Raw genomic sequence first — 144179 nt, 5'->3', positions numbered from 1 at the left:
TCTTTTATTTATTTTTTCTTGGCTTAGTTTTAGTAAAGCATCTGTTGAATAAGTTAATGTACTTCTCTGTGATTTTTGATATGCATAATCACATGTATTAATTGAATTTAGCAAGTACCCTCACCAGTTTTTTCCTTACATAATTAGCTCTTTTTTAAAATTGATTTTTTATACAAGGCATTTTAATCATAATTTTTATATTTTCAGTGAAATGACCACATGCTATATTAGATTTTAAATTTTCTATGATATATGTTGCTTCTGATGATTATTGTTATTATTATGCTCAAAAGTTTCCTAATTTGATATTTCACATCTTTCTCTTATGTGGATACATGAATATTGTTCAATGAATATGCCACGAGTCAATTAATTATTACCTAGAAATGAGGTAAATATTTGAGTTAAAAGTTTCCAAGGCTTTGATGAATGTTTGAGCTGAACTGTTATTAGTGTTCTAGCAGCTAGCTCATTCTCTGTTTTCCACTGTACACTTATCTTGGGCAAAGCTTTAAGGTCAAACAGAGATGGTAGATTAGACCTTCATCAAATCTTTTCTGGCGAATCAAAAAGTGTGAGTTTGTATGTGGCTTTTATAGTTCAACAAATTCTTTGAGTCTTTAAAAGTGTGTGTGTGTGTGTGTGTGTGTGTGTGTATCTGCCACCTTAGCATGGTGCCCATAAGAAGGTGTTCAGTGAATATGTAACTCAGGTAAAGCTGAAGTTAAAGGCAGCTGTGAGGTGTGAACTGCAAAGACATTGTGTGGTCCTCATGAGCAGTGCATGCTTTGAACTGTTGAGTCATTTCTCAACATTTCAGCATTGCTGTATAGGCAGCTTGTTGAGCTTGTTGATGAGTTTTCCTTTTATTTTTTTGTTTGTATATTAGTATTCTCACCTGTTACAAGCACTTTCACCAGCTGTGGTGTGGAGCAATTACTCTTGATCAGAAACATCAGAGGAATGGTGTGGAGTTCTCAGAAAACACCTCAAGGAACAATGCTGGGGTGGAGCTGCTTGGATATGACTCTTTGAGGCCATTTGGATTAAATGCTGATCATCACAGAGCATAGTGATTGGCAGAGTTCTGACTCATCTTTACTCTTCCATAGGCTTCTAGGGTGTTAATTCCTATGCTGGATATGACTCTTTGAGGCCATTTGGATTAAATGCTGATCATCACAGAGCATAGTGATTGGCAGAGTTCTGACTCATCTTTACTCTTACATAGGCTTCTAGGGTGTTAATTCCTATGCTGAATAGAGTTGTGAAGTTGTTGGCTTAAAGAATACTACAGAGACAGGAATATGACATGACCATATATACTAAGGGTTATGGTATTATTAAGATCAGCCATTTTTCTTAGATACATATTTTTCAAGTTTTTCAAGTCATTTGTTGATTGTTATTGCACTGGTAAAGTTCCCTTGGTCAATTTTAATATTTACTTTGGTTTAATAGAAAGATAGTACGTTTTAAGTGTGCTCATGTATTTCCTTAGTAATGTTTGGTGTACTAGGACCACAGGCTTTACACTGGTGTACAAAGCAGAATTATTGTTGTTTTATTAGCACAGAATCTGAAGACAAAAATGATACAAAAGACTATTTTCTTTATGGACAATGTATAATTGGAAATAAAACTGACATACCTGCAATCGCTCCAGCATCAGCTGTAATTTCATATAGTTATGGTTATTAAATTTTAATAATTCTAATTTCAGATGACTGCATTAAATATGTTATATATGACAAAAATACATGCCTAATAAATATAAATTAATTTGGGTATTATTTTAGGTTTAGATATGCTATTTTTGTTGTCTTTCTGAGGGCCTAGACCCATTCTGGATTTTCCAACAAATAAAATTTCTTCCTTAACCTATATTTACATTAGATTTACAGTTTCACTTAAACAAAGATAAATGAAAGCTCTGCCACATTTTTCAAGATGCTAAGCTACAGGCATTAATTATTTTAAGAGCCTACCCAGGAGCAATTAAACTACCACTGGTATGTGAAAATAATTCAGCCATTCACTCTTTTCACATTGGCATGCCTATATGGAGAATGAATGGGTAGCTACCAGTCAAAGCCACTATAGAATTCAAAGACAAAGATAATTTAGGCAGACAGTTACTGTACACTTTTTGCCTAACCTTGATGAAGTGCAAATTGCCACCATATGAAAAGCCAGGGATTATGTATTTAGCAGTATATGTTAGATGTTTCAGTTCTATGGGAGAAAAATCTTAGCAATTACATAACATAGTTATTATATTTAAGTTGTTTTATAAAATTACTATTTGAAAGAAAGCAAAAAAAAAAAAAAAAAAAAAAAAAAAAACCACTACTACTCACCTTTATCTAAAAAGACTTACTAGACTAGATAGGAAAAAAAAAAAAAAACCAGAAATATCAGGCTTAGGAAAAAATAAGAATCTGACATTTTATTCTCTTTTTTTGGAGCAAGGGTTTCATGGGTTTCATTGGGATGATTTTGGCAACTCCTCAAGTCATTCTATTTCTGTTATCTCAGATTTGATAATGAAAGTTCCATCAGGGACAGCCATGCTCAGCTGTTGTGATAGCTACAATCAAGGTTGTGTTCACTCTTCACTGTGCTTGAGTCTATGGTCTGAGAATGATGAGTTCAGTTCATTGCCACTGATTTCAACAAATCAAAGGTTCTCTTTCTTATTCCTGAACTTAAAGGAACAGTCATTCTCTGACCAGGGTTGTAAAGGTTTCTGGATCCTTTCAGAGACAGATTACCTTCCAGATTACGTTTGCTATAAAAAAAACAAAACAAAACAAAACAAAACAAAAAAACCTCTTGTTAAGACTATTCTACTTCTGCCCACTATTTAATTTCTATTATGCACTGAAACATTACTCCTTCAAAAGTAAATATCTAATATTTTAATAAAATAAAAATTTGGAAAAGCTACCTTCCTCAGCAAGAGACCTGGATGCATTTTCTATGTGCTTACTATTGTTGATGGATTCACCTTAAGATTATATCTATATATAGACATAATCTCATTAATTATATGCATGTTCATAAAATATTAATAGTGAACATTCATATTTTAGTATCTTTTGTGTATTTTTCTACTCTTAGCACTCCCTGTAAGGCTAACTCTAAGTAATGCTTACCAGAGAGTCATAGCCTCTCCAAACCTAGATGTAAGTATCTGTTGCTCTCACAGACATTGTCCAAGTCCTTTTACCATCTCGGCTAATTACCTTTGGGGTGTTTAGAGAAAGATCTATTTATTTAATTATATCCTTATATGTATTTGGTTTATTTTATGTTACTATTTTATTAACCAAATCACAGATTAAATTCCAAATTCTTACTTGTGTTTTGATAGGCAGATATATGATATCCATATTGTACATTTCTTTGTAAAGTTTTGAAAAATTGTATATGATGAGACCTTGTAAATGTTTTTGCACATTTTAATTGACATGTATTTTGTCAAACTTTATCCTACAAAGTTTAGACATTTCGCTTATAGCTGTCCATGTAAAGTTGTGTTGAACATAATAAACATTTCTTCAATATCATCTTCCTTACTTTGAAATATCATACTGCTTTAAAAAGGAATAAGAGACGTTTGAACTTTTTCTGACATAAAATACGCACAGAAGGAAATGGTTTCACTACCCTATTAAATTTGTTAAGCTATCTTAGATTTTTTTAAAAATTGGCTCTCTTAACTGTTGATTTTTATCATGTAGCATGACCTGTAGTGTAGCTTAGAGAATAATTAAAATGACATCTTCAGTCAAGTAGTGTGACATATCTTCCTGCTATAAGATCATTGGTAGAATTGTAGTGGTTTCCTTGCATAAGTACAATATACCCTTGCAGAAAGATCTGCACTTGTTAAAGCACTTTTATAATCAGGAGTTTCAATCCAGTCACCTTCAAACTCAGATGTTAAGCTCATCACCTTCCACCCCTCCACCTGCATCCTTATTCCAGGACACTGAACATGCCCACGTGCCAGTTAATGGCCTCAAAGTGTCCTTCTAACAGCATTGTCTTACTTCATTTAGAGTTTTGTATTCATACAAAATGCCTCAGCGGTAGCTTAGTGAAATCTAAGGGCTTGAATATAAACCTATGTGCCAAATAAGCTTTAGGAGTCACCTTGTGATATTCTGCTAGCACCCTGGTCGTTGTGATCATGCCACTGCCTCCTTCAGAGTTAGGTCTTATTTCTCAAATGAGGAAATTGACTCTGCTGCCATTACTGCACTACAAAAATGCTTTCAGCTGTGCTACAAAGTCTATTGTAATGCTGAACAATAGAAAGGCAGAGAGCGTTGTTCAAATGTAAGAGTTAGAACACACAAGGCAAGGGGATGTTTACTAGAAAACACATCCTCTATATACTGTACTTACCTTATGTGACTAAGAGACAATCCTTATAACAAAAAAGATCACTTTGTACAACAATGTAATGTTACACATTTTGCAAAGAAAGCTTAACAGGAATACAATGAAAACCCTGCTTTACATGCCTTCTTCTCCTGATGAAGGCATGTTGTGAAAATGCTTACTGAAGCACTATAGGGGACTTGTGGACAACACACAGTCACAGATTCTTTTTGTTTGTTTTCACTAGCAATAGTTTTTGTTGTCTGTTTTCTGTGTTTTCTCTACTTACTTGAATTATTTAAAAGCAGATAAAAAAAAGCACTCCAACTCCTCCATAAAATTAATGCCTAAAAATGCAAAGTACAAAAAGGTACACGACTAACACAAAACAACAACAGGCTCGACACAGCTGCAAAACGGTGACTTATTAAACAACAAAGCAATCACTTAAGAGATGGAGTCTTAGGAACCATAAGTATAAGGGTTATTCTGCTTTGTTTTCTTTTGTTTTGTTCTTAGAGAAACAAACACTTTATTTTTTAATTCATTATTTTTACATATACACTTATGTTATTACATATTATATATAATACAATATATATAGTATATAATATTTATAATAAACTACATACAGCAAGAAGAACGACAAAACAATCATGAATTATATAAATGTGACGTTCATAGTTTTTGACTATTTGTATTTGAAAAACATATCTTGTTTTTCAATACAGCTGACAAAAATTTACTATGTTTATACTTCATATTTCTTTGCCTATTCCTTTGTTGAGAGACAATTAGGCTGGGAAATAAAAAATGTTAATGGTGGCGGAAATGGTCTCCGCAGAGTAGAGTCCACCAACTAGTGATACAGTAGCGAATAGGCAGCCCTGAAAACATACATATAACTAACTTATAAAAACCCAGCAGGTTATATATAGAATTTAGGTTATATTTAAATTTAATTTATATTCATGATAGTAATTCAAATATTATAATTATAGTTACATATATGGATATACATATATATGCATATCAATAGCTAACAAGAGAAGAGATTATGAATTTAAGAGAGAGCAAGAAGTGGTATATGAGGTGTTTGGAAAGAGGAAAGACAGAGGGACTATTATATAATTATAATGCCAAGAATATAAAAAGCAGAAATCTTAGAGTGTAATCTATAAACATAATATAAAATTACATAAGTACAAATGCACTAGGAAATTGAAAATAATTAAATATATTTGTAAGACAAATAGGTTGCTAATATTAGGGAGAAGAAATCATTGTTTGTGAATTATTCACTTTCACTAAGTACACTGATTAAACTTAGCAAGTAATGGCCATTTCTTTTACACACAAAACCAGGGAATCGATGAGAACTCTGGCTAGGAAACACCACTCTGATAGTGACATCCTGAATTGGCTGTGCTAATAACTCAGACAGGGTGAAGACCACAATAACATTGACATTATAATATATTTAACAATTTATAAGTATACATTTGGTTCATGTTGAGTAGAAGTACAGACCTAGGCCAAAATGTCAGCTTCTTGGAAAGAAGTCCATCTTATCATAACTATGGGATCAAAAGTGCATTGGTGAACAGACATCAAGAAGTAAAAATCAGGTCAAAACAATAGTTTTTTTTTTTTACTACAACTCCACATGTAGATAGTTTCCAATGTATTACCCTTGGCAGGAACCAGGAAATCTTGAAGAGAAGTATAATAAGCATATCTTTCAATAAGCATATTTGAATTGGCAAAGTGTGTCTTTAGTAGTTAATGCAGCATTTCCCAGTATCCTTGAAAGATTCAAAGCAAAGAGGGATCATTGCTCACTCTTGAACGGAACCAGTGAGTTTGCACAGTGAGTACATTATTACAGTCATGGTTTTTACCCCATAGTGGTTATTCTTTGTGCTTCAGCCACTCTGTAATGCTCTTTCATTCAGATCACTTCTATTTCTTTAAGTTTTCGGCATAGTCTGTGATACTGATGATAATTTGTGGAGTTTCTCCTAGATGTCTATAATCTCATTGATCATTAATCATGTGCTTAATCATAAAATACTACAGCTATTATTATGCCAACAATATCTTTTATTTTACTATGCACTTCTGCAGAAGTCTTTTAGTGCAAGTTTCATGTAATAATGATAGCATGAAAAATTTAAATATTCATCAATTTCTTCTGGGCTTAAATTTGTATTACACAAAATCAACATAGAGCAACACACATAGTCCACAACACTCAAGACCCTGTACTTCATTTTTAAGTTGCACAATTACCCGTGTCTATTAAGTAGAAGTGGTGCATAAAACACTCATAACTGAAAATAAAAGTATGTTTCCAAGGCTTCACTTGCTTGCTTTGTGGAGCATCCCACTCAGCTGCCCAGGATTTTAGACATGCTCCTCTGCAGTTATAATGGAAAAATATTGCTAGACCTAGGCCAAAAGGTCAGTTCCTTGGAAACCAGTCTAAAAATATCATAACCAGCAGAGCATAAGCTTAAAGTAAAGTATGAACAGAGTTCAAGAGCTAGAAATTTAGGTAAAAACAAATATTAAACCTGGAAGGTCTGCAGGAGAAAGCAACACAGATAAGGATGATGGATTGATATTCTAGTGAAAAACAAAAATTACTGTAGATTTCAGTAATTTCTGTTGCTGATTCTGAGAGTAGATAAATATGAGCCCCCAAACAAAGGCGTGGCTCTTTGCTTTAGCATTGCTTCAAACACATTGCTCTACCTTAAGATGCTCCTAGAGAGAAACACTCCAGAGAATGCTGGGATTGAAGCTCTGAATGCTTTAAACTCCCTTTTGATGAGTTGTGGGTTTACTGTTTAATGGGTTTTCTGGAATTCTAATGAAGAAGAATGGAATTGGCCCAAGAGAGTTAGTCTAAACACTCTACTTCTCCTGTCTCTATTAACCTACTTTCTCTCTTATCTAGGATAGGTGGGTTGGAAGGGAAGTAGAGGCATTAAAGAAACCCAAGTAAAGTAGGTATTAAAAGATCAAAGACCTTGTTTTTAATAGCTGAGTAATATTCCATAGTGTATATGTACCACAGTTTCTTTATCCATTCTTCTACTGATGGACACTTAGGCTGTTTCCATGTTCTGGCTATTATGAATAAGGCTGCTATGAACATGGTTGAGCAAATTTTCTTGTTGTGTGCTGGAGCATCTTATGGGTATATTCCCATTTTTCTGAGATAGCACCAGATAGATTTCCAAAGTGGCTGTACTGGTTTGCATTCCCAGCAGCAATGTAGGAGTGTTCCTCTCTCCCCACATCCTTGCCCTTTGAGCATATACAGGGGGAGGTAATCCCCCTCAGGAACAGTCATAGGGGAGGGGAATAAGGGGAAAATGGGAGGGAGGGAAGAATGGGAGGATACAAGGGATGGGATAACCATTTTGATGTGACAAGTATTAATTAAAAAAAAAAGATCAAAGACCATTGAGCCATAGAGAGAGGACGTGTAACTTTTATTGCTGTTCCAATTGTCATACTAGTATTAACTTGCCAAGTCTTCAAATATTTTGCTCTAGCTCATGTATTGGTCCCATAATAGTAATCATAGTGTTTGTCATCAACATAAAACAAGTTTGGAATAATTAGTCTTGAATTTTCCAGAGCATCAGTTAAAATGGATGCTGATTAAGTACTTTTGTTCTCTTACTGTTTTGAAGAGAACCTGCACATATGTGGGATAACTTAGAAGCATGTCTTTTACATCTCCTTGTGTACACATTGTTAGTAGTTCAAACACAACAAAAGATGGAGCAAGTTATCTCTGAAGCACTCTGAGAGAGAGCATTAGCTGTATAATTACACTGCTCTCTCTAACGTAAATATTTGTTGTTAGAAGTCCTTTTAATTTTCAGTATCTTCATCTAACATATCTAATCTAAGTGTCCTGTATGCTACTTCAATGTTTGGTCTTAGCTAGTGCCTCATGTTGGGCCATAGAATCTCATTTTGAGGTAGGTTCATGAAAGTCATCTATAGGATTGGTATCATAACATCTTCCTGGCACAGAAAATGTGAAGCAAATGCCTATATAGCAATCTGTCCTACTGTGGGGGCAGCATCAGGGTCTTGTTTTATACAGAGGGAAATTAAAGAAGTAATGAAATCTATGGGGTTTGGGTGAAGCAAACATTTGCAGACAGGTAAAGAATTTTTTTCAAAGATATTTCTGTGGTGTTTCAAACAAAACTTTGCTTATCAGAGAGCCACTATGTCACCTTACAGAAAGTACTTAGTATTCCAAAATATGTTTGAATTTCCTAGTTTATCAAGTCAACATTTTTTATGCATAGAAAAATTACATAAAAAATTAATCTGGTTCTCAAAATCATTCCAGACTATACCTAGGAATTTCACTGAGTTTGGTGGTATTATCATAATACTGCCTTGTGTGTCTAACTGAATTATTGCTCACAAATAATATAATGTAAAATGAATTTTTGCATTGAGGCACTATTTTAACATTTATTTATTGATGAATCTTTAAAGTTGTGGATTGTGAAAGTCACTCTGGAAAACAAAGCAAAGCAAGCCTAACCTGGATTGGAGAAATGGCTCATCCATTAAAAACCTCTTGAGATTTAAACATTATATCTGGCTTCATATTTCAGCACCGTACATAAAGTTAATTGGACCCTGTCAGTTACAAAGAGAAATTTCACTGAAGTAGAAAAGACAATACTTATCCCTGGGTAAAAGGAAAATTGTTTAGAGCTCCTTGAGGTGAAGCTATCTTAGTAATTTAGTAGTTGTAGTTTCTTCTTCAATAGCAATGACTTCACTAGCACCAAATATGTAGGTTTCCATTACCAGGACTGCTTTATTCTTAATTTTTAGGTCTAAACCTAAGTACACAGCTGCTGGTTACTACTAGTGTATGCACACCAGTACTGCATCTTTAGGGTGATCATGTCATGCTGACCATTGACTGGTTCATAGGTGTAAGAGTAGGGTATTATTGGATGTTGACACTCTCTTTTGGAAGTATGCATGATGATTTCTTAATATTAATATTAATTTATTAATATTACATCTAAATGGTTATCCCTTCCCTGGTTTCTTCCCATTCCTCCCTCGCTCCCATTTTCCCCTTACTCCCCTCCTCTATGACTGTGACTGAGAGGTACTTCCGCCCCCTGTATATGCTCATAGGGTACCAAGTCTCTTCTTGGTAGCCTGCTATCCTTCCTCTGAGTGCCACCAGGTCTCCCCATTCAGGGGACTTGGTCAAATATGAGGCACCAGAGTACATGTGAAAGTCAGACCCCACTCTCCACTCAATTGTGGAGAATATCCTGTCCATTGGCTAGATATGGGTAGGGGTCTGAAGTGTATGGCCTGTGTTGTCCTTGGCTGGTGCCATAGTTTGATCGGGACCCCGGGGCCCAAATCTACCTATCATAATGTTCTTCTTGTAGGTTTCTAGGATCCTCTGGATCCTTCAACTTTGCCATTCTCCCATGCTACTCTCATCTAAAGTAATATCAAAAGGCTGAGAAACACTTAAAGAAATGCTCAACTTCCTTAGTCATAAGTGAAATGCAAATCAAAACAACTCTGAGATTCCATCTTACACCCATCAGAATGGCTAAGATAAAAAATTCAAGCGACACCACATGCTGGCGAGGATGTGGAGAGAGAGGAACACTTCTTCATTGCTGGTGGGAATGCAAACCAGTACAGCCACTTTGGAAATCTATCTGGTGGTATCTCAGAAAACTGGGAATATTTCTAGCTCAATCCATTTATCCACAAATTTCGGGAATTCCTTGTTTTTAATAGCTGAATAGTATTCCATAGTGTATATGTACCACAGTTTCTTTATCCACTCTTCTACTGAGGGACACTTAGGCTGTTTCCATGTTCTGGCTATTATGAATAAGGCTGCTATGAACATGGTTGAGCAAAGTTTCTTGTTGTGTGCTGGAGCATCTTCTGGGTATATTCCAAGGAGTGGAATAGCTGGGTCTTGAGGAAGCCCTATTCCCATTTTTCTGAGATAGCACCAGATAGATCTCCAAAGTGGCTGAGTTAACCCAGAAGCAGAAAGAATCAAATGGTATATACTCACTTATATCTGCATACTAGCCCAAGGGGCATGTCCCACAAAAGCCTTCACTTACCAGGAAACTGGGACAGAGGGGAAGGCATCCTATTGGGACTCTAAATGAGAGACGCATGGGAGAACAGCAAAATAAAAGGATACAGAGGGTCCTAGAAATCTATAAGTAGAACAATATGATAGGCAGATTTGGGCCCAGGGGTCCCGCTCAAACTAAGGCACCAGCCAAGGACAATACAGGAGGTAAACTTTAAACCCCTTCCCAGATCTAGCCAATGGTCAGAATATTCTCCACAGTTGAGTGGAGAGTGTGATACGACTTTCTCACGTACTCTGGTGCCTCACATTTGACCATGTCCCCTGGAGGGGGAGAACTGGTGGCACTCAGAGGAAGGACAGCAAGTAGCCAAGAAGAGACTTGATACCCTATGAGAATATATAGGGGGACGTAATCCCCCTCAGGAACAGTCAGGGGAGGGGAAAAATGGGAAAATGGGGGGGGGGAGGAATGGGAGGATACAAGGGATGGGATAAACATTGAGATGTAACAAGAATAAATTAATAAAAAAAAATGAAAAAAAATGGGAATAGGGCTTCCTGAAGACCCTATTCCACTTCTTGGAGTATATCCATAAGATGCTCCGGCACACAACAAGAAAATTTGCTCAACCATGTTCATAGCAGCCTTATTCATAATAGCCAGAACATGGAAACAGCCTAAGGGTCCATCAGTAGAAGAATGGATAAAGAAACTGTGGTACATTTACACCATGGAATACTACTCAGCTATTAAAAACAAGGAATTCCAGAAATTTGTGGACAAATGGATTGAACTAGAAATGATCACAATGAGTGAGTTAACCCTGAAGCAGAAAGACTCAAATGGTATATACTCACTTATATCTGCATACTAGCCCAAGGGGCATGTCCCATGAAAGTCTTCACTAACCAGGAAACTGGGACAGAGGGGAGGACACCCTATTGGGACTCTAGATAGGGAACATTTTTAAATTTGAGTCTGAGTTACTTCACTTGAAAAGATTTTTTCCTAGCTATAATCTTTATCTTAAATTTTAATAATATGTAATAATTAAATAATAGTCAATTCTGTAAATGTACCTCTTTATCATAAATATAGATATTTTAAAATTGGTGCTTGTTGATATTTTATTATTGTAAATATATGTGGGGCATAGGCTTATGCTGTGCTATATCTTTAATATTTGAAACAAATCTAAAGCAACTAATGAATACCCCACATGAAGTATTTATTGTTTTTGTATGAAAAATATTCAAAAACTTATTTTCTAATTATGTTAATCTCAATAACTTTATTTTAATTTTATGATATTTTTTATAATTCCAGCTAGTTTAATACATAAACTTTCATAAATTGACATCTAGAGCTAAGGGTTGTAGAGTAAACATAAGAAAATGAAAGAGAGAAGCAATGGTAAGCCTATAAGAAGACTAATAAAGTTGCAATTTTGTCCTTATAATCGTTTTTTATAAAATTACTACACTTATATGCCTATGGGATGTTCAATATATAGGAGGCATATTTTCTTAAATGAAAGTTTAATCCTCCATAAGGACAAATAAAATATGTGTAATACAGTTACTGAAATCTATTAAGTGAATCAGGTGGACATTTTCCTTTATATAACTTTATTTTCACTAGTGGTATACCTATATAAGTCATCATTAATGTCTGTGAGAAAAATGATTAAGACACAAATTCAACACCAGCATGGCTTTGAGAAGGAAATACTACTAAAGTAAAAGGGTAACTCCAATACATACGTGATTAGCTGCATCTCCTTGTTCATTACAGTTAATGTGCATTTTTATAATTCTCATAATTATTAAAAAAGTTTGCATTTTAATAAAAATAATTAATTTTATTTCCTGACTCTAAATGATGAAGTTTTGTAGTATATCATATTTTATGTCATCATAAAAGAAATGAGTCCCATTAATTTCCTTATCTGCTCTTAGTTATAATGAGGATGTGTGGATGTAAATAAATTTTAAGTATCTGCAGTCATAAGCCAGTAAATGAGTAGGTTTCTCCAAAAATGAGCTAGGGTACTTTAATGGGTTGCTGGAAATTATTTTATAAAGTTTGGGAAACCATTACTAAACTCAATATAAAACAAATTTCAAATAAAACAAAATTCTGAGTGAAAATATGTATTTTTAAAAGTGCTGCAGGTACAGCGTAGTGATAGCAAACATCCTTAGATATATGATGCTTTTATTTCAACCCTCAGTACACAACTATCTTCATGTAGCCATATTGTGGTTTAAAATTACAAAGCAGCTCTAAGAAGAGTTTTTATATATTATTCTGTACAAGATAATAGCACAATGCAATAATAATAATAACCACAAAGAACTCAATTGTATCTTGACACAGGTTCCATGAGGGCAATGAATAGATTTTGTAGCAAATTTTACTATATTGAAAGATGTACAAATGCCCTAGCTCACCACTGCACATGTAACTGTTTAAATAAGCCAGTAAGTACATAATCAGCCAGTAGCTGATTATCATCAGAGCAAAGGTGATTAGAGAAACAGACAGAAATATTTTTTAAAGGAAGCATACCTAACAATACCTTAAGGAGAAATTGTAGCATTGAATTTCATGAGTGAAATGACACAGAAAAGTTTGTCATTGTTTCATCAAATCTCAAAAAACATTTGTACTCTAGTATGACATGAGAGAAATGAGAAAAGCGACAGTCTTAAAATCATATTCTCAAGAGTCCAGTATTCTCTTATGTAATATGTGTTAAATATTTATTCTTACCAGTGAAGTTGGAGCAGAACATTTCTGTAATTCGTTACATTTGTACATACTGTAATGGAATTAGTAGATTTCAAGTAAAACCTCGATATAAAAACTCTGGACAATAAATGACTACATAAGCACAGTTTAAATTACATACTTTATGAAACAAAAAAAGGCAATATGAATTCTGAGTGACCATGAGATGTATTTTCCACTTAGAATAGGAAAGAGAAATAACTCAGATCAGCTTTCTAGTTGGATGAATCATGATAATGCTGGAAAGGCTATCTTTCCATTATAACTTCATTTCATAAAAAACAGTGAACAAAAACAGTAAAGGAGTAAGAGCATTTGTTAGAGCTAGTGAAAAACACCTGGAAACCCAGAGCCCTTTGGGAAATATTCTAGCGTCAAATGATGCAGCCAGGGAGCCAATTATAAACTGGAACAAAAGAATTTCTACACAGGGGAGATGTTAGCCAAACTATTACCCAGAAACAGAGATCCAGAAAATGGATTGTCCATGAGGATATAGCTAAAAGTTACATCACTGCCTAGGATATTTTTGAGTGACACAATATGAAAAAGATACTCAAGAGAAAGCAGCAGGCTTGAATAACAATGAACAATACATTTAAAAGGAAATTTAAGATGCATCAATATGATGGAGCTGTGCAAAGGAAGCGATATTAGTGTGATTGTTGCTAAAGGATTTAAAATCTCTATAATTACTGAACTTTTAAAAAAATTTTTTATTAATTTATTCTTGTTACATCTCAATGGTTATCCCATCCCTTGTATCCTCCCATTCTCCCCTCCCTCCCATTTTCCCCTTACTCCCCTCCCCTATGACTGTGACTGAGGGGGACTTTCTCCCCCTGTATATGCTCACAGGGTATTAAGTCTCTTCTTTGTAACCGCTGTCCTTCCTCTGAGTGCCACCAGGTCTCCCCCTCCAGGGGACATGGTCAAATATGAGGCACCAGAGCACGTCTGAAAGTCATACCCCACTCTCCACTCAATTGTGGGGAATGTTCTGACCATTGGCTAGATCTGGGTAGGGGTTTAAAGTTTACCGCCTGTATTGTCCTTGGCTGGTGCCATAGTTTGAGCGGGATCCCTGGCCAAAAATCTGCCTATCATAATTACTGAACTTTTATGGAAGCCAGCACATATGTAATCACGTAAGCTCATTAATAAGGCCATCATTAAGCCAGCAAACTGAAATCCTTCACTTTATTTCACTTTAGATTTGTATATTCACCTTTTATCTAAGTTTAACACAACTTCATTTTATATTTTTTCAATATTGTACCTGCTTTCTTGGCTTGGAATTCAAAGCCTTGTGCAACTCCTAGTTCACCATATTACTAATGACAAACACGATCAAAAGGTTACATCCTAAACATAATTTTCTAAAGCACACATTACTAATACTGATAAATTTATTTAAAATAGTTATTACTTGTTTTCCACGATGTCATATCACCATTTTAAGCTTTATAACAATCAAACAATATGAAAATGTGCTTTTTGTGAACAAGATATCTGAGACTAGGGGTTCTTAATTATCTTACATACTAACAAGTACCAATTATTACTATCTGATAGTGAAAGAAAGGAAATGAGTCATCTATTCTGCGGTTGTGTGTGGAAAGCTTACAGCACAAGCAAATAGACTGATATCAAAATCTTTAATTAGGAAAGAAGGATCATAAGGGAACTGCCATTATCAAGTTATGACAGCATAATTGAGTCATATTTTAAAGAAAGTCATTGTGATGTGTCAATTGTCTATGTGGTAGTGGCCAAATATGTAAAAAAAAACAAAACTGGAATTATCACCAAATCATAATGAGACAATTAATAAAAAGAATATGAGAAAAGCAAAAATGAAAGGTTTTAGAAAATGTGCCTTTATATTATAAAAACTATCACATTATTTTAAATTAAAGAAACATCTCAGGATATATATTTTTATATTTACAGAAATAATAAAGTCTCATTAGACTCTGAATGCACTTAAAGAAGCTATCTATGGAAAGGTATTCTATTTTCTTTAGGTTCTTCTCTCATGTATGTATTTGGCCAACTGTACTTATCTATTTCTATTTACTTATTCAAAACTATTGTATTTTCCACTGTCTTATGGTCCCTTGTTTTATGTTTGCTCCTATGTTTATGGTTATGATCTTATTTATTCAGGGTACTTCAAAATTCTAAAAATGTGTAATTGATAGAAAAATAACTACATATATAATTGGCTGTGTTTAAATATATGCAATATTTGTGTCATTGTCAGCACAACAAAAATAACAGATATGTGTAACACCTCCTAAGGCATCCATGAATCTTTGTGTGTGTGTGTGTGTGTGTGTGTGTGTGTGTGTGTGTGTGTGTGTGCGTGCGCACATGTGTATATGATTCAAATATTTAGCATAAATTAATAAAAGAAAGGCCACATATTAGAAAGAAAGCACAGATGTGTATATGGAGAGTCTGGAGAGAAGTGCAATTGTAGTATAAAGTCAAAATTATGGAAATAATAGTTAAAAAGTAATTCACTTAAATACTTAAAGTACAAAAAAATACTTTATTGTTTCCTGAAGGTCCTCATTCATGATGTTTCTTGAATATGATCTGGTGTATCAGAAGCTTTATGTGCTCTGAGCAATCACTCATTTTCTCCCCTTCAGCCCTAGCAATAAATAACTTAGAATTTGAAGGACTGAGGTTGATTATGCTATATACCTCAGATAAGTGAAATAACACAAACGTGGCTTTCGTTCTATGGTCACTCATTCCACTGAGCTAAAAGAAGCCTAAACCCATCCCTTTTTAGAGCAAATGGTCAAATTTTCTGCTAATGCTGGATATTGTTGCATGGCATGTACAGACCAACTTCTTCTTAAGCTTGCCACTGAATGAGCATTCCAATCCTATACTTGGCCATTGTGTTGGATAGTTTTATGTCAAGTTGACATGACCTAAAGTCGTTTGAGAGGAAGGAACCTTAACTAAGAAAACGCAGTCAAATGCAAATAGCAAAAAAACACTAAGAATGTAACATTATATGATTCCTGATTGTGTCGTGGTTCTTCTTGCTATAGGAAATATATATATATATATATATGTGTGTGTGTGTGTGTGTGTGTGTATGTGTGTGTGTATAATAATATAAATGTATACATAAAAACTTTTAAATTAATTAATAAAAATATTTTAAGCAGAGAAAAAATGCCTCCATAATATCAGGCTATAGGAATCCCGTAGTGCATTTCTTATTTAGTGTAATTGATGAGAAGTATACAGTAAATTGTGGTAGGGGCATTCCTGGGCATGAGGTTCTGGGATCTAAAAGAAATAATGTAGAGAATCAAGCCAGTAAGCAGTATCTCCTTTATTGCCTCTGAATAAGCTCTTACTGACTGGTTCCTGCTAAGCTTGAGTTTCAAACCTTGACTTCTTTCTATGATGAATATTATGTCGAAGTATAAACCCATTCCTGCACAAACTGTGGTTCGTATTCCTGCTGCCAGGCTGTCACCTAGCTCTGCATCACAAGTATGCACATCTCTCAATGGGTAGGTCTGAGCATTGTCTGATTCTGGGCAGAACCAAATGAAACCCAGGAGTTCTTGGTTCTGCTTCCCTCAGCAAACTCTGGAGCTTGCAGAGCTAGGTCTGTGTGACAAAATGCCCCATCTCACTGGAGTTTGTGGAAAAGTTTTCCCATCATGTTAAAATTAGCCCTATTTTGTTTGTTTGTTTGTTTGCTTGTTTTTTATTTTTACATATACATTTATATTATTACACAATAATAACTCTAACTAAAACATTTATTATGAATAATAAAACAAGGGACATGCAATTCTAAAACCTCAGTCTGCATGAAATTTGAAGGAGAGTGTACTCACTAGTTTTGTATCAACTTGAAGCAAGCTAAAGTCATCTAAAAGGAAGGACCCTCACTGAGATAATATCTCCATAAGATCCAGCTATATAACATTATCTTAACTTGTTATTATTCAAGGAGAGCCCAGTCCATTGAGGGTGATGTTCACCATGGGCTGATGCTTTTGGGTTCTATAAGAAAATTGACTGAGCAGGCACTGAGGAGCAAGTCAGTAAGTAGGATGCCTCTATGGCCTCTCCATCAGCTCTGGCCTCCAGGTACTATTCTATTTGAGTTACTTTACTGAGTCATTCTTCTACAAGGCAGAGTTGGCATTCACAACTTGATATTCTCAGAGGTTAAAGCTTAAGCCTTCACCTTCAGGATTACATTCCTGATGTTCTGTGGTAATCTATTGAGGAAAACAAGTTATACATGGAGTCAAGGGAAGTGGGTGAAGGAACACTGCCTTATGAGAACAAAGGGAAAAACAGCAAATTACCCAGAATGCTTAGCTAGCATCACCTGTAATGGCAAATTTTACACTTTTTGATGCAACTTTTACTCAGTAGCTTTTATTCTAATGAGTTTGAGTTTAGAGTTTTAATTTTCTTATATAATTAAATATTAAAAGACCCTATTTCAAAATTACAAATGTTAGTAGAATTTTGTTCATGTATGTCTATTTTCTTACAATGGTATGTTAGTTCACATTTCATCTAAGAAACATCAAAATAATACCAGCAACCTTTAAAACAAAAATTATTCACACAAATGACATTCTGAAAATGAAATGAACTGCAAGCTGACACTAATCACATGAATCAACCCATGGTGTAATCCAGCCCTCTGGGAAGGAATGCACTCCGCTCTTTCTAAGTACAACATAAGCATGCACACGTAAAGCAGAGTTTTAAAGAGTAGAGAATAGAATGTGGCTCTTCAAGTACATATTAATTTTCAAAAATGTTACACTTGGAGAAGGAAGATGAATCAGTAGGTATAACATTATATACACACACTTCTGAAAACCCAAGGTCAAAACCTGGAATCTATATTGAAAAATGAAATGGGAGAACAGGCACATGTAAATCACACACTCCTGAGGTAGAGAATGCATACCGTTGAGCGTCATCAGAGCTCAAGGGTCAGATACTTTGGAGTTGCAGCCCAGCAGCAGAGTCAGTAGAGAACCTGCCTTAGTGAAAATAGAGCTAGACTTCTGAACTGACAGTTTTCCAAATTCAGATCATAGCATACCACTTTTCTCACAACTTTACAACAACAATAATAGTAATAACTTAAACATTTTAAAAAATGATATTCCTAATAATAAAATTTGTAAAATCAATGGAATTAGACAACATAAGTATCATAAACATATATTTAGAGAAAGAAAATTTATGAGTGAATATTATAAAATGAATATGGATATATTTATTAATGACTTGAACTTTATTTTATTAGAAATAATGTTAAAGCTTCCAAAGAAGGGAAACAAACAGCAGATTTATCTAGGTATGCTAGGTATGCTACTTAGGAAAGGCAGCAATGACTAGCATGGTGCAATAACCTGATGAGGTCAGTATAACTTGGAGGTAACCAACAGCTCTCTAATTGGACCTAACACCTGGCACACAAGAGGGGTAACCTTTGGCTAGTGAAGTTACAGAACTCGGGGAAGATCCTACAGCCACTCTTTATTAAACAAGCAAAATCCATAGCTACACTATAAACATGTGTCCTTATACTCCAAACAAGTGTAGTGTTCATCTCTTCCTTAATCCCCAGAATGTGACCACAACAAACAACCACAAATAATTGAACTTCAGAGCTGTAGAGCCCAGCACCAATGGATACATCTATAGAACTCCCATACCTAAGGCTCTAGGTTCATGGCCAATCTGGGGAAGAAAGACTGTATGTAAAGAGACTGAGGAGTGTGCTGTGAGATTGTGTCTCCTAGAAAGGTCAGAAGCTAAATCCATAAAGAGTTATGGGATATATGTGAGTCTCTATTAACTGGGAAAAGTTTGAACACGTGACACCTTCAATGATTCTCTGGACAAGATGGCTAAATGGACTCCATTCATTATCTAAAAAGAAAATGAAACCTGACTGGAATTTGCATAACATAAGGAAGATTTTTATTTAATTCTTCAAAGAAAAAAAATACATGCAATGAACATTAAGAATATTGAAACCTTTAAAATTTTTCAGCATTTGTACTTTGCGGTTGTTTATATTTGTATAACTGCCTTCAAATTCCATGGTCCATATTTTCATTAGGTTAATAGTCTTCTTGATTATTGTTTTATTAAGTGCTTTGGGTAGTGTGGATATTAATTCTTTGTTAGATATAAAATTGAGAACATTATCTCTGTTCTTCATTCAGTTCACAGCTTACTTCGATGCTCAGCAGCTTTGTAATTACACTGAGGCCTGTTTGTCAACTTTTCATCTTATTCTCTCACTAACCAAGTCCTATTCAAAAAAAAAAAAAAAAAAAACCATCCCTAGTGAAAGTGTCTCCCTAAAGTTTCTCAAGCATTTGTAAAGTTTCGTGTCCCAAGGTGAGGACCTTGACTCTCAAAAACAAAAATAAATATTTTAAAAGAAAATAATATGAAATTCAAGCTGTCAGAAGGAAATACTGAATAGCAAAGCAGTGATTTATAAATGACCCAAGAACATGTGGCACCGATATAACCATCCTCAAAATTTAAAGACAATGCATCAAATAAATCTTGAAATAAAATGTATCTTAATACTTGAGACATACCTGTAACCTGTTCTATAAAAATGAAACATCTTAATTCTGATGATTGGTTTTTTTTTTAATTGCTAAAGGATTTTTCATATCTTGGTTAAAAAAAAACACAGAAAGAGCTAAGACAGTGAAAAAAAATCTGAAATGCAAGAAACTTGACAATCTGGAGGCACAGAAGATAAGCGAGGTGGGTGAAGAAAATATCCGTGAGATTCTCATGCCATTAAAATGGGACTTCATGTGTGTGTGAAAGCTGATGGAAAACAGTTTGAGCCTGTTATCCACATTTGCATGCAAAACAGTAGAAAATTTAACACATGTGTACAAGGGAAAAGTCAGAAGAGTTTGAGTAGATAAAGAGGTTGAGAAAAGAACATTAAGATATAATCTTCATAGCTGGCCACTTATAAAGGAACATAAAAACAATCAAATTTCTGGAAATGACTTTTTTTTTTCACTTGAGGAAACTGATACTCAAAGTAAAATGAGAACTTTTTATAATGCGTATCTCCATGGTGGGTGACTCAGCGTTAGACAAGTGTAAAGGGGCACTTCTGGCACTGTAAGTCCCTATGTAGCATTGAGTACTTTGTCATATGAATGCTTTAAATAGACTCAACTTCTCAAATCTATTTTGTAAAAGATACACATGAAAGCATCCCAGAGTAATATGTTTAAAAATGCACTTGCCAGACCCTCATACGTATAATCTCAGCAATGGGAAGGCAGAGGCTGGCAGATCTCTTTGAGTTTGAGGCCAGCCTGGTCTGTAAAGTAAGTCCAGGACACTCAAGGCTACAGAGAAACTCTGTCTCAAGAAAACCAAAACCAAAACCAAAACAGCAAAAAATAACAAAACAAAACAAAAACCAAAAACATACACTCACCATATCTCAAGTTAAAGACTATTAAGCTACTTAGGAGGAATTTATCTATCCATTCTGTGAAGTAACAAGGACATGTAAAACGAATGAGCAAGTGTAATATATATGCGTAATATGCATTGTACATTCTATATGTAGCTGAAATTAGATATTAATTGGCTCTATGCAGAGGCTCAGTGGATTGTAAGCACTGAAAAATAGTGTTGCTCATTCTAGAAATATCCTCCAGATTCAACTTCATCTTTTCTCCCTTCTAGATAGATTGAGTAGATGTCTTTTGCTTCACACACAGTGTCTATAAATTGTCAGTGTGAAGCAAAATTCCTCAGGAGCACCATTAAGTAACCAATTTAATTTCAGTGCAAGGGTGAATGTAGCCAAATATAAAAATAATCAGCCAAATAAAGGAGAAATTAAATTCGTGCCTGTGAAATTTCAGGTATAAAATAGAATGCTGAGACTAAACCTCAGGAAAAAATGTGCTCTTCACATCAAATTAATTGATAGTCAATGATTTTTTTTTACAGAATTGAATGGTATTTTAGTAGAGATACAAATCTGAAATAAAAATTTCTTCCCAGTAGGAGCTACAACCATGAATCTCCAAGAGATTGCAACAATTGAAGTGCTTTCTCATGAAGAATACTTGGACAAAATTGCCTGCTAGGGATGAATGAAAGCAGTAATTATGTTCCTGAATTTGGAATCCTGATACAAATCAACTTTCATTATCTTATCATGAAATGTGAAGTCTACATTACATAAACACAACTTATCCCATTAGCCAGACTCATTTTAGCAGTGATGATGACACAGGAAATGCCGAACTGTTAAGGAAAGATTCACATGAACTTTATAGTACTAAAATGATTTTTAAAATACACAATTCTGGCTTCAAATATTGTTTGCAAAATAAATAGCACTGTGCTTATTTAACAAATTAACATATTAGGGTTTCAGTGGGTACAACTCTTTTAAAATAATTAATAAAATACAAAATTACTGATTAATTGAAGTACTCAATCTTCATTTTACTAAATAATGACAAAATTGAAGAGCAAAACATTTCCATTATTAAATAGTATTATCAGAATTTCATGATTAATAGATGTTTTTCTGATTTCCTTAGAATTTTTTAAACTCTAAATCTAAAATCCTTAGGGTGCTAGGTGATACCGAGTATAGGTATTTTCCTGGTACATATTTTATATCTCATTGAATATAATTCACAAAACTTAAATAAAAGTACTTATATGAACTGAGAATGCTTCGTGCCCAGGACAATACAAATTATATTATACTTCTTGAAAATAAAATTTTTTGAACTTGTAAGATATACTATATATTTTTTTTGGTTTTTGAATGGAAATAAATTGGTTTAAGTTTCTGTTATGCTTCGTTTTCTACCAAATGTTTATATGGAATAAAATAATTTTCTTGTTTAGTCATAAAACACTACTGATTCCAGATTATAAGTAGAAGTGGTGAAGCCAACAGTGTCAACATTGTCATCCATGTACAGAGCATTGGTCTATCAGTTATATTTGTGTAAAAATGATTATTAACAAATTTAGATAATAACTAGTCTATAATTTCAAATGAAATTGGGGCAAATATCAAAATTTGCCAATATTTGCTCGTAATGTGATAGTCTGACCCATAATGTGACCCTGAATACCAGCTTTTACAATATTTTAAAACAGAAAATATTAGAGTCCACTTAAAACATGTAATTTTCTTAATCAGGAAAGCCATAGTCTTAAGTATGTTTCAAACTGTTTCCTGTCACACTACAATTTTGACTGATGAGATTACAGAGCAATGTGTTATTTTATTAAAACTCCAAATTAAAAGTTAGTGGGACCTAATAAGCAACAATATCAGCTCAACAGGATAAGGCATTTCTTCTTAATTATTCATCTGAGAGCCAGTAGAAATGAAAAGAATTTTTAAAAGACTCTACAAAAAAAATTATGAGTAGAATTAGCTATAGATTGATAGGATGCTTTCTTTTTAAATTTTTCTTTTTATTTGACTCATCTCGGCATTTCAAAATTGAACAATAAATGAGACTTATCTTCTATGTCATTAGAATGTTTTATTAAATTTTATCCCTTTCATATGTTTCTCTTATTTATAACACATTTAGTTTTTTGAATTTGTTTTAATGCCTTTTAAAAATTACTTTTATATCTATTCAAATTACCATATGTTCCTTGATTTCCCAATTATAGCATTCTGAATGGTAAGAGTTTCTATGAGTTCACTTTGAATTTTCGCTGGTTCTTTAACAATAGTATGAGGTTGGCAGTATAAAACTCTCATAACCTATTCTCAGGAATAGTTCAAAACATAGGATGAGTGCTATGAATATTAAGTCTTCCTTATTATTATTTATGTGGGAAGATAAAATTCAAAGCAAAGTAGCTATACCTGGCTCACCAGTGGCTCTTTATATTGTGCCTTCAATGGGAATAATGATGTCAGCTTTAATATGTCTCACTACATCATGGTTAAGTCAGTGAAAGAGAAATCTTTCCTTTAGGAAAATTTGTTTTTTAATTTCCTCTGTGAAGGAAAGTAAGGCACTTTAATATATGCATTCATTTGTGGATACTGGTCACAATTGTGATCGGATAATCAAGAACTTGGAAAAACAAAATCAGAAGGTTTCCCGACAATGCAATAAAGATGCGCAAACCTTCCGTTGGGCTTCATGGAATTGTAGCGAATATGAAATCCTACATACACCATGACAGTGAACCATGTGTATGCACTACAAAGTAGCCTAGAAACATCAGGACAACACTGTGACCCCCTGACTGGATTCCATGCAGTTTATTTAGTTAACTCTGCATTCTTTGTTCACCTTATACACTTACTAAAAAGGATATAGGTTGTTTGTGTACTTAGCAACTTATAAGTTCCATCTCTACTTGTGTTTCCACCTATTTGTTAACAATTTCAAGTGTTAGAGTTTAGGCCATGAATGTTGCTCCCTAGGAAATGGAGTGTCTGGTTGGTCCACAATTCATGACGCTGGAAGGCCTACTGATAGAAAGCTAGTGTTCCTGTGTTGACACTCACAGTGTTTCTTCCAAGAAACACAAAGCCATCCGAGAAAAAGCAGCAAAGATTTCCATCAGAGGAGCAAATCCAAATTCCACGCTGCTCAGCAAAGAAAACAAAGAGACAGACAATATACATTATATTATTGCTTAAACAAAACAACTGCAAATAAATAATTCCATAAATAAATAAATCTTCTTGCAACCATGACCTTCAAGTTTGTTGTCTCACAACAACATTGATTAAAGATGAGGACACTCGTGAGGACTAGCTAAATGCAAGCAACTCCACTAAAGAAAATCAATGAAAAGTGAAAGTAATGCTGACAATGGGATAGCATCCCAAGATTGGGAATGAATCTAAATAGCAGCACTGCAGGAACATTTTGTATTACTTATAAATTTATATTATTTATAATACTTATGGCATATTCTCTTAGTCCAAAGAGGATAATGATCATATAAAGTGTGTGTATTGGTAGTCCAATTGTAGGAGTTGCAATGGATGGCCAGTGTCACACATTGAATCCATCTTCTGTCCATAAATGGCCTCTGCCTTGTTAGCTTCTGACATTGGCTCTCCTTGATGAGGGCCCTGTCGAGGTTGCTAGTTGTTAATCTGGAAGATACTGATTATGACTTTGGCAAGGTCTGCTAGCCCTAATTGAACTATGTTCTCTTTCTTCTTATGGCTGTGTGACCAGCTTGCAGTTTTCTTCAAGTCTTTTTCCCTTCACTGTCTTTGGGGAGATACTTCATATATCTGTTTGAACATGCTTTGGTGATATCCATTATTTTCTATTATAACTGTAAACATAAATGATAATGATAAAATAAAAAATAAAATAACATAAACAAAGCAGAACAAAGGAAAATGGATTCCTCACTGGTATTAGCTTACCATCAACCTCCCATAGCAGATGAAATGCCAGGGTGATGGTTTGATTGTCCGGCCTCCATAACATCACAAAATCTTTTTCTTTAGTCATTACTCAGGCTGTAATATTTTGTTATTCAAGCACAAACAGGCTTAGGCATTCTCTAACATTAACAAGTTCACCACTTTTATGTTTATCTACTTCCTGAAAGGCGGAGGAACCTAACTGGATGCCAAGGACCATATCAACATAGACGACAACATACATTAAAGAAACAGATTGTTTGATTTTCCTAGTTGTATTAAAATAGACTTTTTAAAATATAAAGATACAAAGCCAGAAGAACTTAAAGCCTGCAGTGTTGTATCAATACTGTTTTCATTTTTACTATCATAAAAACATTACATTTTCCTAATAAAATTAGTTTTCATTAAAATAATTAGTTGAAGACCTCAAATTCATGAAGTTACTCTTCCTATGATATATTCCAATGTCCAAGTAGTTGCCTCTTGATTCTTGGAATTGGCAACTGGGTTTGCATTTCAAGTTGCAGCTAGGGGACAGGCCATAGTATAGCATACTGTATGTTAAGATGACAGGCAACCTAAACACTCTGGCTATGTGTCCTTTTTTTCATTTGTTGCCAGAAAGCTATAGACAAGCAACTACCAGTTGAGTCTACATAGGACATGTGGGTAACATGGCTGGATTGAAAACTCTTCTATTGACTAGTTTTATAAAAGCCACAATAAATTACAAAATAAATCAAGGCATGCATTTATTTTTAGCTCAGGAGCTGGATGGTCAAAACTTCATTGTATGCCCCTCTAATGACCAGTAGTGAGTGACATGACCACTGTTCCCACTAGATGCTTACTGGAGAGATGATGAGGACACAGGGATAAATCATCCTAAGGCAGATGTGTAGGGTGAGTTAAAAACAAAACCATTTTATTTTGTATTTCTAGCTACAGTAATTTATGTTTGCATGACTTTTCTCAAAGAATTGCAATACATTGTTAGAATAATGGTCACCCACCAAAATAATGAAATAAACCGTTGAGATTCATTTAATGTATATATAAGACATCTTCACTAGCACCTTGGGATGTTGTATGCATGCAGGGGCACAATTGTACACAGTCTCAAAAGTTATAGCATTTCTGGTTGGGCAGCAAGGAGGTATTCTTCAGTGACTAAAAGAATAACATGTCTTATTATGTGGTATGCATCATTTGGAAAATGCTGCCTGCAGTAAATTTGAATCCAATCATATCCATAATGAGTTTATACTCTAAAGTTAGAAATCATAAGGAGAAATTTAGCATGCTAGGATGCTGACTTTTGGCTGAATTTTACAAGGAACTTTTAAAAGGCCATGTTCTTATTAAAAAAGGCTGGTGTCCCAGCAAGATGAGTTGGAGGGCATCGCTCAGAGACTTGGGGTATCTTGGGACTAGAGGAGAATGTTAATGCTTTTTATTAGTTTGCCTTCATTTTGTATGTTTGAAAGATCGTTTTGTTCACTTAATTTTTATTTCAATCCTATTGCAGAGAAGGAATTATATTTGTATCTTAAACAACAACAACAAAAGCAAATTGATGCAGAACTTCATGGTAAGGATCAGACTAGGGCAACAGAACCCTCAGAAGTTCAGTGAACACTCATGTTTAAATTAAATCTCCACCAGAGGGCTCACAAATAAGTAAATTAATTAAGATAGAAAAAATCTTCTAAGAGATTAAATATATAATTATCAAAGAACCAATAAAATGTTCTTTTAATTTTTGATTTTATTTACTGCTGAGAACCCATATTTCTCTTCATGTGAATGAATTCAAATAATAGTCATTACTGAGTTATCATAATCACACAAATGCTACAAATATGTAAAATATCAATTTGAATGTAAATTGGAAGCAAACATTCATGACTCATCTTCAACTCCAGATCTCATGTTCAAAGCCAGCCTCATTATCATCACCATCATCGATCTAACCTGTTCTCAGTCATATACCTTCTCTGAAAACCAAATGCAGTATCAGCAATGAATTCTCAGTTGAAAAAATAATAATTCGGAACCTGTTTTTCATGAATTTTTCCAAAAGTACAGAAATTATACACAAAAATGCTAGGGGAAACTATCTTTTTCTACCATGCAATGAAGTATATGGGATGGAAAAATGTTTTCAGTGTTTTAAACAAAAAGAAAAATATATTACAGATCCTTTATATCTTTCAGCACAAATATTAAGTCACATTAATCAAAATGCATTGAAATAACAATTAAATTTAATGTGAAGGAATGTTGGATTTATTATATAAATTATACTCGCATAGGTGTAATATTATTTTGCACTGTGTAAACATTGAAAAACTGTATTCTGTGCCCCCATATCTGATTGCAATACTTGTTTTTAGAATCTCCTGTCTCAATGCTGTGTAAAAATTGTTCACCAAGTTTTCCTTATACCTCAGTAAAGAAACTTAAGAGCCAGTAAACAGCTGGAGATAAAATATGGCTAGACTTCCTGCCAGCTAGGAGAGGAGGAGAGAGAGAAAGAAGAAATGAATATTTAGCCAAGAGGAGAAGTCCAGAAGACATCAATAGAGAGCAGAGTGCCATGATGTGCAATTATCTGTGAGACTGATGCTGGGAGGAACCAGATTAGCTTAGATGGTCAAAATAAATTAATATATGCAGGACTTGTGACATAAGGCTTGTAAAATAAATATAATTGTTCAATCTCAATTATATAGATGCTAGCTGGGTTAAAGGAGAAACTGCAACACAATTTTAAAACAACATCTAGCACACACACACACACACACACACACACACACACACACTCACACACATCTCCCTCTCTCTTTCTCTCGCTCTGTCTCTCCATATATATGTATAGATATGTATACATATATAACTATATATATTTGTCTCTCACATAAAATATTTATGTATCTAACTTTATATGTATAGTGTTTATTTATTTGTAATAGATATAATCTTTAAAAGATGAGGAAATGTATTCAGCAATATATATAAAAGAACAGTAATATATTTGAAGTAATGATGTCCAATGATTTCAAGTATGTGTTAAAATTATAGAGATAATTAAGGCTATATGAATACTACTTTTGAACAAAAAAAGAGACAAAACTATACACCCATACCCTTAAGCATGATGGTAAAAAAATATTAGCATGTGAAAATATGAAATAAATATGGATACATTTGATTAGCTTAGTAGAAGAAAAAAGTAAGACAGAGTAAGACTCTTCTCTTTTCTTATTATGTCTATGACTCTATTCTCATGTACATGCCAACCGATAGACACATACCTGCATTTGGCACACACACCCCTGACACACATTTTGAAAAAAAAAAATCAGTATTTAAAGCTAATTAAAACAATTTGATTATATTATTATATTTCCTGCAGATTCCTATGTAGAACTGAAGAATATAAGGATATAGGTCAAGGATTCTTTGCTGCACAATTGTGAAATAACAAGCAGAACCTCTTGTAAATGTGTCCAAGTTGAGCTTCAAAGAATTCATTATTCTTTTTGGGATCTCACAGAAAGGAAGGTACATCGGCACCCACATTACTGTATATACTCACAATGATCTGTATATGTCACACACACATATGGAAAGTAGGAGACACACACACACACACACAGAGAGAGAGAGAGAGAGAGAGAGAGAGAGAGAGAGAGAGAGAGAGACAGAGACAGAGACAGAGACAGAGAAATAGAGAGACAGAGAGACAGAGAAATAGAGAGAGAGAAAAGAAGAAGAAGAGGAGGAGGAGGAGGAAGAGGAGGAGGAAGATGATGATGAGGAGGAGAATATAACCATATAAGTATCTTTTCTAAGTACCAGTTGTAAGTTTTGCCCCCAATAAATTCCTGACAAAATTATATCTAAAAGTACCCTCATGCATAAATGAAGAAATCACTTCTAGGTTGCATCAGAGTAGAAATTAATAACGATACTAAATTTTTAAAGCACCAATTTTATAAAATCAACTCAAGTGACATTTCAATAAAGAATAAGAAACTGTAAATAAATCACAATTTCACAAATGTGCATATAAAAATTTAGAGGTATATTGAGGAAGTAAAAATTAACTACTAGCTATGCAGGCTGGCATATACCTGTATCCCCAGAATCTGGCAATTTATGAAAGAAAAGTTTCATTTTAAACTGAAACTATGTAACCATACCTACATATGGAAGCAAGGACTTCATCCACAAAATAAGATAAGACAATGTGATATTCATTTCTATAATCACATCAACATGACACCAGCTGTCTTATCCAATGAAGATGAAACTCCGATTGGAAACAGAAAGTGTGTTATGAGTGCATGTAAAACAGAGTCATTAGAGTTAGACTAAGCCTGATGAATGGAAAAAACCCACAGGAAATACCTAAAAGAAAAGAATAAATTATGAATATTTACAAAATATTTCAGAAGAACAAAACTAAATAAATCAATCTAACTTACTTTACCTGCTATACATAGGCATTAAAGGATGTGAATAACATATATGTTACTCTGTACATTTTAAACGACAAAGTGATATGAATCGTAATGATGACTATTATAACAAGAATATTCTCATAGAATGAAGAGATGCCTTAAGCAGTTAAGAGCATATGTTGGGTAGCCATGATCACCAGAGTTCCACGAATCTGGTATAACAAGGAAAGTGTCCCCACAAACTATCAATTCAGCAGATGTCCTATTCTAGCAGACACATTTATATCTGCACATAGTTGTGCACATAGACTTCCATATATAAATACATATTAATAAATAAGTCTAAAAAATCAATATGGGTTTTGTATGCACATTGGAAAGAAAATGCAAAGTGAATGTGAGGGGTATAAGATAAAAGTTACTTCTGTTTAGAGGATTAAAAGATGGAGGCCTTATTGTTATTGCAAACAAATTAAGAGCTAATAATTAGATGTGAATCAATAACACAAATTGATGGGTATCACTGAATATAGGAGGTATTCAGACAGAGTTTCTGATTCCAGTGATGATGACTGGTTACTGTGCCAGGCACTGATGGTATAATTAACTAGTTTCAGCATCTGAAGATGGAAGCATAGGGATAAGATCATAGATAGTCAATCGTTAGAATTTGTGGTGGGGAGAGTCACAAAATAAAAAAAATATAATAATAATATAGTTTATTTCTACTAAGTGAGTGGTGGATTCTATTTCATCTATTCATGAATATAGAGCTCAAATTTTTTGTATCTCAAAAAGTTTTGAATTAAACCCATTTCCTTTATAAATTTGAACACGCACTTCTTGTATCACTTTCTATATTTTAAAAATGTGTGTGTGTTGGCAGGCATGTGTGTGTGCATTTGTGTGTGTGTGTAGGTGTGTGTGCATGTGTGTACTCATGTTTAATGGTCTGAGAAAAATGCATTACAGTCACTTCTCTCTTTCTGGCATGTGGCTGTCAGGAATGGAAACTCAGGTATTAAGGCACAGCATGAAGTACTCTTTTCCACGCAAGTCATCTCACCATCCATTTTATTTGGGATGATAATTAGTAGATGTAACTATAAAATAAGGTTTTAGCTTGATCTATTCTAATAATAATTAGCTGTGGATTGGAATAAAAGAAACACAAATAGATGATTACAGGGTAAGAATAGAATGTAAAAGCTGTCTGATTGACAGTCATTTGCAGACATGATGTCCACACCTCAGATTTTAAGATGATTACAGAATAAAAATCCAAATTCATGGTTGTGAGCCAGGCCTTTAACGGCTGAGCCATCTCTCCAGCCATGTCCCCTGGAGGGGGAGACCTGGTGGCACTCAGAGGAAGGACAGCAGGTTACAGAGAAGAGACGTGATACTCTATGAGCATATATACAGGGGGAGGTAATCCCCCTCAGGAACAGTCATAGGGGAGGGAAATAAGAGGAAAATGGGAAGGAGGGAAGAATGGGAGGACACAGGGGATGGGATAACCATTGATATGTAACAAGAATAAATTAATAATAAAAAATAAAAAATAATCCAAATTCATCAATTTACTTAGGTCAAACTGATCTACCAAAAAGACAGAAAATACATATTTTTGTCAATTTCTCCTGATAACAAATGAAATTTACTAAATTAAAGACACTCAAAATTATGAATATTCTTTTACTTGTTTTAAATATGTATGTTTCACTGATGAACTTCCTCATTGCCTCCTACACTTAAGAAAATTTTATCAGAAAACAACCTCAAAATCAAATGATGTCAGTAATGTTATTTTACTTTAAATTACAGGTATAAAAGTACAGGGAAATTATGCAATCTTTGGATGGCAGTTTTTAACCTAGTGTATGAAGAATATAAAACTACCCACCTACATCTCCTTTTCTATTCACCAATGAAATAGCTACCTCTTTTTACAGGTAACGTAACCCACCAATTACTTTTGACAAATCCTTTATTCAGAACACCTGAACACCTGTGCTAAGACATTCAGTAACAAGTCATTACTCAAAGGTTATGATTTTAAAAAATCTAAATAAGTACACCTTTCTGTTAAGAATACTCTTTAATTGTAGGGCTTCTTTATCCCTTAAAGTTTTAAATACTTTTCTGGCAATCTACCCTTTTTTCCCGAATAATTGCTAGTTCACTGCCAACATTATAACCATTTTTTAAGTGAATGCACCAACATTAAAATGACACCAAGAACTGAGTACTGAGTCTTACTAAATTTGTTATTGCAATCAAAGCTGATGAAAAATTATTTTGTCTTTTATGCAATCTTCCTCACGTAAAACTAATGCATCTTATATCCACAAACTTAAAACTGTGATTTATTAATCTATCATTATCAATATAAATAACTTTTAAAAATGATAGCAATCAAATTAAGAGTAAGAGTATAAAATTATTATACTTGTAGTAATGTAAATATCAGTTTCCCCATATCAGTTAATGATTTCTTCAATGACTTATTGATTATAATAAAGATGGTGAAAGTTATGATAGTGATACTAAATTATTTTATAAATCAAGGGATCAGGAAAACACAGATTATGGCCATTCTAATACTTTAAGTAAACAGTTTGCTTCAGAGAATAAACAGTTTGTTTATTCTCCTATTGGCTTGCAAAAGAATAGGAGAGCCTTCAGGCTGATTCCTTCACAGGACCTAACAAGAACTTACAATTTTCATTCTAGCAGATAAGCAGTGCCTCAACATGCTTATCTGTGTATTTATGGAATGTAGCTCTAGCCTCATCAGAGAAATATCATTTTGCAGTAGATGGTTATGAAGCCTGGAAACTGATCAAATCGTAGTGAATAAAAGACTGTGGAGGACTAAGTCTTAAATTGGACATCTGTATCACACTCCTATCCATAAGGCTCAGGGATCATTGCAGAAGAGAGAACAGAAAGAGTATGAGAACTAGAAGTAGTAGAAGTTTGTTTCTAAACAGTGCTTTCTGGATGACAGGTTTCTTGTGTACAAGAGTTCACAGGGTCTGTGACTGTGTAAACAATCCCTACACTGTAAGAGGCCAAGCCAGCCAAGAGCCTATCTAGGGCACCGAAGGACCGTGAGTTCCCTCACCCACTTGAGGATCTTTGTCAATTGATGGCTTCAGTGGAAGGCCCTACCCTCATGCACGCACTGACTGCACTAAGTGGGGCTAGTGGATATAAGATCCAAAGAGTATATGTAGGTAGGAGGTAATGCAATGTTGTCGATGTTGAGAGAGCTTCAAAGAGGGAAGATTATACCAAAACTCAAAATATGTATGCAGGAAAGTCTCAAAGAACAAGCTTTTAAAATATTTAAAATTTTCAACAATATATTTAGAATGTGGGAAAAAGTCTTCCAAATATCTGTACATTGAAAATTACATATAGTGGAATATTAACACACATACTACACAAGCACTTTGTACAAATTGCATTCTGTTTCTGACTATGCAATCAGATAATGACCCCCAGCTCTTCTCCTGGCCACCGAACATGTACGCAAGTATGTTCCTATGGACTATGGCATAACTTTTTTTTTTTTTTTGCATTAACTTAAGTTTAAAATGTTGATTAAATAAAAACTTTAATGAATTTGAAAAGAATTATAGAAATCTAAGGATCTCTGTAAACAGCTTATTGAGAACAATTTTCACTAATACATTGAAAACACAATGTCATATACTTCATCTTTAAAAATAGAACTATTAAATAGAATGTGAAAATATTTAGATAAAAATGAAATTTGAATTATTGTGAATTAAAATTACTTATTTCAGTTGCCATGCTTCACATTGTATTATATTTGAGTGATCAATTATGGTTCTGTGCTTACAAAAAGAGAAACCCATATTGACTTGTGATTTATGTGAGAGATCATTTCCTAAAAGATTGTTCGGTATTCATTTCCCGACATTCAAGAAAAATTCTAGTAGCGATTCATAGTCTTCTATTTAAAGGTGTTGTTTGGTTCAAGGGACATTATTATGAGAATGGCAAGCACCCTGGGCATAGGGTTGGAGAGATGGCTCAGTAGGCTAAGTGCTTGTCATTTAATGTAGACCGAAGAATGGAGAAGCATGTCCTAACTCCCAGAACTCCATAGCTTAGCATGAGCATCCTTGAAGAAAACTGGATGAAGAAGACATTCATTACTAATAGCTCCTCGGCGATGGGTGAGACTTGAGTCTGATACTTGCTTACATATCTGTAGTTATATTTAGCATACAGTGCTCACATACTCTGAAAAATACAGTGCTGTACTGCAAGTCTTTGGGCAGAACTTTTGAATTTCAATTTTATACTCTACTGAGTCAGCCATTTTTAGATAATTATTTCCCATTTTCACCTTAGAACCTGAAACACGTATAAGTATTTCATTTGTTTTCTTTCACATAAGTCATTAACATGTTTCTTATTAGTAGAAAGTAATATCTGTGTGTGGATGTACGTGTGTGTGTGTAGAATTTATCTGTATGTCTTTTTTTTTTTTCCTTCCTCTTAATACTTAAAGACAAAGTTTTAAACTGAACGGTAAAAGGAAAGCATCATCAAGACTGTAATTCTCTTGCTTCAGCCTCACACAGTGCTGGGGCTATTAGCAGGGAACGGACAAAACTGATTTTGAAGTGGACACTAAGACCCACAGTCAGATCTCCAGGCTTGCACAGGAAGTGCTCTTTCACACTGTGTCATCTCCCTGGCTCTAAATATCATCTTCTTACCTTTACCCGTCTTAATATTTCCACAACAAATATCCTTAATTTCAATTTGTTTTGTCTTGCATCTGAATGCCCCTTTGTGACCGAATCCTACTGTTTTCCTAGATGTAATAACAAATACATCCTCAGGATATTGATCAGAATGATATTTGTCTAGATAAATACCTCAGTGCACATGAGTATTTATATAATGGCAGCAGGATTGTTTTTAATTAGTCTTCCTTAAGTTTGATTGGCAAATACAGAGCCTCACAGTATTAAACAAATACTGAGACGATGGAACAAATTCTCCAGTTAGATTCTTTCCTAAAGACTGGGATTTTCAAATTATTTTTCCTCTATTAACATAAAACTTGAAAACAAAGAAGATATGTCTGTAGATTTTAACCTGAAGCACCTGAATATATAGGTAATTTCCCCCCCCCCTTTTTTTTGTTTGTTTGTTTGTGGTTTTTTTTTTTTTTTTGGTTTCTATGATTTTTAATTAATTTTTTTTCTTACATATACATTTACATTATACACAAAAATACAATAAACTACCTACAGAAAGAAGAACAAGGAAATAATAAGAAATTATATAAATGTTACATTCATTATGTTTTGGCTATTTTATTTGCTAACCTTGAAAAATATCTGAAATTTAGTGCATCTAAAATTCTGAATGTAAAAAAATAAAAATAAATAAATAAATTTTAAAAATTTTGAATGTAAATCAATATCACATCTGACCTTTACTGACATAAAACATCTATTTATCTAGACCACATAATTTAGTTTTACATTTAAGCTTAGTTGTTTAGGGGTTAAGATGTTTACAGGTCTAAATTCACCTCTTTTTATTAAAAAAGAACTTTAAAAGTTTGTTTTAATGTTTATATTTCATGAAGAGTCTCTCTCCTCCTCTTCCTTCTTCTCCCCCTCCTCCTCTCTCTCTCTCTCTCTCTCTCTCTCTCTCTCTCTCTCTCTCTCTCTCTCTCTCTCTCTCTCTATCTCTGTCTGTCTGTCTGTCTGTCTCTGTGTGTGTGTATGTGTGTTTTCCCAGTCAATGATACTCGATGTAGAAAAAGAAAAAAAAAAGAAAAAGGAAAATAATTTCAGAAATTTGGTAACAATCAAAAGAAGATTTATTTTAATGCAAGGAAGTATGTTCTCAAGTAAAATAGAAATAAAATAGTACCTGACCCAGTTTTTATTTAAATAATGTTTGTAAGATTATTTACATTCAACATAACATGTTTAAATCTTTTATATGCAAATAATGACTCTTAAGATTCTAGAAATCAAGGCATGTAGGTGAACATAGAGACAATAGCTGAGGTTCTTGAAATTTCTAGTTGTGATACCTAGGTAGGCTGCATCTTAAATGCAGGGACTTCAGTCAGCAACTCACCTCACCTGAAAATCTTGGCTAATTTTTAACACATTTCATTCTTTCATTTTGATATCCAGTAGTGTAAATGTTTGAAGTTAATTTTGACTGTCATTATGTTTTGTGCTTTATGATTTATTTTTGTCACAATCTGAAATTAGTTGACATTTTATTTTGGTTTAGGATTACTCCCTTATTGAAATTAAAAAACAAAACAAAACAAAAAACAAACAACTACAAAAAAAATCACAGAATTTAAAACCTCTGTACTATGGGTCAGAGTAGAGAACCAATTAAAATATTAACTGAAAAATTATAACTAAAATAACTGTATTTTATAAACAAGTACAGGTAAAAATAATAGCGACCTTTGTTCACAAGGATTCCTTCAGACTTAAAAAGAAAAGGATATAGTTATCATAATGTGTCAGTTTTCTTGAGCTGTATATGATTAATAACCTGGACACACATTTATTACACTCAACTGTATGAGCCAGTACGTCTAAACTGGTCATTAGTCATTTTACAAGTGTTAAACCTTTAGAATCTTCCTGTGCTTGATTTTCTGCTATTTGTTTTCATCAAAGGTAAAGTGAACCAAGATGACATCATAATTCTGAACATCTATGCTCCCAATGCAAAGGTAGCCACATTTGTAAAAGAAATATTAATAAAGCTTACTCCACACACTTACCCTCAAACATTGATACTGGGAGACTTCAATACCCCACTTTCACCAAAGAATAAGTCAACAAAACAGAAACTAAATCTAGAAACAATAACATTAAGCAATGTCATGAATTAAATGGATCTAACAGATATCTATAGACCTTTTCACCCAAATACGAAAGATTATACCTTCTTCTCAGTACCTCTTGGAACCTAATCCATAGATGATCATAAAATAGGTTACAAAACAAGCCTCAACAGATACAAGAAGATTGAAATAATACCTTGCATCCTATCAGATCACCATCGATAAAGCTAGACTTCAACAATAATAGAAACAACAAAAAGGCTACACACATGGAAACTAAACAACTTTCTACCTAATGGCAATTGGGTCAGGGATGAAATAAAGAAATTAAGGACTTGGTGACAGCTTATGCAGAGACTATCACTTTGATGTCTGAATTGGTACTTTCTCCCTGTTGCTCTCTTCCCTGGAGCCTGGTGGAGTCTCCTTGAGTCACCTGAAGGAGTGACAGGTAGATGTGTTGCAGGCTGTTTAAGGCAGTCACACAAGGTGTGGAAAATGTGATTTAAAGTTATTTTTCCCCAGGGAAAAAGTAGATTTCATTATTTTCAGCCTCAGGTAAGAGGTAAGCCTCGGGCCTTGACCTTAGAAGGTTGTTCAGCTATAACCGTGTGGCTGAAATGCTGATGTAGACTAAAACCTCATTACATCAATATTGGTTATACAAAATCATGCTTGCTTGGACACAACTGTTCTTGCTCAGCTGTCTGATATCCCAGTATTTATTGGGCAAAAATATGGGATGTTCTAAAGCAAGTTAAGCTACTAAGATTTTCTGGTCTTTAGAGCTTTGAATTAATATGTTTTTTTATTTTGCAAATTGAAGACATTTCTTAACACCAAGTCTAATACTGATTATAATCTACTCCTGTCACATGTACATTTTTAAATATTTTTAAATAAAAAAATACTGTCTGTTTAAGTAAAAAGAAATTCAATGAAAATGAAGGAACAACATATCCAAAATTGCTAGACACATTGAAAGCAGTGCTAATAGGAAAATTCATAGCACTAAGTGCCTTCATAAAACAACTGGAAACATCTCATATAGGCAACTTAACACATCTGGAAGCCCTAGAAAAAAAAGAAGCAGAAACACCCAAAAGGAGTAGACACCTGGAAATAACAAAACTCAAGGCTAAAATCAATAAATTAAAAACAATGATAACAATTCAAAGAATCAACAGAACCAGGAGATGGTCTTTTGAGAAAATCAACAAGATAGATGAACCATTAGCAAACAAACCAAAAGGCAGAGAGACACTACCCAAATTAACAAAATAGAAATGAAATGGGAGACATAACAATAGACACAGAAGAAATACAAAGAATCACAAGACCCTATTTCAAAGGCTTGTATGCCAGAACATTTGAAAATCTAAGGGAAATAAACAACTTTCTTGATTTTTTCCACATGCCAAAGTTAAATCAAGATCAGATAAACAAATTAAATAGTCCTATTTCTCCTACAGAAATAGAAGTGGCTATTAGTATTCTCCCAACCAAAATAAGCCTACGGCCAGATGGTTGTAGTGCAGAATACTATCAGACCTTCAAAGGAGAGCTAATACTGATACTCTTTCTGTGAGGTCAAAGTCACCTTAATACCTAAACTTCACAAAGACCCTACAAAGAAAGAGAATTTCAGACCTTATGAATATTAATGCAAAAATACTCAATAAAATACTTGCAAACTGAATCCAAGAACACATCAAGGAGATCATTCATCATGGCCAAGTAGGCTTCATTCCAGGCATGCAGGGATGGTCCAATATTCAGAAAATCCATCAGTGTAATCCACCATATAAACAAACGGAAAGAAAAAAACCACACAGTCATCTCCTTAGATGCCGAAAAATGATTTGACAATATCTAATACTCATTCATGTTTAAGTGTTAGAAAGATCGAGGATACAAGGCACATATCTAAACATAATAAAGACTATATACAGCAAGACAATAGCCAATATCAAATTAAATGTAGAGAAAATCAAGAAAATTCCTCCCTAATCAGGGACCAGACAAGGCTGCCCACTTTCTCCATATCTATTCAATATAGAAACTCAGAAAAATACAACAACAAAATGAGATCAAAAGGATACAAATGGGAAAGGAGGAATTAAAATTATCCCTATTCACAGATGATATGATAGTGTATGTAAGTGAGCCCAAATTCCACAAGAGAAGTCCTACAGCTGATAAAAACCTTCAGCAAAGTGGCTGGATACAAAATTAACTCAATAAGTTAGTAGCCTTCCTGTAATCAAACAACAATAGCACAGCAGAAGAAATTAGGGAAACTACACCCTTCACGATAGCCACAAGCAATATAAGGTATCTGGGAATAACTCTAACCAAGCAAGTGAAAGACTTGTTTCAAAAAAAACTTCAAATCTCTGAAGAAGGAGATTGAAGAAGACATTATAAGATGGAAAGCTCTCCCTTGTTCATGCGTAGGGAGAATTAACATAGTAAAAAAGGCCATCTAATCAAAGGCAATTTACAGATTCAGTGCAATCCCTATCAAAATGCCCACACAATTTTTTAAAAGACAACGAAAGATCAGTTCTCAACTTCATATAGAAAAACAGAAAACCTAGAATAGTAGAAGCAATACTATACTATAAAAGATCCTCTAGAGGAATGTCCATCCCAGATCTCAATCTGTACTATAGAGCAACAGTTATTAATACAGCATGCTACTAGCATAGCAACAGGCTGGTTGACCAATGGAACTGAATAGATAACCCAGAAATAAATTCACACACACTTGGACACTTGAGTTTTGACAAATAAGCCAAATCTCTTCAGTGAAAAAAGGGTAGCATATTCAACAAATAGTACTGGTCTTACTGGATATTATAAGTAGAAAGATGCAAGTAGTTCCATATTTTCACCATGCACAAAACTCAAGTATAAGTGGATTAAAGACCTCAACATAAAACCAGAGACACAGGTAGAAGAAAAAATGGGGAAGAGGAGACATTGGCACAGGAGACAACTTCTGGAATAGAATTCCAACAGCCCAGGCTCTAAGGTCAACAACTAATAAATGGGACCGCAGGAGGCTGAGAAGCTTCTGTAAGGCAGAAGACATGGCCAACAGAACAAAGCGACAGCCTACAGACTAGGAAAAGAGATTCACCAAGCCTACATTTGAAAAAGGTTCAATATCCAAATTATATAAAGATCTCAAGAAATTAAACACCACCAAACCAAATAACCCAATTAAGAAATGGGGCTCAGGACAAAGAGAGAATTCTCAGCAGAAGAACACTGAATGGCTGTAAAACATTTAAAGAAATGTTCAATATCCTTAGTTATCAGAGGAATGCAAAACAAAACAACTCTGAGAGTCCCTATTACACCCATCAAAATGGCTAAGAGCAAAAACTCAAATAAAAGTACATTCTGGTGAGGATGTGTAGAAAAGGGAACACTACTTCATTGCTGGTGGGAGTGCAAATGTGTACAACCACTTTGGAAATCTATCTTGTACTTTCTTAGAAAACTGGAAATAGGGCTTCCACCACCACGTGATCCACCATACAACAAGGAAATATGCTCAACCATGTGCATAGCAGCCTTATTTTTAATAGCCAGAACCTGGAAAGAATCTAAATGTCCATCAGACAAAGAATGGATAAAGAAACTGTGGTACACTTTCGCTATAGCTGTTAAAAACAAGGAAATCCTGAAACTTATGGGCAAATGAATGGAATTAGAAATTATCATCGTGAGTGTGTTAACCCAGATCCAGAAAGATTCACATGGTATGTCTTCACTTATAATTGGACACTAGCCCAAAAGGGTTATCCCATGAAAGTCTTCACTTACCAGGAGATCAGGATAGATGAAGGGACTTCCTATTGGGACTCTAGATGAGGGAAATATGGAAGAATGAGGAAATCAAAGGGACAGAGGGTCCAAGATACCCACAAGAAGATTATCATGACAAGCAGATCTGGACCAGGCGGTGCTGCTCAAACCACTGCACCAACCAAGGGCAATACATGCAGTAAACATTGCATCCATATTAAGATCTAGGCAATGGTCAGGAAATTCTCCACAGTTGAGTGGAGAGTGATGACTGAATCACACATGAACTCTGGTTCTCCATATTTGACCACTTCCCTTTGGTGAGGAGGCCTGGTGGAACTCAGACGAAGGATAAACAGGCTATCAGGATGAGACTTGATAGGATGTGACCATATCATGGGGGAGGAGATAACCTTCTGTCACAGACCTAGGGGTGGGGAATAGGGTGAAAGAGTGAGTGAGTTAGGAACAGGAGGATAAAAGTGAGTGGATAAAAAACAATTATATCTTACCAATTAAAGTATTGTGTCTAGGTTTATGTTAAAGATAATGTGTATGTAAAAGGCATGTCACTGTGGACAGACACTGACACATGGATGTTTTGTAGATAACTATTCAATACTTTCTGCTTCGAGCTTTGTTTTAGACAGACACATTGTTTTCTATGTCAAATAATTTATAGGTTCTCAAAGAAGTTGCATATTCTTGACATTTAGGCTGTGGAATAAAATAAATGAAATTGAGATTTTGTTGGGGATCAATACAAGCCCAATCTGTCTCCACTATATGATAATCTTAAGTCAACTAACCGAACAAGAATCAATTGCTCTCTAAGAACAAAACAGACTCTCACCTCTTTCTATGCCCTTTCATATCTTTAATGCATAATGCTTAAAAAACAAAATATCTAGTGGAATGTATTTCACTATTTCAAATGTCATTTCAACTAAGTAAACATAGTATTATTTATATTGATATAAAATGGTTCATTTAAAATTTGTGATTTAATATAGTCTAATGTTTTATCAATTTATTTTTATTTATTTATCTATTCATTTATTTATTCACTTTACATCCTTTTCATAACCCCATCACTCCTCACCTCCTAGTACCACCCTCTGACCTATTACTCCATCCCCCAACTTTTATTTCTCAGAAAAGGTGATCCTGTAGCATTTCCATACACCCTAACTCACCAAGTAGTATCAGGACTGAGTGTGTCCTCTTCCCCTGTGTCAATACAAGGCAGTACCTCCAGGGGAAAGTGACCAAAATACTGGCAAGAAATTCACTGTCCATGAGAGGACCTGTTCCCTTTAGTAGAAGACCCACAGGGAGCCTGAGCTCCCTATAGGATACATCTTTGTAGAAGGCCTAGATCAAGTCTATGCAAGGTTCATGGTTGGTAATTGGATCTCAGCAGACCCCACTGAAACATGGTTAGTTGGCTCAGTTGATCTTCCTGTGAAACTGCAGTTACTTCTCTGTATTTTTCTCCTTCCCTCCAGTCTTTTCCACAATGCGCCCTAGAATCACCCAATGTTTGTCTGTGAGTTTGAGCATCTGTTTGGAGGCACTGCTGGCTGGAGACTCTCAAATGACAACTTTGCTAGGCTCCGGTTTACAATCATAGAAGAGTATCATTAATAGTGTGTCAGGGATTGATACTCTCTCATGGGGTGGGTGTTGGGTTGGGCAAGGCATTGGTTGGCTATTCCCTCAATCCCTGCTCTATCTGAACTTACTTTTCCCATATACATCTTGTAGATAGGGTAAATTTTGAGTCTAATTTATGTGGATGGGTTGGTGCGTCCCATTATACACTAGTAGACTAGTCTAGTTAGAGTGTCTCCTCTTCAATATTAATTAAATTAATATTATTTTAAATTAGTCATCATTTGAATTCATATCAGTACTGTATACTTAGATAAGTACAGTAAGCACATTTTCAGTTCAGATACAAGGAATTTAGAACACTCATTTCAAAATAACACTTTTGAGGATGTAGAATGAATAGTCTTACTCTACGGAATGGCTTAGGGAGAAAAATACTTGATTTCAAGCCTGAGGACCTACGTTTAATCTCCAGAACATGTACAGTTTAAGGAGAGAATAAAAGCATTCAAATTGTTCTCTGACCTGCACATGCCACACCATACACATATACTCATACATAACCAACTATAAAGAAGTAAAAATATCTTCATTGAGGATGATTTTTAAAAATTTTTTTATTAATTTATTCTTATTACATCTCAGTGGTTATCCCATCCCTTGTATCCTCCCATTCCTCCCTCCTTCTCATTTCCCCTTATTCCCCTCCCCTATGACTGTTCCTCAGGGGGATTTCCTCCCCCTGTATATGCTCATAGGGTATCAAGTCTCTTCTTGGTAACCTGCTGTCCTTCCTCTGAGTGCCACCAGGTCTCCCCCTCCAGGGGACATGGTCAAATGTGAGGCACCAGAGTACGTGAGAAAGTCATATCCCACTCTCCACTCAACTGTGGAGAATGTTCTGACCATTGGCTAGATCTGGGTAGGGGTTTAAAGTTTACCGCCTGTATTGTCCTTGGCTGGTGCCTTAGTTTGAGCGGGACCCCTGGGCCCAAATCTGTCTATCAATATTTTAGTATAATTTGAATATAAATACACACACATATATATTATCATTTTAGAGACACAATAGAGTATATATATACACACATTCTCTCGGCATATGCCAGAGGCCTCCACACATACTTGCTCATCTGTGTTTATTGTTGCTCTATTTATGGTAGCTAGAGAATGGAAAAAAACCTTAAGATCTTTCAACCATTGAATGCATGATAAAAATGTGGCACAATTATACTATGGAATACTACTCCGCTGTAAGGAGTTGTGAATATATAAACTTTGAAGTCAAATGTATGGACTTAAAAAAGATTCTATTGAGTGAAGTGATGCAGAGGTATAAATATAAGTGACTGTTCTTTCTTATCTGATGCCCATAGCTATGAATCGTATGTTGTGAGCCTATATCCAGGATTAACTGAAGAAACCAGAAAATGGCAATTGCTGATGCTCGATGCCTCAATAAGAAAGGAATAGCAGGACGCACATGATTTGATAGAGAAAATGGATATGTGTTTTTTCTTAATGAGGAGGAAAGACATAAATACAGAAATAGGAGGAAGCTGGTAAAATAACATTAAGGATTTCTGAAAATTTGAAGATTCATACACTTCATGGTCTACCAAAAATTAAAAAATATAATACATATAAGTCCATGTATAAATAAACATATATATTTAAATAAAATTTTCTCAAATAAGCTGATAAAATTCCCTCTAAAAAATCGAAAATAATATAATGAAAACTGAAACAATGGGCATGAGAATGTCTCCTTTGAATTGTTTGTCAGGGTTGTATAAGAGATTCCCAAAATTTTACAGAGTATCACTATTGGCCTTGGTTTTCCCTTCATTGAAAGTAATTTCTATTTGTTGAAGACATCATGCACTTCAGATGATGTGCTAACAGGCTTCTGGACTGCAACTGAGTAAAAAGCCTATCACTAATGGTACTCAAAAGCACCATTCTGGTTTACAAAGGAGGAAGAGAGCCAACAGTTACACCCAGCTATGATGTCTATGACCCACAAAAATGGTCAACAGGGTGTGGTAACCCTAAGTGTACAGTAGTGGCACCTGTACTTTAGCCTGATGAACAGGAGAATAAACATCTCTAGAACTGGAAACAGCCAACTGCTCAGTGGTTGTGAAGAGGTGCAACTTAGAGAAGAACCTACAATCTTTACAAAATCTGATGATCTCTATCTAGCTTTTAAATATTTGTCTTTATATGCACATATAAATCAGGTGTTGACTCCTCCTCAAGGAATGTTCTTGTTCCAACAGATAAAGACCATTACAAAAACTGCTAGCATTAAAAATTCATACTTGTGAAGGGTGGACTGAATGTATGCATCAATATAATAACTGTGCACTTAAGTAAGGCCCAGAGAGCATTGTAAAAGAGGTGTCCAAGAGATTATATGAACCAGATTACCATGAAGTTTCTTTGAGATAGTGGCTCCTTGAATGTAAGAAGTTTCATTTGTAAAGTCTCATCAATATGACTGTAAACACGAGCTGAACAAAGACAACAATGGTAACGCCAAAGTCACTGGGAAAAGCCCAGGATGTCAACTCTACTCAAAGTACTACAGTCAACTAAGGAATGCTTGGGAGAGCATATTATTTTGTTATTCATTATCACATGATCTGTTTTGGAAACATACACAGAAGTAACATAATGCAGTTGAGCAGGTTGCATTTGCATAGTTATAAATATATATATATATATGCATGTATATGTACATATATATATGAATACATACATGCATGTAACAAGAATTAATATTTAAAATAGGCTTTAAATCTAAAAGAGAGAAAGGAGGGGTATATGGAAGTATTCAGAGTGAGGAAAGAGGTGGACAAATGATATATTATAATCTCAAAAATAAAATCTTAGTTGTAATCGTTAAGACATATAATAGATATTTGTATCATCTGTTCAAAATCTATCTTTTTTATTACAGTACAACATCTTGGCTTACTTTCTTATTAATCAATAAGTATGTTTCCACTGGAGGGGGATTACCTCCCCCTGTATATGCTCATAGTGTATCCAGTCTCTTCTTGGCAACCTTCTGTCCTTCCTCTGAGTGCCACCAGGTCTCCCCCTCCAGGGGACATGGTCAAATGTGAGGTTTCACTTACCAGGAAACTGGGACAGAGGGGAAGGCATCCTATTGGGACTCTAAATGAGAGACGCATGGGAGAATAGCAAAATAAAAGGATACAGAGGGTCCTAGAAATCTACAAATAGAACAATATGATAGGCAGATTTAGGCCCACGGGTCCCGCTCAAACTAAGGCACCAGCCAAGGACAATACAGGAGGTAAACTTTAAACCCCTTCCCAGATCTAGTCAATGGTCAGAACAATCTCCACAGTTGAGTGGAGAGTGTGATATGACTTTCTCACGTACTATGGTGCCTCAAATTTAGCTAATTTTTAAAATGCTTATATGGCTTGCATATTGTTTTCTTGTCTCAATAGCATAAAATGATGTAACTGTGAAAAATTATGTATTAAAACTTATGTGAGAAGTGAACATTAAATTCCAAGAATTTTAATATTATTTGTATAAAAATATACTTTAAGACAAATATAGAATATAAACACATATTTTAGGAACAAAATAAGCATTTCATTGATTCATAGCTTTATGAGGCAAATAATTTATTCATTTACAAGCCATTGAGTGTATGTTTGTAGCATGCCATTAAAACCTATCATTTAACTCTGGGTTTTTTAGTTGGATTGCTTGATTTTGTAGTCTGAGAGAAATTTTCTGCCATTTTGATAGCCTCTTATAGAATGCTACAGGACCTAGAAAATCTAGTTGGTACTCAACTGTAAGCTTCACCTCTTCTGGTTATTGTTAATTTTGCTGAAAGTTACTTTCATACTTGCTACAAGAGAAGAAAAGTTATCATCAATCTCAGCTAGCTACAAATACTGTGAGCTACAATAAAGGCCTACCGGGTAGATGCAATACTTGCTGCTGTAATACAGTATAAATGTTATGGTAGTAGCCAACCACTTTTGATTCAATTATTAAAACATTTTGATATGCTTTGCAGTAATTTGACCATGATATTTACATTATATACTACGTAAATCATTCATTAATACATGGAAATTTATCTATTTACATATTGAAACATATATAACATATAATGACCAACATTAACATGTTACATAGTATTTATATCAAGTCTATTTATTCTAACTTCATTTAGGTATTAAACAAAAAATACTGTGACATAATTTATTGGCTTACAATTTCGGATCACTGCTATTTATGATAGGAAGGCCAGTAAAAAACTTAAAGTATTATATTTACGATAAGAGTAAAAGAGGATCAACTCAGGACAGCCAATGATACACAGAGAAACCCTGTCTCAAACTGCTCCACTCACCCTTATCCCAAAATAAAATAAAAGAGTATGAATTAATATCTTTCCTTTCTTTCTTTGTTTCTTTCTTTCTTATTAGCTACCCAGTTTCTTATGCTTCTTTTTTAACATATACATTTATATTATTACACATGAATAAATAAACAACATACAGCAAGAAGAGCTACAAGACAATCAGGAATTATGTAGAGATTACATTCATAATTATTGGCTATTTGTATTTGGCAAACTTGAAATAAACATCTTTCCTAGCTTGTTGGGTCTAAATTTCTGAATGAAGATAAATATCTATCATATCTCATCTCTCGTAACTTAAAACATCCATCTTGACCTAAAAATATCTTAACGCCTAACTGACTAATCTTGATTGTATGACTAAACTATCTGGTCTTCAACTCTATCAGAGACTTGAGAAGGATTAAAACTTAAATACCTCAGTGAATCAGAAGTGCAGGTTAGCTGCTTCCAAAATGACAATATGACTGAGACAGTTTACTTCCTGAACAGTCACCCACCACACTCTATAACATTGAGGCATCATCTTTGGCCTTCTGACCCAACATAACTGACAGACATATTTGCAAGGCAGGAAATATTGAGTACTTGCTTACCCTGTCTTGACAGAGTTCAGCCATTGACTCTGCCTGCATCCATGCTTACCTAATTTTAGGCACAATTCTGTCCATGGAAGATCAAGGACATTTGCCCAGTGGCTAGTTTGCCACATTTGAAGCCAACATCATAAGTAGGTTCTTTGATGCTCATCATCTTCTCTGAGGTAGACTGAGTGTTGCCAGGAGTTGTCTTGTTGCCAAAGAATATTTAGAATAATAAAAGCATCTCTAAATGCCATATTCTGTAAGTCTCTGAGGCTTTTGAAGACCTTATTTAACAATTTTACCTTATATATCTATAGAGTCATTTATCTATTAGACCTGGTACTTATATATTCTTGTAATAAAATTAGACTAGTACTTAACATGATCATGATTTTTTCAGTTAATAATTAGTTTGTATTACTTAATTATTCTAATTAGGCTGCAGCCCCACCTTCAAGGTTTTGGAAGTAAATCTTTTATTATAATTGGGTTCGATGAGTATAATACCTCATGTTAGAATATGTATAATGTGTGTGAGGAATAATTTTACATTTGTATTCTATACCAATGTATAGACTAGTATATCAGAATTATACTCTTTTGCATCAATATAGAAAATTCTATACCAATGTATCAAAAATAACTTTACTCATGAGTCACAAATTAAGGATTTTATTTGAGTAGTAGATTGAATAATCTACCTTTTGTACACCCTCCTTCTAAATTTCTATATTTCTCTTTCTTTTTTTTCAGCTCCTAAATACTTGCCTACAAGAGATATATAAAGAAAAAGAGAGATAGCCCTGAGTCCAACATAGTTTTCTCTCTATATAAGACCAATAATGTCCTATAACCAACTCCCAACGAAAATAAGCATCTGTAGACCAAGAGAGAAAACAGACCCCCACCCAGCCAGCCTTAGAGGAAATGGGATGTTGTTCTCTTAAGTGCTCTTCAGTCTGATTTAGGGTGAATAATACCTTTGAAGAGGATCAAAATAAAATTGGGGAAAGTATTAATCAAGCTAGGATTAGCAATTGTGGTCCTTTTCCTTAATGTTGAGAGATTCCAGGCTTAATAGGAGTCCTCTGTGGGACAGTCTGTAATGCTGTATCAACTGGGATCATACACGTTCTATAAATGTGTCCTGGAAGCTGTTCTGTTCAAATGGGTAACAGCACCTGGGGCTGGAACATGGAGGATGCAGGATGTCAGCATCCAGCATGCTGAGAGGAATGAATCCTGTCAGGTCTGATCCAGTGCCTATTCCCATGCCAATACCTTGCTGTTTTAAATTACTATTGCTCTATAGTACATCTTGAGGTCTGGGATGAAGATTCTTCCAAAAGATCTTTTAATGTACAGGATTGTTTTAACTATTCTTGATGTTTTGTTTTTCCATATGAAGTTGAGAATTGATCTTTCAAGGTCTGGAAAGAACTGTCTTTGAATTTTGATGGATATTGCACTGAATCTATAAATTGACTTTGGTAAGAAAAACATTTTTATTATGTTTGAATCTCTCAGTTCATAACATGGAGGTCTTCCCATTTCTGATATCTTCTTTTATTTCTTTCTTTAGATACTTGAAGTTTTTCCCTATAACTCTTTCACAGTTTGTTTAGAGTTACAGCAAGATACTTCATAACCTTTGTGGCTATGTAAGGCTTTAGTTTCCCTAATTTCTTTCTCAGTCTGTTTATCATTTGTATAGATGAAGGCTACTAATTCTTTTTAATTGACTTTGTATCCAGCCATTGTGCTGAAGGTGCTTATCAGCTGTAGATGTTCCTAGGTTCACTTATGTACACTGTCATGTTATCAGCAAATACTGATATTTTGACTTTTTCCTTTCCTATTTTTACCCACTTGATATCCTTTAGTTGTCATATTCTGCTAGCTAGAACTTCAGGTACTAGATTGAAGAGAAATGAAGAGGGTGGACAGCCTTCTCTTGTCCCTGATTTCAGTGGAATTGATTGAAGTTTCTCTCCATTTGATTGATGTTGGCTATAGGTTTGCTTTATATTGCATTTATTATGTTGAGCCTTGTGCCTTGTATTCCTACTTCCTGCAAGACTTTAAACATGAATGGGAATTGGATTTTGTCAAATGCTTTTTGGCATCTAAGGAGATGATCAAGTGGTGTTTTTCATATATGGTTTTTCTTACATGGTTTTTACTTATATGATGTTTTACACTGATGGATTTCCATATATTGAATCACTCCTGCACTCCTAGTTGAAGCCTACTTGGTCATGTTGTGTCAAGGTTAATAAGAGAAATTGGTCTGAAATTCTCTTTCTTTGTAGAGTATTCTTATGGTTTAGGTATCAAGGTGACTATGGTCTCATAGAATGAGTTTGGTAATGTTTGTTCTCTTTCTATTTTGTGGAAAATTTTAAAGAGAATTGGTATTAGCTAGTCTTTGAAGGTCTTGTAGAATTCTGTGCTGAATCCATCAGGCCCTCAGCCATTTTTGGTTGGGAGATTTTTGCTGAATTCTTCAAGTTTCTTAGAAGAAATAGGACTATTTAATTTGTCTGCCTGATCTTGGTTCAATTTTGGTAGTCAGTATCTATCAAGAAAATTATCCATTTCATTTAGATTTTCAAATTTTGTGGCATATAGGCTTTTGAAGTATGACCTAATGATTCCTTGGATTTCCTCACACTCTGTTGTTATGTCTCCCTTTTAATTTCTGATTTTGTTGATTTGGTTACTCTCTCTTTGCCTTTTAGTTAGTTTGGGTAAAGGTTTGTCTATCTTGTTGATTTCTCAAATAAGCAGCTCTAGTTTTTGTTGATTCTTGGAATCGTTTTTGTTGTTTCTATTTTATTGATTTCAGCCCTCAGTTTTATTGTTTCCAGCCATCTATTCCTCTTAGGTGAGTCTGCTTCTTTTTGTTCAAGAGCTTTCAGGTGTGTTGTTAAGTTAGTAATATGGGATCTCTTCAACTTCTTAATAAAGGTACTTAGTGCTATGAAAATTTCCTCTTAGCACTGCTTTCATTGTGTCCCATAAGTTTGAGTATGTTGTGCTTTCAGATTCATTGAATTCCAGAAAGTTTTTCATTTCTTTTTTTATTTCATTCCTTACCCAGATATCATTGTGAGGGAGCTGTTCAGTTTCCATGTGTTTGTAGGCATTCTGTTGTTTTTGTTGTTATTGAGATCCAGCTCTAATCTATGGTGGTCTGCAAGATGCAAGAAATTATTTCAATCTTTTCACATCTGTAGAGGTTTGATTTGTGACCAATTATATGTTTGATTTGTAGATGGTTCCACAAAGTGCTGAGAAAAAAAGTGAATTACTTTTTGTTTGATTGAAAAGTTATGTATATAACAGTTAGGTCCAATTAGTAAATGATGTCTATTACATTCGTTGTTTCTCCATTTAGTTTGTGCTGCAATGATCTATCTATTGGTGAGAGTGAGGTGTTGAAGTCTCCCACTATTAAAGTGTGGGGTTTATTGTGTGATTTATGCTTTAGTAATGCTTCTATAATGAATGTGGGTGCTCTTGTATTTGGGGCATAGATTTTCTGAATTGAGATATCATCTTGGTGTATTGTTCCTTTGATGAGTATGAAGTGTACTTCCCTATCTCTTTTGATTTGTTTGAGTTGAAAGATTATTTTATTAGACACTATAATGGCTTGAAATACCTACTTCCAGCCCTTTACTCTAAGGAAATATTTATCTTTATTGCTGAGGTGAGTTTCATGTATGCAGATGGGCCCTGTTTTCACATCCATTTTTTAGATTGTGTCTTTTCATAGGAGAGTTGAGGTCATTGATGATGAGTGATATTAATGACCTGTGGCTAATTGTTCCTACTATTTTGATGTTGGTGGTGTTAGATTGTGTTTTTGTGTGAACTTTTTTTTCTTTTGTTTTTGTGAGTGTGCAGTTATTCATTTCTTTTGTTTCCTTGAGTAAAATTCCCCTCCTTGGGTTGAAGTTTTTCCTTCCAGTATCTTCTGTACAGCTGGATTTTTGGTTAGGTACTGTTTGAACTTCGTTTTGTCATGGAAAATATTTTTTTCTTTATCTATGTTGATTGAAAGCTTTGCAGGGTATAGTAATCTGGGTTGGCATCTGTGGTCTTTTAGTGTCTGCATGACTTCTGTCCAGGCCCTTCTGCCTTTATAGTCTCTGTTGAGAAGTCGGCTGTAATTATGATAGGTTTGCCTTTATATGTGACTTGGCATTTTTTCTCTTAGATCTTTTAATATTCTTTTCTTTTTAAAATTAATGTATTGAAATTACATCTCAATTGTTATCCAATTGCTTGTATCCTCCCATTCCTCCCTTCTCCCACTTTCATCATATTCCTCTCACCTATGTCTGTGACTGAAGGCTACCTCCTCCCTCATTATATGGTCACAGCCTCTAAAGTCTCATCTTAGTAGCCAGCTTATTCTTTCTCGTAGTGCCACTAGGTCTCCCCACCAAGTGGAAGTGGTCAAATATGAGGCACCAGAGTTCATGTCAGAACTAGTCCCCATTCTCTACTCAACTGTGGAGAATATCCAGTTCATTGGCCAGATCAGAGTAGAGGTTTGGTGTTTAGTTCATGCATTGCCCTTGGATGGTGCAGTAATTTGTGCAGAACCCCTGCCCCCTCCATTTGTCATGATGTCTTCTTGCAGATTTCTAGGACCCTCTTGATGCTTCTATTTCCCCATTCTCCCATACTTCTCTCACCTAGAGTCTCAATAGTATGTCCTCACATCTATCCCAGTCTCCCGGTAAGCGAAGACTAACATGGGACATGCCTCTTGGGTGAGAATCCAATTATAAGTGACTATATACCCTGTGAGTCTTTCATCTTCTAGGTTAACTCACTCATTATTGTCATTTCTAGTTCCATCTATTTGTCCACCAATTTTGGGATTCCCCTGTTTTTAATTGCAGAGTAGTATTCCATAGTGTAAATGTACAACAGTCTTTACCCATTTTTCTACTGAGGGGCACTTAGACTGTTTCCAGGTTCTGCCTATGATTAATACAGCTGTTATGAACATGGTGCAGCATATGTCCTTGTTGTATGCTGGGACCATCTTCTGGGTATATTCCAAGAAGTGGAATAGCTGAGTCTTGAGGAAGACCTATCCCAGTTTTCTGAGATAGCATCAGATAGATTTCCAAAGTTGTTGCACAAGTTTGCATTGCCACAGAAATGAGGGAGTGTTCTCCTTCTCCACATCCTTGACAGCATGTGGTGTCACTTGAGTTTTTGATCTTAGCCATTCTCATGGGTGTAAGGTGGGATATCAGAGTTATTTTGATTTTCATTTTTCTGATGACTAAAGACGCTGAGCATTTCTTTAAGTGTTTCTCAGCAATTCGACATTTCTCCTTTGTGAATTCTCTGTTTATTCCTGAGAACCATTTCTTAATTGGGTTATTGGTTTTGGTGGTGTTTAATTTACTGAGTTCTTTATATGTTTTGTATATTAGACCTTTTTCAGATGTAGTGTTGGTGAAGAGCTTTTCCCAGTCTGTGGGTTGTCACTTTGTTCTTTTGACAGAGTCTTCCGCCATAAAGAAGCTTCTCAGCCTCATGAGGTCCCATTTATTGATTGTTGACATTAAGACCTGGGCTGTTGGTGTTGGTGTTCAGGAAGTTGTCTCCTTTGCCAGTGAGTTCCAGGCTCTTCCCCACTTTTTCTTCTAACAGATTTAGTGTTTCTGGTTTTATGTTGAGGACTTTATTCCATTTGGACTTGAGTTTTGTGCATGGTGATAAATATGGATCTAATTACATTTTTCTCCATGTAGACATATAGTTAGACCAGTACCATTTGTTGAAGATGCTATACCTTTTACATTGAATAGATTTGACTTCTTTGTCAAATATCAAGTGACCATACATGTGGGGATCTTGTCAAATATCAAGTGACCATACATGTGGGGATTCATTTATGGCTCTTCTATTCGATTCCATTGATCAACCAGCTAATTGCTATGCCAGTACCATGTTGTTTTAATTACTGTTTCTCTATAATACAGCTTGAGATCAGGTGTGGATATTCCTCTGGACAATCTTTTAATGTACAAGATTGTTTTAGCTATTCTGGGTTTCTCCATATAAAGTTGAGAATTGGTATTTTAATGTCATTAAAAATTATATAGGTATTTTGTCGTGACCCTTCCGACCAGCGGAAAATAAGGACGCGACCCGAATGTTCTTCTCCAGGCAATTTATTCAGGAACCTTTTCAGCAAGCTTCTTCTTTACTTTCTTTCTTTTCCTTTCTCCCTTTTCCTTCCTTCCTTTCCTTCCTCCCTTCCAACACCCCAGCGCCCCTTTATATCCTCTGCCTCACCTAATCAGCAGCCCTTACGTCGGTAGCTCCAATTGGTTCCCGACAAGGCAGGATGCATACGTCAGAGCAAAGCACGGCCCACAACCCAAATAAGGACTTGTTTACCAGGAGCAGAATTGCAAATCATTTTGCCTGGCCAGTTGCCAGGCGCCATCTTAGCGAGGGCGATAGCTGTTTGCCATTGTATGTTACCTGGACTTTTTCTCTTGCTGCTTTTAATATTTTTCTATGTTCTATAATTTTGTGGTTTTATTACTATAAGTCAGGAAGATTTTCTTTTTTGCCTATTCTATTTGGTGTTCTGTAGGCCTGTTGTATGTTTATATGCATCTCTTTCTTCAAATTGGGGAAATTCTTCTATGATTTTGTTGATTATAGTTTCTGGACCTTGGAGTTGTGTGTCTTCTCTTTCCTCAATGCCTATTATTCTCTGATTTCATCTTTTCACGATGTCCTTGATTTCATGGATGATTTAGGTCAGGAGTTTTTCAGATTTAGCATTTTCTTTGATGGTTGCTTTGAGATCAACAATTGTAATCGCCTAGTCCTGAGATTCTTTCCTCCATTTCTTGGATTCTGTTAGAATCCTCTATGTTCCTTGCTTTCTTTTTTTAAATTTTATTTTATTAATTTATTCATATTATATCTCAATGGTTATCCCCTCCCTTGTATCCTCCCATTCCTCCCTCCCTCCCGTTTTCCCCTTACTCCCCTTCCCTATGACTGTGACTGAGGGGGACCTCCTCCTCCTGTATATGCTCATAGGGTATCAAGTCTCCTCTTGGTAGCCTGCTATCCTTCCTCTGAGTGCCACCAGGTCTCCCTCTCTAAGGCCACTCATTCCTATTTTAATTCTATCTGTGCCTTTATCATAGTTTCCATTTTTATCTTCTGATCTGGAACTGTTTTATTGATTTCTTTAATCTGTTTGTAATTTCCTGAATTTCTTCCAGTGCCTCTGTATAGTCCTCTTTTATTTCCTCAACCTGTTTAGTTGCATCTTCATGTATTTGTTTATGGGTTTTATTTGTTTCTTCCATTATCATCTTCATTACTAATTATTTGAGGTCGTTTTCTTGTATTTCAATTATGTTTGGGTTCTCCTGGTACTTTCTTTGGGATAGCTGGGATCTGGAGATGCCGAATTGTTTTGGCATTTTATGTTTGTATTTTTTCGCTGTCCTTTAGTTATCTCGTAGTTTCTGATGTTGGGAGGTAGCTTCTGGTGTCTTTCACTGGTCATTGAGAGTGGATAGTTGGTGAGTGATTATAGGTAGAGTACCCTTGCCTGTGAAGATCACAGCCTGGACCCATTTAACCATAGGTGGTGAACACTGTGTCTGGGCAAGATGGTCCCAGCCGCCAGGGCTTCTCATTGGTCCTACAGTCAAGTCTGTGCCTGGATCAGTTCCACTGAGTTGTGGCTGCCTTTTGTACCAGCTTCTAGACCACTCAGGGCTATCCAGCTTCTCTGAAGAGCATAAGAGATCCTGCCAGGTCCTAGCATCTGGCCAAGCTGGCTTTTAACTGCCCAAGTCTGCAGGTTCAGTTCCGCAGTGGCTGGCAGCCTGGCACTGGTCTGGATCTCTCCAGACCTCGGGCAGCAAGCACTGTGGCTGGGCAAGGTAGTCCCATCCACCTGGGCTTCCCCATGGCCTACGGTCCTTGGCAGACTGCCATGGGGCAGTTGGGGGTGTCCAAAGACAGATATACCCATTTCTCTGTGATTTCCTCCAGCTAGGAGCTACAGTGCTCTATTGGCACACACACTGAGGTTGGGCTATGGAGGCCCATTGCAGTCTGCAGGTGTGTTCTGGTCCGGAGTCTGAGGAGTGGGCTCAGGACCTCTGTGGGCTGTTGATTGACCCAGGGCCAGGCCTGCTGGTGGCCTACACTGTGCAGGACCACACTTACCTAGTATTTTCTAGTTCTGGAAGTCTGTGGCTCCAGTCACATCTCTGGTCTCCTTACCATAGATCAGACACAGTGCATGTTAGGCACCACCATCTTGGAACTCCTGCTTTTAATACTTTTTGTTTATTCTGTACATATAATGTTTTGATTATTATGTGGTGTATTGATTTTCTTTTCTGGCCCATTCTGTTTGGAGTTCTATAAGCCTCTTGTTTATTTATTGACATTTCTTTCTTTCAGATAGGGAATTTTTCTTCCATGATTTTGTTGAAAATATTTTCTGGGCCTTGAAGTTGGGAGTCTTCTTTTTAATCTATCCTTATGTTTTTTAGGATTGATCTTTTCTTAATGTCCCAGATTTCTTCAATATTCTGTGTCAGGAGATTTTTAGATTTAGCATTTTCTTTGACTGGTGCATCAATTTCTTTAGTCATATCTCCTTTATCTGATATGCTTTGTTCCATCCCTTGACTTTTCCTGGTTAAGCTTGTATCTGTACACCCTGTCTTCTTCTCTCTGCTTTCCATCTCCTGAATTATCTCAGATTATATTTTCTTCTTAGCTTGAATCTCCTGTTTTAGGTCATGAAAGCTTTTATTCATTTCTTTCTTCTGTTTGTAGTTTCTCCAAGTGATTTTCTCAATTCTTTCTTTGTGTATTCCAGTTCTAATTTGAGGGATTTATTTTCATCCTTTTAGGGCTTTATCATTTTCATAACCTCCAATTTGAAGTCCTTCTCTTGTGTGTCAGCTGATATAGTATCTCTGGTTTTTTTTTTTTTTTTTTTTTTTTTTTTTTTTTTTTTTTTTTTTTTTTTTTTTTTTTGTTTTTTTTTTTTTTTTTTTTTTTTTTTTTTTTTTTTTTTTTGGTGCTGGGACTGCCTGTTTTGGTTTTGGGTAGTATCAAACGGTCCTGGGGATTGTTTGTTGTCTTTTTACTCTGACCTCTTCTCATTGTGAGTCTCTGGTTGGAGTGTATGTCTAGTGCCTGCTTGGACCTCATAATTTTCTGTGCATTTACTGGGAGAGCTGATGTCAGATAAACTAGTGTTTCTGACTGTGGGATTTGCTTGGTTCTAGAACCCACAGACACAGGAGATTTTGCAGTCTTCCGCTAGATCCGTGTTACAGGGAGTTCAAGCACTGCACAACAGACAGGTGGAAGGTGCTGAGGGCATGACTTGTAGTTACTTAGGAACCCAGGAGCTCTCTTTGTGGTTTTTGATGGCGACCTGAGGTCAGATCCACTTTTGATCATGAACGTCGAACTCACAGACACTGTTGATTTTGCAGACTCAATCTAGTTCCATGCGCTAGGGGGTTCAAGAGCTGCCCACCAGGCACGCTTCTGGAGGGCACTCAGGCATATGGCTGTTGTTAGGCAACCGATGAGCCCTCTCTGTGGCTTTTCTTGGTGACCTGAGATCAGATCCCAACTGTGGGGTCTGCTTGGTGTTAGAAGCCACAGATACTGGTGATTTTGCACTCTCAAGCTAGTTCTTTGCACTAGGGGGATTAAGGGCAGCCTACCATCCAGGCATTTTGAGTCCTGCAAGCTGGCTGTGATTTCTTAGGAACCCATGAGCATGCTCTGTGAATTTTCTGGGAGACCTGACATCATATCCACTTGTGATCATGACTGTGGGGTCTGCTTGGTCCTAAGACCCACAGACGCTTGGGATTTGGCAGTCCAAAGCTGGTTTTATGCATTAGGGAGTTCAAGAGCTTCCCACCAGCCAAGTGTTATACTAGTCTTCGGAGGCTGTGTGCCCATGTCTTTGGGGACCGGGGACTTTGTGGTTTTGTCCAGTGGCCAGAGGCCGGACACAACCATGTTTCATAAAATTTGGATCCCTCTCACCTGTGGGTCACCTGTGTTGATGTTTTATGGTTCTCAGACCAGTTCTTGGGTTATTGAATAGTCACTGCTGTTCTAGTGATCAGACAAGGTGTGTGTTTGGCACTGCCATCTTGGATCCCCCTCTATTTCTTGCTGGATTACTTTTAACTATATTTCTCCTTCCTTAAACTGTTTGGAACACCATGCTTAGGGAATAATGCCACTAATAGTGGGCTGGGTTACTAGCTAACAATCAAGACAAACCTCCCCCTGACCCTGTTTCCCAAAAAAACAAATGCACACTGGCCCACCTGACATAGTTTAATTCTTTATTAAGATTCTTATTTGATAATTCTATATTGGTTCAAGTTTATAGCTAAAACAACTATTATATGAGGGATTGTGCTTGGATTCCACAAACATAAAACTTCTCCATGTTTAGATTTCTGTTTTTATTTCTTGTTCATTAATTATGATTATTCAGAAGACAATTGTCTAATATGGGTCACATGTTTTGTATTTTTTTTTTTTACTCTGGGGTACGCTGATGGGAATTACTTTCATTCTTTGTACTCATTTCTTTAAGGATACTGTGAAACATAGAAGTCTTGCTATAGCTTTACAAAATATTTTGCCATTAAATAATGCCTAAACTGTGGAGTAAAACTATCTTTCATGCCAATTCTTCCTACCATTCAACAACAGCTATGGAATTTGACTATAAGGATCACTGACACCTCACATGACCATCAACTTGCCTTTTACAAGACACCTTGCAATGGATGAGAGGAAATGGCAGCAGCAGGAGAATTTATATCTAGTTGTTCTTATTTACAAATTCCCCAGTAGAGGATCTAAGCAGATGCTGAGACGCACAGGCAATCTTTGGGGTAGAGTGCAGGGAGTCTTATGGAAGAGTTGGGGGATGAAAGGACCTGCCTGTGGGCAGGAGCTACACAAAGAAACCAACTGAGCTAACAAATCTGTGGGAGGGGGGCTGCAGAGTCTGATGCACAAACCAAGGACCGTGAACAGTAAGGCCCTAGACCCCCTGCTCAGATGTAGTCCATAGGTTGCACCGTCTCCTTTTGGGTCCCATAATATGGGGAATAGGGGCTACCTCTGACATGGACTCTGGTGCTAATTCATTAATCAATTTCCCCTGGCAGGGCAGCATAGCCAAACCAGGGAGGCAGAGGATTCAGGCAGTTCAGATGAGACTTGAGAGGCGGGGGTCAGATGATAGGGTAGGAGACTTCCCCATTTCTGAGAACTAGGGGAGGGGAAAGGGAGAATGAGGGAGTGAGGGCAGACCAAGGAGAGAAGAGGGAGTCAGGAGGTAAAGTGAATAAATTACAAATAAAAATATTAAAAACAGAACAAAACAAAATGAATCCCATAAGCTATCTCTTGCAAGCTTCATATGGCTTTGGTCCTTTCCTTTACTTGCAGCTTGAGTATTTGCATCCTGGTTTCCTTGGAATGGTATTGAATTTAGAAGTATGATAATTGTATGCTAGAAGTTATGTAGTTTAAGCATTAAGATCCATGTGTTTATTGTAGAGCAAACGTCTTTTCTCTGATGATTATATATATACTTGGCTCCTTTTCCCAAGAGAGAACAACATTGAACTAGAGAAATGAGTTCAGATAATCACCTACAATCTTATCTTTGTCCAATCCTGTTTGTGTGATCCTCCATCAAATATCAAAGAATGAGTGATAGTGACTGTTTCCTGAGAAACTATGCTTTGAATAAATTTTTCAAGGGGTCAAGACTTTTCATGTATGCTGTGTTTTGCATTAAAAATAACTTTTGTTGGTTTTCTTTTGTTTTGAGTTATACATGTTTGATATATTTATCTCAGTCACTTTTTGGACAACCTTGGCCATTTTAAAGGTGAAATAATTCAACTGAAGCTGTTATTGAAGGAATAAAAACAATGCTTGAATTGTGATGCTATATAGTAGCATAATTTTATCTAAGTCCTCTAAATTTTGCATGGGATTTCCTCAACAACTGACCTTTATAATGACAATGCAAGAAATGTAATATTTGGCAAATATATTTTAAAGACTTGTTACAGCTTACAGTCTAATGTCACTTAAATGAAGCCAGAGAATACTACTGACTTAATTCCTGCAGAAACACTGGACTCACACTTTTTGAAGCCATTCAGTTGATTATGCATAAACATTTGGGACCTGTCATAAGTATTACATGTCTTCTTATGTTCAGACACATGAAAAAGATATTGACCTATAATCAGAAGGCTAAGTCTTGTATAATAGATTCAAATATTTTGGGATATTAGACAGTAATAAAAACATGAGTAAGATAATAATTATTTGTTTTATATATATATTCATTTTTAAATATCCATTTGATTATTTGAAAAAATAAATATTAAGATTTTATTGGAAGTGGAGGCTGCTGCTATGGCAATATTTCCAAGACTTCAGTATTGTTGAATTACAATCAAGGGCTTTCTCCTATATTTAAATATAAGGCATAGGCTGGAGTTTCTAAATACTTACACTTCTCTGGTGTCACTAACTAAAACTTGGGTAGTGTGACTCAGTACCTAAGAGTAAAGTATTACAAATGTCCAAAATATCTTTAAAAACTAATGCATGCTTGTCTTTAGTTACTTTTGCTCATTTAATAAATATGTTATGTAAATAAATTCACAACAAAATCCTTGGTTATTAGTTATTCATAATTAAATTTTCACTTTAATGTCATTGTCATTATGTAAACATTCCACATACTTAAATATACATTTTTATTGTTTTGAGATAAACATGCAACAACTTATAGAATAAGATCTTCTACATTAGTAAAATGATGTCAATATTGGAATAATTATTAATTTATTTTCAGAAAAAAATTAAAATTAGTTATTTAAAACTACTAAAATAGTGAAACACTTTAATATATACTTTGTTAATGTGATGGTAAAGTGTGAACTATAACTTACTTTAAAATACTTTATTAAGAGTGGAATCATTATTTGATTATTTAATTTAAATGTTTTTTAATAAAATAATTGGTTTTCAAGTTTGGTTTGCCTTCTCTCTTGTAATTCTCACTTATAATGATCTGCCACTTTAAAAACTGCATAGCATGAAATTAATTATGGAAAATTTAACAGCTGATTATAAGGAGACATTAAAACATAGATCATTTTAGTAAGATTATTTTTACAAAATGAATATTCCTAATTGCTGGACAGCTGTCCTCATTAGGAATTATTTAAACAACTTGCCAAAAATCTGAAACAAAAGTTTTGCTCTGTCTCTCTGTCTTTCCCAGTCTCTGTCTCTGTCTCTCTCTGTCAATCCCATCCTTTCTTTCTCTCTCCTTCACTGCCTCTATATCTCTTTTTCTCCCTCTCTCCACCCTCTCTCCTTCACATATTTATAATAGTTTATTACAAAATGCCATGAACATTATCTCTCAAACCCGCTATATATTAGAATAATCAAAGGCAATATTCCAAAGCAACCCAGAAAAATTATCTGTTAAAGATATCAGAGCTCAGTGTTCTACAATGAGGTAAAGCAACACTCTAGATCCACACTCAAGGTAGATTCTGCTATCCCTTAATACCAGTCCAGTGATAAATATATTTGTAAGTACACATACAAACACATACATACATATGTATCATAAATATGACATATAGATAGATAGATAGATAGATAGATAGATATTTGCATGAATTTTCTTGTTATTTTGTTCAGTCTTTAAGGAAACTATGTATGGACTTACCTGCTTCACACTTCCTCAGTGTTCATTAATAGTTCTTTTAAGAATTGAATACACAACATTTAGGAACAAATGTGAGTTGTAATTATTTATATTTACTCATTTTATTGTGGTATAGGGAGTGCAGATTTTTGTCAAGACACACATGTAGATGTTAGAAAGCATTATGAAGCAGTTGTGTCCCCCTCTACCATATTGTATGTCCTGACAATTGAAATCAGGGTGTCAGTTTGGCACCAAATATCTTTACATCTCACTGACATCATGCATTTCCAACTAAATGATTTCAAACTTTCAACACAATGTACTAAATTCCTCTGTTGTTAATTTGATGAGTGTTTTTTCTTCTCAACTTTCAAAAAAGGAATGACATTGATCCACTGCTTAAAACCCAGCCTGGTTTATTTCAAAAGTTTTTTATCCATTTTTTTTCTGTAAAATAAAACAGAATTTCAGAAAAACAAGATAGAATTGTTAATATTACAAGTAAGAAAATTGGTAGTTAGTACTAACAATTATTTATGAAAAATTATAATTTGATAACTATGTATATTAAGTTTATGTTGCATGAATGGCAGTGTGCTGCTTTATTTTTGCAATATTATCTCCTCTATATTTTTAAAGAAATTTTGATGTATGTTGAAATGTTTTGAAATCATGTAAATATCTCATTATCTAAAACATTTTATATTAAAAGCCTTCACTTTCTGCTTGTTTTTTCCCAGCCCAGCAAATCAACAAGTTTAAAGCCCGTGAAATAAATTTCTTTAAAATGTCTTGAGACAGTGATTTTTATCTGTGTTTAATGTGATCATTATATACAAATTTGTAAAAAGAGGAGCATATTAGAAATATGATATTGAAAAGAAGTCACACAAAAATGAGCCAGGGAATTGGGAAAAAAAATAGGAGATTTAGGGAATGCCTGGTCCAAACTGAGGCCCACAGCATGCATGGGAGATAGCCAACCCTTGACAGTATTAATGATATTCTGCTGTGAGTGCAGATTGGAGCCATGCATAGCTGGGCTCTGAATGTCTATTCAGCAACTGATGGAAATAGATTCAGAGACCCACAGCCAAGCAGTGGGTGTAACAGAAGGAGTTTAGGTCGGAGTAGTGGGTGGAAGAGTTGGGCAAAGGATAGAAAGACTCAGAGCAGACAAAAGCTCTTCAAGACTAACAGAGCCAACTAACCAGGGTTTGTGTGGCTCTGTGGAGGCTGAAGATCCAACTAAGGACCATGCATGGACTGGACCTAGGTCACCTATACAGAGGTAACCAAAAGGCAGCTCAGTCCTCATATGGGTCACCTAGTAAGGTGGATGTGGCCTGACTTTGACATGGACTCCGTTGCCTGCTTTCTGATCCCTTTTTCCCAGCAGAGCGACCTCTCCAAGTCACAGGAGAAGAGGATGTGCTCAGTCCTGATGTGACCAAATAAGCTAGAGTGGTGGGAACTGGGGAGTTCTCCCCTCCTTTAAGGAGTAGTGGGAATGGGAGAAATGGGAAGGAGGTAAGAATGGGAGAGGAGGAAGGAAGGGGCTATGAATGGGATGCAAAGTGGAATAATAATAATAATAATAATAATAATAATAATAATAATAATAATAATAATAATAATAATAATAATCAACTAATCAGGAGGGTAGAGTTGTGCTTCTTGCCAGTTTCATGGACTTAATAAACTAATGATATTTTTACTCTGTATGTATTAATGAGACTTCCCTTTGTGCTAATCCTTTAGGACATTAAGTGTAAACTGCTATACTATAAAGAGACATCTACCTATAACTGTTACAAACAAAGAAAGTTTAAGATTTTAGTAATGTGTTCAAATGTTTTTAGCACAGTAAACTTATCAGCTACCCTGACATCAACATTGCATAACATTGCTGCTAAAGTCATTTACAACATTGTCATTTTAGTTGAGGGGGTTCATTGTCATAAGATTTCTTCATATATCTTATCTTTGCCTTGTGTAATCAAACTCAAAATATACATATTTGGAAAAAAATACATTCATTTCTGATTCTCTTTAACAATGCATTTATTTCTCAACTCATTTAAAATATATTTCTAAAATCTGTCATTTTAATTTTGAGTTAATTAAAATGAGTACTAATTAGGAAATCTCTGTTTATTAAGAGACTGGGCCAGTGGATAAATGATGCAATGAAGGAGATTTAGGTAATATTATTTAATGCAATGTGATACAATTGACAGTTCAAATTTTTGGTCTTTTCTTCCTCTACAGGAAAATATATCACATGTTAGCTTGATTAAAACATCATACATATACAAAATGCCCAAGTAGCATGCACAGTTCTGAGGATAATAGACTGAACCTAAACATGGTACTAACATCTGAAATATGGAGCAGGGGATTAACTAAATTCGGGGATGATAATATATATTTTTTATTTTTGGGAAGCCAAATGGTTACTAAAAGTCTAATAAAGGATTTGAAAGAAAAAAATGGGTTCCTGCTTGGGCTAATACATTCATGTATACTTCACTATTTTCGTCTATAAAATGGAAAACAACTTAGTAATAAACACTTCCATCAGCTCAGAAATTTCAGTATTACAAGCATAAAGACATGGTGGCAAGTTTAGTTAGTTTATGGTCATTTGTGTATATTGTTATATAAATCAAAACATACAGATGCCCCATCAATCAAAAGAACAGATAGGCTGAGAAAATTACTCATGCATTTTGTTGAAGTGCAGTTAATTTAATATGTGAATGTCACTGAAGATACATTAAAACTATAATATGCCTTTAGACATTTTTACACAAAGGGGGAAAAAAGAAAAAGAAAAAGAAGAAAAAGAAAATGTTTTCTCTGTTTTTCTCTTCAGTGTAGTTGTTGGCTTATAACATTCAGAGAGGTGAAAGGTACTGTGAATGCTGTAATGAAATTTCAGGTGAACTGGTGCCAACATTAACCCATTTGGATGACCCTGACCCCACGATTACAGTTCCAATCTGCCAAGCGCTTTTTAGTGCCCCAGTCAAAACCTTGCTCCTATATTAAATAGAGTGCTTCACTATTTTACTTGCTGGAGTTTTCAATAGCAGACACTGTTGTTCTTTCTTGGAATATTCTTTCTACGTCAAAAAGTCGTTCTATGCCATTTCCTGTGCTGATACCACTTCTTGATTCTCTTGGTATGTACTACTCACACATTACATTGTAGAATGTGTTAAGGCTTACTTTTAAACACTCTACTATCTCATAGCACAGGAATACATAATCCATACCTATAAAATTCCAAGTCTCTATTCAACAGCTATACTTGCTTAACTTACTAACACATGAAATGGCAAGTTTGCAATTTAAATTCTATTTCTTCTCATACATATTGTATACATTTATGAACAGCTCATCCTATTAATTAGCTATTTCTCAATTTCATATTCCATTTTATACTGTTTACTGTATTCTCTGTTCATTTATAATTTTCTCGAACTGTATGAATGCCTAAAATAATAACTTAAAAATTCTATGCAATCCATATTGTTTTCCCTTTAATTCATTTAGGTTTTTTATATTCCTGCCTACTGTGTTGTTACCATGCCAAGATACTCTACTAATTAAGTTTTCAGGCTCTTCTAGGTTGTACCACTTATTTAACTACACTCATTTGTGAAGCTTGTTATCCAGATAATTTATTAAATATTTATTATTCTGAAAGTCAAATATTTCTATTATAACCACGTAGGGTTTTTTTTGGTAAAAGTGAAGAAATATAGCTTTAACAGTATAGAGAAACCCACCATTGTGGCTCCTTGAACCAAAGTAGCTATATCCAATAATGATGGTGGTTGATGGTGTGTTTTATCTCTAGTTTTAATTTTTTAAATAATTAAGGCCTTTGTATAAGTTTTAATGAAGCCTGAATAAGGTCTGAGCCTGTGAGTTCCATAAATTTTAACAATGCTGACATATCATTTTTTAAAAGTTGTCATATATTCAAAATAACTTAAAAAAAATTCACACCAGAGGTGAGAAAGTCAAGAAACTCTTCCTATCTTGAAGGGGGGAAAAAAAAGAGTTGCATTGAATCATAAAGAATACAGTGTGCTAGGAAAGGCATTGTAAGTGAAGGAGTACCAGGTACAAAAACAAAACTGTGAGTTAAAGCGTGACACTTTCTGGGAATTGAAATGAGAGGTGTGACTAGTGAGAGAGGCAGACAGTGGTTACTGTACAAATAGGGACCAGATCATTATAAATACCCTCTATGACAGGAGCAATCGCAGGTGCTGTAACCTTAAGCATTGTTATCCTGTGTTTGTCCTCATCTGCGATTGTGACAGGCATCCTCTCATGTCTTTCTCTGAACACCCACACTATACTAACAATGCTGTACTCTGTACTGACTCCCTCTTTTCACTGCACCATCAAGAAGCATCTAGGAAGCAGAGATGATTTTCTTAGCCACACATACAAAACATGGAACATTTGGTAAACCTTGTGTTCAGAAAAACTTGATAGATTAATGAATGAATCTATACTTTGTTCTCTTAAGTCCATATAGGTTGGAAATTTTTAAAGGAGGTTAACAATAATGAAAAATCATGTAATAAGAACATGTTTTTGTGAGTCACCATGTAGTTACTGGGAAGTGAACTCAGGACCTCTCTGAGAGGAGCTAGTGCTCTTCACCACTGAGGCAATCTCTCCAGCCCTTCAGTTTTTTGAGACAGTGTTTCTTTGTGATGCCAAGACTCTCTTGGAACTCACTCTGTAGACCAGGCTGGCCTCAGTCTCATAGATGTCTGCCTTTTCCTTCCGAGTGCTGTGACTAAAGGCATGCATCACCACACCCCAGCTAAGAAGGATGTAATATGTTTGAGAAGATATATGACTTAAGTTTGCAAGCTTGCAATTCCATGTGTTAGGGGAAGGATATCTGTGTGACTCTCACTGAGACTCCTAGTAGCAGTGGTCATGGAGACTGAAGATGCTACCTTTTAACTAGACAGGACTCATAGTGGAGGGAGGGGAACACCAACCCACCCACAAAAACTTGGTTGCAAAATATACCCTGACTACAGGATTTACAGTGATTGAGAGAATGCCAAACAATACCTGGCCCAATATAACACCCACCACATGGGAGAAAGCCAACTCCTGATACAATTAACTATACTCTGCTTTTCTTACAAACAGTAGCCTAGGATAGCTTTCCTCTAAGAGACTAAACACAACAGTGAATCCAAAAACTGTAGAGACTCACTTATAAGTAGATTATACCTGTATAGTACAGGAATAACATACTACATGATAAAAACCCAAAGAAGATAGCTAACAAGGAGGATCCAAGGGAGGATGCTTAGATCTAACTCCAAAGGGGAAATAGAAAAGTTAGAGGTAGTGCTTGCAGAGAGGGCACAAGACAGGAGAGGAAAAACAGAGATATATGAGGGTGGAGACACCTTGGGAGAGCAGGGGCAGGTGGATAAGGCTGTAAAAAAAATCAGAAACTTCGGGTGGGGGCATTTCTGTGACAAGCTGGAGACCTAAGTCAAGGTAAGCTCCTGGGGAGATATGAGGACCACTCTAGCAGAGACTCCTACTAGCAAGGGCCATAGAGACTGAAGAGGATACTGCCTAACTTGACTAAACTCCTAGTAGGGGCAGGGAACACCAACCTCCACCCAAAATCTTGACTGAAAGAGTGGCCTGCCTACAGGATATGCAAGGATAAAGATAGAACAGATAGCACACAGATTGAGGCAAGATCTAGGCAGTGCCTGGCCCAGACCAAGATCCACCCTATGGGGGGGTATCTAATACCTGACACTATTAGCAATACTTTCCTATGCTTGTGGATAGGATCCTACCAGAGCGGTCTTCTGAGAGGCTTTACCCAGCAGTACTTTGAAACAGATGCTGAGACTCAGTGTCATACATTGGGTGATGTATAAGAAGTCCTGTAGAAAAAGTGGGAGGAAGGAAAAAAGAACCTTGAGGTGACAGGAGCTTCAGAAGAAGACCAACAGAACCAACTAACCAGGGCCCAGAGGGGTTTGTTGTGAACGACGCACCAACAAAGGACCAGGCATAGACTAGACAAAGGAACCCCATCACAGATGAGGCTGACTGCATTTCAGACCTCATGTGGGTCCTCTAATAATGGGAGCATGGGCTGTCTCTAATATGAACTATGTTGCCAGCTTTTGATCATTTCCCCCTGACAGGACTGCCTTGCCAGGCCACAAGGGAAGAGGACACGCTAGGTCTTGATGATCTGAATGAGGCTGGGTGGATGGGAAGGGGGGCTCCCCATTTATGTTGAATATAGAAGGGGAAATAGGGAAAAAAAGAATGGAGGGAGGGACTGTGAGAAAAGGATGGATGGGGCTAGGACCAGGATGTAAAGTGAATAAATAACAATGAAAATAAAATAAAATAAAGAATGAATGAATGAATGAATGACAGACAGACAGAAGAAGAAAGGAAGATAGACAGGCAGACAGACAGAAAGAAAAAGCAAACATTGGGCAAAGTGTAGAGAGTATTATGTAAGAATGGGAGGATGGCTAGAAAGACCGGAAGGTGACAGGAGCGTCACAACAAGACCAGTAGAGCCAACTAACTAGGGAGGGCCCAAAGGGGCTTGTAGAGACCAATCAACAGACCTTGCATGGACTTAACCTAGGCCCCCTACACAGATGTAATAAACGGGTAGCTCAGGAGAGTGAGGGCTGTCTCTGACATAGACTGGGTTGACTGCTTTTTTATCACTCCCCTCTGCAGCCGCTGCCTCTACAAGCCAAAGGGGAAGAGGATGTGCCATGTCTCAGTCCTGATGAAAGTTGATGAGCTGGATTAGGTGGTTAAAGGAGGGGATCACCTTTTCTGAGGAATACTGGATCAGGAAGGGGTCAAGAAGGAGAGAGGGTGTGGCAAGGAGGAGAGGAGGAAAGAGGCTACTGTCAATGTGTAAAGTGAAATAATAAAAAAATTAATTTAAAAAAGTAGATAAGTACACATTTTTTAAAAAGAAAGGAAAAATAAATGTGAAAAGGAAAAAGAGAGCATGTATTTCCCAGGCCACCTCTCCTGTGTCATCTTAAACATGTGAAAATAAGAACTGCTTTACCTGGTATTTTTGTAATTATATCCCCCACAAAGTTAACTACACATGAGCCTTCAAGATAGATCATACTTAAGATATTTTTGAAAAGTAAACTTTTTCTAGAGATATGTGCTTTGTATAATCAAGCTGCTAAAGGTATATGACAAAGATCAGAGTAGCGCTCATTTCAGAGCAAGAAAAAAATTAAGCAAATTATGACTCTTCCAACCTCTGGAAGCACAGTTTTGCCTGCTCTTGAGAATAAAAATTTGTTTAAATAATTGCTATGCTTTTAAAAATATAATATAATCATTTCATTAATCTCTTCTCTTTCCTCCCTCTAAACAGTCTCCCATACTGCTCTTATTCTTTTTCATATTCATGAGTTTTCTTAATCATTAATTTTTGTTACATGTATACATTATACATATATATATACTCCTAAGAACATAAATACATTTTGACTAGTTTTTATTATATTTCCTTTATGTATCTTTAGAGGACTGACAACTTGGTAATGGTAACCAGTTAGTGTATTCGCCCTTGGGAAACTCTTGTTCTCATCATTCCTTACCTGCTTGTAGATTTTTAAAGATAATTTTATTAATTTATTCAGAATACAACTCAATTGTTATACAATTACTCATCCTTCCTTCCTGCTTTCACCCTATTCCCCTCCCCTAGGTCTATGATTGAGGAGGACCTCCTCCCACACTATATGGTCATAGGCTATCAAGTCTCATCTTGGTAGCCTGCCTACTCTTTTTCCGAGTGCCGCCACCCGGCCTCCCCATCAAGCGGATGTGGTCAAATATGAGGCACCAGAGTTCATGTCCGAGTCAGTCCCTACTCTCCACACAACTGTGGAGAATGTGCTGTCCATTGGCTAGATCTGAGTAGGGGTTCAATGTTTACTGCTTGTAATGCCCTCGGCTGGTGCTATAGTTTAAGCACCGCCCCCCCCCCGGATCCAGATCCACCTATCATGATGTTCTTCTTATAGGTTTCTAGGAGCCTCTGCACCCTTCTATTTCCCCATTCTCCTACATTTCTCTCACCTAGAGTACAATATGAGATCAGGTATGGAGAGTCCTCCAAAGCATTTTTTTATTGTACAGGATTGTTTTAGCTACTCTGGATTTTTTGGTTTCTCCATATGAAGTTGAGAACTGGTCTTTCAATAGCCAGAACATGGAAACAGCCTAAGTGTCCCTCAGTAGAAGAGTGGATAAAGAAACTGTGGTACATATACACTATGGAATACTACTCAGCTATTAAAAACAAGGAATTCCCGAAATTTGTGGATAAATGGATTGAGCTAGAAATGATCATAATGAGTGAGTTAACCCAGAAGCAGAAAGAATCAAATGGTATATACTCACTTATATCTGCATACTAGCCCAAGGGGCATGTCCCACGAAAGCCTTCACTTACCAGGAAACTGGGACAGAGGGGAAGGCATCCTATTGGGACTCTAAATGAGAGACGCATGGGAGAACAGCAAAATAAAAGGATCCAGAGGGTCCTAGAAATCTACAAGTAGAGCAATATGATAGGCAGATTTGGGCCCAGGGGTCCCGCTCAAACTAAGGCACCAGCCAAGGACAATACAGGAGGTAAACTTAAACCCCTTCCAGATCTAAGCCAATGGTCAGAATATTCTCCACGTTGAGTGGAGAGTGTGATACGACTTTCTCACATACTCTGGTGCCTCCACATTTGACCATGTCCCCTGGAGGGGGAGACCTGGTGGCACTCAGAGACGGACAGCAAGTAGCCAAGAAGAGACTTGATACCCTATGAGAATATATAGGGGGACGTAATCCCCTCAGGAACAGTCATAGGGGAGGGGAATATGGAAAATGGGGGGGGGGAGGAATGGGAGGATACAAGGGATGGGATAAACATTGAGATGTAACAAGAATAAATTAATAAAAAAAAAAATTGTGTAGGTATTTTGAAAGGGATTACATTGAACTTGTAAATTGCTTTTGGTAAGATGGCCATTTTTACTATGTTAATTCTCCCTGTCCATGAACACGGGAGATCTTTCCATTTTCTGATGTCATATTCAATTTCTTTCTTCAGAGTTTTGAAGTTTTTTTCAAACAAGTCCTTCACTTGCTTGGTTAGATTTACTCCTGAATATTTTATATTGCTTGTGGCTATCATGAAGGGTATAGTTTTCCTAATTTCTTCCTCTGCATGATTTTCCTTTGTATATAGGAAGCCTACTGTCTTTTTTTTTTTTTTTTTTTTTTTAGTTATTTTTGTTTCCATTTGTTTTTTTGAAGGTGTTTATCAGCTGTAGGAGTTCTCTGGTGGAGTTTTGGGGTCATTTATTTACACTATTATATCATCTGCAAATAGGGGTAATTTGACTTCCTCCTTTCCCATTTGGATCCCCTTGATCTCCTTTTGTTGTCTTATTGCTCAGGCTAGAATTTCAGGAACTATAATGAAGAGATATGGAGAAAGTGCGCAGCCTTGCCTAATCCCCAATTTTAGAGAAATTTTCTTAAGTATCTCACCATTTAATTTGATGCTGGCTACTGGTTTGCTGTATATAGCCTTTATTATGTTTAGGTATATGCCCTGTATCCTGCTTGTAGATTTCTGTTTTGAGTTGAGGAATTTTTAACATGTCATTCGATGAATGATTCAAGCATCTCTATATTAGCCCTTAGCAAATGGCCCTTACTAAGACTCTACTTTTCTAGTATATATTAAATTGTTTATTTGGTACAAAACTAAATAGTATAATATTTATGTAATGAGAATTTCTTCAATGTATCATATATTTAAGTGTATGCAATTTCACCATTTAAACATCTTAGTAACTTTCTAATAAATAAAAGTTCCAAGCAAATTGCACTGTGGGAAAATCACTTAAGCACTGCTAATTAGTTTCCATTGCTTCAACATGGTTTCTGAAAAAAAACAAACACACTATACTTATAGAGAAAGCTTTTTGGCTCACACTGTGAAAGGCTCATGGTACAGTGATTAATTCTTTATTAGTCTAACTGCCTTTAGTACATGTAGATGGCGAAGGCATGCCGTATTATAGAGAACAAGAGCCAGAAAGTAGAAACGCAGTTAGGTAGGGTATCCCAATATTAACTTTATTCTCCAAATGTTTTCATTCTCTCCTTATACCTTATAGAGATGGCTCTATATTCAAAGGGCTACATCCAGGCAAGGATCAAACATTTGGAAAATAGATCTGTGGGGACCACTTCACTTATAAATTAGAGTCATAGAAATCTCAGTCATTCTTGTTTTTTTAGAATGATTTAATATAGTAAAATTATAGGCGTATACTTAGATTATAGAGATTGACAGGTTTTTAATCAGTAAATATGTAAATTTGAAATAATAGAGATTGACAGGTTTTTAATCAGTAAATATGTATATTTGAAAATAATATCGAGAAAGTTTGAAAGGTAATTCAAGATCAAATACCTAAGTACTTGGAATGATATATTGAGTAATGTTACATAGGAAGACATACTTAGCACTTGCTTTTTTCAACATTTATGGTTACATTTATTATATTACCTTTGGTTAAAAAAAATTATATACTAGAATAAGTAGTTTAAGAAAGTCAGAATTCTTATTTGTTTAGGAAAATAAGCAGAGAGTAATATATTTATTTATGAGACATGTTTCTTTATAAAATGATATTTAAATCAGGAAATATGATGTAACCTTCAGACATAAAACTGGGAACCAATGGTTCAATGCAGAAGGACACTTCACAATCTTGACAACTAGAAAGTTATGATGGCCTATTGCTTGATAGTCACAATCCTGAAAACTAGAAAATTATGATGGCCTATTGCTTGATAGTCACAATCCTGAAAACTAGAAAATTGTGGTGGCCTATTGCTTGATAGGTTTCATTGCATACTATGGAAATCCTATAGTAGTGTATTCTGAGGACAGTTAAATAAAGAAAATGTAAAGAGGATGAGTAAAGGTAGAATAATTAGTAATAACACTTAAATCACAAGAGATTCACATATCAAATATAGCTTTATGTGGACAGGACATTCTCCACAGTTGAGTGGAGAGTGGGGTCTGACTTTCACACGAACTCTAGTACCCCATATTTGACCACGTTCCCTGGATGGGGAGGCCAGTTGGCACTCAGAGGAAAGATAGCAGGCTACCAAGAAGAGACTTGATACCCTATGAGCATATACAGGGGAAGAGGAACCCCTCAGTCACAGTCATAGGGGAGGGGAGTAAGGGGAAAATGGGAGGGAGGGAGGAATGAGAGGATACAAGGGATAGGATAACAATTGAGATGTAATATAAGTAAATTAATAAAATACATTAAAAAAATAAATGTATAAAATTTTTAGATGCAGTGTTTACAAAAATTTATGTTGCAAAAATATCCTTCAGAATAGGTTTTTCTAAAAACTATCATAAAAACTCTTATTGCAGGGAGTTATAATTATTTTGGACATATATTGTTGAAGATGAATTTAGATTTATAAATGGGGAAAGATTCTTCTGTGGGAATCAAAAAATGTCAACTATTTGAGTATTTTCTGAAAGAGTGATGGAGGTTTAATCTAATGAGTACATTTGTTCTATGTTTCTTACTGTTAAACAACACATTTTCATGTGAGAAAGTCTTCAATAATGGAGCAAAAGTTATAACAACAAGATCACCTGACCACATACTTCCTTGTTGTTTCAATACACAGGACTTTTCAAATGCTTTGATTCCAGAGTCATAATTAAAAAGGAAAACCCTTTAGTGATACTAATATGTTCAATATCACTGGTAAACTTTTAAAGACAGCTAATTATTTTTATTTTATAATAGATGATATTAAATATTTTTATAAGATTTTAATCATATTATTAAAATAATAGTAAAATCAATTTAATCAAACTGAGTGATAAAACATGAGAATCTGTCCAAACTAATTTATATCTTTGTATATCTTATAAATTCTTAAGTTTTTCCAGACTAAGAATCTAATCAAATGCTTAGAGTTAATTAAGTATATGTGTGCATATATATATATATGTGTGTGTGTGTGTATATATATATATATATATATATATATATATATATATAATTGTTCAAAGTATTTATGTGAATTTCTTATAAAACACAAAGAAGGCCAGTGTGGTGGCTCAGCTATGAACGTGTTAGGTGCTCAGTCTGACAACTTAATATTGATTGAAAGCATGTACATAGTAGAAGAAGAAAAACAATATAATAAGCCATCCTCTGGCCCCCAAATGCAAGCATTGACATACATATGTGCTTAAACATGAATCGACAAGTAATAAAACAAAAACTTAGCTGGGTGCAGTGATGCATGCCTTTAATCCCAGCACTCTGGAGGCAGAGGCACACAGATCTCTGTGAGTTCGAGGCCATCCTGGTTTGCAAAGAGAGTTCCAGGACGCCCTGGGCTATTACACAGTGAAACCCTGTCTCTGAAAAAAAGAAAAACAAAAACAAAACTTAACGAATAACATCATTATTAACTAATAATAAGATTAACAGCATCTTGGACTTTATAGAAAACACACTCTTAACAAAATATTCTGTAAACTTGTTTCCTAATGAGAAACACTATGGTTTTCTTTTACAATAACAATATAAATATATTTATTAGTGGTATTTTCATTTTTAATAATCTTTCATAAAATATACTTTGTCAATTCTGTCTTTTTCATAATATAGTCCCAAAGGCCTGTTACATATTAATCTGAACATAACTAATAACAATTTCTCTTATAGAAGAAATTGTTTATTGAACAAGATTATTTTTCTTGATTTATAATATAGAATGAGCTCCCTGAATTACAAATTGTGCAGATATGGAACACCTTACCCTTATAAGTCCTTTTCTTTAATTTAGTCTGATGTCAATAGCCTTATAAGTTGAAATACTTGAACAAGAAGTCTCATCGTTTTATTCTCATTTTCATACACAAATTATGTAGCCATCTCTGACATAATTGTATTTTATATATAATATCTATAATGTTAGCTAGCAAAACTAGCAGCATTTTTAGATGGTCACAAGGACCTATGTTTACTTTAACTGTGCATCATATTTAAGAATTGCTTATAAACAAGCTTGTTTTAATGAGTTCATTTTCCCTTTCTGGACAATCTATTTGTTTTTCTGGCCTTTCTGTTTTTCTCTTTCTTTTTCCCCACACTAGGTCTTTCAGTCCAGCCAATTGACAAAAACCATGCATCTTCAACTTTTCTCTTGTCTAGGCTGTACTCTACTTTGAAATCTTTCTGCCTCTGTCTACCAAATCTGGGATTACAAAAATGACTATAGTTTTAATTAAAAAAACCTTTCATTAAAACCTTCAAGGTGTTACTTTTTAAAACAGGGATGTATTTTTTCATTTTAAAATTTTATTATAATTTACTCATATTATATCCTGTTTGTTACCTCCTAGCATATATCTTCCCATTCCTGCCCTCCCTCCCTCTTCTGCCCTATTCCTTCCCCTAGACCTCTGACAAGGTGGCCCTCCGATCTTATCTTCTGACCACAGCCTATCAGGTCTTGTCTGATAGCCTGCATTCTCTTCCTTTCTGTTCCCATAGCAACCCCCGACCTCAGGGGAAGTGATCAAATCCTAGGCATCAGTAGTCATATCAGAGGCAGGTACTGGTATATCTGTCCCCCTGTTGATCACCAGGGTTGAGTCAACCAATCTAGTTAGCTAGGTGGATGCCTCTTTCCTCCTTTGTAGTTCTATGTGAGTCCCTCCCAAAGATGAGTCCTCCCTCCTAAAGAGGGCAACGTTCCCCATTAGAGGAGGACCAGTCTTCAGTCTTGTGTATACCAGTAGAGTAGCCGCACTCCCCTGCTAAAACCTCTAAACAAGAACAAGGATGTATTTTTAAACTACTTTTTTGTTTTTATATACATTTATATTATTACACATATATACAATAAACTACCTGTAGCAAGAAGAACCACGAAACAACAGGAATTATATAAAGATTACATTCATAGTGTTTTGTCTATTTTTATTTGGCAGCCTTGAAGAAAACATCTTTAAACTGTCTCTGTAATCTCATTTGGCAAACTGCTAATTTGTACTCCCTGTCTACTCAGGTAATTAATTTTACTCCTTCTCAAGTTTCTGATGGGGTTGAAGACCAGCTAGTTTAGTTTTACAATTAAGCTTAATGGTTTATGGGTTATGATGCTTTTAGGTCTGGATAGATGTTTTAAGCTGATACTGACGAAATATGATAAATATTCATTTACATTCAGAATTTTAGGCACCAAAAATTTATTTTAAATGAAAGATATTTCTTTATATTTTTTATTAATTTATTCTTGTTACATCTCAATGGTTATCCCATCCTTTGTATCCTCCCATTCTTCCCTCCCTCCCATTTTCCCCTTATTCCCCTCCCTTATGACTGTTCCTGAGGGGGGATTACCTCCCCCTGTATATGCTCATAGGGTATCAAGTCTCATTTACTCTCACTCTCTCCCCCTCTGGTCACTTGTGGTTTTAAGACTATGAAACTATTTTACTTTAAACAATGATTTATTTTAAGTGAAAAAGATGTGGGGCATCTCTGGGTCATGGATGCTTGGGAGTCTATGGGCATGGCCATAGCTGAGACTTCTAGCATTTGGGATTTCGGAGCCTGAAGTCACCACCTCATGTAGCCAGGTGGGATCTCAGTGGAGAGAAGGTGACACCAATTCACCCAAAAAAAACCTTCAACCCAAAATTTGTCTTGCCTACAAGAATTATAGGTAACCTAAATATTCTCTGTGGCTCATATACTATCATACAAATAATGAAGAAGGGAAATGCTCTCGTCAGTTCTTTTCATCGTCACAGTTATATATATATGATTCAACGCCACGAATTCCGTAAGCCTGAACAGGTCACATAGAACTGTAAGCAACTGAGAGCAAACGTTGTGAAGAGATACCTGTTTGATTGAACCAGCATCATTATAGGTGTATTTGAACAATACTTTCCCTGTAATCCTACTTCATTTCTTCTTGTTCTTTAATCAATGATGTACATTGCTTGTTTAAATAAAATATTACTTACTGTTAAAAATAAAAAAAAAGAAGAAGAAGTGTAGGGGTTAAGATGGAGTGGAGATTGAGGGAAAGGCAAATCAATGACTGGCCCACCTTGAGACTCACCCCACATGAACGAGCCAAACCCTGTCACTATTAATGATACTCTGCTGTGCTTGCAGACAGGCCTGTAGTGCAATTGTCTTCTGGGAGACTTCATCCAGCAGTTGATGTAAACAAATGAAGAGACTCAAAGCAAAACAATAGGCTGAGCTCCAGAAGTTTTATGAAAGAGTGAGAGATGGATGATGGAAGCTGAAGGGATCAAGGACATCACAGGAAGACTTACACATTAAACTAACCTGGGGCCATGGGGGTCATAAAGATACTGAACCACCAGCCAAAGAGCATGCAATAACTAGACCTAGACCACCTACACATGTGTAGCAGAACTGGAGCGTGTTCAACATATGGGTCCCCTAACAGTGGGAGTAGGAACTGTCTCTGAATGTGTTGCCTGCCTCTGCATCCCATTCTCCTAGATTGGCTTCCTTGTCAGGCGTCAGTGGGAGAGGATGCATTTAGTCTTGCTGTAAATTGAGGTGCCATGGTGAGTTGGTGCCCTTGGGGGCCCTCCCCTTCACTAAGAAGAAAGAGAGGAGAAAGTGAGGTGAGTTGGGTGGAGAGGGGGAAAAGGCCTGGGATCAGGCTGTAATGTGATTTAAGTAATTATGTAAATAAACCATGGGTGTCTGGAAAAATGACAACTGTTTAAGAACATTTGCTATGCTCACCCATTTTTGAGCAAGAAGAATAAAGCATCCTATGTGAGACTATATTTTTTTTAAATAGCAGTGAAATTTAATCTATATGTTTCAATGATGGTTGCCTAAGTAAGACTTCAGCAACGACAATACCAATAAACATGTTATCTTGGAAGGCTAAAACCCCATCTCTAGATAAAACAAACAAAACAAAACAAAACACATAAAATTTAGTACTGCTGAGAGAGAGTGTGTGTCCATGCTTGGCCATGAGCCCCTAGTGTGTCATCCATTGTTAAGTGGCCATAGATATATAAACAATACTAAACATGTTGGAAGACCCTCCTATTAAGGGTGCAGTCCACCATCTCAGGATAGGTCTCTGAGCTCAGCACAAAATGGGGGACTCCCATTTATGAGAAGGGCTTATCGTCTCTGTCTAACCTTAACTGGAGACTGTCTCTAAGCATGGATGCCTCATCTTGTTTGGTGGATGACCCTGCACAGAAGTTCTAGCAAGCACTACCTGACTCAGTACCGGAATCCATCTCCTTCCTCGGACCCTACGATAATTAGGTACTGTGTTATAATCAATCAAACCCTTCTGCCCAAACCCTAGGGTCCCTTATGTACTGCATTCACCCCTGAAACAATAAAGTGAGGTGCCTCATTGAAGCAGACTCCTGGAAGTCTCCTTTGTAATCAAGACCATTGCTTCTGCTTGCTCCCTTTGTCCTTCTGGGCTGGTAGCCAGTGACCTCTGTGGGTACAGAAGACCACATAAACAGACTCAGCAGGTTATATTCACATATTTATAAATGTGTAAATAACAATTATAATGAAAGAATAAAGGAGCCTTTATGAGGGAGTGATGTGAGCACCAGGGAAAAGTTAGAGGGAGTAATTTGAAGTGACGAAATTTGACTTCAAATAAAAAAGATTTGAAAACAAATATTGTTTATTTTTGAGATTATAATTTATGTTTCTCCTACTATTTTTTCCTTTAAATTCTCTCATAAACCCCTTCCTTCAAATTCATAGCTTCATTTTTATTGTTACTGCATGCATATATGCATTTATACATATATATTAATAATTAGAATCTGTTAAGTCCATTAAATGTTACATGTATGCATATTTTCAGATATTTTTATTTAACTAACTATTGCCCATGTGTTTTTTTGTTTTGTTTTGTTTTGTTTTGTTTACCTTATCCTAGTTACTAAGTAATTATTTCAGAAAGTTGTCTAGATACAAGCAATCATGTAATTTAATAGAAACTAACAACTCAATTTTTAAGGAAAGTTAAGAGCATAGATTTGGGTTATTCAGCTTCACAAAGGCATAGTGTCAACTCTACTTCCACTTATTTTGGAACATTCAGGAAAGTAGTAGACAAACGTGAGTTACAAATTAACTTGTTTCAGGAACATGCACATGTTATGATGATGGGGCTAACATTTACTTTAGCTTCTTTGTTATGTGAGATTGTGTAACATGCTATGGAGTGAAAGGCATATCAATTACTCCATTTTCATGAATGTTTTTGTTTTACGAGTGATATTTGTATAGCTTTACAAGCAGCACATAGAGAATCACCTGAAGAACTTAGTTTCAGATTGATAAATAACATTTCTTTCACTGGTGAGTCATTGTGTTCTCAGAAAGTGACTTTTAATGAGAACACTTATGTTTTATGCTAAATTACCTGTAATGCCAGCTGAAGCTGCACAGGCCCCTCACCATTAGAAAGACTGATTTTCCCTTTGTGTATTGTTTTGCCTCATATATAGCCTTCACATTAGTTGAAGAAGAAATAATGAGTGAAATTGAAATGAGCACTGATGACTACAAGAGAGGCAGGAGAGCTGTAATTTGCCACTGAGATGGCACTATCACTGCCAGGAAAGATAACCCTACAATTCTCCAAACAGGATTCTCACATGGTTTAGGTAGGCTTTCTCTTTTCTCAATCTTTCTGTCTTGTAAGTAAAAAAAAAAAAAAAATATATATATATATATATATATATATATATATATATATATATATATATATATATATATATATAAAGACCGCATTTTTATTTCTTCTATCCTCTAGTCAACACTATGATATTTTCAGAATGATGGAACACAGCCAAAATAATCTGAGGGATTGATAAACTATAAGTATTTCTAAAAGAAACAGCCTAAATGTTAAAAGTAACAGGTGGCATTTTTTGTATTATCTAATCTGAAAGCACATTTATTGTCAGGCTTCTGTCACCAACACGTTTGTCAAACAATTCTATATTTTTTACAATACTCATTCAAGTGTTTGTGGCGCGGTGGGATTTTTTTTTAATTTTTTAAAATTAATTTATACTTGTTACATTACAATGTTTATCCCATCCCTTGTATCCTCCCATTCTTCCCTCCCTCCCATTTTCCCATTATTCCCCTCCCCTATGACTGTTCCTGAGGGAGATTACCTCCCCACGTATATGCTCATAGGGTATCAAGTCTCTTCTTGGTAACCTGCTGTCCTTCCTCTGAGTGCCACCAGGTCTCCCCCTCCAGGGGACATGGTCAAATGTGAGGCACCAGAGTACGTGAGAAAGTCATATCTCACTCTCCACTCAACTGTGGAGAATGTTCTGACCATTGGCTAGATCTGGGTAGGGGTTTAAAGTTTACGGCCTGTATTGTCCTTCGCTGGTGCCTTAGTTTGAGCAGGACCCCAGGGCCCAAATCTGCCTATCATAATGTTCTACTTGCAGGTCTCTAGGACCCTCTGGATCCTTCTACTTTGCTATTCTCCCATGCTTCTCTCATCTAGAGTCCCAATAGGATGTCCTCCCCTCTGTCCCAGTTTCCTGGTAAGTGAAGGCTTTCTTGGGACATGCCCCTTGGGCTAGTATGCAGATAAAAGTGAGTATATACCATTTGATTCTTTCTGCTTCTGGGTTAACTCACTCATTATGAGTGGCGCAGTGGTTTATTTATCTTTCTTGGTATGACACTTGTGAAATAAGCCAGAACTATTCCTTTTCTCTCCAGTAAAAGTGTTCTTTCTAAAATGAATTCTCACAATAATTCCATATTTATCCATTCTTACAAAAATTTTGTAAAAATTTTAGAAAGAAGGTATCACTCCTAAGGAGATATAGTAAAAAAGCACACATGAAAGCTCACTGCCAAGTATCAGCAGAGACAAAAGAAGAAAACTTCATTCCATTAAAGGAAGAGTTAATTGAGAGACCATTACTATCATGCTCACTGATGCACTATGCGCACAACTCTTTTTTTTTTTTTTATTAATTTATTCTTGTTACATCTCAATGTTTATCCCATCCCTTGTATCCTCCCATTCCTCCCCCCCCCCATTTTCCCATTATTCCCCTCCCCTATGACTGTTCCTGAGGGGGATTACGTCCCCCTATATATTCTCATAGGGTATCAAGTCTCTTCTTGGCTACTTGCTGTCCTTCCTCTGAGTGCCACCAGGTCTCCCCCTCCAGGGGACATGGTCAAATGTGAGGCACTAGAGTACGTGAGAAAGTCGTATCACACTCTTCACTCAACTATGGAGAATATTCTGACCATTGGCTAGATCTGGGAAGGGGTTTAAAGTTTACCTCCTGTATTGTCCTTGGCTGGTGCCTTAGTTTGAGCGGGACCCCTGGGCCCAAATCTGCCTATCATATTGTTCTACTTGTAGATTTCTAGGACCCTCTGGATCCTTTTATTTTGCTGTTCTCCCATGCGTCTCTCATTTAGAGTCCCAATAGGATGCCTTCCCCTCTGTCCCAGTTTCCTGGTAAGTGAAGGCTATTTTATTTTAATGAAAATAATACTTGATATAGAGACATAGGGCAACATCAACCCACCAATACTTGAATATTCCAGTAACGAATTTTCTCCAAAAGGCAGGCTATTTGAAAGAAAAACCAGAGAAACATCATAATCAGATTTCATTATATTGTTTTTGTCTTTTAAATTTGTTATCACGGGGGATTCTCAAGATGGTGGCGGCCCAGTAAGCACTGTATCTGGTCAACTGCACGGAGACCAGGGACTTGAATGGAGCCAGACTGTTAAATCCAGGGAACTTTAGGTGAGTTGGGTCTCGCATGGTGCAGACCACTGGTGGGCCCAGCCCCGAGTCAAGTTTCAATAAACGGAGGCCCTGAACCCACTCTCCCGACGCTCAGACAGAACCCACCTGTGGGCTGCAGCTGGTAGATAAAGCCCGAGTTCAGAGTGCAGGTTGGTAGCGGAGCCCCGGGCCTGTGGAAGTTACAGGGAAACAGGGGAAGCTGCCCTTGGTCCCAGCCACCTGCCCCACACAAATCTGCTGAGGACCCCCACGCCACGTGGAAACACAGACAACTGGGCCCACCTAGCTCAGAGAGAGCGGCGCCCAGCATGCAGCACCATACCCTGCCCACTTTGGAACAGTGCACGGGATATTGAGCTGCTTGTGTCCGCCTAGCTCAGAGAGAGTGCACACAACCCGTGGCGCCAAACCAGGCACACTTTGGAACAGAGCGCCAGTTACTTTACTGAGCTGCTTGGGTCCATCTAGCTCAGAGATAGCAGCGTGCAGCCAGCAGGGTCATACAAGGCCCATATTGGAACAGAGTACAGGGCCTAAGTCTGCAGATCCCAGCAGTTAGAATTTAGTGTGGACACTACACACAGCCGCGGCAGGATCTCCCACCCCCTCGGGAAAGGCTGGACACCCCAGAGGTGTGTATATGTTGGTTTAAAAGGCGCATTTAGCTCAGTGGGTCTGAGCTGGGCGAGGTCTGAGCTATAGGGCTGTGGGTAGTGCAGACAACTGAGAATATCTTGCCCAATCAGAGCTTGCCAGCCTCGATCTGAGACCCCATAACAGCAGGCCTGAATCACAACACTAATGTGAAAGGAACCAGTCAGAAGCCTACTTCTGCTGACCCAGCCCAGAGCCTAAGGTGTAATGCAAAGTCTCCATAAGTGGAAACTAGGTCACCTGCCTGTGTCAGGAGGAAAACTACCTGATCCCTACAGGCAAGAGCACGTGACCAATAATCATTCACCAACTATCCACTCTCAACCAGTGAAGGTCACCAGAAGCTACCTCCCAACATCAGAGACACCAAAATGACAAGAGGACAGCGAAAGAATACAAACAAAAACCAAAACAGTTTGGAATCTCCAGATCCCAACAATCCCAATGAAAGCAACCTGGAGAACCCAAAAACAATTGAAATACAAGAAAATGACCTCAAGTCCTTAGTAAGGAAGATGATAATGGAAGAAAGGAATGAAATCTGTAAACAACTGCGGGAGGAGGCAACCAAGCAGGTGGAGGACATAAAAGAGTCATATAGAAAGGCACTGGAAGAATTTCAGGAAAATACAAACAGACAGATGAAGGAAATAAAACAAAAACACTTCAAGATCTGAGGTCAAAAATGGAATCTATGATAAAAGAACACACAGAAAAAAAATGTGACCGAGAGACCATAGAGAAGAAAGCAGGCAACAAAGAGATGGCCTTCTCAAACAGAATCCAGGAAACGGAGGAACGAATTTTGGGACTTAAAGATACAATTGTAGAACTCGAATCAACCATCAAGGAAAATACTAAATCAGAAAAGTTCCTAACACAGAACATCCAAGAAATCAAGGACACCATGAAAAGAAGAAACCTGAGAATAATAGGCATTGAGGATAAAGAAGACGCCTGACTCCATGGCCCAGAAAATATCTTCAACCAAATTATACAAGAAAATTTTCCCAATCTGATGAAGGAGATGCATATGAACATACAAGAGGCCTATAGAACACCAAATAGAATAGATCAGAAAAGAAAATCTTCCCGCCATATAATAATCAAAACACAAAATATACAGACTAAAGAAAAAATTTTAAAAGCTGCAAGGGAAAAAAAACAGAGTAACATACAATGGCAAACCTATCAGAATTACACCCGACTTCTCAGCTGAGACCATGAAAGCCAGAAAGGCATGGACAGAGGTCCTGCAAACCCTAAGAGACCACAGATGCCAGGCTAGACTACTGTACCCAGCAAAACTATCAATAACCGTAGATGGAGAAAACAAAATATTCTATGACAGGAACAAATTCAACCAATACCTCTCCACAAATCCAGCATTACAGAAGCTACTAGAAGGAAAACTCCACCACACAGGAATGAGTTATAACCAAAACTACACAGGAAATAGATAACTACACCATCGCAAAATCACAACCTCACAAACCCTCAACTTAAACAAACATCAAAATGAAAGGACTTAACAGTCATTGGTCATTAATATCTCTGAACATCAACGGTCTCAATTCTCCAATAAAAAGACATAGACTAACAGAATGGTTGCATAAACAAGACCCAACATTCTTCTGCATCCAAGAAACACATCTCACCCACAAGGACAGACATTGCCTCAGGGTAAAAGGCTGGGCAAAAATATTCCAATCTAATGGTCACAGGAAGCAAGCAGGGGTAGCCATCCTAATATCCAACAAAATAGACTTTCAACCAAAATTAATCAAAAGAGACAAAGAAGGACACTTCATACTCATCAAGGGTAAAATCAACCAAGATGACATCACAATTCTGAACATCTATGCTCCAAATACAAGGGCACCCACATTTGTAAAAGAACTATTAACAAAGCTTAAATGACTCATTGATTCCAACACATTAATAGTGGGTGACTTCAACACTCCACTTTCACTGAAGGATAGGTCTTTGAAACAGAAACTAAGCCAAGAAATAAAATCACTAACCAATGCCATGAATCAAATGGATCTAACAGATGTGTACAGAACTTTCCACCCAAACACAAAAGACTATACTTCTTCTCGGCACCCCATGGAACCTTTTCCAAAATTGATCACATAGTAGGTCACAAAGCAAGCCTCAACAGATACAAGAATATTGAAATAATACCTTGTATCACCATGGTCTAAGGCTGGACTTCAACAACAAGAGAAATAACAAAAAGCCTACTCACGCATGGAAACTAAACAACTTTCTACTTAATGACACGTGGGTCATGGAAGAAATAAAGGAAGAAATAAAAGACTTCCTGAAATTCAATGAAAATGATGGAACAACATACCCAAATTTGTGGGACACATTGAAAGCAGTGCTAAGAGGAAAATTCATATCACTAAGTGCCTTTAAAAAGAAATTGGAAACATCCCACATAAGCAACTTAACAAAACAACTGGAAGCCCTAGAAAAGAAAGAAGCGGAATCACCCAAGAGGAGTAGACGTCTGGAAATAATCAAACTCAGGGCTAAAAATCAATAAATTAGAAACAAAAAGAACAATTCAAAGAATCAACAAAACCAGGAGCTGGTTTTTTGAGAAAATCAACAAAATAGACAAACCGTTAGCCAAACTAACTAAAAGGCAGAGGGACAGTATCTAAATCAACAAAATCAGAAATGAAAAGGTAGTCACAACAGACACCAAAGAAATACAAAGAATCATAAGATCCTACTTTAAAGGCATATATGCCACAAAATTTGAAAATCTAAGAGAAATGGACATTTTTCTTGATCGATTTCACTTGCCAAAATTGAATCAAGATCAGATGAACAAATTAAATAGGCCTATTTCTCCTATAGAAATAGAGGCAATCATTGATAGTCTCCCAACCAAAAAAAGCCCAGGGCCAGATGGTTTCAGTGCAGAATTCTATCAGACCTTCAAAGAGGAGCTAATACCGATACTCTTCAAGCTACTCCAAAAGATAGAATTGGATGGAACATTACCAAATTCTTTCTATGAGGCCACAGTCACGTTGATACCTAAACCTCACAAAGACCCAACAAAAAAAGAGAACTTCAGACCGATTTCTTTTATGAACATAGATGCAAAGATACTCAATAAAATACTCACTAAACGAATACAAGAACATATCAAAGATATCATTCATCATGACCAGGTAGGCTTCATTCCAGGCAGGCAGGGATGGTTTAATATACGGAAATCCATCAATGTAATCCACCATATAAACAAACTAAAGAAAAAAAAACCACATGATCATCTCCTTAGATGCAGAAAAAGCATTTGACAAAATCCAACACCCATTCAGGTTTAAAGTGTTGGAGAGATCGGGGATACAAGGCACTTATCTAAACATAATAAAGGCTAAATACAGCAAGCCAATAGCCTACATCAAATTAAATGGAGAGATACTCAAGGAAATTCCTCTGAAATCAGGAACCAGACAAGGCTGCCCACTTTCTCCATAACTCTTCAATATAGTTCTTGAAATCCTAGCCAGAGCAATAAGACAACACAAGGAGATCAAGGGGATCCAAATGGGAAAGGAAGAAGTCAAACTATCCCTAATTGCAGGTGATATGATAGTGTACATAAGTGACCCCCAAAATTCCACCAGAGAACTCCTTCAGTTGAAAAGCATGTTCAGCAAACTGGCTGGTTACAAAATTAACTCAAAAAAATCAGTAGCCTTCCTATATACAAATGACAATCATACAGAGGAAGAAATTAGTAAATCTACACCCTTCATGTTAGCCACAAGCAATTTAAAATACCTAGGAGTAACGCTAACCAAGCAAGTGAAAGACTTGTTTGAAAAAAACTTTAAGTCCTTAAAGAAAGAGATTGAAGGTGACTTGAGAAGATGGAGGGATCTCCCTTGTTCATGGATTGGGAGAATCAACATAGTAAAAATGGCCATTTTACTAAAAGCAATTTACAGATTCAATGCAATCCCTATCAAAATACCTACACAATTTTTTAAAGACATTGAAAGGTCAATTCTCAACTTTATATGGAAAAACAAAAAACCCAGAATAGCTAAAACAATCCTATACAATAAAAGATCCTCTGGAGGAATCTCCATACCTGATCTCAAGCTGTACTATAGAGCAATAGTAATTAAAACAGCATGGTACTGGCACAGCAATAGGCTGGTTGATCAATGGAATCGAATTGAAGACCCATATATGAATCCACACACATTTAGTCACCTGCTTTTTGACAAAGAAGCCAAATCTATTCAATGGAAAAACGATGGCATCTTCAACAAATGGTGCTGGTCTAACTGGATTTCTAAATGTACAAAAATGCAATTGGACCCATACTTGTCACCATGCACAAAGCTCAAGTCCAAATGGATTAAAGACCTCAATATAAAACCAGAGACACTAAATCAGTTAGAAGAAAAAGTGGGGAAGAGCCTGGAACACATTGGCACAGGAGACAACTTCCTGAACAGAACACCAACAGCCCAGGCCTTAAGGACAGCAATTAAAAATGGGACCTCATGAGGCTGAGAAGCTTCTGTAAGGCAGGAGACACTGTCAAAAGAACAAAGCGACAGCCTACAGACTGGGAATTAATAGTCACCAACCCTGCATCTGACAAAGTTCTAATATCCAAACTTTATAAAGAACTCAAGAAATTAAACGCCACCAAACCAAATGACCCAATTGAGAAATGGGGCTCAGAATTAAACAGAGGAATATCAAATGGCTGAGAAACACTTAAAGAAATGCTCAACATCTCTAGTTATCAGAGAAATGCAAATCAAAACAACTCTAAGATTCCATCTTACACCTATCAGAATGGCTAAAATCAAACATTCACGTGACAACACATGCTGGCGAGGATGTGGAGAGAGAGGAACACTCCTTCATTGCTGGTGAGAATGCAAACCAGTACAGCCACTTTGGAAGTCTATCTGGTGCTACCTTAGAAAAACGGGAATAGGGCTTCCTCAAGACCCAGCTATTCCACTCCTTGGAATATACCCAGAAGATGCTCCAGCACACAACAAGAAAAGTTGCTCAACCGTGTTCATAGCAGCCTTATTCATAATAGCCAGAACATGGAAACAGCCTAAGTGTCCATCAGTAGAAGAATGGATAAAGAAACTGTGGTGCATATACACTATGGAATACTACTCAGCTATTAAAAACAAGGAATTCCCGAAATTTGTGGACAAATGGATTGAACTAGAAATGATCATAATGAGTGAGCTAACCCTGAAGCAGAGAGACTGAAATGGTATATACTCACTTATAACTGGACACTAGCCCAAGGGGCAGGTCCCATGAAAATCTGCACCTACCAGGAAAGTGGGATAGAGGTGAGAATATCCTATTGAGACTCTAGGTGAGAAAAATATAGGGGATAGGGAAGTAGGTGGATCCAGAGGGTCCTAGAAACCTACAAGAGGAACATTATGATGGGTGGATCTGAGCCCAGGGGTTCTGCTTGATCAAAGGCACCAACAAAGGACAAAACGTGCAGCCATCTTCAAACCCCTACCCAGATCTAACCAAGGAACAGGACATTCTCCACAGTTAAGTGGAAACCGGGGACTGACTTTCACAGGATCTCTGGTGCCCCATATTTGGCAATGTCCCTTTGTGGGGGAGGCCCAATGGCACTCAGAGGAAGGATAGCGGACTACCAAGAAGGGACTTGATATCCTAGCACCATATTCAGGGGGAGGAGGTCCCCCTTGGTCACAGTCACAGGGAAGGGGGATTGGGGTGAAAGTGGGAGGGAGGAAGGAATGGGAGGATGTATGGGATGGGATAGAAAATGAGATGTAATATGAATTATTTCATTTTTCCGTAAAAATGTGTAAAATATTTGTTATCACTTCATCTAAAAAATACTAATTATAATGTTTAAATAGTTGAATTTTGTATAAGTTGATGAATAGCTTTCTAATATGACAGCAGAATTCTTGTACATGTCACATAAATTTAAATACTCTTAAAAGTCCAATTGTCCATCTTATTTACTTAAATTACAAAGTTTACATCATTTACATTTGTATCTGCCCCAATCTAACTGGCCTTATACTGAGGGTGCTATGCTGCTTTAAAGTTTCTTCAAACTAATTAAGTTTTAAGAAATTCGCATTGCCCTTGAACACCATAATTTGACTCAGTCATTAATTGTAACTTTTAGAAGATATCTTCATGACTAAATAATTTTAGCTTTAAGCTTTTTGTAATCTTTGTGGCTGTCATGTTTTCTATGATTCCACATTGTAAGCTTCTTCTAAGACTCCAGAGATGTTCCTAGAAGCAGAGTTCAGTTTATATGTTTTTATACCTAATACTTTCACTTATTTGCATTTACTTGTTTTGATTTATGGTTTTAATAATGTTATTTTCTTTTTAAGGGTCTAAGTGTGCATTTTAATGCACATTGCTGTGGCCCATTTATTTCCTTTATTCTGTCTCACTAGTCCAGTGTTTTGAATGTGAAATGTCCCCACCGGCTCATGTGCTTGAACACTGAATCCCCACTGTTGTTGGTGCTTACAAGTTCATAGAGCCTTCAGGAATAGAAGGTCATGGCGGTTAGTGAACAGTGGGCCTTTAAGCTCACTCACATCATTTTTTATAAGCTGACTGTTTCCTGGCACAGGAAGCCATGAAGACCTGGTATTTCATGCTTTCTCTACTGAGGACTGAGGATATCCAGTCTCCATTCTTATCCCTCCCTGATGGGCTGAAAGCCTTGAAATTATGAGCCCAAATCCTTCCTTTAAATCTATTCTTACAGATATTTGTCAGGATTATTGTAAAATTAAACACAGGAAACAGTCCTTCTAATTTTCATACTGTTCTCCTCACATAGGCCAATGTTTCTTTAACAGCAGGTGATATTAGCAGATTTCCCTTGTGTAGGTTATGTGGACTTTTGTTCCTGGATTAAACCTTCATTGGTGCTGTTGAGAATCACTGCTGACATCAAGGTTGGACTGATTCTTGCTTTATGATTGTACACATCATGGCCATTTTTTCAACATGTCCCTGGATACCTCACTCTTTTAACTCTACTTTTCAAAATTCAATACTCCACAGCTATATGTTTATTTCAGACACACAGAGTGGGAATGAGGAAGGTAATTTACACAAATTACTAACCCTGATGTGAAAACTGTCTTTCAGTGTTCGTCTGCAGTCACTTTTGATCTCATTTTGTGATTTACAAATGTTGATGGGAAAAAACCACTGATAAATATAGGGATATATGTGAACATATGGCTTCCTCTGGACTCAGAAAAAACTTTTTGCGAGGAATGAAAATTAGAGCAAGTACTATAAGATGAGATTCCACTAAATATTAGAAAAATATTATGCTGTGACAAGAATAGACCTTTAAAAAGAATAGAATACAATTATCCGGACACAACTGTAGTGGGAGAAAGTTGTCCCTAAAGATGATCATGGATTAAGTAACTACTTCAAATTACTGCCTCTGATGGTGGGAAAGAAGACATTTACAAAACATGTTGGCTTTATTTTTCTCAGATAAGCAGTTATATAGAAACATAGCTAACACCTTGGAGAGTTGAAGATAGACCAAATAGCTAAAATCAGCAAAGGAATAAATAATTAAACTAATAAATAAGTAAATATATAAATTAATACGTAAATTAATCAGCATCTGATGTCAGCAAACCACTTAAAGAAGTCAAAGGTGTTTTGTAACCTATTTATATAAATCTGTTCAGCAGGCCATGCCTCCAGAGACCATATGTCTTATAATCATGTATAACAAGGGTAACAAGTTGGGCTTCTAATAGTCTAATATGTCACAACATTCCATAAGGCATGGAGAAATGAATAATTGAGTCATATAAATCTGTAATTTTCTTTTTTGCTTTTTTAAGTTAGAGGTGCTAGTCTGAGCTGCAAAATAGTTTTGTAATACCTTTATAATAATACTTATAATTAAAATGTGATTAATTCATCTATTTTAAATTATGTTTTAATATCATATTACCACTGAATGTTGATATAAGTAGACTATATATTCTATATAATATATATATATATATATTACCCAGCTTTTTTTTTAATGCGTTCATTTTGTTTTCTGTGAACTTTAGTGCATTTAGAGCGGCTCCAATAAAGCACAGAGAATAACAATAATTCACAGTTGACCACAATTTTCAGCAACATTTTTACTTGAACTATATGTGAGCATTTACTTTTTATAACAAATTTTTTTATCTGGGGGCTAGAAATATTAATCTATCAATAATACATTTTTTGTAACATGCTATTGACCAATTGGATATGTAAATAGAAATTTGAAAAAAAAATAGAATTAAGTTCCTAGGCAAAAAGTGAAAGTTAATTTATTTTCTAGATATAAATAAGCATTAGTGTATTCATGCATGAATATTTAGCAATGGGTAATTATCAGCTTAAGTGAAACATCTGAATGTAGGTCTGCAATTTTCACTAACTTTTAGGAGTAATTTGGACATAGTGCTTTTTTAAATTTATAATATATGTGGAAAATTATGCGTATGCTGATATTGTAAACCTAGCCAACTGCCCATGGCTAGATAGGCCATATATCCTAGAAAAGAATGTAGCACTGTCATTGTCATAAATCAATGTGATTTAAGATATATTCCTAGTAATTATCTTTTTACATCTTTATATGCACATATAAGTACAAATCTCAACCTCACCAATGAATTTTTGCAATAAATACAGAATACAACAGAGATCCACAACTGATAAAAATGCAAATCATAAACAACAATGGGCAACCTCCCCTTTTGGTACATCAATAATGAAACTCCAACACCCAAGGCTTCGGGACTATCACAGAAAAAGAGCGGAAATACTGTAATAGCCAGAAAAGAGGATTAAAACTGCATAATAGAGTCTTCTATATATGGTAGGAATGTTGTATTCAATAATCTCAACAATATGGTTATCTAAATAATATCGAAATTATGACAAGTGGACATGAACCCAATGTGACTAGAGACATTCTACTGGTCCATACACATAGATGCAGAGCCACAGGTAATTAATTGGCACTGAGAGGAGAATCGATCAAATATGCAGGGACAAGCCCTGAGAGGTTGCTCAATCCCGATTGTAAAACATAAAAACATATTCATAAGCAATACTTAATGGACTCAATAGGAAATGTGTGTCTGTGTGCATGTGTGTGTCTGTAACAGAAATAATTATAGAAGGAGCCAAAGACTTAAAAAAAAAAGAAGAAGGGAGATAAATAGAGGAGCAAAAATGGTATAACACTACTAGTATATACAAATCATATATATATATATATATATATATATATATATATATACATGTATATAATATACATCACAAGAATGTCATTAATTACACAGAAAATTAAATAGATAAGAAAAGAGAAACGCAGGATCAATGCTGCATATTTTTCTCTAATTCATATTTTCGAGGATTTATTTCAAATTCTCCCTGGATGCATATATTTTATCTCAACTTGAAGGACTATTCAAGCTGCTATAAATCCATATAATATTAATTTAGGGAGATGCATATAGGCCACATTCTACTCAAAACTCTTTTACTTTCTGACATCATATTTGAATACCAAACAATAACAGTATCATATACTGGTAATGGACAGGGTTCCACTGAGATCAGAACAAAAACTTGATGATAATAATATCTTTATTTCTATAAGCAGAGAAAAAGAACCTCAAACTTATCTACATTGTGAAGTAACTGTTATTTGTAGCCTTTGCCTAAATTAAAGTGGATCTCTTGCATAATGGATATTTAAAAAATATTCTTTTTTCATTTTCTTATGTATATATTCCTGTGTCTATACAGAATTTTATGCGAACATCTGTAAATATACCTGTGGAGTCCAAAAGAAGGCATGGGGTTCCCCAGAGCTAGACCTGTGGAGATTTGAAGCATCTTCTGTAAGCACTGAGAATTGAGCTAAAATGCTTTACATGAGCAATTCATGCTCTTAACTAGTGAGCCATCTCTTCAGCCCAATAATGACATTCTTATCAATAATTTTGAACACTCTGCCTGTACTAGTCCCTAAAAATATTATGACAATGATACAGTAAGTTGCACTGGAGCTGAGATGCATAACAGGAAAATATGTGTTGCGTGTGGCCATTTACTGGTTTAACACTAACTTTAAACCTAACTGTTCACTTTATCCAGATATTTGCTATCAGGGGATGCTTCAGTCAAGATCTGTAAAACAATCCTCCTCTGAATCTAATATGTGAATCTGTCTTATTATTATTTATTTTCCCAAAATGTGTATTCATTCACTGTTATCAAAAATAGCATAGACAACAGTATCAACAAAGATTTATAAGAATTGAAGTGAAATATATTTATTTTTCAGGTCTCCATACACAAACACACAGCTGACTCTAGGATGCAGAGCTCGCCTTATGTAACAATTATTCATTTCTCATATTTCAAAAAACATAGGTTTAATTTGAATTAATATAGCTAAGATTTAATCATTAGAAGCAAGTTCATTAATGAATGCACGAGTTGTCACTAATTTCTTCTAATCCTCATAAATTTGGAAACATCAATGAGTATTGCATTGAAGACATGTTGCTTCATAGGACACAAAGATCATATGCAATAAATATTACTTGTTTTTACTTTTCTCAAAGTGATGCCAAATTTTAAGTGTCAGTTGGGGTTGAATCTCAATCAATCACACAACCTGCCTTCTCTCTAAAATTCTTTATTGATAAAATATGGTTTACTTTATTTTCCTATTACTGTTGGTGTAATTTTGACCTACTTTGAAATGATGTATTTGTTCCAAAAGAAAAAGTATCCATCTTGTTGCTCATGTTTTTAACTTGAAGAGCGCTCTTACCTGCTGAATTAATAAAAAGAGATATTAAAATTTTAATTAAAGAGGTGAATTTTTATGGATAAAATCCTTACTATTTGTATGACTTCAACTATGTTCCCTTATTAAATTCATATTATGTAATTTTCTTTGTATTTATTCTTTTCTCATATATTACACCCCAACTGCAGATTGTCCCCTTTTCCTCCCCTGCCCCAAGTTTTTTCCCTTCATCTTAACATTTCCCAGGTGAATGGTCCGTCTGTCTTCACCTCTCCTCAGAAAAGGGCAGGCATTCCTGGGACATCAACCAAATTTTGCACAACAAACTAAAAGACAAGGCATGCATTTTCACATAAAGAGTGAACTAGGCAATCAGTAAGAGGAAAATGGTTCAAAAGGCATTCAAAAGATTCAAAGATAGACACCAATCTGACTGTTAGAAATTCCACAAGAATGCAGAACCACAAAACCACAACAGAGGGCAGATCATATAGGCTTTCCACATAAGCCCCAGTCAGTTGATTATGTGGGCCCTGTTCTTGTGGTGTCCTTGATCCCATGAACTTCCCATCCATACTTTCTTTCCTCCTCTGCAGGACTTCTGAGCTCTACCTAATACTAGGCTGTGGGATTCTGTATCTATTCCATCAGTTGATGAATAAGGTCTTCGTGATCTCTCTGCTGGAGATTAAGGTCAGGTTCCATCACATTCTGCGGGCAGGACAAACTGTAGACAGGAGGTATGTGGCTGAGTTGATGTCCCTCTCCCTCTACTTTATGCTTTTCCTGGTTAGAGAGGATAGCTTGGTGTCCCTCAATACTATTAGTCTTCACTCATGTCACCCTGATGGACTATGGAGTTTCCACTGCACTAGGTTTCTACCTCACTCCTGACATCACCCCCAATTCCAGTTGTCTCTCCCAGTATTCTCTCCCTCCATTCCCCAAGCCAATCTGATGCCTCCTATTCCAATCCTCAACCAAACCCATTCCACCTGTGATTTCTATTTTATTTCCCCCTTTGAAGATGATCCTCGCATCTCCTGTTAAGCTCTCCTTGTTGCTTGGCATTTCTGGGTCTGTGGAACACAAGTGACAGCTTATGATGACAAAGATGTGGAATAAGGGACACAATCTTCCATTGCTGGTAGGGGTGCAAACTTTTACAGATATTTTTGGGAATCAATATGGTGGTGTCTCAGAATATTGCGAATAGATCTACATCAAGACCCAGTCATAGCACTCCTGAGCATATATACAAAGGAAATGCCATCTTACCTGCCCCGGCCTGCTCGGGTTTGACTAACACTCAGGAGGGGAATTTTCCTGTATAGAGACAGAACACTAGACATGAAGAAGGAGGCAAATCTGCATTCTGATCAAACCCCGTTTATTGAAAATTTTCACCGAGTTTATATAGGCACAGGGGCATGGGTATTTGCATAAGCAAGAGTTGCTATGGATACCTAACTCTGGAGTGCTCCAGCAGGTAGGTATCTACCTTTACAGCTGCTATAATTGCAGGAGAGATAATCCAGGAAAGTCGTGAAGGATCTGGTTAGTTAGGAAATAGCTCCCAGAACTGCTGCTTACAGGCAGCTGGCCTTTAATCTGATTTTATCAGTAGTCCCACTGGAAAAGGAGTAGCTCGGGGGTCTGGAATGACCAGCCCCCACAATAAACCACAACAGGTGTCTAATTGCCGACCTACGACAAGGTCAGTTGGTTTCTGGTGAATGGCAGACTTCTGGAGAAATAGGAACCTAGGTTCTAACAAGATGACTGAATACTGGCCATGTAGCCCGTCCCCAACACTTACCAAAAGGATAATTGCTCAATTATCTTCACCCACCTTCATTCATAGTAGTAAAAAAAAAAAAAAAAAAAAAAAAAAAAAAAAAAAAAAAAAAAAAAAAAACTGGAAACAAACTAGATGCCCAGAAACCAAAATGGAGATTTAAATATATGGTACATTTATGCAATGTAGTATTACTCATCTGTTAAACAAAATGACATCATGAAATTTTCTGGGAAAAGGATGGAACTAGAAAGAATTATCCTGAATGAGGTAACACATACTCAGACAGACAAACATGCTATGTACTCAGATATAAGTATATGTTAGATGTAAAGAAAAGGATAATAATACTACAATTTGTATTATATATTAATAAAGAAATGTTAACTAAAGACTACTCCCTTTACATATGTAAATTTATGGCTCAGAAAGTAATTTTCCTTATTTCATATATAACAGAGCCATATTATAGTATGTCACAAATCTGAGAATGAGTATAACTTTATATTAGTGGAATTATTAAGAAAATGTGGCATAAGATGTTAGAAAGATGGACAGTTGACAAAACACTCTTAACTTAGGAAAATGTGAATTTTAAGGACAAGAAATATCTTGGGAGAAGAGGGAAGATGAAAAGTATTAAATGACAAGATAATGAGGTGAGATTAAAGATTAAAATTAGTAGAGATGGAAATAGAAAAAATAAAGGATTTCAAAATGTGAAAGAGTAAAACAGTTATTAAAGTGTCAAAAATAATCTAACAGGGTATTTCATTATGTTGAATATTGTCATAATTCCTAAAAGGAATTGCCACCAATTGTTCTGTTTATTAAGATAAAACTTTTTAAATACCAAATTTTGAGGAAGAAATGCACTGATTTTCTCCCTTTTTTCTGAACATATTTTGGGGAAAAGAATGTTTTCATCTTTAATCGTTTGAAAACCAATTTAAGAAAAACTTCTTTTGTAACTAATTTGAAGGTGTGAAATACCATATGAACATAAAATAATAAACCCATTGTTGCCAATGAAAGATAAAGTATAATTACTTTTTCCTTCATTTATAGAACTAATAATAATAATAATAATAATAATAATAATAATAATAAATTATAATAGAAAACGAAGCCCTACATAAACCCCAGAGAATGTTGGTGACCAACAATACAAAATACTGCAATGATGATGTCCATATAATTTAGAAATTACAAATATAATAAACATCAGATTTGGTTCTGGATATGGGTGTTATAATGTAAACCCCCTTAAATGTAAAAGTATAGTATAATGGGTAATTTGAATAAATCACGTCCTTGGTATAGACACAAAGATCTACATATCTTCTTTACAAGAAGAATATTATGATAGGCAGATTTGGGCCCAGGGGTCCTGCTCAAACTAAGGCACCAGCCGAGGACAATACAGGCTGTAAACTTTAAACCCCTACCCAGATCTAGCCAATGGACAGGACATTCTCCACAGTTGAGTGGAGAGTAGAGTCTGACTTTCACAATACTCTGGTGCCTCATATTTGACCACGTTCCCTGAATAGGGAGACCTGGGGGCACTCAGAGGAAGGATAGCAGGCTACCAAGAAGAGACTTGATACCCTATGAGCATATACAAGGGGAGGAAGTCCCCCTCAGTCACAGTCATAGGTGAGGGGAGTAAGGGGAAAATGGGAGGGAGGGAGGAATGGGAGAATACAAGGGATGGGATAACCATTGATATGTAATATGAATAAATTAGTAAAAAATTAAAATAAATAAATAAATTTTCAAAAAGCATTATCAGTCCACAGCCAATCTCAAATGTTCATCTCATCACATTTGAGGATTTCTTTTGAGACGTAATCTCTGTTGACTGCTCATTGTTTTATAAAAGACTTTGTTCAAATTCTCAGAAATTTAGTATCAGAATCCACAGAAGCTCATGCCAAAGGCCAATCTTCTTCTGCAGTCTTGCCTTATGTGGCCATGTGACCGTGTATTAGCTATTGAGTATTAAGTGCAAAGGCTCTTTCCTTGGGAAATCCTGGTAGTATCTTTCAAAAGGTGTGACCATTCCTTTTTTTTTTTTTTCTCCTTTATTAGTTTGCCTAACTGGTATGAGGATATGGCAGAATAAAAGAATTATTAGTGTAGTACAGAAATATAAAGTAGAGGAGTTGTGAAGCTTGAGCTACCTTTTTTAAGGAAGAGGACTTTATTTTTACTAACATTTACAGAGGTTTTGTTCCATGATCAGTTGTCCTGTTGTTTCTGAGCTTAGGGCAGCATAACACCACAAGGTGGGAATGTGTGTTGCACAAACATCAGCCTTGCTTAGTTCAGAGTTTGGGAGCAAAGAAAGAAAGGAAGAACAGGGCCCTATTCTATGGTCCCTTAAAGGAGTTCTCTCCAATGACCTCACTTCCTTTCAGTAGGCTCCCATCTTCCCCTGTTTATACTTCATCCCTTTTGAGAATGGTCTAGATCCAATGTATAGCATCTAGTGATGGATTCCTAGTCTCTTGTCTTCTGATCTCCAGGGTTTCTTTATCCTATCTCCTCGCTGATTATAGTATATTATTCACAAAAATAAATAATTGCTGTTTTTATATATTATTTGTCTATTTTGGCATTGATTGGCTTCCCATGGCACTGTTCACAAATAAACCCAGTTTTCAAATTTTTCTCATCCCTCAAACTCAAACTCTGTAGGCACAATACAATACATCTTTGTCTGCTTTACACCTCTATAAATTTGCCTGTTCTGGATATTTAATAAAAATAAACTTGTAGGATCTACATTTTTTTTTATGCTTCTTTGTTAATGTATGCATTTATATTATTATACATGAATAAAATGAACTGCCTACAGCAGCAAGAACCATGGGACAATCAGGAATTATATAAATGTGACATCCATAGTGGTTTGGCTATTTGTATTTGGCAAACTTGAAGTAAATTTCTTTTCTATCTTGTTTGGTATTAATTACTGAATGATATGAAAACATTGTAACCCTTAACCAACTAAGCTTAATTCTAAGACTAAACTAGCTGGTCTTCAACCCATCAGAGACTTGAGAAGAAAATAAACTTAAATATCTGAATGAACCAGAAGTGCTGGTTAGCAGCTTCCAAATTGAAAAAATGACTGAGACAGTTTGCTGCCTGAACAGTCACCCAACATTTTCTATAATGTTGGAGCATCTTCATCCTTCTAGCCCAATATATCTGACAGAAATATTTTCGAGGCTGAGTGAGAGGCCTGCAATCAGGATGTAAAGAATACAAACTGTAAAACAAGCAGGTAACTTATATTGTTAATCCTACTACATGGAAATAACTCTGAGACTGGCTGATATGCGAAGGTCTATGCATAGACAAGGATTCATGTTGGCCACAGATTCTCTGTGGTTTATATTTAGAGGCCATTCTTAGTATGGCATGAAGGAAGATTTGCAGATGTCTTACTTCTGCTCTTACAATAAGTGGAGAACCAGTCTTAATTGTTCTGTGCATCCTGCACATCTCATATAATCATAATGTTAAAACTGTATAATGCCTGTGAGAAATCATGTTTTCAGAACAAAAGAAAAGGATACAGATGTTGCATCAGATCTGACAGGATTCATTCCTCTCAGCATGATAGATGCAGACATCCTACCTTCTCCATGTTCCAGGCCCAGGTACCTCAGTTGCTGTTACCTATCCCATCAGAACAGGAAAGCTTCCAGGACAGCATTGTAGAAAGATTATGATCCCAATTGGTCCAGCATTTCAGTCTGTCCCACACAGGACTCCTATTAAGTGTGGAATTTTACAACATTTAGAAAATGGACTACAAATGCTGTCTCTGGCTTGCTTAACCATTTTCCCTATTTTGGGGGGAGGGTCTTTAAAGGTATTATTCCTCCAAAATCAGACTGAAAAAACCTTACATGAATGACAGCCCATTTCCTCTAAGGGGGTTGGGTAGGCTTCTGTTTATTCTCTTAGTCTAAAGATGCTTAATATTATCTGGAGTTGGTTATAAGTTATTATTGGTCTTACACAGAAGGAAAACTAGGTTGAACTCAAGGATGTCTGTCTTTTCCTTTGTCTTTCTTTCATAGGTAAGTAGATAGGAGCTGAGAAGAAAGATGAGGGATATGGAAAGATAGAGGGAAGATAGAACAAAAGGTAGATTACTGAAACTACTCCACATCTCAAGGCCTTAATTGTTCCTGATTTCAGTGGAAATGATTTAGTTTCTCTCCATTTAGTTTGATGTTGGCTGTAGGCTTGTTGTATATTGCCTTTTAATGTTGATATATGTGCCTTGTACTTCTGATCTCTCCAAGACTTTAAACATAAATGGGTGTTGGATTTTGTCAAATGCTCTTTTGGCATCTAAGGAGATGATCACGTGGTTTTATTCTTTCAGTTTACTTATATGATGGATTACACTTATGGATTTCCATGTATCGAAACAGCCCATCATGCCTAGTATGAAGCCAACTTGGTCATGGTGAACAGTATTTTTGATGAGCTCTTGGATTCAGTTTTGAAGTATTTTATTGAGTATTTTTGCATCAATGTTCATATGAGAAATTGGTCTGAAATTATGTTTCTTTATAAAGTCTTTCTGTGGTTTAAGTACCAAGCTGACTGTGGCCTCATAGAATGAGTTTGATAATGTTCCTTCTGTTTTTTTCTTTTTTGTAGAAAAGTTTAGAGAATTGGTATTAGCTTATTGTAGAAGGTCTTCTAGAATTCTGCATTGAATCCATTTGGCCCTGGGCTTTTTTTTGCTTGGTAGACTTTTGATGACTTACTCTATCTTTTTAGCTGATGTAGAATTCTTTATTTTGTTTATCTGATCTTGGTTCAATTTTCGTTGTTGGTATCTATCAAGAAAATTGCCTATTTCACTTAGGTTTTCAAATTTTGTGGCATATAGGCTTTTGAAGTAAGCCCTGATGATTTCTTGGATTTCCTTACTGTCTGTTGTTATGTCTCCCTTTTCATTTCTGATTTTGTTGGTTGGATTACTCTCCATTTGCCTTTTAGTTAGTTTGTCTAAGGATTTGTCTATCATATTGATTTTCTAAAAAAAAAAAAAAACAGCTCTAGGTTTTGTTGATTCTTTGATTCATTTTTTTGTTTTTATTATATTGATTTTAACCCAGAGTTTGATGATTTCCAGCCGTCTACCACTCTAGAAGAGTCTGCTTCTTCTTGTTCTAGAGCTTTCAAGTGTGTTAAGTCTGTAATATGGGATCTCTCCAACTTTTTAATAAAGGCACTTAGTGTTATGAATTTTCCTGTAAGCACTGCTTTCATTGTGTCCCATAAGTTTGAGTATGTTGTGCTTTCAGCTTCATTGAATTCTAGAAAGTATTTTTCTCTCTCTCTTTTTTAAATTTTATTTTATTCCTTACCCATTTATCATCGAGTAGGGAGTTGTTCAGTTTCATTGATTTTGTAGGCATTCTGTTGTTTTTGTTGCTATTGAGGTCCAGCTTTAATCCATGGTGGTCTGATAGCATGCAAAGATTTATTTCAATCTTTTTGTATTTGTTAAGGTCGATTTGGGAGATGATTCTGTTAGGTGCTGAGAAAAAGTTAAACTATTTTCCATTTTGGTGAAAAGTTCTGTATATATCATGTAGGTCCATTTCGCTAATAACGTCTATTATTTTCATTGTTTCTCCATTTAGTTTCCACTGCAATGATTTATCTATTAGTGAGAGTGGGGTGCTGAAGTCTCCCACTATTGTTGTGTGAGATTCATTGTGTGATATAACCTTTAATAATAATTATTTTATGAATGTGGGTTTCTTTATCCACTCTTCAACTGAGGGACATTTAGACTGTTTCCAGGTTCGGGATATTATGAATAAGGCTGCTATGAACATTGTTGAGCATATGTCCTTGTTGGGTGGTGGAGTATTCTTTGGGTGTATTCCAAGGAATTCAATAGCTAGGTCTTCAGGAAGCCCTATTCCCAGTTTTCAGAATGTCCTTAATTTCTCTATTTATTTCTTCCCTGACCCAGGTGTCATTAAGTAGAGCACTGTTTAGTTTCCATGTGTGTGTAGGCTTTTTGTATTTCTCTTGTTGTTAAAGTCAAGCCTTATACAATGGTTATCTGATAGGATAAAAGGTATTATTTCAATCTTGTTTTATCTGTTGAGGCTTGCTTTGAGACCAACTATGTGATCAATTTTGGAGATGGTTCCATGGGGTGCTGAGAAGAAGATATAATGCTTTGTGTTTGGGTGGAAAGTTATGTAAATATCTGTTATCCCCATTTGATTCATAACATTGGTTAATGACTTTATTTCTCAGCTTAGTTTCTGTTTCAATGACCTAACTTTCAATGAAAGTGGGGTGTTGAAGCCTCCCACTTTTAATGTGTGGTGATTGAAGTGTGGTTTAAGCTTCTTTAATAGTTCTTTTACAAATGTGTGCCTTTTTATTTGGAGCATAGGTATTCAGAATTGTGATGTCCTCTTGGTTGATTTTTACATTTGATAAGTATGAAGTGTCCTTCCTCATCTCTTTTGATTAATTTTGGTTGAAAGTCTCTTTTATTAGATATTAAAATGGCTACACCAGCTTGCTTCTTGTGACCATTTGCTTAGTATATTTTTTCCAGCCTTTTAATTTGAGATAGTTTCTGTCTTTGTAGGTGAGATATGTTCCTTGAATGCAGAAGAACATTGGATCTTGTTTACGTATCCATTCAGTTAGTCTGTGTCTTTTTATTGGAGGGTTGAGATGATTTGTGTTGAGAGATATTAATGACAACTGACTGTTAAGTCTCTTAATTTTTGATGTTGGTTACAGTAGAGATTTTGTTTGGTTGGGTTTTGTGATGGTGTAGTTATCTATTTCCTGTGAAGTTTTGGTTGTGGTTTGTCCATTTGGGGTTGGGTAGGGCAGGTGTGAGTATCAGATGACAGATTCACTTGTTTCCCTGAGACTTTCCCAGGCCAGGGGCCCTGGTGTTCCACTGTCATACATACTGAGCCTGGGCTATAGAGGCTGGCTGCAGTCCACAGGTTGGTTTTGTTCAAAGCCTGGAGAGTGTGTTCAGGTCCTCTGTGGGCTGTTGTTTGGCCTTGAGCCAAGCTTGCCTCTGGTCTGCACTGTGCAGGACCCCACTGACCTAGTGTTCTCAAGTTCTTGCAGTCTCTGGCTCTCAATCTGGTCCCTGATCTCCATGCAGTAGATCAGATACAGTGTGTGATGAGCACCAGCATCTTGGAAATCATCAAGACCTTTTTAGATATAGCATTTTCTTTTATGGCTGTATCCATTTCTTCAGTTATATCTTCTATCTCCGATATTCTTTGCTCCATATCTTGGATTCTTTTGGCCATACTTGTGTCTGTGCATCTTGTCCTCTTCTCTTGAGTTTCCATTCCCAGGATTATCTCAGATTGTATTTTCTTTATAGCTTGGATTTCCTGTTTTAGGTCATGAAATCTTTTATTCATTTCTTTCTCCTATTTGACTGTAGTTTCTTCAAGTGATTTGTTCAGTTCTTTCTTTGTGTGTTCCAGTTCTAGTTTGAGGGATGTATTTTCCTCCTTTGAGGCCTCTATCATTTTCTTAACCTCAGATTTGAAATTCTTCTCTTGTGTATCAGCTGAGATAGTATCTCCAGGGCTTGCTGTGATGGTGGGACTTCTGGTTTCAGTTTCTGTAGTGACAAATAGTCCTGGGAATTGTCGTTTGGGTTCTAACACTGACCTCTTCCCTTTGTGGTGTCTCTGGTTGGAGTGTATGCTCAGTGCTTGCTTGGCCTTGAAACTTCTCTAGATTTTCTGGGAGACCTGAGATCAGATCCACTTGTGATCCGGACTGTGTGCTCTGCTTGGTGCTAGAACCCACAGACACTGGTGCTTTTGCAGACTCAAGCTAGTTCTGAGCACTAGGGAGTGCCAGAGCAGCCTGTGAGGAAGTTGATTTGGGTTCTGCAGGAGGCAGCTGCTGTTAGGGATCCCAAGAGCTCACTCTGTGACTTTTCTGGGTGACCTGAGATTAGATCCACTTGTGGTCCTGACTGTGGCATCTGCTCGGTTTTAGAACCAACAGAATCTGGTGGTTCAGCAGATCACAGCTAGTTCAGTGCAATAGAGAGTGCACAGAGCTGCCCAAAACGCGAGCACGTGGTGTTAGCCTTTGGAGGCTGTGTGGTCATTTCTGTGGGAACCAGAGCTTTATGGTTCCTACCAATGACCAGAGGCTGGACCCAACTGTGCTCCACAAATTTTTGATCTCTTTAACCTATGGGTCACTGGAGTTGATGTTTTGTGATTCTCAGATTAGTCCTTGGGTTGTTGAACAGTGACTGCTGTCCTGCTGATCTGGTAAAGTGTGTGTTAGGCACAATCATCTTGGATCTCCCAGCAATGTATTTTTGCAACTATTTTGGATGTGTGTAATAAACATGTAATTTGTTCAAATTACTATTTTTGTATTTTCTCTCTTTATGACTCTCAACAAAACTCTACCCATTACTAAGTAAAAGTCTATAATATGTAAACGTTTTATACAGATAGAAACATTAATTCAAGTATTTACATTATTAATTTTATAAAACAGCAGGCTATTCATTGTAGTCATCTCAGAATGGTATGTTGGGCTTTTTAATAGTTTTATTAATTCCAAGCTGAGCTAAGAGGATTATTACATGTAAAATTCTGTAAAATTTCACATATGCCAATATCTTAGAATCCTCATGATAATATCATTCTAAAAGTTAAATCTAAGATTTCATGGGCAAATAGGCCACTGAGCAAAAGGTCCTAATTTCTACCAGGGACAGTATTCTGTCTTAAAAAAAAAAAAAAAAAAGCAAGCTTGGAAGGAGGCAGAGTTAAGGGCCAAACTTTGCCAAGATACTGTAGGCAAGTCCTCAATAGTTCCTGCCTCACAAATATTGAGCCAGAAGCCTTAAGAAGATGGTCCAATGTTCTAGACAGTTTGGGGTGACTATTCAGGGAAAAAAACTGTCTCTGTCATCTTCATTTGGAAAGCTACTAACCTGCACTCCAAGCACACTCAGATAATCAATTTTATTCCTTCTCAAGTCTCTGATGTGGTTGAAGACCAGGTATCTTAGTTTTACAATGAAGCTTAATTGTTTAATTGTTCAGATGTTTTTAGGTCTAGATAGGTGCTTTGATACTATGTGATAGAGATTGATTTACATTCAGAAATTTAGAAGCACCAAGATAGGAAAGATGTCTTCTTCACGGCTTTCAAATACAAATAGCCAAAACACTAAAAATGTATCATTTACATAGTTTCTGATAGTGTCATGGTTCTTCTTGCTATAGGTAATCTATGGTATTTGTGTGTACTAATATAAACGTATATGTAAAAAATCCAAACAACAACAAACCAAATTCCATTCAGGCTTTCTCTCTATAAATGACCATCAAATTCTCATGTTTAACATCATATTTTATTTGTATCTTCTATTTTCATGTAAATGCATTGCCATGAATTCTGCTTCTTTATATCTAGAATCTGTGGAAATAAATGTTTAGTCACATAGTTAGTACTTAATAAGAAATTCTTTTTCTACCAGATAATTTCATGATCCCTTGGATGGAGTACTGAATTATAGCAGAAAAGATTTTGCCCTTTTGGAATTATGCCACAGTGAATATGTGTAGCAATAATCAATAGTGCTTGGTTTGAATATAATCATGTCAGAGAGTTGTGCTAAAGAGAAACTAGAACAAAATAACAGGTTAAATGTGTTACTCATGGGAAGTAAGAAATTTACATCTATGGATAAATTTCCTAGTGTTAGCCAAGAAGAGACTTGATACCCTATGAGAATATACAGGGGGAGGTAATCCCCCTCAGGAACAGTCATAGGGGAGGGGAATAATGGGAAAATGGGGGGGGGGAGGAATGGGAGGATACAAGGGATGGGATAAACATTGAGATGTAACAAGAATAAATTAATAAAAAAAATTAAAAAAATAAAGTTAATAACTGGCGATTGATTTTGCTCCTTCAAAAGTCTTTGATGAGGTTGAAGACCAAATAGTTCACAATTATACTTGGTTGTCTTGGGGTTAGGGTGTTTTGAGTCTAGATGGATGTTTCAAATTGATAGAGATGAGATATGACAGATAATGTGTGACATTCAGAAATTTAGACTCAACAAGATAAGAAAACATTTTCTTCAATGTTGCCAAATACAAACAGCCAAAGCACTACAAATGTAGCATGAATGTAATTCCTGATTGTTCTGTGGTTCTTCTTGTTTTATGTAGTTTATTTCATATATGTGTACTAAAGTAAATGTATATAAAAAATAAATAAATAGTATTTTAAAAGTTAAAAAAAGATTTGGCAATAACATAGGCAAAAACAATCTCAGAATTATTTTTTATATTTAGTATTGAAAAGATATAGACGTCCCTACAGTAGATAAATAAAATAGAATTCTCACTTTATTTCATTTATTTGGTTTATTTTTCTTTTCTTTTTTTGTATTATTAGTAAAGATATTTTGATCATTGGGGATGAAAAATATTTCTTTCATATTAAATATTTAAATGTTAGGTAACTATACAAAGGGAAATTACTGGGTAATGCAAAACAATGTGCTATTAGTTTTGCTTTGCTAAATTCTTGCATTACAGAGGCACATTGTTACATATTGAAATAATGGGCACACGCCTAGTATTCAATGACCAAGCAAGATTTTCATCTATTCTATTCTATTTATTAAATGTATATTCACATTATTGTCTTAAATTTACCCATGTGAACATTCGGTAAAATTGTGGCAACCATTTTAATATTTGGAAAAGTTGTGGCAAGTTTTAAATATATTTAAGTATATACATACGATACATACATATTATATGTATCATATATACATTATATATATTCAGAATATAGGAATGTTCAAAAGGGTAAAATAAAAGGAGAGTAAGAAAACTTGTGGAACTAAGGAATAGAACTACCTATGTTGTCGACTTCACGTTCTTTCAGGTTTACCATCCTCTTCAATTCAGTAGTTTATCTTATACAAGTATTAAATAATTCACATTTTACTTACATTTTATTGAAGTAGAATTGAATGAAAGTTCTCAATTTGTATTAATTGAACCTAGATTCTACATATGTGTATGAAGACGATCAAGGACAATTTTTTTTGTCCATCCATTCACCCATAATCACTCTGTAAATCAGAATTTATGTTGTACACATCTGAATTTAGAAAGCCTGTCATTTATCTTTGCCAATTTCCTTTACAGTACTTTATCTGACTGTGTTTATGATTTATTCAAAAATATACTATGTCACAAAAATTCTAAAATTTTTGAAACTTTTCTGGCTTGGGGAGAGTACAGCCATGGAGAGGGCTACTGTATAAATATTTGAACATCAGATCTAGCCAGTGGACAGGACATTCTCCACAGTTGCATGGAGAGTGGGGAATACAAACTCTTGTGCCCCATATTTGACCACGTCCTCTGGATGGGGAGGATTGATGGCATGCAAAGAAAGGAAAGCAGGCTACCAAGAGGAGACTTGATACCCTATGAGCATATACAGGGGGAGGAGGTTCCCCCAGCCATAGTCATACTGGAGGGGAGTAGGGGGAAAGCAGGAGGGAGGAAGGAATGGGAGGATATAAGGGAGGGGATAACAATCGAAATGTAATATGAATAAATTAATAAAATATTTTTAAAAGATCTACATCAGAATGAAATATAAATTTTATATTATGAAGATCTATACACATTGCTTTGTATATGAATAAAATTCTGCCATTGTAAACTAAAAATTATCTGAGCACTATAATTCTGTTTAAGTTTATTATACTTTTAGTTTAGGTAAAAGAGTAAAACCACCATACTCTGTGTCAAGTGACCTGTGAACAGTAGACTTGAATTTTAATCATTGTTTTGATGTTTTGTCTAGTATGTCTATCATTTAAAACAAATAGCAACTATTATTTCTTTCATGTTTATTCAGCATTCTACATTTATAAATGAAAGGCAGAAACCAAAAATGAACCAGATATGTACATAACAATTGAAGAAAGACACATTTGTTCCTAAGGTGATAAAATGACTTTGCTCTTATTAATATGTATGAACTTTAATTTCCTTTCTTGTTCATAGTATTTATTTAAATAATATAAAACACTTTAGTTATATTGCATAAACAGCAGGGAAAAGTCACAACATGTTGTATAATGTCAATTCATTGAAAATTATTAGAACCAGATTTTTTTAAACCAAAATATATCTAGTGGATTGAAGACCATGGAACTAAGAAGCTAAAGCAACACAGATGTCTTCTCAGTACAGTGGACACTTCTTTAAATTAATTCTATGAAAAATAAGTCTATAAAATTGCTGATTTAGTTTGGCCTTGCTTCTAAAATACTATTGAGTCTGTTATTTAAATTTTTGACCATTTGATATGAGAACATCTGGTTATTCCCTAACCATTAACAACAGTGGTCAACATGAAGCTGGAGAGATGGGTCAGCAGTTAACAGAACCTGCTGTTCTTTCTGACTACTTGATTTTAGTTTCTAGCATCCTTTGTTTTTTAATTTTCTTATTTAATTTATTCAGATTACAACTCAATTGCTATTCCATCACGTGTATCCTTCCGTTCCTCTCCCCTTCCTGATTTCACCCAATTCCCCTCCCATAGGTCTATGACTGAAGGGGAACCTCCTTCTCCACTATATGGTCATAGGCTATCAAGTTACATCTTGGTATCCTGCTTAGTCTTTCTTTGAGTGCCATCAGGCATTCATATGGTGGTTCACAATCATCTTTAACTCCAGGTTGGGAAATCTCATACACTCACTCTTCTCATCTCTGTTGGCACCAGGCAAGACACACATACATATATGCAGACAAAACATCTATGCCTAGAAAATAAGTCAAGCCAAAGAGAATTTCAAAATTATTGGTGTCACTTATTTATTTGTTGTTTACTTTAGGATTTTTATGGCCTAGTAAATTCAAGTCATAGTTATAAATAGGAAACAAATCAAATGCAGCAGAAACATTTTGTTTTTTTATACAATAAGAATTTTCTCTTTCAAACTTAAAACTGAAGTGGTCTCCTCTGAGTAGGGTTCATCCTGCAATGGTAGTTTTATCTCATGCTTCCCCTAGCTTTTGACGTTATGAAGATAATCCTTTTGTTTATAATATAGAATCAATTTTAATATAATTGTTTGTCTAATACACACTTTTCTCCCCCTCTCTCTTGTAAAGATCAAAAACTAAGTGTTTGCTCATGTGTTTTCTCTTACAGAAGTTCTGTTTGTGTTTAAGTGAAAAGGAATATATATTCATAAATTTATGGCTCACTTTTTATAGATTAAGGTACAGTCTCACATGAGAAGACTTAAACAAGTAAGTTCATAGCAGCATTTTTCTACACACACACACACACACACACACACAGAGAGAGAGAGAGAGAGAGAGAGAGAGAGAGCGAGTGAGAGAGAGAGAGAGAGACAGACAGACAGACAGACAGACAGACAGACACATCCAACAAATTAACCAACATTTGCCCTGACCAGTTAAAAAACTTAGCCTATAGTCATAATTGAATTATAAACTGCAGTGAGAATGAATGATTAACAACTACATAAAACATGGCTCCATAAATGATGTATACATGAAAACACGGTGGAGAGAGCTCGTTGTAGTCTAAAACCTCAGCAAATAAAAACTAAGCAATGTAGAGATGAAGAAAAAACTAAAAGAAGTAATTGGGAGAACATAACATTCCTGAAATAGGTGGCTTGCAGACAACCAAGCATTGATTCACATTAATTTAATTACTATGAAATTACTGGCCAGGATTCTCCTTAAAAGTACTTACTATAAAGTGAGTGGTATGCTGTTGCTAGCTTTCAGTGAGGTCACATATGAGAAGCAGGGATATAAGTCAACACAAGTTTCACTGTGGATGCAAGGCAGTGGGTCAAGTAGGCATCTCGGTATGCACATAACATCCCAGTGCAGTCCTGGACACCACAGATTGGTGGCAGTGGTAGCAGCAGAGGCAGCAGCCAACAAAATATACAGATGAACCATGGGATGCAAGCAGATGTGAGAAGACAGAGAGGAATGCACAAAACATACTTTCTTCAACTAAGCAGAAGTATGTCTGTGCACTGTAAGAATAAGTACTGAATTTTGCCAGTTATTAAATCAGAAGTTATTGGCAATTTATCTTCATATAGTAAAATTCAAATCAATATGGTCAAAGTGTTTCTAATTCAATAAAAACTTATTAATATTCTGGAGTAATCCTATTTTTATCTTATAAAGTTATAAAATTGTTTTATTAATGGTTTCATAAGATATTGCCTCTTTATATTTATATTATAGTTATATTAAGTAATATCTACTCTATACTAACTAAAATACTCTTGAAAAATACTAGATTTGATATCCTTCTACCTAGGCATGGTAGTTCACATCTGAAATCCCATCATTTGGAGCACAGAGGCAGAAAAATCTTTGTATGTTCCAGACAAGTCCAAATCTGGTTTTCCTATGCATATGTATTCCTAATACCAACTAAAAAAAAGAGGCCATGAACTTGAAAGAGAGCCAACAGGGGTCATATGGGAGAGTTTGAAGGGAGGAATTTGAAGGGAGAAGTGATATAATTATATCATAATCTTAGCAATAAAAATAATTTTTCAAAAATATATTTTAAAAAATTTGAAAAGCAATACAAATATTCTTCCAGACATTATCATTCTATGAATTAACTATTAGTTAATATGTAACTGACAATTGATAAATGTGTAAATGCTACTTACACATATGTTATATTGTCATAACAAATGAATTATGAATAACCTAAGGAATATGATCCATATATCAAATCAATTTTTGATCCAAAAATTGACTTAAATATCTCAAAGCATTCTGAGGGTTCATGTGCATCTTTGAAGCATAAATAAAAAAAAATGAGCTTACTCAACTACACAGAAAATAACTTTTATGGCACAAGGAAAACATTTATTTGTAGTCTAAGTATGATACTTTGGACATAAAAAGGACTCATCTACAACTATGTATGTGCATGAACATATATACATTCACACCTACATATGCATATATATGCTCATCTATCTCATATCTACATCAGCTCCTATGATACTATCTAAAGTTGTCTACCATACAAAGTCTCTTGGAAATGATAACTGACATTCTTGTCTTCCGTGAACAGCTTCATCAATTCATTTTGAATTATTAGAGATAGTAAGTTCAAATAATTACATGGCAGAGGGGACCATTTCCATCTGAAAGTCATTTTAACACATTAGAAAACATAAGCCTTTATTTATTTTAGGATATGCAAAAACTTTTTAGAATCTTAACATTCTTGAAAAAGCTTGTTCTTTTTACGTAATACTCTTGGTATTCACCAATTTCATTTCAATAGTTTCAATGAATTTTACTTAAATAAATAAACAATAGTCATTTAATTTGGAGATTAATATAAAGTAACTCAAATCACAAGAAAAAATAAAAGAAACATCTATCCACAGTAGCACTAAAAGAGTGATTTAACAAATGATGCCACACTGTAGGAAAAGGAAAGATTCTGGCAATGGTAAACCTACCACTAATTTTCTGGCTCATTTGATTATAAAGCCTAAGACATTGAAATGAATAAATGAAAGAAAAGCTGTCAGTGCCTTAATTAAATTTATACTGATGGTGACACTAGGTAGTGTAGTTGTCTGAGTGTAAGTTCTTATAACCTCAAGTAAAAGTGACAAAATTCCCTCAGGGAATAAATGTAAGGAAGGCTTTAGCTTGCATAAAGTTATTCATGGCTATTACATTTAAATTACTTAGTGTTAAAGTGACTGTGGACATGGCTAGGCTATGCACGTGGAGCAAAGATTAAAAATACGCTGGGAATTTTTGCTGATATATTCACTGTCATATATTTTACACACACACACACACATAAAAAGAGAGAGAGAGACAGACAGACAGAAAGAGAGACAGAGAGAGACAGAGAGACAGAGAGACAGAGAGACAGAGAGAGTTGAGAGCCTCATTTTCAGAGACCATCTGATATAAAGTAACACACACACACATAAATGTGTGTATTTATGTACACACACACACATTCTGAAGTTAGAGATGATCCAATAGACAGAAGTCTATATTGCTCTTATGTGCAGATCACTTGAGCTTTTCTCATTCCCATAAGACATGTACTTCCGGAATTCCACACACTACATCTAGTGGCAGAAAGGCCACCATCAACTTCATTCCTGACTGAAAAAAAACTAGAATTTAGGATTGCTACATGAGATGCTTAGGTTTTCCTATTTTTTTGAAAACACAGAAATACAAAAACAAAAACAAAAAAAATCCAGAATAGCTAAGATAATCCAATACAACAAAATATCTACTGGAAGTATCTCCATCCGTGGTCTCAATTAAAATATGGAGCACAAGGCTAAACAGGGAATTCTCAACAGAGGGATATTGAATGTCCAAAAAACACTTAAAGATATGAGTAATGCCTTTAGGATAAAAGTGATACAGTTATATTAGAATCTAAAAAAAAATTAAATATCATAAAAAGAGTGGATCAAAAAACCCGCAGTCACTTTGACAATATCGTACATCTCAGCACTAAGTTTAACAATAAGCAAATGCATAGATTGAGGTTATATAGAAAACAAGAGGACTTCAGTCACCCCAGGAAGCACTAGTTATAAAGCAATGTCATTCAAATGCTAAACCAATATCTTTGGTGCTTCTTTATTGCACAATGATGGAGTCAGCTATTAGTTTTTATGATCAATTGAATTCCCAATAGGTAGTTCATCTACAGTTAGATAATAGAAAAGGACAGTGAAAGTCTTATCCCTTTCACCACATGGATAGTTCCTGTAGTCTCCTTAACAAGTAGAAAATATTCTTATCATGTAAGAAATTCCAAGCGTTTGGAAACCTTTTTGTTTGGAATCAGAACCCAAAGCCAATTATGAATACAAACAGTTTCCTCTGGGCCATAGTCTATAGGGTGTTACGATTTCTGTAGCAGGATAAAACTAAGTAAAAGATCCAACATATTCTTCCTCTTTTTCATCCATATTACTAGTTTTAGGTCCTCAAGCCTGATGCTGGCGTAGATGCATGCTGTTATACGAGAACATGACCTATCCATATGTTCAACATGCTCGATATTTGATTTCCCCAGAGGAACCTGCACCTGATGATAATGTCCCACACTTGCAATCAAAACAGAAAGATCTTTACTTCCACTACAATAATGTATTCATGAAATATAAATTTTCAAAGATCCAAAGTATTTTTGAAATAGTAATTTTACCTACTGTCCAGGAACATTTAAATGCAAGCATAATTAGCCTGCAAATAGAATACCCTTTATATTAGATTGATTGATTTTGTTGTCACAGCAGTTCTTACTGTGAGGGAAAGGAGCAGTAAATACATGTATAAAACCTTATAAATGGAGGTGTATAGTTCAGTTTTTCATGATTAATATGGAATATCTTATTAATAAGGCTATCTTATAAGCAAAAATTTCCCATAGAAAATCTAATACATTAAATTACTTTCCAAAGTATGTACTTCCTTGCATTGGTTTGAATAGACATTTACTTTTCATATTAACATTTTAATGAAAAGTATAATCATTGTATTCTGGTCTTAAGGATACGATGATTTTAGCAGATGTCTTGCTCTAAATAATCATGGTTTTGGTCTCAGAAACTAGGCTAAACCTTCCTTCCTTTAGAGTAAATGCTAAATGCTGACTGGCTACATACACATTGATGATCAGTGACCTTTGAGAATGTGAATAAGGCAAATACACACACACACACACACACACATACATATATATTTAAGGATGATGGCTGCATATATATTTTTAAATGGATTAAAGTATTTTGCCTTATTCACATTTTCAAAGGTCACTGATTCAAATGGTGGAATATATATATATATATATATATATATATATATATATATATATATATGTATGTATGTATATATATATATATATGTATTATATATATGAGAGAAGTGTTGTAATTGTATTACAATATAAAAAAATTACCATGAAAAATATATAATGTGAAATTCAGTATATTATTTATCTCAAATCTAGTCATAAAATAAAAGTAAAAACCTTATTTATAGTGAGACTAGATACCTTAGAATCTTTAGTTCCATATATATGTATATATAACAATAATAATAATTATTATTATTATTATAATCCTTAAAAGAGGTGATAAATTCCCTTTTTGAGTTTCTAATTTTTTATTTTTTATTAAACAAATTTCACATATACATTTATATATTTACACACATATAATAAACTACTTATACTAAGAAGAACCATGAAACAATCGGGAATTATATATATGTTACATTCATTGTGTTTAGGCTATTCATATTTGGCAGACATGAAGAAAACATCTTTTCTATCATGGTGAGTCTAAAATTCTGAATGTAAGTCAATATCTATCATATATGATCATTATCAACTTAAAACATCTATTTAGACCAAAAACCATCTTAATTCCTAAACAACTAAGCTTAATTGTAAAACTAAACTGTCTGGTCTTCAACCCCATGAGAGACTTAAGAAGGAATAAAATTAATTACCCTAGTATGCATGGAGTACATGTTAGCAGCTTCCCAAATGAGAAGATGACTGAGACAGCTTGAGGGCTGAGCAGTCACCCAAAACTCTCGATAACATTGGAGCATCATCTTCAACATTATGGTCCAAAATATGTGAAGGATATATTTTTGGGGCAGGAACTATTGAGGACTTGCTTAACCTGTCTTGGCAGAGTTTGGCCATGGACTATGTCTGCATCCAAGCTTGCTCATTTTTATGCATAATTCTTCTGTGGTAGAAGTGAGGACATTTTCCCCAGGGGTTTGTATGCCACATTTGAAGCCATCTCCATAAGGAGGTTCTATGATGCTCATCATCTTCTCTGAGGTTGACTTAGTGTTGCCAGTAGTTAACCTCTCTTGTTGTCAATGAATCCTTAAAATAATAAAAAACAGCTCTTTAAATATCATATTCTTTATATCTCTAAGGTTTTTGAAGACCTTATCTATTTTACCTTATCTTTCTATAGAATCATATCTGCTACACCTATGATGTATATTGTTGTGATAAAAATAGACAAGTAATTGATATGACCATGATTTGATCAACTAAAAATTAACTTGTATAATTTGCTTTTCCTAAATAGCTGCAATAGCACTTTCAAAGTATTGGAAGTAAACCTTGTATTATAATTAAGTTGTATGGGTACAATACCTCATGTTAGATTAGGTATATATGTAATGTGTGTAAAGAATAATCTTAACTTTTAATTCCTTACCAATGTATCTAAAATTAAACATATGTCTGTATGCATCTATGTACAAAATTCAATACCAGTGAATTAAAAATAACCTTGTGAGTAACAATTAAGGCATTAAGTTTCCAAGTAGATTCATTAATCTACCTTTTGTCCTGTCATCCCTACATATTCCTATATTTCCCTTTTTTTCTTTTCAACCCTTTAATGTGAGTTAAACAGCAAAATGTTGATGTGCTTGGCACATGCATTAACTACTTAATGAAATACACATATCTTCTCATACGATTCTGAGATCTGCCAGACTGTTTCATATTCCTAAGTCTTTTTCTTTTTAACAACTCTTATTTTATGTCATTAATAGTAAGAAACTGACAAGTAACACTAAAATTAGTAGAGCAGCTGACAGAAGTTTGCATCTGCAAATCACAAACTTGGTAAGAAATGTATTTTTTGTCACATGTAACAGAAAAGTAGCTTGTATGTGATAGACCCTGTTGAACTTTATTGGAAAGGACTGATGTTGACATTCTCAAATACAAGCATATCTGCACTCCACTTTCTCCATTGTCGCTGCCAAATGTTCCATCAAACTTACATCTTTCCTCTGTCTGCCCATATCTCAGGGAAAAAAAAAACCAAACAGTGCAGTGAGGATTATCACAGGGGGAAAAATATTCAAATAAGAATGTGTAACAAATAATAGGGTCTTGAACCTTGGACCCTACTTGTACCCACTGAAAAATTTACATCTTCTGACAACATTCAGTATGCTAATATAAATACCTTGTTCCACCCACTGTGGTGATGCAGTTAAATGGTTTGCACTCATTTACTTATTCATTTTTCTTTTCTTTTTTGTTGTTGTTGTTATTTTTTTAATTTATTCTTGTTACATCTCAATGGTTACCCCATCCCTTGTATCCTCCCATTCGTCCCTCCCTCCCATTTTCCCCTTAATCCCTGGACAAATGGATTGAGCTAGAAAAGACCATAATGAGTGAGTTAACCCAGAACCAGAAAGACTCAAATGGTATATACTCACTTATATCTGCATACTAGCCCAAGGGGCATGTCCTATGAAAGCCTTCACTTACCAGGAAACTGGGACAGAGGGGAGGACATCTTATTGGGACTCTAGATGAGAGGAGCATGGGAGAATAGCAAAGTAAAAGGATCTACAGTGTCTTAGAAACCTACAAGTAGGACATTATGATAGGCCGATTTGGGCCCAGGGGTCACGCTCAAATCAAGGCACCAGCCAAGGACAATACAGGCCATAAACTTTAAACACCTTTTCTTCTTTTTTTTTTAAATTAATTTATACTTGTTACCTCTCAATGGTTATCCCATCTCTTGTATCCTCCCATTCTTCCCTCCCTCCCATTTTCCCCCCACTCCCCTCCCCTATGACTGTGCCTGAGGGGGGCTTCCTCCCCCTTTATATGCTCATAGGGTATCAAGTCTCTTCTTGGTGTCCTGCTATTCTTCCTCTGAGTGCCACCAGGTCTCCCCCTCCAGGGGATATGGTAAAATATGAGGCACCAGAGTACGTGTGAAAGTCATACCCCACTCTCCACTCAACTGTGGAGAATGTCCTGTCCATTGGCGAGATCTGGGTAGGGGTTTGACGTTTACGGCCTGGTTTTTCTTCAGCTGGTGCCATAGTTTGATTTGATCCCAGGGGTCCTGCTCATACTTATTCATTTTTCACATAAAGTTCTTATTATTACTGTTATTAGAGTTTGCTTTACAGCCAATAGCTCCAGCATTCATGCTGTATACTCAGACTGAGAGTATCTTAGTAACTTAACTCCATGGTGGAAACTCAGGCTGTTTCTCAGTGCTCAGGCTCCTTTAGAGTCTCTGCTCTCACTCTGCAGAATCTCTTCCCTATGTATTGAACACTAATGAGTTAAAAAAAATGGCATGCATGCCAAAGCTGAAGCAAGCAACTACTCATGAGTTGTTTCTTCCGTGGCATTCTGGTGTCCCTGTGAAGGGAAGTACATTCCTCTTCAATTAGAAAATATAAATGAAGTGAGATTGTAAAATAGCAATGACACAAAAAATAAAGGAACTTCTACAAAAGTTAGATGTATTGAGAGAGAGCAGAAATTTTAGTTGTATATTTTCATATAAGCTGCTGAGTTGTATGAGTTGGGTATTCTCTGGGCAAACACAGAACCACACATGCACACTCACATATTTGTGTGTGATTGTACTCATTACATATATTGTTATTTGAAAAATAAATTTATCTTTGGTAAATTATAATTTTGTGGTTTGTCACGATTCAGGTAAGCATATATTCAATTTTTTCTTTTTAAAAATAATTACTTATATTTTAGGAATCACAGATAATGCTCCCCAATGATCATCCTTACTTACAACTCCTTCAAAGTCTTCCTATGCTCCCTCAAAAATATCAAAAATAAATCACACCGGCCCAATTTGTGTTGTCCATATAATCACTGGAAAACGGTCAAACACCTAGTGGGCAGCCTCAGTTCCAACAACTGGCCATCTATTGTAGAGAGCTACACTTCTGCATCTTTAAAAAAATGTTAAGGTTTGTTACTTTTTCAAAGAGGAGGAATGTACCCCAGAAACCTTCTATGTCTCTCTTTCTCGATGTGAGTCTGCAGTCATCAATACCACTGCAGAAGAAACTGCTGTGTCCTTTCCACATCAGCAGAGTGTGGTTCATGCTATTCCATGTGGTATATGGTGACATCAAGAACTAAGGACATCAAAATGGCCTCAAGGAACAGTACAGTCCATGCACCTTAACTTGGCCTCTGGTGGTGAGCTGGGCCTCAGACATCTATATGGTTCCACCTCTTATTTTTCCCAACTCTCCGTTACAACTTCATTCATTTCATTGCAGTGGCCCTGGAAACAACATTGCGTCACAGCTAATTTTTTTGCCCAAACATTGCCCCAAGACATTGGTCTGGTTTGAGTTTTCTGTTTGCTGAGATACTGTAAGTATTGGTCTATCACTTGATATCATGCTTTCGCCCAGAGTCAGGGTGACTTTGAAGCTAGGCATAGCATCCAGTGCCCAGATTACATAGAGCTCCAGACTCTTACACTCCTCCAAGCTCTCTGTGCTGGCCAACCTGAGAGACACCTTGCATCACTGCTGTGATTTCAGCCCTGAGCTTTCCTCCCAGAATATAAGCAGTGATGGCAGCTGCATACTGTGGGCTGGCCTACATACCAAGGGCCAGCTCCACTCAGTAATGACATGGTCTTAGTCCACTGTGGCTGTACACCCATATCACTTCCATACCCACCTGACCACATCTATATTTTCACTATTTCCTCTGAGTGTAGGTCTGTTCTGCCATCTTCCTTTCCAATTTCACTAGTCCACATTTTTAAAGCATCTTCCCCTAGAACCCTCCCTTTCTATATTGTTTAAAGGAAACTGTGGCCTCTGTAGGGCCTACATGTCTCTCTCAAACTATTCAGAGCAGCTCCTATGTTCAATGAAGGATCTCACCTGCCACCATGATCTTCAGTCACAGTCATGTTTCAGATTTTCATCTTTGGTGGCAATGACATGCCCCCGGATATGGATCTGAAGTACAAACTTCTCCTCATGGTGTAGGTGTTTGGTTTGGCCAACTGGAAGCACTGGATTTGGACACAATGGCATTAGAGTTAGTCAGGCCAAAATGGAGGAGGTATAGGTAGTAGGCTTCAATTGATTTTCTAAAGTATGTCATAATACAGTTTTCTTAAGATTTATCTTATTTTGAGTTCAGTAAACTGTGTAGGTATGTGTTTGTGAGTGGGAGTCCCCTTAGAGGGCAGAAGAAGATGTCAGGCCACTTGGTGTGTGGACAAAAAAGCATTTGTGAACTGCTCAACCTGGGCTTTGAGACCTGAAAATGAATCCTAAGCAGTAGCCTTCTCTAGCAGTAATATGAAAGCTTTTTAAATTACATATGGTGGAAGAATAGGAACTTACTATTTCTCAGTAAAACTCTACTATTCAGAGAGGTTTCATGAATTATATTATATTGCTCATGAAACCAACATGATTAATTAAATTAGAGTCTTGGATAGTATAGGACTATTATCAGTATTTTGTTTTAATTTCCTCAAATGAGTTTATTCTGTAGGCTTTACCAATCCATGCAATGTAGAATATTGGCAGCTCTGGAAAAACAAAAGCCAGGAATAAATAAAAAACAATCTCCAGAGAAAATAAATTTAAATGATGAAAATTATATTTTAGTTTAAAATTTTATATTGACTTTTCTATATATAATGGATGGAGAAAAGAAGTTGTCAGTATTAGCTGAGTTTTCATTCTGAAACTTAAGTTAATATTCAACCTATAGCCTTATAGTCAGTGTGCAGTATGCAGTAAGAAGGACAATTATATCTCTTTAGTTTCCACTCGAGGATAAGGAGTTCCTTGTGGATGATGCTACTCGCTGACATTTTAAAATTCTGAGCCACTTGCATTAGTATTTACTTGCAAAAAGTTTTCTACAGGAATCAAGCCACTGCTATTGGGTCTTTATTCATTTTAAAAATACTTTGTTTTGCAATTTATTCAGATTACATTTCACTTGTATCTTCCCATTCCCCATCCCTCCCTCTTTCACCCTATTTTCGTCCCCTAGATCTCTGACAAGAGGAGACCTCCTCCACCACCGTATGAGTACAGCCTATCAGGTCTCATCCAGATAGACTGCTTCCTCTTCCACATCCATACCAAGGGGATGTGGCCATATTGGGGGCACCAGAGTTTATGTCAGAGGCAGTCCTCACTCTCCCCACAAACATGGAAAATGAGTTGTCCAATGGCTATACGGTGCATGTAGTAAACCTACACCACACATTAGATAAGCACATGACTTCCACAGTGCAGTCACAGAAGAAAGGTTTCATTCGGAACAAAGAAAGCAAACTACTTCTAAAATATTTGTCTAAAACAAAGTTTTTTGGTTGGCACCCATTTAGAGAACTTTGACATGAACTCTGGTGCTCCGTATTTGACCACCTCCCCTTGATGGGGAGGCCTGGTGGCATTCAGAGAAAGAATAAGCAGGATACGAAGCTGAGACTCGGTAGCCTATGACCATATAGTGGGGGAGGAGGTCCCTGTCAGTCACAGACCAAAGGGAGGGAATAGGGTGAAAGTAGGATGGGGAGGAACAGGAGGATACAAGCTATGGGATAACAATTTAGTTGTAATCTGAATAAATTAATAAAACTTTAAAAAAAGAAAAAATAATGTAGCTTTAATTCTCAATGCAGATTGAGCCAATTTGTTCTCAATGAGATTGTCTTTTCTATTCCTAAACTGACAAACCCCAGGGTGTATCATTAAATAAATAAATAAGTGGGAAAAAAAAAGGACTCTGGTCCCTTCAAAACTACAAAGCTGCCAATAACATTATGTGGAAAACACTTAGGAATCTATGAAAAGGGCAACAGAATAATAGAGGAGTTCAGCACCTTGGAGGATCCAAAATCAGAACAAACATTAACTACATTTCCCTATGCTAATAAGAAATCAGAAATACATAATGTATAAGGACAATTACCAATAAAAACACAAAACTATGTCCATAAATTCATTGAGAAAAATTCCAAATTGCAGTGATAGAAAGAGAATATTACTTAATTAAAATAAAGCATATGTACATGTCTTCATCTTAGTATCTGTCAAACTAAAAATTGATCCACAAAGTCAATGAAATCGTGTCTAGATAAGACAAGTGAACAAATTATCAGAACATCAGGATACTCAGTAGAAAAAAAAATCAGAATACTAAACTTGTCTGTCAGCTGAAGAATGCATACATAAAAGTGTCTTGGTACTGTATTGAAATAATGTTCACATATAAAAATATATGAAAAACACCATTTGGATCAATTTTGAAAAGGTTATATTAATTATATAGGGGCGTCTATGAATTATTATTTTTAAGGCATTTATTTGAAATGTCGAAAATAGTTATGTCACAGATGCAGAGAGTAAATTAGTGCTTATATGTTGATAGGATAGCCAGTTTGTAGCAAATTTGAAAGTGAAAGCTTGCCGATAAGAATTTTCTCTTTGGAACATTTGGTGATATTATAAAATTAGATTGTGGTGATGGCTGTAAATCCCTATAGCAACATTTGCATGTAAAACTGAGCACATTTAGTTGATGGATTTTGGAAAGTTGTTTCAGCCTAGAGATCCATAAAATCTTTTCCACTTGAAATATTCTTGATAAGAATCAGTCCACCTTCAGACAATAGCTAGGTTCATTGCTTTACTATTTACATAGTATACTGAAAATGCAGTCACATTTTCAGCAAATCACCTTATATACATAGAATCTGGCCAAAATTATGACTTCCATAAAATGAATGTGAGTGACTAATTAAGGTCAAAGCTCTTAAAATACATAAGGATTTAGCCTGAAGTAATGGGCTTCAGGATACCTGTGACAACCAAGCTTTTTTTTTTTTTTTTTTTTTTTTTTTGGTATTTCAAGACAGGGTTTCTCTGTGTAGTCTTGGCCATCCTGGACTCACTTTGTAGAACAGGCTGGCCTTGAACTCACAGTAATCCGCCTGCCTGTGCCTCCCGAGTGCTGGAATCAAAGGCATTCGCCACCATGCCCTGCCAAGCAAACTTTTTTATGCATTAAGCTTACTAAATACAAATTATTTCATTCCCCTAGATGATTTCACCTATTTTAACAATGTTCATGAAAAATGAAGCCAATACTTATATCTTACTTAACTACACATTCTTCCTTAAATTTAGAAATCAATATATAAAAAGTGTACATGAACATATTCCTTTCATACACATTGTTTAAGTTGGAACTTAATGTACTATCATTGTTTAATCATATGTGTTTGATATATATTCTCAAATAACTTTTTTGATTATTATGTTAAAAGTGAAAGATTCATATAAGTGTCATAACATACAGATACAAAGAATGAAATAAATGACCATATCTGCACCCAGTGAGGAATCATTCTACCACCCCTAATTAACTGTATTTAACTGAAGCATTTAAATCAGACACAGAACTTGAATTTTTTCAAAGTTTCCTTTAATCAATGAATTAGTATAAATTTAATTCATCTGTTGAATATGCATAATTTTAATTAATAAAAATAAAGAAACATGTTTCTATGTGACTGATAATTAGTTTATGGATAAAGGCAATAACATCTTGAGAAAATGATTTTGAGTTCCCAAATCATTTATTTTGATTCACTAATAGGAAATACTGAACCAATTTATTGTAGGATATCTCTGAACAATTTTAAAAGTACTTTCTTTACATCCACTTTTAATTTTTCAGGTTTGAAATAGTCAAGGGCAATTTGATTATATTATAGAAAATTTGAATTTACTACTAAATCATTCTTTTCTATGATTTAAGTTAAAAACAAGCTGAAAAATTCTCTCAAAATGCAGCATTCTGTGGTTATATAATCATTCTTCTTCTTGGAGTCTACTGTACATCAGGTTTTGAAAGGCAAGTAATGAAATTCATCTCATTCTTAAGAGTAAGTTAAAGTAGATTCTGAAAGGACTATTTTATAGTGAGTGATTGAGTGAACACCTAGATGTGAGCGAAATGCAAGTGGTAACAGTACAGGAATCTTCTAATTTAAATTTCAAAACAGGTTAACAAATCACTAAATCTACTGCTTATCTTTATTAAAACCATCCTGGGTACAACATCAATATCATGCATATCAATATATTTAATTCAATTATTTGAAATTTTACAAATCATTTTATGATGCAAGAAGAATTCTTCCTCTGGTACTTGCAAGGGTGATGTCCCAAAGATGCAATAAAAGGTATGTTATATATTTGAGATGTTATAATATAGCCGTGATTTGTATTTATTTCTAAATATAATTTTTCAAAACAAGTTTCCCTAAATGCTAAAAATTTTACATAAGGTTTAAAAACTGCATTCCTGTTGACAATCACGAAGTCCCACATGCACAGCGTAGTCTCACAAGATTGTAATAGAACAACAGTTCCATTGCCTAAAGATGTCACAGCTGCCAACTAGTGATTCATGGTATCATTCATATGTGTGATGATGTTCATGTGAAAAAATTCTCTCTTGCCAGTAATGACAAAAATAGAGACGGTCATGGTAAGGAAAAATAACTACTGCTGTTTAGGAAGTTTTGTATCATATGTGTTGGTTCTCTTTATACAGTGTATTTATTTTTTAAAAAAAAAACCAAAACAACAAATAGAAGAACAGTGACCCCTTATTTGCTTCATCAAAACTGTCCAGCTATTACATCTTGCATGTTTTGACCTAGAAACCAGACACAATTACAGAAAACCACAACTGATCTAAATGCAGACTACAAGTAACAATAGGGTTCCATATACGTTGATACATCTATAGCAAAACTCTTGCACTTAAGGTTCAGGACACATAATGGAAGTCAGGGAAGAGATACTAAGTTTGTGTGAAAATGTATCTTGTAGATATTACAGTGAAACTTTACACATGATGCTTTAACAATATGGATACTTACAAAATTCCTGATGTAGTACAACACCAACAATTGTGCTAGCATAGAAGGGAAAAATCTCAGAAGTTTTACACCAACTTAAGTAAAAAATAGCAATTAAGGAATACTGAGATTGGGAGACTTAGTCTTCCCTAAAGATGATCACACTAACTGCTCATCCAATAGAAATGGTCAGCCCTAAAATCATGTATATACAAATCACACTAAATGGGCTGAGAAGGCAATAATCATATATTTTGGGGGTGTACACACACATACACACAAGCACACACACTAGTTAAACAATAAGCTTTGAAGAAAAAGAGGCAATTAGAAATAAAAACCGGTATGTGGAAGCAATGAGGAGGGATAGATGGGAAGAATTGGAAGAACCATACATAAAATAATATAGTTTTAATTAAAAATAATTTTACTAAAATATCAGCTTGATATGTTATACTGGCAGAACACCTTAAGTTGTTTATTTAAGAAAATTCTAGAAAGAACAGATTCACATACACACACACACACATCACTCCACCACATCAATAAATATATTACTTAAATTAAGCATGCAGAAGACTATACCAGCTATATTTAATAAGTACACTAATATCTTCACAAAATAAGAATACTAATACAATCCTGTCTTTAAGAAACTCCTGTCTCTTTACTTCATGGTAATTGTAAATGTGAATACCTCATATACAAACAGCAAATTTATCTAAATACTGTTATGAGTTATGGTAAAGGATAAACTCTTACACCTTTGTTCCAGCTACTGTAGTCACATGCAACCCAAAATGTGTAGACACTCACATAAGTCCCTGTTTCTATTTTTCAAACTAATATATAATAACTTTAACTGTTAGAAGGAGCATTGATACAAGTTTGAGTTCAGCATACTCAATATAAGATTAAATACTGCCTCAAATAAAAATAAACAATGAGTCCCAATAGGATGCCCTCCCCTCTGTCCCAGTTTCCTGGTAAGTGAAGGCTTTCGTGGGACATGCCCCTTGGGCTAGTATGCAGATATAAGTGAGTATATACCATTTGATTCTTTCTGCTTCTGGGTTAACTCAGGGACTTTAAATGAGAGACGCATGGGAGAATAGCAAAATAAAAGGATACAGAGGGTCCTAGAAATCTACAAGTAGAACAATATGATAGGCAGATTTGGGCCCAGGGGTCCCGCTCAAACTAAGGCACCAGCCAAGGACAATACAGGAGGTAAACTTTAAACCCCTTCCCAGATCTAGCCAATGGTCAGAATATTCTCCACAGTTGAGTGGAGAGTGTGATATGACTTTCTCACGTACTCTGGTGCCTCACATTTGACCATGTCCCCTGGAGGGGGAGACCTGGTGGCACTCAGAGGAAGGACAGCAGGTAGCCAAGAAGAGACTTGATACCCTATGAGAATATACAGGGGGAGGTAATCCCCCTCAGGAACAGTTATAGGTGAGGGGAATAATGGGAAAATGGCGGGGGGGGTAGGGAGGAATGGGAGGATACAGGAATGGGATAAACATTGAGATGTAACAAGAATAAATAAATAAATAAAAAAGAGTTAAAAAAAGGAAAAAATGAGATAAATATGTCAATTTTAAATATTTATATATTAATATAACAAAATATAGATCACATGTAGGTTAATTTAAAATATTTGCATTGTAAAGCACATATTTATATGTGCATTCCTAGTATCAACATATGTCCATATTTCTATCTATGTCTCCTTGCACTAGAAATAGACCTTATCTTTTTTACTAAAACAAAGTTTATTAAAAATTAAAAAATAGTGCTAATGTGTGCAGAAATGGCATATCATGATGGCAATAATGCCGTTTTGCATTTATGACACATTTGCCAAGGCTGACTCTGCCTTTGGCAGAAACTTTAATAGGCTGTTTACTAATAGCTCTGTAGAGGAGCATGGTTTCCATGGTAGCAAATGAGCAATACTAGAGTCATTAATCGCTCCTACATTATCATTGTACAGTTTTCTGTAAAGCAATGCTTTGTAGTTTAATAATTGCAAGTCTAGAATGATTGCACCTCATGAGTTGATTAGCATAAACACTTAAGATGAAAAATGCCAATGTTGAAATGGTGAGTGCATTATAAACTAGCTAGGGCTATATAATAAACATGACAATGTGCAGGGCTCTAAAACTGTGTCTTTTAGTAGTATTTGGACAGGATACTTTGATAGTGCTCCATCCTGGAAAGGACTTTTATAAGCAGAATACATGCACACCATACCAAACAATTGATATTAGGTTTTGTTTGGGGTTTCCCCTTCATAAGGTCTCCCTGGAAGGTGAAGACTTACCTGTGCTTAGAATCTGAGTGAGTAAAGGCTTGTCTTCTGATTAGAATGTGATATGTCCCTTGTAGCTACAAATGATTGAACACTAGATTCATAGTTGGTGTTACCCGTTATGTAGAGCCTTTAGTAGGTAGGCACTTGGGGGAGGAAATGGTCATTATGGGTAGGCCTTTCTGATAGCCTGGCTTGAATTCCTGGCTACACTCCACTACAGTATAAATAGACTAGATTACTCAGCTCCCTGCTTTTCTCACATCCTTTCCCTGCCACCTGCCTGGCCCCTGCAAAACTAGACTGTCCCTCTGAAACTGTAACACAAGTAAAGCCCTTTTCTCTTAAGTTGCTTTTGTCAAGATCAATTATTACTGCAAAGAAAATGTAGGAAAAGAGAGTCTGTGTATGACTTACGATTTTTAAACACTTATTTTATTCAAAGTTATGTACCATAGACTTGGCTATCATATATTGTGTCAAATTACTATTGCTTCAATTCAGTATTCTGCACTTTTACAAAAAGGAGCATCTAGAAACTCCTTTTAGAGGCACAATGAATGTTCCATGTTTTGGGATACTAAGATATTTGCTTAGTGCATCCTTGATCAGTGGCACCCTCCCCACAAAACAAAATAAGTATGAAAGGAAGAAAGAAAGAAAGAAACAAAGAAACAAAGAAAAAGAAAGCTAGAAAGAAAGAAAGAAGAAAGAAAAGAAAGATAACCAGAAAAGTAGATTGATAATCAATGAATTTTATGCCAAAATTAACAATCAATGCTCACATAAGGAATCATAATCCTAGATTTGTGTCTCTGTTATTAAAGTATTAGGTATGTAGATTATATATTAACGTATTCACTCAAACTTTATTGAAATGCATTATATTGCCCTTTCACAAAGTTTTTTTTTTAATAAAATTGTGTTTTAACCCAAGTGTAGAACTGAAACTTTGTAGAAGCATGTATTTAAATTTTTTTTACAAATAGCAGGTAGGATGTTCTATGACTGGCCACTAACAGTACTTATTTTGTGTCTATAAATAAAGAGGAACCAACAATAATTTTTCCAAAAAAAATCTTTGAAATAAGTAGTTATCTTCTTATTAACTCCTGGTTTTCATTTGCATAATTTTATTGGTAAATAAGTTAATATAAAATTGTAAAATTGGTCAAATTAGACCATAATGTCAAAGATTTGAAAATCCACTGTGTGTAACCATTAAATTTCCTGCTGCTTTTACGACAAATGTGACTCATATAGTATATAGTCCATTATATTTTGATATATTACAAAGTGTAAAGCAAATATTAGATCAAGCTCAAGGACTAAGACACTAAAATGTAAATGTAAATATACATATATATGCACAAATATGCGGTACATATACAACAAAGCACATGTTCTTAATATTTTTTTATCTTATCCTGGTGAGGGTCTGTGCATGTGTGTGTGTGTGAGTGTGTGTGTGTGTGTGTGTGTGTGTGTGTGTGTGTGACTAATTTTTGTAGATCTAAGATTTTTATTTTGTTTTGGTGAAGAATTCACATTCTTCTCATACGCTTGTATGAGTAGAATTGTCTAAAATTTTGGGACAACAATATCATTTAATGAATGAGTGAATACATTTGTTTTAGAAAAGCATAACATGTCTTAGATTTACTAAACATATTTTAAACTGAGTTTAATTTACACAAAATATTTTCTTGGAAATGATTGCAGAATTAACACATTATAAATTTATATCAATGCAACATATGGACTATAGAAACATCTGAATTTTTACAGATGTAATTGCAGAGAAAATTTCTGCTTTTACAAGATTATTTTATGGAAATACTTCTAACCTCACCAAATAGTTAAATCAAGACTTTTAATGATGGCAAGTTAAAAATCTGGACACAGTATGAAGCAGCTTACATTCATTTTCTGTTTTCTAAGAATATTAAGTTATGGTATATACTGTGATACAGTAAAATAAGCATTGTTTAATGCATTTAAATTATTTGATTGAGCTATTGATTAGTGGTTTAGATGTCAAATAATAGTGGGGATTATTGTAGCCTGGCATGGTGGCGCATGCCTTTAATCCCAGCACTCAGGAGGCAGAGGCAGGCAGACCGCTGTGAGTTCGAGGCCAGCGTGGTCTACAAAGAGAGTCTAGGACAGCCTAGGCTGATACACAGAGAAACCCTGTCTTGAAAAAAAAATATATGAGGAACTGCTAAAAGTGTTGCATTATTCCCTCCACAACTTGCAGCAACCTAATTTTTTAACAACCAAAGAATGTGTTGCATCTTTCTCCTGCTTACCGAATGGTCTTAATGTCTAGAAATTCTCCCTTTTCCTTGTTTCATGACACATTTTAATTTATTAGCACAATTATTAACTAAAGGATATCTCATTATCCTTTGAAGGGGTAAATCTTTCGGTAACTTTAGTTACTTAATTTAGTTATAGATGTGTAACTTGTATGATTTGTTTCAACTGTGTGTAAATGTCATTTTCTGTTATGTACACACCACATAGAACTATATGCCTGCTGTGGGCAGAAAAGACCACTAGATCTCCTTGAACCAAAGTTTTTTATGTGACTGTGAGCTGCCAATGTGGATGCTGCAAACAGAGCCTAAATCCTTTACAATAGCAGCAGTAAGTAATCGTAAACCCTGATCCATCTTGCCAGCCTTAGACATGGATTTTTTAGATGGGTATAATCATATTGAAATGTTTCCTTTTATTCTTTCCTGACTGTTCCTGACTGTTGCCTTATCATTATTCAGTTCCTAATTTTCAGATTTCTCTTGGGATGTCTTTTGTTTTGACCCAAAAGTTGTTTAGGAGAATATTATATAGTTGTCATAGATTGGGTAATTGTGGGTTTCAGTTCAAGACCACTGTGTCTGTAATGCACACTTTATATGGCTTTAAAAATGTATGTTTACAGATATTTGTCATTTCATCTAATAAGTGGTCTATCTTAAATATGATTTCTTGTGCTCTACAGAGCAGGGTGTTTTTTTACACGTGTTAAGTGCTGTTATATTATGCATCCATTATGTATGATTAGCTTACACTATTTTGCTCTTATGTACACATGTGCATATGCTACCTAATTGTACTATAACCTTTCTGGTTTTTTCTTTGTTTGTTTGTTTTTGTTTTTAGTTTTGTTTTGTTTTGTTTTGTTTTTCGAGACAGACCAGGCTGGCTTTGAACTCACAGCAATCCGCCTGCCTCTGACTCCCGAGTACTGGAATTAAAGGTATGTGCCCCCACTCCCAGCTATATTATTCCCTCTTAAATTTGTAGTTATTAAATTTTTAGCTATTAATATTGCATTGTCTAGTTATAAATTCAAATTTTTCAACACATATTTGGACGTCTTTTTTGCATATAGTTTTATAACTGTCATACCCATTCATTCAGAGTAGAATGAGTCTCATATCATTCAATACTGCTGAAATTATCCCTTATGACAATTTTTGTCTTTCTAAATCTGCCTTGCTCATTATCTGTGGCATTACTCCACGTGCTTCTCAGTTGCTGATTCCATGAAGTGTGAACTTCCAACCTTTCACTTTGATTCTATCTGTAATATGTGACACAGAATGAGTCACTCTTGGAAAGAATCTTATGAGCAATTGTAAGTGTATGTCTGTTGTTTAAAACTTTGCTGCTCATGTTTGCCTTCTAACTGAATCATTTGACCCATTTACACTGAACCTAATTTCTGTTAAAGGTTTATTTCCACTAAATAGTTTATAAGATTTGAAATTATTATGCTTTAATGAATTTTTTTGTCAGAATATATGATTATTGTCAGATTCAGTGTTTATAGTTTTGGAGATGTGGTGCACTTTGTTTACATGACATGTCTTCTCCTTAGAATCATTTTTTTATCACTTCATAAAAACTGGGTCATGTAACAAAGAGAAGATAAAACTTAAAATGTGTTTTGAACTTTGTCTCCAAGTGCTAGCACTGTCAGTTGCCTGCAGATGTCATAAAAGATTCATTTTCTTATGAAACTATAATTTGATTGTACTTTTTATTGAAAGGTAAAACAGAAACTCCAAAATATTTCCCAAATCCATTAACCAACACCTCTGTGTAGTAGCATATTCTAATAAGAATGTATAGCTGTCTTATTTATTGTATAAATCCCCTGGATAAGATAGGTTTCAAATATTAAATTATATTGATCAACATGAACTAAATATTTTCCCAGTAACTTCATATGAGAAAATCCTTGATCGTAAGTGAATTATTAATATTAGTAGTCAATGAACTCCAGGGATAATTTGAAAGCAAAAAGCTACATGACTAAAATTGTTCTGAATATTAGACTTTTCATCACTGTGTAATGAATTGTTTTTAATAAGCTTATTCAAAAGTTAGGCTGTTTCAAAGACTTTCAGATATATATATATATATATATATATATATATATATATATATATATATATATATATTTCCAGTATGATAACCATTGAAAAGCTAAACCATTTAAATATCTTGAATTCTGTATTTCAAAGTCAGAAGTATCAAACTTATGAAAGAAGATACAAATATGCATATAATTTCCACATTTTCAATTTCAAACTCAATTGAAGCCATCTGTGATATCAAATTCGCTTTTAGTATTCTTGTTTACTTTTGATAACTAGTCAGCCATAGAAAAGGATTCATTTTAGAAAATAGTTGTTTGCGCATTTCAATTCTTGAATATTTTAATACATAGAAACTCAGTGTTTGAATCTTCATGAACTTAGAGAGTAAGTTTATAGACTTTGCTTCTTTGAGTTAGAAAGCCTGGTACATAATGTTATCTCCTGAAATTCAAATTCTAAGGATTCTTTCAGTGCTAACAGTTGGTATTAAATACGTTTCATTCAAGTAACTTCTTTACCCATTTAGTACATGACACCTCTGTGGCCAGTGAGCATTTTTCCTGACTGGCACTGGAATCTTTTTTCTAGAGATCCTAGCACAACAATGTAGAGTTGAGATGAAGGCAAGAGGATTATGAGGAAGAAAAATATACTTGTACAGAAATATTGACATGACAGAATTTACATGTGAAAAAAGGAAGGAACCCATGATTTGTATCAGCTGTTTGGTTGGTTGGTTGGTTTTTCTGAAAGCATTCTAAATGGAAAAGGAGAAACCTCATTTTTACCTTACAGCTTCTGCTGCTTTGGCATATAAGAGCCAGGAGCTTACTGCATTTCAAAATATATTCTTGGAGGTTAAAAAGTTCTCAAAATACATTGGTTATCCTGTTGTACAGAGAACTTTTGTTTGTTTGTTTGATTACTTTTCAAGACAGGGTTTATTTGTATAGCCCTGTATGTGCTGGACTCACTTTTCAGACCAAGCTGGCTTTGAATTCAGAGATCTGCCTGCCTCTGCTTACCTGAGTGCTGGGATCACAGAGACGCTCCTCTGTGGCTGGAGCAGACATTTTAATAACTGTACAGACTGTGTTATAATCCTTAAGCACCTTTCAAACTGGAAATGATACTGTTAAGAATACAAATGAAAACTTTTAGAGGTGACACTGTATTGCCCACAATTGTGAGGCAGGGGTCGCTTCCTCATTCACATATTTGGTTACCTTCAGTTATGTCCTGTGGTAATATCTTTTTCTGAACATATCTTTTGGATTCAAAGAGACAGGAATTTTACAAAAACATACAACTAGGTTGATAAATGCTTTGAGATCACATGTGACTATCCACTCTGTCTTGCACTTTGGTTTTCCCAGGTAATCAGCTTTTACAAGCATATTTAACACACAGCATTAGCCTTAAATTGTGCATTCTTCCATGCCACCGACCTAGGAAACATGTATTTGTGTATACTTTGGCAATCCCATGACAGGAGTGGTTTGAAGGTAAACATACACAACAAATATACAATGAATGTAAATAACAAATTACGGTATAAGTTGATAACATCTGTGTGCATGTTCCAGTGCTGTTCTTCACAAATCTACAGGAGACATTTCTCACTCAGACCACTACAACTAACTAGTAACAAATTGATAAAATTATTAAAAAGGCAGTTTGGCATAGAATGAAGATTTGGCACAAGACAAACTAAGACATGAAGGTACCCTAAAGGACTACTCGCTGGCCCTGTGTTCCAATACAGCATTAGACTGGGTACCAAGTAGTTTGACAAGGTTTCTCCGTTCTCATTGTTGCTGACATCTTTTACACACTACTTAGATCATTTTTAGTAGTGAGTGTGTTATCCATCTTAGGGAAACCTCATGGAACAAAATATTATTTACTAAATAAAAGATATCCAAACATCATTAAAAAAAAATTTAAAAGGCATGCAAGATATCATTTGCTGATATGTATGTATTTTGGCAAAAAAACACTTAATGAGAAAAATACTGACATAAACTTTAAAACATGATGTTATGTTAAAGGAAAACTTGTTTGAAAAATTTCTAATATATTCAGTAAATTTGGAAATAAATCAAATCACAATCAAATTCTCAGTGTGAGAATATTCCTTTTTATTTTTTGTGTATTTTATGTTAAGTTTCATACTCACTAATAATGAAAATATATACTGAGAATTAATTTCCATTAATAAATGCATATTTTAGTATCTTGATATTTTGTTTACTTCCTATATCAATAACAACCCTCATTTCTCTAGATCAACATATATTAGTGTTTTACATTATTTAATATTTAATTTTTCAAAATATTTTTGTATTACTGAAAATATACATAAAGTACTTTTAAACCTACAGAGGTGGGTTTGCAGTTTACTTATAAGAAGGATACTTTCTCTCATAAATACAAAGGACATTTTATGGATTTGGAAATCAACTTCTATTGGTTGTGTGTAATACACATTAGTCAACTTCTGACTCATACACACTCAATGTAGGTTGAGATAGAAGTTTAAAACATCAATAAGAGGCTGACTATATAGGCAGTGGTTTGCCAGTATGCATTGCATATTGAGACATATATATGTACACACACACACACACACACACAGAAAAAGAGAGACACATAAACAATTGAAGAAATAAACTAGAGGTAATGAATTGAATGAGAACAGAGGTCAAATGGAAAAGGTTGAATGGGAAAAAGAAACGGGAGAAGATAATATAATTCTTTATGTGTAAGAAGTAGTAGTAAAAATTAGTAAAAATAAAGAAAGAAGGTTTGTGATTTCAGTTTTACATATTATGAATCAGAACTAGAATTGTTGTGGATTTTGCATATGATATTCTAATTGAATGTCACTAATTCTGAGTTTTAATCAGAACTCCAAGTTTTGAAAATGTAATTTTAAGTGTAAGTTTTAACATAGTTGTGTATTAGGAGGTCCTCAAACATGTCACTTGTTTTCCTGTTCTATTGTTCAGTGAGGTTCTCATCACTTGCTTTATTTCAACATTGTTATTTATCATTATTAGGTGCTTTCACAATACTGTAATAAACAACTAATATTGTATCACCTGGGTTTCATTTTCAGGGTTTTTTTTTTTTGGTTTGTTTTGGTTTTTTTTTTTTTTTTTTTTTTTTTGCAGTTTACTTATAAGAAGGATACTTTCTCTCATAAATACAAAGGACATTTTATGGATTTGGAAATCAACTTCTATTGGTTGTGTGTAATACACATTAGTCAACTTCTGACTCATACACCCTTTGCTGTGATGGTTTCTGAATAAGAGTAACACTTCAAGAGCTTAAAGGAGTCACGCTTTCCAGTTATTGTTAGTGCCACTGTAGTCTATTTAAAAAAACCCTGTCTCAGCAGCAACAATACATACATTTATATTCATTTCTGATTTTAACTTACAGCTATAGGTATAAATCTATAACTCATTTGGAATTTATATCAACAGAAGCAGTGAGACAAAAATTCATATTTGTTCTGTTATTCTACTCAATAAACCATCTATGTCTTCAACTCTTTTTTAAATGGTCATTCATATTTATTTTTGTACATTATATAATAGGCTTTGCATTTTATTTTTATTTTAGTTCTCTTTCATTAATTAATTAATTAATTCTCTTTATATCCCAGTCATAGAACACCCCTCCCTCCTTTCCTCCCCATCCCACTCTCCCTTCCTCTTGCTCCCACACAGCTCCTCAGAGACGGTGAGCCCCATTACCAACGAATAACCCAGCTCATTAAGTCTCACCAGGACAGAGCATATCACCTTTTCTTGTGGCCTAGTGAGGCAGGCCCACCAAGTGAAAATTATCAAAAACCAGGAAACAGAATCTATGTCAGAGACAGCTCCTGTTTCCCTTCTAAGTGGACCAACATGAAGCCTGAGCTGCCCATTGGCTACATCTATGTAGGAGGCCTAGTTCCAGTCTATGCATGATCCTTGGTTGGTGCTTCAGTCTCTGCAATCCCCTCTGGGCCCCAGTTAGTTGGCTCTGGTGGTCTTCTTGTAGAGTTCCTGTTACACCCAATTCTTTCTATCCTTCTCCCCACTTTTACACAAGAAATCCTACACTTTCCCCAATGTTTGTCTGTGAGTCTCAGCATCAGCTTGACCCACTGAATCGTAAAGCCTGTCATAGAATAGGTGTTCTGGGCTCCTTTCTGTAAGCATAGCAGAGTACTGTTAGTAGTGTCAGAGGTTGGCTATAACTTGTGGTTTGAGTCTCAGATTGGGCCAGGCATTGTTTGGATAGTCTCTCAATCTCTGCTCTAGTTTTATCCCTGCACATCTTTTAGGCAGGGTAAATTTTGGGTTGATGTTCTTCTGGGTGGGGTTTGTGTCCCTCTCCTTCTTCTCAGAGTCCTGTCTAGTTAGAGGATATTCTCTTCATCCCTCAGATCCTTACAATCTATACATCTCATCTTTCACATAAGTCCTTGAGTTTGAGAAGAGTGAGCAATTTGAAGGAAACATCTCACTTAGCACTAAATGCTACGATGTCTCTGTGCTAATGTCAATCTATTTCATGAAGCTTCTTTGGTGAGGATTAAGCAGTTTTTTTAATCTATTGAGAGAACAATATGTTATCAAAAGTCATCTTACTGTTATATTCTTATAGCAGAATAATTATAATAGATTTTCCTTTAAGGCCTGTTACATCTCTAGTTTCAAGTTCTTGTTCATTTTGGTGGTATCAGGTATGAGTTTTATCTTGTGGAGTGGTCCTTAAATACAATGGCAATTGCTTACTGCCATAATGTTTTTGCCATTATTTTACCTGTATATATTGAGTGTGGGTCATTTTTATAGTCATCAGGATTTGTTGATCAGTGCTCTTGAGGATTTCTTTTTTCCTTTGTTACCTGAAACACCATAAATGCTTCTCAGAATGGACCAAGATTCCAGGTGAGCACCAAATTGATTTGCCTTCAGTAATAGAGCCTTCCTATCATTTACACAGAGTAGCTAATAGCTTTGGCAGTAGCATTTGATATTTTTGGAAATGTGTTTGAATCCTTTCACTAAGAACTTAACAAGAAGCAATATGTTTTGGTACTGGAAGTTTTAATTAATAGCATAAGTTATCTAGTTGGGTCATTGTGACTATTGTGACTCTATTTTAATGTATTTTATATATTTGATAGAAAGTTATTATCTGAAATATGTGATGAACTGAAAAATGAGAAATCAATAAAACAAAAATATTAAAGATGGAGTGTAGAAATAAGATAGTCTTCAATGATGAAACATAATATGTTCTACATCCTCAGCACACTGGGAAGTGCAAATTAAAATTACCATGAAATTTCATTATACAACAGTTAATGTAATAAAAATCAATAAAACATATAACAACACACAATTTCAAGGATGTGTTGAAAACAGATCACTTATATATTGATCATGGAAGTGCAAGCTTGCACAGGCACTATGGAAATCTGTCTTTAGGGTCTTTAAAATCCTACATATTGATATATCACAATATCTAGATATAACCAGTCTTGAACAAATACATAAAGAGTCTATAACATACTACAGATTGATTTGCTCAACCATTTTCATTGCTATAAAATCATTATAGACTGATAGGAAAAAAGTGGAACATATACACAATGGAATGTTGTTAGGATTAATATGTTAACAAAATAAGATTTTTGAGTAATATATGGGGCTACAGTCACCTTGAGTGTATTAACCCAAATCAACAAAAAATTAATATTGTATGTTTTATCTTACATGTGTATATTAGTTGTAAAGCTTAAGTATGTATATTTTTACCTGAACAACAGTATAAATTAGATATGTAATAAAGACTGGTAGGTATCATCTAAATGAGGAGAAACATCCTGCAGTGATAAAGAGAGAACTAGAATATGATTAAATGGGGAGAGCTATGACAGGAAAGAGTAGAGAGGGTCAAGTGGAACTACTAATATCAAAGTATTTTGAAATGCCATACAGATGCCTATTATTACAGAAGCCTCCTAACATGTATGCATACGGGAATGGATAAAAAGATTTAAATGTTTTGTTGCAACTTATTTGTAGTATTATTTGTTACACATTCGAAAGCCATCTGTTAAATTACATACTCTACTAGCATGAACACTAATGCTAAGCTCATTAATTGTACAGCATTTTTATGTGTTTCCAATAAGTTTAAGTTAGTAAGTAATATTAGTATAAGGCAATGATTATATACTCTAAAAAATAATTTTGCAGCATGGTATTTTATGCTGTCATGAAATTTTAAAGGGACAGTACCTTATTGGATGAGTGTACAATAGTGGCTATATTTAAATTTTTGTTTCTTATAGTTTATGGATTTTAATTTTGGTTGGCTTGTCAGTACTTTTAATCATAATTAGAGATCAGATTTTATTAGAAAGTAAATGAACTGAAACCTTTTAATGTACTAAATATCTTTTGTAGCAGTTTTCTAAATTTGAATCTTTGTGGTTCTGATGTAAACATAATTGTGTTTTGTTTGCTCATTCTTTGCTGAGAATTGTTAGCATGTATTTTGTTTAGTGTTGTGTATATGCATTTATCTAAGTTTGAAACACAAAAGAAAGAAATCAAATAGTGAATAAGGCAAAATATTTTGCAAAATAATAATTAATACCATCATTACTGTCAAATTGAAAGACACAAAGAAATAACTTTAAATGGAGAAGAAACCCCCAATAAATTCAAAGAGGCTCAATCTGCTGAGAGCCTGAGTCTTAGTGTAGTGTAGATGACGATGTCTTTACTCTAGTGTTGTTGAAAGACAAAATTATCAGTCTGGCACAGTAGTGCATGCACAGAACTATGAGAGGCAACTATAAAGCAAATCCAGGACAGCCAAGGGTACACAGAAAAACCCTGTCTCAAAACAAAACAAAACAAAACAAAACTCAAACCCAAACCCAAACAAAACAAAACAAAACAAATCACCCCATAAAAAAGACAATAACAAAAAAAATAAGAAAAAAAATTATCTTTGCAGCCAGGGACCATCCCAGTGAATCCTAGGCATGAATTAGCAGCATTTTTCTTCCTCATTGTAGACCCTACAGGAGTCAAATGACTAAAGACAAGGCATATACAAATATATACCTGGGAAGAATAACACAAAATATTGTGTTCACATATATAACATAATGCAATGAGAAGAATTAGCTAGCTATGTGTCCCTGAAGGACATTGACAAACCCCACAGACTGGACTGGTCTGAATTATATGACAAATCTACAGTCAACATAGCATGAAATTTAGATAATTTTCTAATTCTTTCTGCAACCATAGAGAAAGCAGCATCTTTGTAGGCACTATGGCATCCAGGCAAAACTTTAGATTTAGCTTACTCAAAAAATAGAAATTGTTTGAAGCATTTGAAAAAAAATTGCTTTTGGTCACAAATACCAAATTATAAATCGAAGCAATTCAAACCCACGCTATCTTGTAAAGTAATAATGTTTGGTTCTTTGCCAGAGATACTAAAATCTTATGCCAGCCAACACAATAAGGCATTCTGCTACTGTCCATAAAATGTAAATATAAGTAATTTGTTTTAAGTTTTCATTATATTTGGATGAATTTCTATGTGTACGCATATCATATCTATTTATGTGAGTGTATGAGTACATATGTACATAGTGTCTTAGTACATGCACACATGAACACATGTACAGAGGCCCAAGGAGAACATCAGACAGCCTAGTCTCTCTTTCTCTACCCTAAAACCCTGTGATAGTTACACTGACTGTGGAAGTCTGTGTTTGTGTCTATGCCTCAGAGCTGCTGCCATCTCTACCCTGCCAAGAGCAAGCACTGGAGTCACAAGGGGTGGCTGGGCTTTGAAATGCACAGCAATTTCTCTGCCCACTGAAAAATTTCCAAGCTCTGAGCTTCAGGCTTTCTTTCCAAAGCTTTCATTTCAGTGTTCCTAGTAAATCTATCATCTTCTTACAATTTTTTTATCATTATACTTGCCAACGTTTGATTGATATGAAGGTCAATTAGCATGACTCATATAAATTCACTTATAATGAACATTAAATAAGAAAAGATTTGAGAGTTTACATTTGCATTTTAATAGAAAATTAATCTCTCAATAAAACAAATTAACTATACTGGTAAAATTTTTGGTACCAGAATCTAATAGAAAACTTAGGACAAATAATTGACAGAATCTTAATGTTGCTTATGTACTTCAAAGAGGAAATCTCATTTCATAAGCTTGTGTATAACATTGATTCCATGTATATCACAAAGAAGGACAAATTAAGGTCCAGTAGATAATCCTCTATATTGGCTATTATTTGATTGTAAATCCTACAGGTAGAGGTATTTTCCTCTCGCTAACCACAGTAAAGGTTAGTGTCCTGAATATGTAATCTAAACACATGTCAGAAACATAGGAAGAGAGAATGAAGTTACCAAACTGAAAACCAGAGTAGATGTGGTGTGCCCTGAAAGCCTGCTTGGTTGAGGGGCTCCTTGGAGCATCTGGCGGGAGTCAAGTGGTGGTTTCGTGTTCCTCTGGTCTCTGGCTATAAGATTCTGAGTGCCTTGCACCAAGTTCTCAGGACTTCTGATGAAAGGGATAACGCAAAATGTTTCCATTGACTGACTCTTGCCTTTTCATTCCTCCCAAGAAGGGGACAAGCCAGTGACACACTCCAACCAACAGTTGAATGCTTTTCTTTCCCTTCAAGCACTGGAGTTGGATCTGCATGGATTGATGGAGAATGCCTCCTAGATCCCTGTCTGAGCGAGTAGCTGAATTACTCTCACCTGCTTCCGTTCTTGGGCACTAGGAATGTGAGGTCCAAAAGTATCAGCAGCAAAGACATCTAATAAACCACCTGCTCCTTTTCTGGTAGGCTCTACCTACCCCAGGCTGTACCCTCCCCAGCTGTAATGCAGCCATTACCAGGCATGCCACTGCCCTCTGCTGACAAAGCCTCTGCCCACCCACCCTATGAACCACCCGGTCATCCATTGCCTCTGCCTGGCTTTGTGCCCACGCACATGATTGCACATGACAAGTACATGCCTGCAGGTTTCTACCCTTCTCCAGGCCTTCACTTACCAATGGGCTAATACCCACCAGGACCCTACCCACCAGGGTCCTATCCTGGCTCTAGGGGCCACATGTCCACAGTCTTGGTCCCATCATGGGCTGCCACCACAGTGCCAGTGTTGCAGGAAGGGATCTTTGAAGGTGCAACTGTGCAGACAGTGTGCCCCCACTAAGAGAGCTGGTCATCACCACCAAGATCTCCTTCAAGACTGGCCTAATGAACTTTGTCCTGGGTTATTTCTACTGCTTCATGGGGTGAGATCTTGGCTGCTGCTTGATTCCCTGCCTCATCCATCACTTCAAGGATGTGACATACACTTGTCCCAGCTGCAAAGCCTACATCTAGACATACAAGCACTTGTGCTGAGGGGGCCAGATTTGGCCACCCCACCAATCCAACTGGCGCCATGTGCTTTGCTCCCCAGGCTCAGTAGTCATTAACCCCCAACCCCCACCTAGGGTTGAAAATTCTGCCCCTGTACCCTGAAAATTCTGTCCTCCCCTTGCCCTTCTCTGAGCATCCCATTCTTCCAGAAAAAATTCCATTGGGTGTGAGGCCAAGAGCCAGTGAGTGGCGTGGGGATGGCACTTGTGTGTTACTGGGGCATTTGCAATCCAGAAGACAAGCTGAAGAGGTTCCCTTACAGGAGTGCTCATTCTTCCTTTTCTGTATAAGGCTCAGGCGGATCCTTACTCTTCTTGGGAACAAGAGTGCCAAGAAAACATCAGCATGTCCCAGAGGAGGCTCTATAGTGAGGACTGTGTCTGGACCAACAGTAGTTCCTGACCTGCTGGAATGAGGTCAGGGCCTCATCTAGGGATAAGTGGATGCAAGCAAGAAAGGGTCTTAAAGCCTGGGTTTATGTGGGGTATGGTATCTTGGATACCATAGTGAGTGAGGTAAGAAAGAAATGACTGCCAAGCCTGGACCAGCAGAGCTCTCAGGTATGCAAACCTAGGACTTTTACCCACTGTCCAGGAGGTACCCAAGAGCTGCCTGGTATAAGACAAAAAGGCAGCTGAGCTTTTTAAAACCAGGTAACTTGCCTCTCTTCTTACCTAGCTTCCTTCAGTCAGTCAGTGTGCTGATCTCCTTTCTGGCCAAACCTCTGTGAACCCCTTAATTTTCTGGGGGCCAGAATGAATGAATGCCCATGAGCCTGTCCTGTCTACTATTTTTATGTCTGTGCAGTGTATGGGTGCAACTTCTGCCTGGTGGTTTGCTGATAGAAGATCAGAAGATAGTCCTCATAGGCTTCATTGGTCTCAAATAAGCATCAGTCTTTTTGCTATAGCTGACTCACTTCCATAATGGAGCACTTCAGTAGGGTCAGCTGTGGCACTGGGCTGTGTACCAGGAAGAAGTCAGAATATGTAGGGGTGTCCTAGAGACATGAGTCATGCCCAGGATGTAAGCCCAAACCTGTCCATTTCTTGAATGGTCTGTGAAAAAGTCCTTGTGACACTATCCTGGTGTCTCCCTACCATTGCATGGCCTCCCGTCACTGTAAGCTCTGGCCTTGTTCCAGTTTGTAGTTTCCTTAAATTGGTCCATTTACTGCTCCCCCAAAAAAAGGAAAATCAGAGTAGAGTTTACAATGACTCAGTCCACATTTTCATAAGCACTATGCTAAGTTTGAATCAAAATCAGCAACATTTTACTGTTTTAAACTCCAGTGTTTATCTTCATCTACAGACTGTTATGTGTTCAAATGAAGAGGCCATAATATAAAGAAATAAAGATGTTTTATCAAAGTCATTTTCTATCACTAATGATATGAAGTATAAATATATCAAATAACGTTTATTATTTAGTCTGTTTTGCAATAATGATCACATTAATTTTTCCAATCCGGGAGCATAGGCTCTGACTTAGTCTCTTAATGTATTCATTTCATGGTCTCTCTATAAAAATACATGTAATATACTCATCATTCCAGTTTGATCCTTGTAGGTGGAAGGGAATTATATATGTATATGTTTGGTGGTGGCAGAGCACTTGTAACAGAGAACTCAGTCGCTTCTAGCAGATGGGAATGATCATGAATTTCTATAGTCAATGGAAGTATGATTGAGCCCAATGGAACCCTCATTGCTAGAGGTACATTGTCCTGACTCAGCTAACAAGGCATATAAACCAAACACCAATTTCTTTCTAGAACCCACTGAAAGGAATGTAGGCTTGAATTTTTTCTGAAGAGACATATACCCAGTTTCTGACATACAACACATATTGAATTTATCTGCTTAAAACATTAGACATGTGGGGAATCCATATGGCAGGAAGGGATAAAAGAATATTACAGTATAATGAGACTCTCTTCACTGGGCATGCTGAGGGTTACATAGACCTTTGCATTTGTGTTTCTTCTTTAAAGAATGCTGGACATATTGAGCTGGCATTACCACTTATAGTACAGTGCATTTCTTTTAAATTTTTAATTTGAAGTCTTTTATGTTACGCTTACACCAAACTAAACTATTTCTTTTGTGAAGTCCTTAGTCGTTTCCCAAAGTATTATATAATCATCTGTATTATAAATTGATGGGATTTGGTGTTGTTTGCTTTAGTGTCTCTGGAAATATTTTATAGTTTTAATGTTCTTATAGTTCATGTTTTGCTTAATATCATGAAATGTTCAACTAAATATGCAGATTAATATTTAGATGGAGCTTGCAGAGGATACCCTGTGTAGACTTCTGAAACTACTTATCAGAAATCCTCCTTTTTCATGTATACATGTTCCACCACAGTTCCAGTTCTATCAATTGAATCAACCTTTCTATAAGTTTCATTTTCGCAGCAAAAAGGAAGGATTCTGCTTTGGCTCATCTTCCTACTTATAAAAAGTTCTTCCAGGTGGCAAGCCAGAGTTGTACAAATCACTCATTTCTTCCACTTTCCAAATTATCAGACCTACTTACTTATTTGTAGCTTCCATATTTCAAAATTTTAAAAATAATTTTATAATTATTTTCCATTTTCCTGTTTTCAGACTCATTTACTATCATGTATAAGATATCCATTTTGTCTCTTTAAAGACTTGTAATTAAATAATTTCATCTTTAAAAGTCACACGTGTACAAATGCATGCCATTAACATGTATATATGTGTATATATTACATATATGTGTGTATGCTTTCAAAAATATGAACACACACACACACATATATATATCAAATAAATTGTTATGACTTGGACATTCTCAGGAGATTATTTTCTGGTCTGTGAAGATACTTGGTAACTTCAACAAGAAGTCTATTATGAGAGAGAGAGAGAGAGAGAGAGAGAGAGAGAGAGAGAGAGAGAGAGAGAGAGAAAGGAAAGAAGGGAAGGAAGGAAGGAAGGAAAAGAAAAAAAGACCAGGAAAGAAAAAAAGAAAACTGGTTACATGAAAGCCTACTGTTATAGGATATTTATTATAATTTTAGTGAAAACAAGCCCTGTAAGTCAAATATAGAAACAACTCTACATTTAAATAGACACACATTGACATCTTTAATTAATTCAAAGAAAATATTTGGCTAGCAACCCCATTTTTTAAAAAAAGGTACAGTCTGGCCTGAGATTTGGAACGAAGAAATCACATAGAAATGAATATCTTGTAGTAGAAAAGGAAGAACGAAAGTGCCATATGCTCATCTCTCCCTCAGTACACTGAGCCTGGAATATATAAAGTCAAGTACAAGGGAAAGGTGCAAAAGCCCATATTTACTTATCAGGCTATTTTAATTTACACACACACACACACACACACACACACACACACACACACACACACACCACAATACACATACACAAAAGCTGTCACTGTTGTCAGTAATAGCATTGGGATATTAATATAGTATTCCCATTCATGGGTTTTTAGAATACTTAATGGAATATACTTGGAGAAGTAAATTTGTCCACAGAACTCTCTCAACATTCCCAGTCAAACTCTCTACTCATTTTATCCAATTTGACACCTTCTTCTCCCTTCAGCCAATCACCATTTGACTTTCTCCTATGAATTTAATTGCAATAGGTATTTCCCATAAGTAACACCATATAATGCTCATCTATTTACTACTGTCTTTTTCTACTTTTTATATTGTGTCAAGCTTTCCTTCATTTTTAGACATAACAATATTCTCTGGTACATAGATCTCACTTTGTCCACTCATCCTCTAGTAAATAGTTTACCCCATGTTTTTTCTATTAATAATGTTTGAAACAGTGTTGCTAACCCAAATATTTGAGCCTCGTTTTATCCTTCATCTGAACATTTACTTTGAAGTTGAATTGTTGGACTACATGTAGGTGCCACGCAATTATTTCTCAGGAACTGCATAAAACGTTGACAGTCTTTTTCCTAGTTTGTAGTCTCTCCATCAGTGCAGAGTGCTCCCGTATTTCTTCTCCTTCCACTTCCATGGTGTTCCCTGAGGTCTGAGAAGAAGGATTTGATGGAAACATCACATTTAAAGGCTGAATGTTCCAAGGACTCTCTCAGTCTTTGTCTCTGTCATAGTCACTCTCTCTCTCTCTCTCTCTCTCCCTCTCTCTCTCTCTGTGTGTGTGTGTGTGTGTGTGTGTGTATGTTTGTGTGTGTGTGTGTGGGTGGATGGGTATGTGTGTAAAATGTCTAGGTGGGCCTTTGCATCTGTTCCCATGTGCTGCAAGGGGAAACATTTCTGATTGTGGCTGAAAAAAGTACCAATCAATAGGTAGAGCAGAATACCATTAAGACTAATTTCCTGTGACTTCATTTTTAGACAAGATATTTTAGGTTTTCTCTAGGTCTCTGAATTATCGAAAGACTTTTTATTCAGATTATATTGCATGAGATAAGAATACATGGCCAATAAAAGACAAAAATAAACAAAGTTTTTGTAATTTTATTTATTTGTATTTTAATTTTTCTATGTTTTTCCTAAATGACCATGTATTGTTTTGTAATGAGAAAAAAATGCATTTTAAATTATTATCTCATGGTAATTATTTATACAGGGAAAGCATAAAAAACACAGCTATATGGGAGGCTATTTTTGGTGACCATTTTGTTGTTCTTCTCAGTACTCAATAAATACTTGTTGAGCAAAACCAGTACCAACCACAACAAAATTATCATAGACAGAAGATGGAGAGATTTAATTTCATAGAATTTCCTAAGCATTGAATAAATTCTTAATGCTTTTATTATCTCTTACTATTCATTTTTTCTTTTTTTAAAAAACATATTTTAATAAAATGAAATAAGCGACCATGCTATGAAAGAAGACTGTGGTGCAAAACATGATACTCTAATATTCTAGAAGTAAAAATAGAGAAAAACTCATCAACATAGACAAAATCTTTTCTGGAAAAGATTCCTTTAAATAATAATAAGAAGAAGAATAAGAATAATAACAGGCTATGTGAATACTTTAAATAAAACCCTTGTAAAGGAAAAAATTCTCAACTGAGTGATGAGTAACACAAAGAGCTAGGAAATACTCTAAAATAGGTTCAATTTCTCTAATAAAGAGAGGGGTGCAAATTAAAGTCATTTTCATATTCTATACATTTCAATAACTATGGCTACCATCAAGGATACAAATGACAGCAAGTTCTGTTGTCATTGTGGATAAATAGGAACTCTTATAGTGCCAGTAGGTATTTAGCCCAGGGAAGTCACTTTGAAAATAAATTTATCGTTTCCTCAAAAAAAAAAAAAAAAAAAAAAAAAAAAAAGCAACAACAACAACAACAAAAATAAATAAATAAAAACAGAAATAACGACCATTTGGCCAAATACTACTAATTCTGGACATATTTTTTTTTTACTCAGTCAATTAAATGGATAAGCAATTATCATTATTTTATGAACATTCAACAAATCTTATATTATAGAATAAATAGTCCTGTGAGCTATTTAATATTGTTATAATCTAAGGATTTCTTAGAGGCCTTCATAAAAGGACAGAGAAAGCTAGCTCTGCAACTTTGGCCAGAGGCAGACTTGGCAATGTTGGGTCAGGACCTGGCACCTGGGAATCTACATTTTTCCTTGGAGAGGTTGGAGTTATGGGTTCCAAAGCTACTGTGTGCACATGCATACATTTGAGTACACTTGAGAGAGCTGTTGTTAGTTTTGTGCAGCATTGCTCTATCAGCTTGCTGACAACTTTGTTCTGCTGTATGAATGCTTTTGGTTTACTCTGTCTGTTTTCCCTGAAAATTGTGTGAAAAGAAGCCATACTTCTTAGTAAACATTTTGTCCCAAGATATCATGTTATACCAGATTTCTTGTTCTTAGCTTTCCTGTTTTCCTTATTTCTTCATTCGAGGCCCAGCCAGTCAGGGACCTGTTGGGTCATATAAATTAACAAGTTGATACTGGATAAACAGGGACATGAAAGACTAAAATATATGTTTTATAAGTATACTATAAACAAAAATGTTAAATATTTAAGAATGGAGTTTAATTAGTAAATGTCAAACATACTAAACATAAAAAAAGAAATTTGACATAAGCTAGTGTGGCACAAAAGATTGGTTTTCAAATCTTTCAAATCATGTCCAAAAGAGGACATGAACATGAA

The 144179-nt window shown here is 35.5% G+C and overlaps 1 pseudogene; it reads left to right on the top strand.

Annotated features, from left to right (window-relative positions):
* The first annotated feature begins 137445 nt into the window (after window positions 1–137445).
* On the top strand, window positions 137446–137981 carry LOC127204673 (cell death-inducing p53-target protein 1-like; annotated as a pseudogene).
* Window positions 137982–144179: the final 6198 nt, after the last annotated feature.

This window comes from Acomys russatus, chromosome 20, assembly GCF_903995435.1.
Source record: "Acomys russatus chromosome 20, mAcoRus1.1, whole genome shotgun sequence".
In the NCBI taxonomy this organism is placed as follows: domain Eukaryota; kingdom Metazoa; phylum Chordata; class Mammalia; order Rodentia; family Muridae; genus Acomys; species Acomys russatus.
The sequence above is the reverse complement of the archived record's forward strand: the minus strand, read 5'-3'. Positions and strand labels throughout refer to the sequence as shown.